At 42.0% G+C, this 144,179-nt stretch overlaps 1 protein-coding gene across 1 annotated transcript; it reads right to left on the bottom strand.

The window, feature by feature from the left end:
* Nucleotides 1-30,182: 30,182 nt before the first annotated feature.
* On the bottom strand, nt 30,183-143,260 carry ATP10A (ATPase phospholipid transporting 10A (putative)). The gene is given in 25 exon segments (XM_040535749.1): nt 30,183-31,503; nt 32,145-32,332; nt 32,680-32,784; nt 32,875-32,955; nt 34,978-35,131; nt 35,133-35,176; nt 39,851-39,976; nt 43,720-43,796; nt 45,536-45,857; nt 47,179-47,204; nt 47,207-47,362; nt 49,531-49,623; nt 49,626-49,656; nt 49,829-49,902; nt 49,905-49,931; nt 56,209-56,770; nt 58,229-58,423; nt 59,809-60,026; nt 69,415-69,667; nt 70,855-70,988; nt 73,154-73,285; nt 73,391-73,497; nt 79,284-79,369; nt 99,060-99,264; nt 142,564-143,260. Coding segments are annotated over 25 exon segments (3,909 nt in total). The 5' UTR covers nt 143,010-143,260; the 3' UTR covers nt 30,183-31,436.
* Nucleotides 143,261-144,179: the final 919 nt, after the last annotated feature.

Here is a 144,179-nt window from a genome sequence, read left to right as displayed (position 1 = left end):
TCACTCAATTTCTAGTCAACTGAAGATTTTCTTTCAAAATTAATATACGGACAATGCTGTCCCTCGAGACCAAACATGAAGAATTAGAGACCCAGCAGAGAGTTTATCATGAAGTTAGCAGCCTGTGAAAGCCAATGCTCCTAATAGAAATTTATAGATTTTAAATCCAGAAAGGACGGAATTGTGAAATATGACCTCTTGCTTAACACAACCCATAGACTTTTACTTAGAAATACGCACAAAGCCCACACTAAATAACCCAGTCATTTTGACAATATAGTTAGTTGGTCTCACTTCGACAACTCAAGACTTAAAGACATACTGTCTATTTTTTTCCAATGTGTAACTACTTTAAACATTACAAGATTTTGCCATATTTCTATACGTGAGTTTGTCGTAACTGTAATACACCTCTGTGTCTGCTCCACGAGGAGTCTTCTCACATCCAAGCTCTTCTCTCCGCTGATCAGCACATACTTATGGACAAATGCTCTTCTCCTCGATCCTGCAGACTAACAAGAATGAGCTTCCTCGTGTTTGATGAAAAGCTGGATTTTACAGAACCTGAATCATTCTTGTTGCTGTGGGTGGATTTTCGTTTTTATTATCAATTAATTAATTTAATGCTTATCCTGTTTTTCAGCATCTTTTCTCTTCCAGAGAAAGCATTCTTTTCTCTTTTGGTACAAATGGTTGAAAAATATGTAGGGTATGTTTTGTGGGCACACAATCTTCCTTGAGAAAATTCTTGTTGGCTAGTAGATCTTCATTTCACCAAGCCTTTTCTTTCTCTCTTTTTTTTTTTTTCCTTCACAGGAATACGTCCTTCATCACCGAAAACTGAGATGGGTAAATAATAAGCAAAAAACATGCAGGACCACATGCAAGGAGGACCTTTCTCTTCTGATTGTGGGAGCTGCCTGTAACCCATACAAAATCCATGTTTGCACAGTGCATTTTTTTACAGACATCTTCATTTCATGGTCTCACAGGCAGGTAGGGGGTGTCACTGGTTCAGAGGGAAGAATTCATTGTTGTGTTTCACTGCGCTTGTACGTCAAATTTAGGTGTAAGGGCTTGAAGGAAATCTATCTGCCTCTGTAGTATACTTGAAATTAACAGGAAACATGAACTAGTTTCTTTACAGGTGGGTATTACTTTTGGCACATGATGGAGTTGTAGAGCTACTTACCATGTTATGGATTGGCCCAAACTAAAACACTGTATTCCCGCTGGGAAAATTGTTGTCTAGCAATATGATTAAAATTTGTTATATAAAACTGATGTGAACAAAACAACAGTTTAAGCAGCTTCAGACTTTGTGGATATTTGGATCAATCAATTTGACATTTATGGTTGAGACGCTTCATTGACAGCAAAGGAAGATGCAGAAGTGTTTGATCCTCAGCACAAGCTTATTTGTCACAGCCATAAGAATGAATGTTGTGTTTCAGGGGATGCCTTTTGCAAGAGTGCTGGGAGTTGATTTCTGTGTAAACTCTAACTAACCCTTTCTCAACAGAAAGCATTGTCATCATCATATGTTGGTATACATCTAATTAAAATATCCTGAAAGTAAGAATTCAGCAAGGTGTAAGCACCTGCCTTATTGGCACACCTCATCCCGTGTTTGAGGTGTTAGAATAACAAAGCAGATTAGGAAAGACAGTTCAGTGACAATGAGTTTAGAGTGAAGAGGAGCACAAGCAGGAGTCCTGCCAGCACTTTATAGAAACCGGCAGAAAACCTTGAGCAGCCCAGAGCTTTTCCTTCAAGGCTTTCTCTTGGTGCCTAACCAAGAGGCATTCTTTACATTACTGGTTTAGCTTTTCTACTCTCTTTCACTTCCTCCATCTCCTTGAAACTATCCTTTGAAACTAGCTGTGGTATACAGGAAAAGGATAGCTCCTGTTTTGAAACAGTCACTGGCAGGATGAATATTCTGTATTGTCTCTGAGCATGCTTCACCCTTCTGAAGGAGCAGGTTTCCTCCAGCTTTTCTTTTCAGATGTTGGTGATATTTTTCTTGTGACTGTATGTATCATTTTTTACTGTTAATAAGTGACAAGCAAATGTCATTTAGCTGTACAGCAGTTACAGAATGTCATGTTTTTACACTAGATTGTCATATTTTTATTGGGGACAAGCAGGCTATTACTCTCCTAGAAATCTCAGTGATTTCATTGGACCCTTGCAGAGCTGCCACGCTGACAGCTCATTCTCCTCTTTGCTCCCACTAAGGCAGTTTTTTGTCAGGAAGAGGACCCTTTGATCTCCAGCATCTCACCCCTGGTAAAAAGCAGCAACGTCACCAAAACTAGCAGGATGAGGGTTTGAGCTTTTGTTGGAGCATTAAGCAGGCCATTGTTTCACATTTCCTACTTGGTTCCTTTAAAAAATGCATTTGATCTAACTCCATTGCTGGTAGTCCAAAATAAAACAATTCCTTGGGGCATGAACGCTATTCAGACAAAATAATACCAAATTTGTCTGCTTTCCCTCCTGGTATCCAGCATCTTGCCAGCTCATTTTTACTCAAAGAGGAAATAACCCTTTTCTGGAATTCAGGTTTTTCCTGACTTCTTGGAAACAGGGAGTTGAAAGTGTTCGAGTACTCTTTCCCTTTGAAACCTTCTTAAAATAGTTTTAAATATCTGCCACTTCTGAAAGGTTTTAAGTTCCCTGGGGGGTGTAATTCTGCTGACATTGATGGCTCTGCAGCAGAAACTCGGGTTCTGCAGTTTCTTCAGTGAGTTGCACTGCCCTTTGCTTGGCAAGGAAAGCTCGTGACGTGGGTCCAAACCCAGCCACGAGTGTCTTCTGCTGTGTTTTTCTCAGGCTGTGCCCAGCATTCAGGCAGGTCCGACGCTGATCTAGCAGTGGCTGAGCACTCCACTTACCTGGGTCATCACTCACACAGGAGGGCAAGGGCAGTCCTCACACACGTTCAGTAAGGACAAAGAGGAGTATTTGATCATTTACCTGTGGCACCAGCCCTTCCAAGAAAATGACTATAAATCAAAAAGCAAAGCTCCCTGATGTTACCAGCAGAGAGGTAAAAGGCTCATAATTCTTACGGAACAAATCACATGCAAGTGAGTCATTCGTAATTGCTTTATAAAAATAGTGAAAAACGCTGTCTTATTCTGTACTTGATTAAGCACGTGTATAACTTTAGTCAAAAGAACCTGTCTTGTGAGCATAAAGCTGCAGTAATAAGGCTCAGGGAGAAGAGCACCTTGCGGAAAATACGAATCCCGGAGCCAAAAATGTCTTCGGGAGATGCAGTTCTCTTCTAAAGCACATCTGCCATGGAAAGATTTGCTTCTGTGCAGAGAGGAGCTTGTGCTTGTGATTTTCATCTGTCGTTGTGTAAATAAAACTGGCTCCCAAGTAAGGATGGTAGAAGCAGGGATTTCACCCATCTAAAATTGATTTGTTTCATACCATATTTTTTTATCTACCTGGATACTAGATTAGAAAGATAGGTCAACTGTGTTTTCTCTTTGAATAGTTACATTTTTGCTCATAATCCAGTTTTCTCCCTGCAGTAAAGGTATCAGCTAAACTCTGAATACAAAATAAAACCAAGGCAAACACTTGGATGCAACACCCTAGAAGTGTAAAACTCATCCTATGATGACGTTTCACAAACTTTTTTTTAAGCTAATAGTGTGCTAGCAAGGCAGTTCACCATCTCTAAAGCCCAATTCAGTCCAAAGATTTTTTTTTATTCATGTATGTATAAAAATAAACACGAATGTATGATTTTGTGCGGAAAAGTATTTTCTTCAAGGGGTGTTTCCTGAGAGCACCATGCAATCTGACGCCCACCCACCTGTGGCTCTCCTACTGATCAGCGAGAAAATTCAGCGTTCTCCCAATCAATACTTCAAGAGCCTGCACAGGAAAAGAAAGCCTCAGAATGCACTTGGAGAGTGGAGCACGGTGTGTTAATGTGGTGGTTAACAGGTCCATCAACACAGCCCTGTTGGGGGCTGTCTCTCTACCCTGTTTTAGAAAGGCTTCATCTCATCCACTTGCCTGGCTCCCCCGCCAATCCCCTATGGGCAGAGGTCTGCCTGCTGCATTTATGAGCTCCAGCCTGGTTGGCTTTAGTCCTCCCTGACCCTACGGACCTGCTGGGATCCAAACATGAACATGTAAGTCTATGCGCACAAGGTGTCCCCTGCAAGAGTGGCAGCTCTGCTTGTTGTTAATACCTTGTTAGCACCTTATCAAGGCAGTCCAGGGACTGTCCAGTGCACCCTAAAAGAGATGTCTACATCTGCTCTTCAGACCTACATGAAAACACTTAAATTTAAGTGTCATCTGTGAGGTACGTCCCAGCTGTTGTGGCACTGGTAGAGGGACAGGCTGCTAACACCACTCCTCCTGCTCCCAGTCCAGGGACGCCGGGGCTGTCCCCTCCCAGCAGAGCTGGTGGACCTCCGAGTTCCCAGAGGGAAGGACACCTTCAGGGGGTCTGAGCTCCCCTGCTGCTGGCAATTGGAACATCAGAATGCCTCCGGGTACTTTTCCAACGTATACATTTGGATGTCAAGTGTATGCTCGAAGCTCTTTCTGGCAAATAGGCACCCTGAATGGTGCAGATGTCCTGTTGTTGTTTGAAGGATAAGAGCAAATGATAAGCTAATTCGATACTCAGTATACTAGGGGTTCATACATTGAAGAGTATTAAAGGTACTTTTTTATCAACCCTTTGCTGAAGAACATTGGGCCCAGGCCTATCTCAACTAACGGCAGGGGATATCCAAAAGGAACGAACCTCGTAGGCCAGCACTGGTACCAGACAGAAATTCAAGTTCCTCACCTGCTATCAGGTCTGTCAGAGCATGTCTCACCAGTCTTCTGTGTGTACTTCTGCAGCTATTGTAGGCTATGGCTTGCCCAAAAAAAGCACAGGTAATCCTCCTGTGCTCAGGGCTCAAAGGAAATCCTGCACTGTGCTGGGTAACGACCCAAATGCACTAACGAGAGAAGACGCCTGACTGTTGACAACAGGGACAGCATGTGTATGCATTGCACACCTGTGAGTTTTACTAGAGTACTCCTCTATAAAATTGTCTTCTTTGCTGGTGCAGGAACAAAACTAAAAGAAGTCCTCATAGCAGCTCAAACATGCCAATTTGATTAGAGGCGTAACGTGTTTTTGGTATAAACCACGGCCTTAAAATAAAAAGCAATGTTTCACCACAGGATGGCAGAATCTTCCTCTGGTCTAACAATATAATAGCAGGACTATTTGCTAAAATTAGAGCAAAATTGGAACTGTCATACTCAATCCAGCGTCTGATCAAATTGGAAGGATCTACTGAAAATGTAATTGCAGGGGCAAAAATTATATTTTTTAGAAACTCCTTTCTGTCTGTGACATCTGACCTTTTAATATCTGTCCTGAACACATGAACTTCAGGGCCTTTGTTCTTCTGCAGATTTGTCAGTGTCCCCAAACATTGTCCACTTTGTCAATGTGTCAATGCTCATGCCTGCACAGAGTATTTTTTCTTGAACCTCCTTTTGTGTCACAGAACTATAGAAATCACAACACGCTTGGGAAATGTGTTTAGAAAGATGCCATAGTTGGCAATACAATATAATCCCTTAAAAATACAAATATAATACTAGTTACTGATGTTAAAGCTCAGGTAATATATGCTTGGGCCAGAAATGACAATTTTTTAAAGATGAGTATATTAAATTTCTGTTAAGAGGATGTGGTGTTTTGAAATTGTTGTTGGAACTTTTCAGGAACTATTTTTAAATAGAGAAGAATTCAAGTTCAGAACCACTATATCTCCTTTTATATGCGGTATATACTGAGCAGCTTCATTACTTCATCTGAGCAAAAGGAGAAGGAAATGAGGTAAGCCTTCACCACTGCCAATCAGGAAGACAAACTTTGTTCGTAACCTCAGAGGGTTTGTTATTAGTTTCTATCAAGCAGACAGAGACTACTAGTTTTCATTAGCAGAGACCACTAACTAGTTCTGATCATTGTTAAGAACCCCAAACTCTGTTTCTTTTCTGAGACATACATCCATGGGTTGTATATCCACATGAAACCTTGCTGAAAGTTTTCACGAAGGTTTGAGGAGCGTTCAAAATGTAGCAAATCTTGTGTGACTTGGCAATCATTATTTTAACAGCATATTATTTTAAATGTTCAAAAGGAAAACTTTCTCCAAATGATTGACTTTCATGTGGAAAACAAGAAATTTGCAATTAGATCAGAAAGGACAAAAACTATGGTGGGACATAAAAAAGTTGTTTTAGTGCATGCAATGCCCATGGGTTTTTGACTTCTGCAGTATCCTTGGCAATGAGTTCAATTAATTCATTATATACTTTGTTCAGAGTATGTCTTTAGAAGTCTTTGTTAATATTATTTTTACCCTCTCTTTCCAGGTCATTTCTGAATAGTCTAAGCTACAACTTTTTGTTGAAATGATTTTAGCCTGAAAGAACCAAAATAGCATTTAGAGTGATAGGAATTGAAATATGCTTTGAATCTCAGCAAAAACAACAGGTTATGATAGAAGAAGTAAAAGAGAAAGCGAACAGGGCATTATGAGGGAAAACAAACCAGATATTGTGCAGACATTTTCAGAAGGCTGGGGGATGCCACTTTGGTTGCAATGATTGAACATCTTCCCACATCTCAGCAGGTGCGGTGCTAGAGCAAGGCTCGAGTAGGCAGGAGCAGCTCATGTGGGCAAACCCTAGCAAGGGGTGGAAGCTGCCTGCTCTCCTGCCTCTGGCAATTACCACCTGGGTCAGGATTACAGTTTATCTTGATTGCAATGACCCCCTGGTTGCCTAGGATGAGACCCCATCTCCCCTCCATGTAAAGCAGCTCTCCTGGCATGGTCTCCAAAGAGCATCTTAACCCTGAAAACTGCAGAACTGCATTTCCTCTGTCAGTGCTCATCAAAGTGTGCCAGAGGGTAAGAGGGCCTCGAGAACATCTGGATTATAATTAAACGGGAATTTACAGTAACTAGACCTAAGTGGCTTGAACAACATATTTACTGCTGATAAAGCCAGACAATCCTCTGTGTTCCCTTCTGTCCTGAATAGAACACAACTTTATTTGTATTTGTATTTATATTTGTATTTGTATTTGTTCTTGTACTGAGAGAGTGGTGGGAAATCTTCTTCACCAGAAGGCCAGTTTCAGGTCTGATAAAAGACCTCACTCAGTAGTGTTGTCATTCGCCTGTATGCTGGGCTCAGTGGAGAGATACAGGATTCAAGCTGCCAATTAAGAAATACAACACTGGATTGGGGGAAAAAAACCATCAGACATGATGCTTGCAAATATCTTACTAAAGGTACAGTGAAAGTACACAAAGAGTTTGCTTCACCTCTAGTTTATTTTTATAAAGGCCTTTTCATTCAGCAGGGGCACGTCAGGATAAATACCCGTCACCTGGACTCAACGCTTGTGTGCCACTGAGTGGCATAATCTGCTAGCAGGGTAGCACTTAGCTGTTACACCTGAATTAAACACAAAATGTTCTATGGTCTCATGCTAGCATGCCTGGGGTGACCCTAACTAGATTTTTCAACCTGTGAACCTAGAGAGGCTGCTGGAAGTTGGTTGTCCTGACCACGACCTGACAGACAAGGGTCAAAATAAGGTTCTTGGCTTCTTTCTCCTGAGACCATGCAATGAGTAGGCCATGCCTCTTTGTTCGCTCTTTTCTCACAGAAGCAGCTGTCTGCTCAGTCCTTGGGTTTTTATTTTTCTTTCATTGGGTGCTCACCTCTCCCAGTAACCATCCATGGAGAGCGCCATCCACACACATGGGAATCCCATGAGACCTCCTCTTGTGACTTATACCCACAGTAGCACTAATGTTGGTGTCTCACATTTGACACATCTCTGTTTCCTTGTAGTTAGATAGGCAACTGCAGGCAACATTTCTGCTCCTTTAATGCATGGGACACAGCTAACAGGGGCTCAGTGCACCTGCTAACAAAATGTGGGGCTTTGGAGGGCAGGTCAGGTGTTGGCACCATGCAGCTGCCATGCCCTCAGCCACCACATTGTGGATTTGCTTTGGAAGGAGCTGATGAACTAATGTGGAATACCAAATCTAATGTTTCAAAATCCTTGGGTATACCAATGCTTCAAAGCACCATAAAATGTCAGCAACTTCAGGGATGGAAGAGTTACAGCAAAATTATGGCTTAACCTGTCACAAAGAGTAGGCTCTGAAAAAATAGTAATCCTTCCCGTGTTTTGCAATGTTTGTCTTTGTTTGGCCTTGATATAAAGCTGATGTCACACTGAGAAGTCATTGCTGAGTGTTTAACAGAAAAATAGTGTACAACCTTGTGCCTATAAACTAATCCTTAATTTTTGCTTGTGCTTTGAACATTCATTTAATTCTTCTATTTGCTGTCTTTCCTTCTGCAAGGTTATCCTTGCTGAATTAGTGTCCCTGTGACATGTTGCTATCTTTCAGTGTTAATGTCAAAGATAAGGGGCTCTCTGCATCTCTATCCCCATCTGTAAAACAACTCATCTAACCTCAGAAAAGCACATAAAAAGCCTTTGGTCCTCCCTTTATTAGTATCACCCACTCTGTTAATGACTGGCTGTGGTGGTTTTACCCAGTCGAGCAGCTGACTCTACCACAGCTACTGTCTCATCCCCCTCCTCAGAGGGAAAGGGGGAGAAAATACAATGAAAAGGGCTCAAGGGTTGAGATAAGGACAGGGAGATCACTCAACAGTTATTGTCACAGGCAAAACAGACTCAGCATAAGGAGATTAATATAATTTATACCTATTACAAAAGCTAGAGCAGTGAGAAACAAACAAACTAAAAACACCTTGCCCCATCCACCCTCTTCTACCTCCTCCCCCTGAGTGGTGCAGGTGAATGGGGAATGGGGGCTGTGGTCAGTCCCTAACGCTTCAACTCCGCTGCTTCTTCACAGTCACGCTCTGCCCCTGCTCCACGTGGGGTCCCTCCCACGGGATGCCGTCCTTCCTGAACTGACCTGCGGGGGCTGCCCACAGGCAGCAGCTCTTCAAGAACTGCTCCCACATGGCTCCGCACCAGGGGTCCATCCCCCAGGAGCAAACTGCTCCAGCAACGGGTCCCCCACAGGTGGGCGGCAGCTCCCCCCAGACCCCCTGCTCCTGCGTGGGCTCCTCTCCACGGGCTGCAGCTCCGGCCCAGGGCCTGCTCCTGTGGGGGCTCTCCATGGGCGCAGCCTCTCCAGGCCACATCCACCTGCTCCACCGGGGGCTCCTCCGGGCTGCAGCGTGGAGATCTGCTCCATGTGGGACCCATGGGCTGCAGGGACAGCCTGCTCCACCAGGGGCCTCTCCACAGCCGCAGGGGAACTGCTGCTGTGCCTGGAGCACCTCCTGCCCTCCTGCTGCACTGACCTTGGGGGCTGCAGGGCTGCTTCTCTCACATTTCCTCACTCCTCTCTCCCAGCTGCTGTTGCACAGCAGCTTTTCCCTTTCCTAAATCTGCTCTCCAGAGGCCCACCCAACATTGCTTATTGGCTCGGCTCTGGCCAGCGGCAGGAGCCTTTGGAGCTGACTGAAACTGGCCCTTACCTAACATGCGGCATCTTCTGTACTATTCTCACAGATGCCATGCCTGCAGCCTCCCGGTACCAAAACCTTGCAATGTAAACCCAATACATTGGCTAATTAAGAAGTTTTCACTTATGGCCTAACCCTGCTCTGTACGGTCAGGATGAAACGCAAGGGTTTCTTAACCAGGATCCTGAGGGTTAATTCCTGTCCTCTGGCACAAGGACATGAGAGGAGAATCACAATCCGTGCCTCAGATGTGGGGAAAGAGTCCCAGTGCTCATCTCCAGCCCCAGAAATTGGTAAAATCCTGTGTATGCCGGGTAGTCCGTCTGCTGGAGGAGTCCATCTGCTCGTTTTACTGTACAGCATCACTGCTCATCCCGTGCTCCCCCTGGCTTCAGATGCACTGCCTGCCTATATGATTTCTCTTCGGGGATAAATGTCACCTATCTAGAGGCTTGTGCTCAAGCAAGCAGTTTCACCCAACAGTTCAAGTCCTCACAACCCTTCTGCAGGCTTGAATGGCCCCTGAGTTCTTGTACTGGCCCTCTGCGTGGTTGTAAACCATCACCTCAGGACACAGCTCTCTGGTTTGCCGAGGTGGAAATCTGCTTTTGCTTCAGAAAATGGGGTATGATTTGCAGAGGAATTTGGGATGAGATGGGAGACGCCATCTTTGTGACTTACTCTCTTGGACAGAATGCAAAGTAGGGTAAAGATTGTATGGCAGCAACGGGGAATCAGTAGGCATGTGCTTGACACAGTTATCCAGGCAGACTGGATGGAGCAAACATATTCGATGATAAATCTCTGGTCTTTGCATTATTGCTGGGTTTTAAAATCTTTGCTGTGTGCATATGTAAAGGTGCTGGGAGGGAATTCAGGCACCCTTGGGGCAGAATGGCTGGCTGCAGCCACCTCTGCCTTCTTGGCCAAGGGCTTGTGCTGAGGAGGTCTTTCCACAGCTGCTGTGATTCCTCCTTGGGTTTCCTCTGTGTTTCTGGGACACCTAATTGGACTCAGCTGGCTACAGGGCTTTGTGTGGTGAAGAAGCAGGAAAATGGGAAAGGATGGGTCTCTCTCAGTGGGATGTGGCTGCAACACATCCAGGCAGCTGGAACAATGAGCTCTCAGAAAGCCAAGTTGAAGCAGGTAGGATTTCACAGAATCATAAAATCATAGAATCATTAATGTTGAAAAAGACCTCCATGATCATCTGGTCCAACCATTCCCCTACTCGATGTCACACACTAAACCATGTCCCTAAACACCATGTCCAACCTTTCCTTAAACACCTCCAAGGATGGTGACTCCAGCACTTTCATGGGCAACCCATTCCAGTGCCTGACTGCTCTTTTTGAGAAGAAATCTCCAACTTGAGGCCATTCCCTCTAGTCCTATCACTAGTTATCTGTGAGAAGAGGCTGACCCCAGCTCCTCACAGCTTCCTTTCAGGTAGCTGTAGAGAGCAATGAGGTCTCCCCTGAGCCTCCTCTTCTCCAGACTAAACAAGCCCTGTTCCCTCAGCCGCTCCTCACAGGACTTGTGCTCCAGGCCCTTCACCAGCTTCGTAGCCCTTCTCGGACACGCTCCAGGGCCTCGATGTCCTTCTTGTAGTGAGGGGCCCAAAGCTGAGCACAGCACTCGAGGTGCAGCCTCACCGGAGCAGAGTCCAGGGGGACAATCACCTCCCTGGTGCTGGCTGCACTATTCCTGATACAAGCCAGGATGCTTGGCCTTCTTGTCCACCTGGGCACACTGCTGGCTCATGTTCAGGAGAGCATCAATCAGCACCCCCAGGTCCTTTTCCTCTGCACAGCTTTCCAGCCACCCTGCCCCAAGCCTGTAGCGCTGCATGGGGTTGTTGTGGCCAAAGTGCAGGACCTGGCACTTAGCTATGTTGAACCTCATCCCATTGGCCTCTGCCCATCGATCCAACCTGTCCAGGTCCCTCTGCAGGGCCTTCCTACCCTCTGACAGACCGACACTTCCCCCCAACTTGGTGTCGTCTGCAAACTTACGAGGGTGCACTCAATTTCCTCATCCAAATCATCAATAAAGATATTAAAGAAGATGGGACCCAACACCAACCCTGGGAACACCACTGGTGACCTGTCACCAGCTGGATTTCACTCCATTCACCACCACTCTCTGGGCCTGGCTGTCCAGCCAGGTTTTAACCCAGCCAAGAGTGTACCTGTCCAAGCCATGGGCTGCCAGCTTCTCCAGGAGAATACTGTGGGAGACTGTGTCAAAGGCTTTGCTGAAGTCTAGGTAGACTACATCAACTGCCTTTCCCTCAACCACCAGGCGGTTCACTGAGTCACAGAGGGAGATGAGGTTGGTCAGGCAGGACTCGCCTTTCATGAACCCATGCTGACTGGGCCTAAGCCCCCGGTTGTCCCACACATGCTGCGTGATTGCATTCAAGATGACCTGTTCCATCACTTTCCTGACACCATGACCAGGCTCACAGGCCTGTAGTTCCCCGGCTCCTCCTTATGACCCTTCTTATAGATGGGTGTCACATTACCAAGTCTCCAGTCATTCAGGCCCTCTCTGGATGACCATGACTGCTGATAGATGATGGAAAGTGGATTGGCAATCACATATGCCACACTCCTTAGCACCCTTGGGTGGATCCCATCTGGCCCCATGGACTTGTGACAGTCCAGGTGGAGCAGCAGGTCTCTAACTGTTTCCACCTGTATTATGGGGGGTTTCTTCTGCTCCCTGTCCCAGACTTCCAGGTCGGGAAGATGAGTACCCCAGGATAAGTGGTCTGACAAGTAAAGACAGATGTAAGAAGGCATTGAGAACCTCAGTCTTTTCCTTATCCTCAGTATTCTTGTTCCACCCTGCATCCAGTAAAGAATGGAGATTCTCCTTGGCCCTCCTCTTACCATTAATATATTGTAAAAACATTTTTTATTATCCTTATCCATAGTGGCCACGTTGAGCTCGTGCTGGGCTTTAGCCTTCCTGATTTTTTTCTCTGCATATGCTGGCAACTTCCTTGTACTATCATGAGTTGCTTGCCCCTTCTTCCACTGGACATAAACTCTCTTTTTCTCCCGGACACTCAGCAAAAGTTCTCTCTTCAGCCACACCAGTCTTCTTCCCCACCGGCTCATCTTACAGCACACAGGGTCAGCCTGCTCCTGCGCATTTGAGAGTTCCTTCTTGAGGAGTGTCCAGCCTTCCTGGACCCCTCATTTCCCACAGCATGAAGTCTGCTTGTGGGCTTTGTCCAGGATAAATGGGAGACGTACACGTGTATATGGACTGAAGTGGGTTTGTGCTGAGAGGAGCATCTACAGTTCTTGTGGAAAAAAACTGCAGGAATGTCTTTGCAAATTCAGCTCTTCATTATTATTATTATTATTTTGCATAAGAAAATAGAAAAGCTTCATGGTGTGGAGGTGAAACTCCTCAAGTCTCCCCAGAAATGGTGGCTCACATTCCTGGAGCCTCTTATTCCCTTGATGGTCTTTGGAGGGTAATGAAGTGATCTGTGGAGAGACTCCTTCAGCTATTCGTCTTCCCGGGACTGATTGGTGTGCAGAGAATTAAAGCCCAGAAGACAGCGGCCATTCCCACAGCCTCAATACATTTCATTTCTGTAAGTGGAAGAAAGGCTCCAAAAGAATTATTCATCCCCCCACCCCCCCCAAAACTTCCTCCTTTGCTGCTCTGTAAATTAAATCTTGCAAGGATTTTTCTCCAGAGCAGACTCTTAGGGTAAGTGCAAAACTCATTAAACAAAATCAAATGTTCAACCCTTCCCTGTAATTTCCCTCTCCAGTTGCCCTCTTAAAAAAAAAAAATCATAAAAATGAAACAGAAAAAGGTAGGAGTGTCCGTTTTGCTACTAAGCAGAAAGGCTGAGCTGAGCCCTGGTGCAAGCAGTGGGATCATCCCCCCGTCGGTGGGACTGACTGAGAATGGAGAAGCGGTCTTGAAAGCAGGTGCTGGGATGCTGAGCCCCAGGGACAGCTGGCAGATAGCAGGGCTGAGGCACAAGTCTTCTCTTAGGAGCCCAGCCCCAGGCCACCCCTGGGTGCAGGGCTGTGCGCAGGCAGCATGTCCAGCAGCAGTTTGAGAAAGGACTCGAACTGGCCTTATACTGGCTGCAGATGTGCTCAGGGTGGCTTTAGCAACGAAGAGAAGTGCTGTGGAGATGTGTCAGCTTCAAGGAAATGCAACAAGTGAGTTACACCTATGGCTTTCAGATGGAGGCACGAGCAGCTAAACTGCACAAGGGAATAAAATGTCAAGGTGATGTCAAACAGTGCTCCCTGCAGGAGCTCTGCCACTTTGAAAATACAATGCCATTGAACAAGAATACAGTGGAAAACACAGCTTCCTAAAGGCTTGAGGGGGACTTTACTGGGATCTATGGGTGTCTGAAGCAGCGACACTTCTGGGCTGTACCTCCTGAAGGTGTTTGGTAGGAGCACCAGCACCCGCGTGGCAGCTGTCCTCTGCCCTGCTGTGAACTGACGTCTTCATAACTCTCTGTCAGCGAACCGTATGAGCTGCAGTTCAGAGTAATCAGTCTCTCTTGGGAAGTTACCATTTGACTTTCTCACTTGCCCTTACTAAGTAATACCATAAATCTTTGAACCGTCTGGCTGCCTCTGATCTGGCTGCAAGGCTGTTGCGTACTTGGTGACTGGAGCAGAGGAGGAGGGAGGAAAGCAACTCTGCTTTGTGCTGAAGTCATTGAGAGCACTGAAAAAAAAGGGTGGGTATGGTTTGCAATCCTAATTAAATGAGTTTGCATCGTTAAAGTTTGTGCTATCACACTGCAGAGCTGGGGAGGAATGTCTATTTCCGTAAGCGCATGCTCTTTGGGAAAGTGAAAAGCTATGTTTAGTTGAATCTTGAAAAGACTCTTTATAATAGGATCCTGTCAATAGCAGAACTCACAGGTTATTTGTAAATGGCAGCTCTGTAAAGTACAAAACAAAGCATTTGGATGAGACAGACTGGGGTGGATACACCTCTTGCAGCTGAAGAATGGGGCAAACCAGGTTTGACCCTGGCTTGCAGCACAAAACCCCAGCGTGACAAGTAAAGGCCATCCAGACAAACCTTTGGGCTTCTCAAGGGTGGGATTCATCTCACCTGAGTTCAGAGCTTCCAGTCACCTCGAGTCCCTTTGGAGGTTAACAAACAGGCTCATTGCACGTCCACCAAAACGTGAAGCTGACCCAGCTCTTCGTTCCTGGTTATCTGGGTGCAGCTGCCTGCTTTGCCCCTTCATGCAGGCCAAGGGGAGCTTTCCAGTCCCCTCCACATTCGTTATCTGTGTTGTTGTGAAGTACAAATTGAGAGGACAGACCCATTTATAGGCTGGAGTTTAGCAGGTATTATCTAGTGGGCAGCTATCCTGGGGTGGATCAAGCATTATGAAGGGGTATTAGAGGCCAGACAGGAAGACATGCCATGGTAGGTGCTCCATGGAGAGACAGCCTGGTCTGCTGAAGCTACATTGGCCTCATTACACCATGGCAAGGGACTGGGATCTTCACAGAGACTGCTTTGCTCTGAATCTCTTTGCTCTGAGTTTGCAGAGAAATGAGAGTGATAGCTGTGCCAAGCAGTGCATTAAAAAAAAAAAAAGAAAAAAGAAAAAAAAAAAGAGGCAAATTGTACTCAATATTTGCAATCTATCAGCCACATCTATCAACAATCGTATCTATTAACATGATTACTATTGATAATGCACCCTTCAGTTCTGAGCTTCTTAATTTGAGCATTCATGGCAATCAGGTACCTGCTGAAAAGGTTCTGATTTTTTTCTCCTGAATATTATTAGACAAATTATTGTCCAATGATCAGAAATCTTTGAAAAATGCCTTCCTCTGGGGTTCAATTTTGGCACCCTTTTTAAATTTTTTTTTTTTTATTAACTTTTGCACTCTGTGAAATGTCTGCAACAAGAGCAGAAATGGAGACGGGAAAAACACATCCGTGAGACAGTTCAGTGCTGAAACTCAGCTGCAGCACTCAGATTTGAATGAGACAGCAAAGTAGGACAAACCTTTTACTCCTGGATGCTCTTGAGGTCAAAAGGGAGGAAAATGCACCATTCAGCTATCGAGATTTCCAGTTTCTGAGGCAATCACTTATTTTTGCTGTTATCAGCTACTCGTACTACTGTGCAGTATAAAAAAAATGACTCTCCCACCCTTGTATATCCTTGTATTGTGCTTGTTTATGCAATTTTGCAAGGCACTTAGGAAACAACCAGGGGAAGCTTGATGCTGAGCTTTCCTGTAATATTATACATAGCCTACATGTGTGAGTGTATGTGTTTATGTAAGAATATATACATGTATTTCTCTGGAGGATGGCATAGTCAGGCTTCTCTGGATACATTTAGGTACGCCCTAAGTAGACGAGTGTGTCTTATTATAAAAAGGAAGCCTTGTGTTTATATAGATAGACACGTGTATATACACATAATTATGTTTCCACACACTCAGAAATAGAAATCAACTTGCACGAAAGGGACAAAAAGGGACAATCCTGGATCTAGAATAATAACGTATACTAAGGGCTCTGCTTCAGCCATGCGATGCATGGGTGGGATCCTACCAGAGGTGCTTGTACGCGGACTCAAGCCTTCTGCAACTCAAAACTGCTCAGAAGGAGACTGTGTGCCCTGTAGCCACAGACATGCCCACGAGGGTGTATTACACAGTGTAACCTTCTGGCTACCTGCACCCAAAATGTTTGCTGTGCACATGTCTGCAAACACCCCAGAAAGAAGGAGGGATGTGTGCCTTATGAGTAGCTCTCCAGTCCTTATGGGAAACAGCATTTCCAGCGTAAAATATACTAGGGTTTACTAGCCTTGAATTTCTTTTGGAAAAGAGAAAAAAAAATTGGTCTTCATAAAGGAAGGATGACTGTAAACCAAATTAAAAAAAAAATATATATATATATATATATAATTTTTTTGGGGGGGGATGGGAGAAATTGGCATTGTTATGCGCCAGAACAACATGAACTCCTTCCCATGTTTTGTGAGCATTAGGGAAAGCACTAGGGAACCCACTGAGCGGGATCAGCCCGGCAGCCAGCACCGGAGATAAAAGGCCAGGAGGAGGTGGCATGAGAAATCCTAATTCCCTCTAATGGTCGAGAGTGGAGGCATGAGCATCGGTTTGATCCGATGCATTTTCTGTAGTAGCACAGCAGGTCAGCCTGGAGCCGCGCCAGCCAGCTTATTCTTGGCTTGTAATAGAGTGAATAAATATCACTGCCTGCCTGTAAGGCCAGGTCCAAGTAGGTGACTTTCCCCCGGGGAAGCTCTGTCAGCCCCTCTTAGCTATGCCATGTTCCTGTGATCAGGCTGAGTGCATTATACGCCAATAACCCTCCCTGGTACTTTGAAAGCGCTGTGGGCTCAGAGACCAAGCTGCAGCTTCGAGCCAGGGAGCTGGGCTGCTCGTGGTGGTCACCACAATGGAATGGGACAGCATGGTGCTCATCTCACTGCCTCACAGTGATGCCTTCACAGGCATTTCTGACTGTCCTTCCCAAGCCTATCTCAGGTGCACGATGCACACGTGTTCAGATGCTCCAGGACAGGCATGCTCACTTGGGCAATTTCCCCATGCAGCCACGTTGCTTGTGGCTGTTGGCTTTAACATTATCGACTTTCCAAACATTTTTCCTTCTAAAAGCCTGGTGGAGATGTCCTCTATAACTAGGGAAGAAGTGTCCACCCCTACCAATCTCCACAGTGCCTGACAGCCACCAAAGACACCTCAGGAGGAAAGAGCCACCTATGGCAATCTCCTCATCCCTGTGTAGGCAGGAGCCAGCCCCTGCTGTACAGCATTTCCCTCAAGATCTCCTGGAGGACTCTGCAGCCTGCTGGGGCACCTCATGGCCAGCCCACACGATGTCCTCCAGCTTCAGAGCGAAGCCTCCAACCACCTCATCTCCCTTGCATGGAAACCCTCTTCAGGAAAGCCTTGGGTCATGGAGACCTGGTGTAGCTGGGCGCTTTCAGGAAGCTCCAGGGCTGAGGAGCACCATACTCTCTACCCATACCCCTGCCACAATGTCGGGCTGCATCCTCATGTCTTCTCTTGTCCACCTTGAAGACGATGGCACAAGAAAAGCGGCAGTGAACTTAAATCTAACAGAACATGATCTGCAAACGAAGCTGGGGAGGCCTGGATGGTCCCCAGAGCATCACATGGCATTCAGGCCCAGTTTAAATTATTTTTCAATCAGCAAGAGCGAGTGTCTTTAGCTTAACTATGTAAAAAGCCTCTGAATTACCTGTACGAACTGAATGGGCAGCAGAAGTAATTCCTGCTGGGCTTTTAAATACGCGCTTTCTTCTGCTTACTGCTGAAGGCAATCATCTCTCCTGCCTTGCAGGACTTGTAGCCTCAAAGCTCCAAAAAACCTCCCAGTCACCTTTTTGTCCCTGCAAGAGCTTGTTACTGAAATCCACTCTCCTGTTTTTTACCTTCTACCAGCAGAAGCCCATGGTTTCAGACCACAGCTGGTTGCCCGCGTGCTTCTCCAGGCTCAGCCCCTTTCTTCTCCTTTCTTTTGTGCACGTGTGGCTTCCAGTTTACCAGCTCCAACAGACAAATATGTGACTGTTACGATTATGCTCCATGCCGAGTTAAATGCTGCTAACTGTGTTAAAAGATTGCTATGGAACAAAATGACTCCTGGGCAAAAATACAGTAGTTAAATGTGGAATATGTGGGTCTATCCATGCAGTCAAAACACAATTTTTCTGTTTTCGAAAAGTGCCTGTTTTTGAAAGTGCTTTAGTTGTGCAAACATAATGCATACCTTTGTATCAAAATATACCCTAGATCAATATTGCTCTTTGAAATCACACGGGGGCTCTGCTGGAAGACAGCTGTAATGAAAATTGCTCTGCCTGGGATTTCACGTTGGGCTTTGTTTGCTCACTGAGAGCGAGCAGGGAAATGCGGATGCGCAGGGTCCTGGGCTCCTCTGAGAGCCCCGCAGCCTCTCCTTGGTGTTTGCTGGCCCAGGGGTAGGAGGCAATGGGAGTGGGGCACAGCAATTTCTTCAGCTCCTGCTAAGCCTCAAGGCACCGGGTTATAAAGTCAAGACATTATTGAGCCCTAAAAGCAGGTGTTTTTGAAAGCAACATTGATTAATTATGATCTTCTTCTCTCCTTGGTATAGTTACATTTGAATTTACGGTACCATGATACCAATTTTCTAGAAAGAAGGAAATGGAAAGAAATGTTAACACTGCTTTAAAACTGCGAAACTCTTGAGATTTTTTATTTATTTTTTATTTTTTTTTATTTTTTCCTGCAAAGGGTTATTCTGATAGATGCGTGGGGTTTGCAAAAACCCAGTAGGAACAAGCAGGTATTGTAAAAAACCAACAACACAACCATGCCATTTCCAACTGCTGATGTCCCAACTCCCTCCCTAAGGCTCCAGGCCTGCTGCGCTCTCTTGTCTGATCTCAGCCCTTTTATTCAGTTGTCCCTGCTGGGATGAAGTCCAGCCCCACTGCCCAACAGCTCCTGGGCCAGCCCTCCCCTCCTGCCCCCCCGGCCAAGGGCCAGCTCCTGGGTTTGGGGTGATTCCCCCAGGGACCCCCATCGGTGGCTTTTCCACACACCTGCGTGCACTCGGAGGCTTTACTCAGGATTTTGTCCTCGTGGTGCAAGTGCACACGTTGTGAGATCGTCTGAGGAATGGGCGACGACTTCCTAACGGCGTTTTTTTAAGGAAACTGCATATGTTTCGCGACGCCTGCTAACAGGGCGCACAGGAGTAGCATGGAAATCAGCATCCCCCGGCCTCCGCTGAGCCTTAAAAATGCTATTTGGAGCAGTTTGTTTTAATTTTAGTGGAGAGAATTGCTTTAAAAGCTTATGCTCTCTATGGTATTATGAAACGTATGCCCTGAAAGGCATGTTATTTAATCTGTTTCCATGTTTGTGTACAATCTAATGCCAAAGGAAAAAAAAAAAAAAAAAAAGGAAAAAAGGCAATGCGGAGGTTTTCTGCTGTCCTCTCAGCTTACTGAGAATGGCTGAGATGTGAGGGCAGAGGACAAGGTATGTATATTGATCCCACTGGTATATTAATCCCACTGGTAATCTTTACAGCCAGACAAAGATGAATTAAATCTGGATGCTATACGTGGGGCGGGTGCTACACAGCGCCGCGGTCAGCTGCTCCTCTACAGCAAGCGCTCCTTCATTTTGCAGGCAGGACAAACGAGCCCATCTGCACAGCTGCTTTGCCCCGGCCGCATCCTGCTCCCTGCAGGCATCCCGCCCCAGCATCCCGCCTCCCACACCACGTGGGTTGCGCTGCATCAACTGTTGAAAAAAATAAAGAAAAAAAGAAAAGGAAAGAATAGAAAAGATCAGCGTTTCCCACAGATTTCCCCAGTCTCATGACGTATTTGTGATCAAAATACCCGAGGCCAGGTTTCCAGGGCTTCCTGTAAATGTGGGAACTAATTAAAGGATTTTTTTCTTGGCACAAGGGATCCTATTTTAGCTGTGGCTAGAGGAAATGGGACAAACCCAGGCAACAGGAGCTGCAGCGCTCCGGCTCGCGGCTCCCAAATCTATTATCAGCCATGAGTCAGCGGGTCGACCTGCTACAAGTGACCGTGCCCCCTGCGGGAGGTGGAAAGCCTTCCTGCCTGGGCATCAGGCAGCATCAGCCTTTGCCACGCGGCGAGGGCACCCCCAAATAGTGGCAGTGCCAAGGTGGGTGTGAGGTGCCTGACAGGGTAATGGCAGGATCCCAAATTTTGCTGAATATTTCGCCGGAGATGCAGAGTGCTGCACAGGGATGGGCATTTCCCTCTGGAGCAAGGCTCAGGGGGTGCAGCTTCTGCTAAAAAAAAAATAAATCAAAAAAGGAAAAAGAAGTGAGTGGCTAAGCTTAAAAGCAAGATTTAGGGCCAGCTGCCTCGCAATCACACACAATACTTTGCTGCATTCTTGCTGTACATCCTATATGTGTTATGTGCGCTAACTCTAGAAATACCTCATCTAGAAAATAACAAGAGCAACAAAAAAGCACAGAAATCTGCCTTTCTAAATCAATACAGCTGACAGGAATCAACTTATGTGAGTGAGAATGTACTTGATTTTACCTTAATTGCTTGTGTGATATTTTTTAAGGAAACCAACACTTTAAAAACTTGTTTTTTCTACTGAGAATGCAAATAAATAAAAAGGCAGCTAACTCGTTCCTAGATGGACAGGCTGTATTCCTGAGTTAATCAATGCCCTCAAAGGCAAGCAAATTAAAGTGCCGGTGGTTTAATAAACAAAGTCATACAATTTTTCAGTGATTTGTGAAAGAAAATTGCAGGGTGACCCCAGTGAACGTAGCCTGTGGAGTGAGAGGAAAGCCAAAGGCTGAGCTTTCCTTGTCTCAGCATCATCATCTCAGCAGCAGCCAGGAGACCTCTGCACGGCCCCATTTTCCTCCCTCCTGTGTCTCAATGCATCCCACCATGTCCTGCTGCATCCCACTGCCCTGTCCCTGATGGTGAGCTCGTGTACTCTTTCCAGCGGTGCTGATTCAGGGGAAAGATGCTGCTGTCCCAACTGCCCTCCCTGGCTCACATAAAGATGGCACCTAGATGTAAGCAGCATGGTTTATTCAGTTTATGCCCATTGAATAAATTACATCACAGAGGTAGTTTAGGCTGGGAAGATGGCTTGCTCCCCAGTCTATAAATGAATATCCATGTTGGTTGCAGAGGACCAGAGTGGGGTGAGGATGCTGAATGCCAGGTTTTACAGAACCACACATTCCACCAAGGAGAGGAAAAGAAAGAAAACACCTTCCAAAAACCAAGCACCAGCACATCAGGCAGAGCAAGCTGCCGCTCTCATCACCGGTGCCGTAATGTGGGCAGTAACAGGAGGTTTTTGGGGTGAAGCCCTGCAGGACTCAGCCTTGTGGGCACCACCTCCTCCGGCAGTACCCCTGGGGAAGCAGCGGCCACCTCTCCTCATTCTGCTTTTGCAAAACCTCTTCAGCAGTTTTGCTTTTCCTGCCGTGGCTTGCACCTCTGCATTGATGCCAGAAACAAACTTAATGCCCCCACTATTCTCCTTTCTCTGCTGGCTTCCTTGTTGTTTCTTTATTGTGCCCAAAGCCCAGCAGCCCACCCCTGCACCGCATGTGTAGAGCTCTGGGAAGGGAAAGCCCTGCATGGAAAATTGTTAACCACAGGAGAGAGGGATGGGGCCAAATTTCCTAATGGGGGGAGGGCTTCTTTGCACTGGGGCAATGGAGGGACAAAAGGGCTTTTGAACTTCAAGCAGCTGACTAAGAAAGAAAAGCCTACACTGTGGTAATACGGCCACTTACATTTCCCCTTGACTTTTTCCTGCTCCCAACAAACTAGGAACAACTGAAAATGCAAATTGCTCCTCTCTTCAGACAATGCCTCTGATAAATTACCTTTAAGAACTGTTCAAGAGCCTATTACTTAAACCTGAAGATGTCTGCGTGCTTCTTTCTGCTGGGTTTGAAAAATGAAATCTTTCTCCTCCACCCCAGGGGGCCGTGGACAGAAAGTACTGGCAGTGCACCTGTGCCTGTGAAGTTATTCATCTGGTGGAGATCCCCAGGTGCTCACAGCCCCAGGGGGACTTGTGTCCCAGACCTGGTCCTTGTTCTCTGCCCTGCCTTTTGCAAAAATGTGATATTGTAGGTTTTGTTCTTATAATGGACCTCTGGGGCACAGAGTGAACCCTGGCTGCAGCACGTGAGATGACACTGCAAAGTCCTACGTGGACAAGCAAAACTGGAGGATGAGGCTGCTGTTCCTGCCAATTGATTCATCACCTCTTTGCAAGGTTTGGCTTTGAAAGAGAGGGAGGTGGCCACAGGTCTTGCATGTCACTGCCAATGCTAACCCTCTGATGAGCGCCGTCAGTGAGGCTGCTGGTTTGTGGCACCCCATCCTAATTCATGAGGTTACACACCCCACCAGTACAACCCAATACACGTGAGTTAATTCACTTAAGTCTCAAAATTCAGTGCAAATCTGAAAGATCTTCAGGCCAACTGCAGCTCCTGATACCTTCCTTCACCTGGGTTGTTTCCAGTCGCACCCAGGGGAGAGGACCCCTTGCCTGTAATTCCTCCCACGGTGTGATCATTTGCCCTGTTTCCAGCATACGCCAACCCAAACTTTCTATTTCTGTCAGCTTATTTGGAGCCAAACGCTGAAACTCCTCCAGCTATAACAGTGGTATTGAGTTCCTGGGGGGTTAGCAAAACAAACTAGCTACAAATTTAATTGTGTCTGCAAAATGACAGGGATCTTACAAACTGCAAACACCCAGCCCACTCGGCATAAATGTGGTTCGTGCAGCTACAGTAGTACACAGGGCTGTAGGAAGGGGGTTGTCAGAAATTTGGGCTTTAAATAAATATAAATACTGGCAGACAAGTAGCTTAAAAAAGGTTGTTTTCACTTGGAATCAACCCTCACATTTTCACCAGCAATTTGATGAAAGAAAAGTGCTTTGAATTTTCAGGTGTGTACAGTGAAAAGACGAATATCCCTGGTTTCTCTCCCATGTTTCTAAGAGTTTGCAGGGAAAGGCTTGGATGAGAGCAGCCTCAGCTGCTGCTGAATCTCCTTCAGTGGGCAGTTGTGGGGGGTATGGAGACCAAACTTAGAATTGGTTGAGAGGCTTCTCCAGTGCTTTCATGAACAAAAGGGCCCTGGAGACTGCTCTCCTCTGTTGCTTGCGTTCACAGAGTGACAGAGTGGCTGAGGCTGTCAGGGCCCTCTGGGGGCCACCAGGCCCAAGCCCTGCCCCAGCAGGGCCACCCAGCGCAGGCTGCCCAGGCCCATCTCCAGGCGGCTTTTGAAGGCCTCCAAGGAGACCCCCACAGCCTCTCTGGGCTCTGTCACTGGCAATGTCTCACTGCTGAAACCTTTCAGACCGAGCACTACTGACCGCAGTTTCAGCGGCACAGTGTTGGTGTCCAGGGCCCATGAGGGTCTGGAGCTGGGTGTGAGGCGCCATCGCCCCAGCTGATGCTCAGCGCTGATGCTGGAGGCCGTTCCCTGTCCTGTGCATCTCGGAGCAACAGCCTGGATACTGAGCAGGCTTTAAAGCACAGGGCCACACTTCTGCAAAATGAATTAAGCCCTTGGTAACTTGTTTTCACCTAGTGCCAGCTCTTCATTGACACTTTTTCCAGCCTCCTCCAGTGCTGCGTGTTCACTGGCAAACTATATCCGTGCCTGTGCTGAACGCATCGCGGTAACACTGGGAAGACTGAGCTGAACGTTGAAGACTTTAATCTGCTTTTAACAAGGTTCGTGTTTAGTCAGACCCCTTAGCAGGCTAAATTGCCGCTGGGCGTTAGGACAAGCTGATGAAGCAGGACTTGAAGAGCTGAGCTAGCTCAAGTCCTCAGAGCCGCAGAACTGGCTGCAGGATCTGGCTGCCGGTGCCGAACCCTCCTTCTGGAAGGATTTATGTAGTGCTACACTTTATATATCAAGGGAGACATTACTGCACAGAGCAAACAGCCATACCTAAAAGCATGTGGGAGCTGCTGCTTAAAATAGAGATAATTCCTCATACAGCTATATAGAAAAATCTTTAACTGTTCTTTTCCCATGTAAATAAAATGTCAGTCTTTGTGGCACCATCACCAATTTGAACAGTGGCTTCTGACGCTGGATCTTGGGGTTGTGGGACCACCAGAGCCCCAGGAAACCCATTTTGAAGCACACAAAGCAGCAGAGATCCATCTGAAATGTGTGATGCACTCCAGCATTTCACAGCACAGGAACATAACCGTCTACTTCAGGGTGTCCCATATTAGAGACATTCGTAAATCTTTCCCTATGATGAACCTCCTAAGTCAGGGCAAAAATATTTTGCTTCTTTTTTTTTTTCTTTATTTTTCTTTCTTTTTTTTATTGTTTTTTTTTTGTTTTTTTTTTTTTTTTCTTTAAACTGAAGACACACGGGCTGCCTCCAGTGCATCCCATAGCATCTTTGACTGCACATGTGTCCTTTTGCATGGCCATCCCAGGGGCATTCCGATGACCAGAATTAATACTGAGAGGTATGGAGAAAAAAAATGAGATATTTATGCAATAGTGAAGGAGCTGAGTCCAGAAAAGGACCCTGTGGGTAGGAATAAAACATGGGAGCAGGACAAGGCAGGTTTGCACTACTGTGCTGACCCTTCTGTACAGACAACTACAACAGGGCTGCCTCTGTTATGGGACACTGTGATGGCCCCTGAGAGGAAAAGTGCAGGAAACCACCCCTGCATGAGCTTCTGCACTTTGTTGGGAAGTTTATTGGCTTTATTGGCTTTATGGGCTGGAAGGAAGGAAATGTACCAACTACTAGCTAATAGGGAATGAATGTTTGCACAAGCAATCACCTCCAGCCTCCAAGTAAGTCAGTACAGTTGCGTTGCTCAATGTTGGCCAGGCGTCCAACCCCCTTAGCCGTGTTCAGCCAGAGACAAGGAGACAAATTCACCCGTGGTGTAGATCTAGTGAGGTCTAAGGTTTGTGCAGGGCAGCCTGCCAGCAGGAAGATGTGCAGCAACACTGTGTGAAAACAACACGGTTGGAAAGCTCTGAGGTTCCCCTCATCATTCTGTCTGCTTGGGACTGCTGAACAGCATCCATCAACAGTTCTCCTTCCCCGCTACACTGCATCTGCAGAAACCGGTCTCTAGTGGCTTCTGCGGTGTCTTTGACATGTATTGCAAGGCACGGACTGTTGTATCGGTGCTGGTTTCCTGAACGTCCACACGCATTCATTACAGAAGCACACGTCTAAATTTAATGCGAGACGTAATAAAGCCCGAGGTGCTGAGCAGTTCAAATCAACAATTCAAAAACGTGAGGTTATTCCTGGTTTTAGTTCAGGTTTTGATGCAGATTTTAGGATTAGGATTTGGACAGGAAGTGTTACTCTGAGGTGATTCAAACATGTGCAATTCTGATATAGTTATTTTAAGCTTAATGCATCCATATACTGCAACTGGTATTAGTACAAAACCCTTTTGTGTAGCACCTTTAATGGATAAAACTCCTCCAGTCTTCCATATCCGCTGCATGTGGATTGGGCGAACAGCCTACAACGTTTGGGCTGTATAAGCCTTGGATGGAGCCAAATGTGAGTGTGACACCAGAAAGCAGGGCCAAGACATGACGAAACAGCACTGGTTAATTGGGTTAGTAGAGCCTGCAGAAGTACGGGGAGCAAGAACAGGCTGCAGCCCTAGGCAGTACCGAGTACCAGTAAATTACAAGCCAAGGTTCAGTGCAAAGTAGATGGAAAAGTTGTATCATGGAAGAAAGAGCAGTCTCTGGTTGAATATTTTGAAAGGATCTAAGGAAATTTTGCTAGTCACAGGATGAGATCTCCTCATGAAGAAAGCACTTAAATCACGGCAGAGCATCACTGGATTTGGCCACAGTGAGTAGTCAGCACTATCATCAGTTTTTCTAGTTTATGAAAAGCATAAAAGATCATTTAAGGACCATCAGGGGATACGGTCATGGTTCTACACCTGATGCCAGAGTATGGCAAACAGGTGCGTGACTGTCGGCCCATGGAGCAGTGATCTATAGCTGGAGCATCTTGTAAAAAAACACCAAAGTGTTGTTTTGTTTGTTTTGACATTTATAAGCTTAGTTCCACTGCTCTGGTGTGTGTGTGAGATCCTATTTCGAGGTTAGAGTGCTAACCTGATAGAAGGGTTCTGGTTATTTCTCAAAGACCTTTACACATCCAAGAGAATTTTGTACATGGATAAATCACAAAGGAGTTGGTTCCAACAAATGAGAGCAGGAAAAATGGATCACGGTGATGCTTTAATTCACAATGCTCTTCTCAGTCATTAATTTCAGCTTGGACTGCTTCATCTGGCAAAGCCTTGCAGATGTGAAAGTGCTTGCAGGGTTCAGTGCAAATACTCGAGGCAGTGTTGGCCATAGACTGAAACTGAGTATCGTTTAATGGTCTTGTGGATTTGTTTCATAAAAGCAGCTGTGTGCTTCCTGAGGATTGGCCTCATGAATCTAAAGTTTCACAAAATATGACAACTGTTCAATTGCACAGACAGGAATAACTTATAAGTTTATTTCTATTTTATTAAAATCAATGTATACCGCTTCAGAAAGCTATTGGTATTTGCTTTGTTAAAATGTTTCAAATATTAATAGCAGCTTCAAATTGTTGTCAGGCCCTAAGGCCCAGCAAGTAATATGCTTTGATGTGTTTGTCTTCTGGCAGCTGAAGAGAGAACTTGATTTGAAATGAAAAGAATTAGTTTACTTGGTATTTTCTTTCCAATTGTGATTTTTTCCCTCCTCTCTGTGGTTAAAATTTACATTTTATTTGTACCGTTTTAGAATTTATCTCCCCAAGGAAAATGGAGACATCTTGCTTACTTTGACCTGGTTCTGTGCCCTAGGTATCTTGCTGTGCACTTTGGCACATGGAGGCCCCAGTGTTACGGATCTTCCTATCTGTAAGCGTGCAAGCAATCCCGTTGAGGTCATTGTGTGCCGTTAAGGTCAGTAGGATTATTGGTTTATTTCAGATGAAACTCATAGATGTTTGCAGGATTGCCGTCATAATAAGATTTTTTATCTTTTAGTGCAAAGGGAGCATTTACACTTCATGTATTTCAAAATATATCTCTAAGTATCATCTTTTTTTCAAACAAAACACAGCAGTTATCAAGGCCTGATTCCCAGCTGGGGAGAAAAACAAACAAACAAACAAACAGACAAACAAACAAAACCAAAAAAAAACTTGCAGAAACTGAAGCTGCTGCAATGATCTACAGGAACATTGAGTTTCCCTACATTTATGACACCGCTGTTTTGCTCACACGTTCATTTGTAGTGGCAACTAACACAACTATCTGCAGTGCACAAGCAGCTCTTGGCCCCAAAGCAACACTTTTATCCCTCACCTACACAAATAGACTTGGAAATTCTGAAAACCCAGCAACAAAAACAGATCTTGTACACAAGGCACTGCTAGCAAGGAAGGACATTTGTTTTGATGCGGGTATCTTCAATAGGGTGCTGGACCAAGGCCCCCAGGGTACTCCAGCCCTTTCTGCTGCCAGCACAGGCCTGCCCCATGAAGGCTCTGGAGTGGAGGGGAGAGCATTTTTTTCTGTGTAAATGGATAAAACAATTCATGCCTCCATGGTCTGCCCTGGAGTGGCTTCATTTTTGTAATCTAAAGCTTTTCTCAGGTTCATGAGGTATGCAATGTTTGGAGAGAGATTTCAAGCAGGCCCAGGGCCAGGAGCAGTAGCTGAGCCCTGAAAGCACCGCTTGTAGAAGGGGAACTTCCAACTGGCTGGGGGAGGCTGCAGGTAGCACAGCCAACAGCCTGGTCAAATAATAAAACCAGGGCTCTATTTCCACCTCTGTCACCTGCTAGCTGTGCTGGCTCTTAAGCTGCTTGTCTTATTTAGCCTGCAAACGCTACGAGGCATTGTTCATCCCAGCATACCTGCACACTGCCACGTCTCACAGGGATCGGGCTGGCCAGACCAACAAGCTAGCACCTCGCTTACTCTGAATCTGGGGCCTCCCCAGCCTTTTGAAGAAAGGTATTTAGCACTGAGGTGCCATGACAGCTTTCACGTGCAACCAGATTGAAATGAGCCTAAATTGGATTGCACGAGCAGGAAGGGTGTGTGTATTTTTACATTCTTTTCATAGCAGCGCTACAGACCAGTGGTTGGCTGGTGTGAGCACCAAAACATTGCTCTGAACACCACGGGACACCAAATGTGCTGTGGAAAGCTGTGGATGAGTCAAAGAGCCTGAGAGACCCTTGCCCACCTGCCTGGGCTGCTGCAGTGAGTGGGGAAGGCACACACACCTGACGTCCATCGCACGCTCCTGCTACGGACCCCAGGACATTCATGACTGAAGGGGGGCGTTTAACATCTTGCAAGCCTGCGAACGCTACCTACCTGGTATCTCACACCACGTCCTCCTGTGAGATCCTGTCTTACAAGCGAGGCAATGTTTCTAACCAGATGGCAATATTTACAGTTTCCCCCTCTGACATTAAAAGATTACTGCAGCACCACATAGGTGAATTATTTCGAATGGCAACTGCTGCACAGTTTGTGTGAATACAGAAACTAACCCTGCCAAAAAGTACCTGCAATGTCATCCAACAGAGTGACCTATCAAGACCTAGGGGGCTGAGTCTTGAATACGAGGACAAGTAGAGATGTCTAAAAAGAAATCGCTACCCGACTAGAGACAGTGGAGAAGGAGATTTTCTACCACCTGAGCGAGTCACGCAGGCTCTCCTTTCCAGACAGCAAAGACAAAAAAAGCGCTTTTGAAGGGAGGACAACACTCTGCCCTGCTTTCAAGGCCTAGAGTAGCAAGCTTCTCCATAGGCCCCCCCCCCCCCCAAACTGACTGGCGCCGACTGCTGCCCTGCCTTCACTGAACCCGAACATGCTTGAAAACTGTTCACGGAAGAGACTGGCAATCCCCCAAATCCTTTAGATCTTTGCTCTGTCCCTAATTCCAAAATGTTCCATCCTAATTAATTCTAATCCAAAAAAATAGTGTTAGCTACATGTTGATGTGTCATGTTTAATCAGGGTAACGTTTACAGGCTGATAGCTCTTATTTAGATTGCTTTCATCTCTTCCTTTCATTGGCATTTTCCAATTTCTTAATGCGATTCTGTCTTGGGGAAGAGGCCAATGTATATACCTTTAAAAAAAACAGATCCCAAGTGGATTAGAAAGTGACACATGGTAGACACCGTGGCTTAACAGGTTGAGGCAGTCCCTGTGGGAGCCAAGCTGCCTGGCACCGTGCTGCCAAAAATGGAACATGACATGAACAATGTTTACCATTGATTGTGAACTTACACAATCAATGGTAAACAAGGCTGAGACAATCTGAAAACCTGTGCTGAAGAATTAGGAAGTAAGGCAGTTTATACATAATCGTGGTGACTAGGTATGAAAAAAACCAGCAGCCCGCCAAGGTGAAGCCCCCTGGGGTCCATCAGGTTGACACAATGCAGCAGCACACCAACTACACCCAGTGGCAGCTTGTGAGCCACAATCCAAAACCATGTAAGGTTGGTTCTGGCGCAATCTCAAAAGCAGTGAAGCTCCATGCTTTGGTACTGGGGCTAGCCTGTCTTACACCTGGCTCAGGTACCTTGCCATGACCCTTCTTGATCTCCAAGGCTTTATTTAACCTGGCTGAAATGACAGTGAAGATGTGTAAGAGAACCTTCCTCCCTGCCTGCCCGTAGCAAGCAGGACTCACTTCTTCAGCCAAACCAGCCCCTTCATTGTAAGGACATCCAGCACAAAAATTACAGATCTCTTCCAAGTCAAACTCCACAGTGGGCACCAGCTGTTTGCCACACAGTAGTTCCACACAAATGAGAAACAGCTATTTTTCAAAAGTTTTAATAGCCTGATACGAGGTCACGACCTGTATCATGCTAGGTACTCCAGGTGAAGGGCTGAGATACTATTAATGCCAGACTGGGAAGTCACTTTGCAATATGGATGGTCATTTATTTATTGTTTTATCACGACACATAAAATGCTATGGCTGCAATATCAAAAAATGGTGTCTCTTATAAAATACCAGTATTATTAATGCAGTGGTAGATACTGTTAGCATTTACAGAGAGGTGTATAATAATTCCATCGTCTTGCCTAATGGTTTGCTCCTGCGACAAAGCACTCTGGCAAGGAGACAATGGATGGAATGCAGAGGCCTATTTATTATCATGGTTTTTCATCCTTGATTACTGAATGGCCTATAACGATACCAGTAATCGGTGCTGCATCTAATCCTTTTGGATATGGTAGACAGGTCCTTTGCTTTTACAGTATGTGTCAGAAGAAAAAAAAGAGAAGCATCTGAAATAAAGAGACAGCATTTCCTTACAAAATGAGATGAAAAAATAAACAATATAAATGGAACATTCAAGTGTTTTTCTTTTTATATTTAAAGCTCTTATTTCAATATACTGTATTTAAACATTCTTAAATAATCACTCTGTACCTTTGATTTCTGTTTCATCTTGGAAACAAATAGAGTAATCTCACTATAAATGTGTGCAAATAGAAAATATATAAATATATTTGAGGCCCATGTCATAAAAAGGTGGTCTCAGAATTGTCACTTTTACAATTTGTCATATGGGTCCCTTTCATTTTGTCCTGGAAGTTATTTGAGCTCTGTTCTTTTAAGCCTTTGAAGTCCTCATGCAAAGAAGAGCCAAGCACACACATACTGTCCTGTGTTTCATTTTGTAAACTACTTGATGACACCTGTAAAACAGTTCCAAAGCGACTGAACAGCGGAAGTTGATGTGATCCACTTCAACAAACTGAAGTCTGTTTGATCGACTGCTGGACTCCATGGGAAAGTTGCTCCCATAGACAGTGAATCCATCTCTGAAGTGCCAATGAGTAACTTCATGAAATCCCACGGACGTTTCCTGACTACTTGCTTCTGAGGGGAGTTTGTTCTCACCGTAAAGCAGAGCACCCTGGGGAGAGGCTGCCACAAACCGATCTGTTGTATATTCTGCCTTTGTGTGCTCTTGGAAAAGCGACTCATCTTTTGGAGATGTGGCAAAGGTGTGTTTGGTTATACACCTTACAACAATCACTGGCATTTGAGACAAGGTTTGGTGAGAAGCTGTTGCAAAGGGTTTGCATCTGATGTATTGATTCCTTTTGACATTCAACTTGGTCAGGAGCTGGGTGCGAAATCTCTGGGGGAAGTTTACTCAACTGGCGTTCCAAGCTGAAGCTGCGTTGGGAATAGTGTTCCCTGAAGCGGTTCTATACAGAAATCTGCAAGAGGAGAACATGAACATGAAAAGAACTGAAATATGGGAAGTACCTGAGGTATTATTAGAGAAAATATCAAAGAAAAAAGTACAACATGGGAAAATAAGAGTTTTATGTGCCTTTCTTAAGTTTGTCACAAAAAAGATTACATATGAAGAGCTCTGAATGCTGTGCTAATATTTGGATTAATACAAGCAGTATATATAAAAAAAAGGTCCTTTCATCTTTCCTAACGTGGACTCAAAGGCAATGGGGATCAGTCTGCAGGGCAGGCCTCTACATCTGCAAGTAGGCAAATAAGTCCACAACATACTATCAGGATTTCTGTATTATGATGTTATCGGAGGACTGGAAGCATCATTAAAAACCTCACAGGGTAGCAAATCTCTGCATGGCCAGGAGTTTCAACCAACGGTCTACAAACTATCCCACTCCTGTGGTCTACAGCCAGGAGCTGTGGTCCCATTCCTGTGGTCAGGAGCACAGAAGATGTTAGACAACCTGACTTCACATAACGACCCACTGAACAAAATTGAATTGGCTGGTAAAACAAAAAGAAAGAAAGGAAGAGGAAAAAGAAATCTTTCTTGTCCTCCCAATCATATGTATGAAGTGCTTTTCACATATGAGAGAAGACACAATACCTGGGCAGCAATGCAACAACTGGTGATATAATGCAAGTGAAATAAAACATCGGGTCTCCCATCAGCCTTTCATAGTCCAGTAGGGATTGGTATGGAGGATGGCATACTGGGCAGGAAGCATTGTAAACCAGAGCCACAAAGAAAAATAAAAGGATGCTGAAGATGCAAGATGACCAGTGGAGAAAAGTCTAGAACAACAACAACAAACAAAAAAAAAAAATAAAACACAAAGGAACAATGATTCTTTATTTTCGAGAACATGATTCTCAATTAATAGTTATTAATTTCTGGAGCCAAATCCATGCATAGCAAAGAATTTAGAGCTATATATTTTCAAAAATTCTTATTATATACACAACACTACAAAGCAATTCGTAAGTCACTGTTTAAAATCTTTTTCATGTTCACTTACAGCACTTGATAAAAATAGAGTCTGCTGAGGGAACAAAATGAACATCCTGTGTTTTGAAGAATGGCATTAAGAAAAGAATTACAATATGCTAGCAAGTTTCTGTGTGGACTGTGGGTACCTTACCCAAGTTTTGGTTTCAATAGCCAAGTGTAGTATAATGGTGAAAAGAGCTATTGTGGTGATGGGAGTTCCCCAGGAGAAAATATCCACCTCAGAATCATAGTAAGTCTGCAAAGAAGGAGACAGAATTTAGCCCAAGCTATGTTTCCAGTTCTCCTCAAAATGTTAAAAATAGAATATCTTAAACCAAACACTTACAAAATAGGGAATGAAGAAGCAAACCAGGCTTTGATACATAGCATCAATCATGTTCATCCAAAACATGTGTGGTTGATACTCCTGTGGCAACAAAAAAAAATACCAAAAAGAAAATCAGCCTAAGTAAGATGCTGTTTGCCGGGTTAGGTATTTTCAGGGAAACATTCCAATGGACACTTTTAAGGGCTTGTGCGAATATCCTCAACACTTTGCCAATTAGTTAAGTACCTTCAGGGATGAAGTATGAGGAGTCTATCTGCAAGTCACTCCATTCAGGGAGAGAAACTTCTCCTTTTTTGTTCCTTATCAGAAGGTGTAATCTGACTCTGACACTCCTAACACACACTCAGATCAGGAAACGTTTATGAAGATGCCCAAGTTTATGCACAATAGTTAGACCACTGATTTCAGGAGTTCTCTGAGGTGTAAGCACATGACTACATGGGTTTTATATCATATGCACGTGAGCACAGAGTATAATTTGCAAGAGAGAAAACAGAATATGCACCATTACTTAGAAAGGAAGATCTACAATGATTTTTGTGATAATTCATGAAGGAATTTATGCTATGTTATAAATACGAATGTAAAAACGAATTAGATACCTATATCTGTGTGCATAAAAGTGCTTGCTAAAAAACAAAATTAACACTTTGAGTTAAAGCACTAAACAATTGTAGTGGTGTGGATGATCATAAAAAAAGACCCGGGTGTAAGGAAAAATAGTTTGTAAATGGCAAAATATGTATGTATTTATTTGGGATATAGGCCTCATCTCCAACCACTGAGCTCCTCAGGGATCTTTTCCTCTTTGAATACTATCATTGCAGCCTAAAAATGAGAATTGAAAGATGCTTAGAAAGAATTATGGTGTTCTTGGGTCCACTGAAATCACATGTGGTTAAGCACTGGAACAGGTTGCTCAGAGTGACAGTAGAATTCCATTCTTGGAGATATTTATAACCTGACTAGGTAAAGCCCTGAGCAACCTCACCTAGCATTGAAGTTAGGTTTGCGTTGAGCAGGGGGCTGGACAAGATGGCCTTCAGGAGTCCTTTCCAAACTAAATTATTCTGTAATTCTGCAGGCATTGAATTGGTGATTTCTTTTTGAAAGACATCCTACCTCAAGCAGGACTTTTGTCAAGTTTTTAAATGCCTTCTTAGTAACTATTCAGAGAAAGCACTGACCAGATTTCAAACAAACTTAGAATGGTCCTCGGTTTGCCTATGAGAAATAATTGCACTCTGAACACGGGAGATTTGTCTCTTCAGTTTGCCAGCTGAAGACAGACAGACGTAACTTCCCCACACGCTTAAGCTGTGACAAGATTTCTTATAACAAGACAGTGCCTGTCATTAGATGTGTAGTGTACCAAAGGCAGGTGTACAGTGAGAGGCAAAACAGTCACTGTACCCTTCAGAGGGCACAATGCCAGGTACTTTTAAGAAAGGCTTCTGCCTTGGAAGCGATGCCTAGATATGGATAGTTTTACCAAGCAGAAAAATTTTCCCAAAGTAAAATGCAGCTGTAATTACCAGAAGTGGTTTTGCTTCAATCCCTCCTTCAATTCCTTCTGTCTTCTTTGCACAATTTAAGCAGATGGGACAAGGTGTTTTCAACAAAAGCTTTCTGAATCTGTCATCTGCTGATGACTACTTCCCTCCGAGTCTATCAACCTGTGTGCTTACTCCTAAAGCCATCTTTGTCTTCTGCCAATTTGTAAAGGACTGGGGCCTGAAGTTTTGAGTAAGTATAGTGAGGTAGTTCTGTGAAAATTTTTTATTAGTGTATAAGGTACAATCTATTTTAATAGCTATTTGTGAGTCTAGACCAGGAGGTCGGTGTTCAGCTCAGGCTGACCTAAAGTGTACAGTTTCCCACCTGCTACATATTTCAAAATATAGCTGGTCTTTTTGTTGTTATTTCAAGTGTACTTTTGTCACCTAGATACTTTGACTAAGATGAGCAACATCCAGACATAGTAATAGTGGCTTCTCGGACCTTTTGTCAGTCATCTGCCCTTTAGGAGCCAGGTTGGTTTCCAGTTGAAATTGAAAGGATCTAGGAAAAAAAAATATTACAAAAAGCAGAAGTTTTTACCTCCATGTTCTGGCCGCTTTTATAAAGCTGAGGTACAGCTATTAACATTTCAGCTGGCACATCCTTATCCAGCACACCAGTAATCAGTTGTGGAAGGGAAGAGAAAAATAAATTAAAGAAGATGAGATACCACTGGTCAACCATCGATGAGCCAGAAACCACAGTAGAACTGGTACCAGAAGAGAAGGGCCACGAACATCTGAAAGAGAACCAGCAGTGCTGTAAATACGATAGGAGAAATAGGATCATCATCTCATTGTGTGCTGATACCATTAAGCTTCTGGTTCTGCAAGGATTCATCTGTGAACTCTAAACGAATGAATTTTCTAATGAAAACTAGTCTTGAATTTGCTGTTCCTCATGCACATACCACTTAGCTAAGCCACAGTTTGGCAAACCTTGAAGTCTTTCTGCTGCTGGAACCTCAGATCTCATGAGTCAGTGCTGGCTTCACAAAAAATTAACTTTCTGCTCAAGTGAAACTCTGATAGAATTTAGTTAACCATAAAAAGCTCTCCCAACCATTGTTGACCTCTAGGTGAGTACTGATCCCATAGCACTTACATTACTGTTGTAATAATAAACATTTCCATAATAATACCTCCTGCTGGTTTGAGATTTTTGGGAGGATCAGCTAGTCTTCAAAAGGTAAATGCAGCAATTTTCCAAGACCAACGTGAAGCAAGACCATCCAGAAGCAAGGAATGTGAAACAATAGGGTCTAATATAGTTGTCTCAACTATTCTGATCTTTGTGCTTTGAAATTCAGAAAATGAGCAGCTCTGTGAGCTATGATGGAGTAACTGCATCAGCCAACAAGGGAAGACAGACCCTTGTAATCTATCTGGACTTCTTTAAGGCCTCTGACATGGTCCCACATGACATCCTGATCTCTAAACTGGAGAGAGATGGAATTGAAGGGCGGACTATTCAGTTGGCAAGGACTTGACTAATGGCTGCAGACAGAGGTTTCCAGTCAACGGCTTTATGTCCAGGTGGAGGCCAGTGATGAGTGGTGTCCCTCAGGGGTCTGTTTGGGACTGGTGCTGTTTAATATCATTATCAATGACATAGACAGTGCGATGTCACTAATGGAGCGCACCCTCAGCAAGTCTGCAGACAACACCAAGTTGACTGGTGCAGTTGATACAACAGAAGGAAGGGAAGCTATCCAAAAGGACCTGGACAAGCTTGAGAAGTAGGCCCACATGAACCTAATGAACTCATTTCTTCCACAATCTCTGCCTCATGAGAGGTTTTCAGGGCTTGGGAGAGGTGCTGATCTCACCTGTGAGGGGGACACTTGAGGCCTAGAAAAAGGTGGGCTGGGAAAGAAATAAACTCCCAGGCTTGGTCCTCCTAAAACTTCAATTTTAGTTAGTCTTTGTAAAGTGTTTAACCCTACATAGAAGGCAAGCAGAAAAACCTTGGCAACTGTCCCTCAGGGGTTTTCCTCATTTTAACCATGAAGAAGGGAAATGACATGACCTCTCCTTTAATTTCCTCTTCTTTTAATATATTGTTCTCAACAACTTTCAACCATCTGGAATATGTTAACCCTTCATTATCTTCAGGCCTACAGAGGAAAATGTATCTGTTCTATCTGAACCATAACATTTGGGTGAAATTCAAACATGGGAGAAAAACAGCTATGGACTGCTTAGCCAGTGAAAACTGTTGTAAAGAGAATAAGCATATCTTGTACAGGGAAATTGCCACAGAATAAGAGGCTTAGTCGTGCTGTACATGAATGAATATCTATGTGTATATAGAGAGATGTACAGTATGTGTATGTTCAGGTGATGTTTGCATACTACATTGAAGTAGCTTGTATATCAGTAGCAACACACCTCACAATCTGTGAGCCCATATTATAGACTAGCCTATTAAAAGTTATATGGTCACATTTTCTTAAGGATCACTTCTAAAAGTGCTGCATATATTTCAGGAAAAATACCTTCCTTTGCCCAAAACAAGTCTGAGTTACCAGAGCTTGCTGTTTTCCAAACAGTTGGCTGGAAGATGACAATTTCATTTCACAACTGAACAGACTTTGAAATTTATTTCCTTTCCACACCCAAAGGACAATAAAACTTCCCGAGTCTTTTCACAAATTGGAATTGCAATAAATACATGGATTTAGATACCTTTCTCTTGCTCATTTGAAATAAACAAAATCCTGCTATTCATGGACCAAACATATTTTCCTCTCTAGAGCCTTGCTAAAATTAACCTGTCTTGGAAGCAGTTCGGCTTTGACAAAAATGGGTAGTTTGATGAAAATACAGTCAGCTGAAAATTTTCATACCGTCTCTAATATGGGTTTTAGCAGTGCTGGCAAAGAAAGCTGTACAAATAACATTTAAATAACCAGGCTTAAATCAATTTTTTTTTTTTGCCTGTGAAATTTTATTTTGGATTAAACAAGAGTTTAATTTGATCTCAAACGTAGCATGTCCTCATTTGTGTGCATTACCCCACTGAGAAACAGTCAAAACAAATTAAATTTAATGAAATTTTTGATATAAAGATTATATTAGATTTTAGGTAAAAAAGGTTTCTTTTTTTTCCCCAAGATGAGATTCTGTTAGGGATTTGGCCCAAACTGGAATACCTCAGTGAAAAAAATATATGTCAAAAGACGTCCAGTGCTCTCTTGCAGACATAATGTATAAAGGAGAACAAGTAATATATGCTTATGTCCTAGAAGTTTGTTTATATGAAATCCCTTTGTATCAACTCAGATATTTCCAGTCAAGCTATGTTTCAGTTTATATTTATTTGTATTTTTATTATCTCTACCAGGCCAAACATCTTGGATAAGCCATCTGACTTTCCAAATGGCTTTTGTAGCAATTTGGAGTTTAAACTTTGAGTTAGGCTCTACTGAAGAATGGAAAATTTCATAATACGAGCAAATGGGAAAAACAACACGAGTAAGTAGAAAACTTGCAGAACATTTGCAGTGTAGCTGTCTTGATCTCTATGGAGAATCATCCAGAACTTTCACTTTGCAGAAGGATCAGCTGCTCCCATCTTTCATTTTGGAATATTCCTTCCTTAAGGGCAGGCACTGTGTCAGACATACTCACGTCTATATGCTGGATATCCCACTACAGTTTTAGAGTCAGTAGAAACAAGTATTGCTCAGAAAGCTCTGAGAGCTGTCAAGGCAGAGCCAACACAAAGACATATTCTGCAGTTATATTCTAGCCTTGAGGCAGCAGCAGCTTCTGAAAATGTTGTACTAAAAATGGCATGAGAAATAATACTTGTAATCAAGGGAAGTTGTACCAAAGGAAATGGAAGATTTTACAAGGGCTGAACAAAAATGTAGGTATATAAACAACAGCTCTGGCTGCTGATTGCTGGAATGTCTTACGTGTATTACTTCATTATTATTATTTTATTCATTTTAACCTAAGATGGCTCTGAAAACACTTTTTGGAAGTTGATGAGATTCAATATTGTCAAACCAAAGGGTATCTTGGAAACATAGAGCACTGGGGGTGGGAGTACAGATGTTCAGTATCAGGCCTTAATACTCAGGCATTTGAACACCAGCATGTATTTCACCACTGTGTTTCAATAGGTGGATCTCCACTCACTGCAACATTATTTAAATCTGCGTGCTATTCCATACTCAGGCAGAAATTCAAACTTTCTCAACTCAAACTCAAACTGATTTTGTGTCTGGAAGGGTGCTTGCATGCAGTTCCTGATCAGACCACAAAATGTATTTTATCATACTTCCTTTAACACAAAGCTAGTTTATTATGCTTATTCCTCTAGCATTTCCTATGACATTCAAAATTTGTAGCAATAATGGTCTTTTCCTGATAAGAAACCTACCTTCAGATTGAGATCAAAAAGATTAGTCAGGCCAAGAGGAATTTGTATAATAAAGTTACCATTGATTAAAAATTGAGGACTAGATGGAATTTGGAATGCAACTTTTACAAAACTGAGAATTACATTTGTTCTTAGTAAGATTTGGATACTGAGGATGAAATCCACTCTCCCACTCATGGTTCACACATTACCCTCTGGAGCAAGCAGAGGTCTGAGAGCTCTGGCTCTCTTCTTTTTCCTGCTTCTTCATATCCCTTGCTCCCCAGGGTGATTTGTAGGTGTTGAAAGTGAGCAGATCTGTGTGCCAGGCAGTGCTACTCCCACGCAGCTGATGGAATTTTTGGTTGTCTTGTTAGGCAGTTTTCAATCAATCACGTTTATACTCCAAGATCAATGCAAAGGGACTGTGTTAGAGCCAAGGAGGTGAGCTGCTACTGGCTCAGTGCCCGGTACTGGACTAACTCCTGTTGAATACACCAGAGACGAAAGGCAGACCCATAGTCTGTTCTTTACCTCTGTGTGCTTCCTTTCTAATGAATTCTTTGGGTTAGTTGGGAATAAGATAAATCAATAAAAAACATCTTCCAAATCTTGGCATCTGAGACACACAGATGACTCAAATTATCACAAGTCACTAGGGAAAATGTACAGTGATTCATAAGCAATTACAGATAGGGTCAGGAAGAGAAAACACACCCAACTGCTACTTTGGACCAGTGCTGGATGGCCTTGGCATTAAGACTCCTGTGTGTAGCTAGCTAAAATCTGCAAAACTGCTCTATAGAAACTTTTCTTAAGCAGTGCTTGTTATTTCTGTTACCTAATTTGCACATTCAGCAGCACACTGTAGCTGTTATGGAGTGGGTCTTGTATTTTTGCAAATGGCAGCCAGCTGTCTTTCAACTCTGCAAGTTTCTTTGCAGCTTATTATAAACTGTTTGAAGGCTGACCTAAGCTCACTTAGCACAGAATAAACCCTGGAAACATGTGGTGCCACAAAGCTGCCAAGTTAAACACTTACTGCATTTTTGTAGAAGAAATACAGCACCATGTTGGCAAGTCGGGAATAACACCAGTGGCCATGAACAAGCAAGAGCTTCTCCAAATGCCGGAACCTTGGGATTGCAAAGTCGCTTGCCATCACTGCCTTTAATGAGAGAAGAGTGGAACCGTTATTGTAAAGCACCACTTTCACCCCGACAGTGTATCTAGTCGTCTTCTCTACTCATACAGACAATGGGAATTGTGGTGATGGAGGCATCAAATCACTACAGTGCATGTGAATGCAGCTATGGCCTTGAAATACCCATAAGCAAACCCCGTGGCTTTGCAGAAACATGCCTGGAGACCTGGTCCTTGCACAGACGAGATTATGGTGTACACTCCAGGTGGTGACAGGCAGCATGAAAGTGAGAGGTGGGAGAATGGCTAGCAATTAGTTGCATGAGCATGAAGACTCAGGGTAGTAACACGTGTGAAGATCTTGGTGTCTGTAATGTCTTTTCTGTAAAACCAAAGGGTTACTTACAGGGCAAAATGAACTTCAAGAGAATAAAATAAGAAATAAACAGTTAAGAGCTTGCATCATAATCACTGGACTTTAAAAGACAAAACAATAAAAATACTATTTTTAAATAAATTTGCAATCCTGGCTTATAATATTGACGTCAAATGTCCTGAGATATCAGTATTTTGAGGGATTTTTAAATTGCAGGCTAAAACCATCTATGAAAAATCATGCTAGATCAGACTCCTCTGGGGCTGTGCAGCCTGCCAAACACATTGACAAAATGAGTCACCCACTTTCTCTCTACTTCTGACTGACTAATATTCAAGGCACTGTACATCTAGATGAGACAGTCTTGTAAATAATGGTTATCACAGCTGTTTCACAGTTTTCCATATCCCTAGGACCACATTAAGATTTCATGTAATACTACTTTACATTTCAATTGTTATTTTTTATATCAACACTCTTCTCAAAGTTCAGCAGAAGCATGAGGAAAGGTGAAAATCTCCAGAGGGCCAAAGTCTTCCTCAGACTCTGTAGGGGATTTTGGCAGTGGTTTTCAACAAAAGACTTCTTTCCATTTAATTCTTACTAATCCCTTTCTTGTTAAATCATCAAAAGGGCTCAGTTTTATCAAGCAGTGCTTTTAGAAGCTATTAAACTCTACAGTATGCAGGAGAAACAGTATGCAGGAGAAAGTATACATACAGTGTAATTTAAGCAGAGATTTATACAAGCACTGGGACATTTTTTAATATTTTGACCCATGCTGGGATTTCTCAGGTACCGAGATACAGTTGTTATAACCTCACTGTACACAACAGTCTGATTTGTCTTGCAGAAAGTCACTCTTGCACTGTTTGAGAGCAAAGCTGTGCCACACCTGTTTCCTTGTCCTCCACCCTATCCCAGCCTATTCCAGCGCTAACGCTTCTTTCCTGTTGTGTTTCTAGCATATTACTTCACAACGCATTGTGAGAAGTGTCAGGGTTTTTTTTTTTTTAAATTCCATTTTGATTAAGTGAGGAATATGGAAAGACATTATCCAATTACATTTGCATGTTTATTTCACCTCAAAATATCCTTTTCATTTTCACATTTTTTCTTCCAGCTTTTTCACAGGAAAACATGATTCATACTCCACATGCTTCCATAGAATGTGGAAAGAAAATAAATCAGGCAGTATTGCTGTTTTAGACATCCAAATCCTCATGCCTTTTGAGTATCTGCATGTGTAAGATTCTGACAGTTGTTTATAGTAAAAAGGCCTGCAAAGTTCTTAGGACCTTGGAGCAAAGGAAGGGATCTGCAAATATTTCCACCCTATTGAACTTTCACTTAAAAAAAAAAAAGATAGTTTAATGGGTTAATGAGCAAACAGCTTTCAGATTTAAATACATGCAAAAACCAGGGGCATTTGAGGACTAGTTATTTAAGTGCATGAGCTCTGTTGAAAGTAGCATAATGGAGAGAGGAGTTAAAAAATGCCACTAGCATTACCTATGTCTGCATTAGGCAAAAAAGAGTGATCTGAATTAATATATAGGTGATAAGCATTGGTAAGTTGATAAGAGATGCTAAGACCCAAGGAGCTAGCGGCAGACCTTTTTTAAATTGATGGCTTGGAGGAGACCCCACAGTCTCCTCTGGGTTCTGTGGATCTTAGCCATGCTTACAGAGTGATACTGCAGAAGCTATGCAAAGCTCTCGGGGCTTTGTTACATAGCAGTGAACGTACGTGCATTAGCTTAATCCAAGACTTGCTTTTCTCCTACCCTCTCCATCCACCAAAGTCAGAACCATAGGGCATATGGCTGGGATGCCATATGCACAATGAATGTCTGAATATTTTGTGGTAGCTTCTTCCAGTCTAAGTTACAGCTGCTACCAAGTCTGGATAAGCATTTTTAATGGATTTTAAGCCTGAAATTTTCTGTTTGAATAGCACTGATGGACATCCACTTGCACCAGAGATGACTTTGACCAAACCCACTCAACAATTAAACAGGAAGTAGAAAAAATGTAATAGCTCAACTGGGTCGGGTTGAAGCATATCTTCCCTAGTATTCATCTTCCAACAAGGGCCAAGAGTGATGCCTTTGGAAGAGCATATGAATAGGAAAAACATCTGACTTTTCTCCAGGTACTGTCCTAGCTTCTGGTGATTTGCATGTCAGAAAATGCACAAAAGTTGCCATCCAATTTCATGGCTCAGTGAGATTGTTATTTCATCAGTCTGTGTTTTTAACCCAGTAAGTTACAGTATTCATGAAACTCCATGGAACAAAAATCTATCACCACCTTGTGCACAGTGTGAAGGAGGCCCTTCCTCCCTTTCGAACTAAACATCCAGCCAGCATTGCAAAAAACACATGTGGGTCAGAGAACCACCCACTGGTAACTAAGTTAAGGAGTATGCTCATCTGCTCAGGTTCTCAGGATGGAAATGCTTCCATCTTGCCTGAAGAACTCTTTGTCATATACTGAGCTACTGTTTTCTCATGTAATTTGTCTGCACCCAGACTAAATCAAGGTAGGTTGTGGAAATGATGTATCTTCCTCATTCTCTGGGTCTTATTGCCACTTCTGGTTCTAGCACTGCAACTGAGCTGCATTAGCATTAGAAGGCATAGGCACTAGGTAATACAGTAGCTAAATATATCCTATAAATATACATACTCTCTTTTGGGGATGAGAGAAGTGCCTCTTATACAGTGGCAAATACATAACAGGCTGAACACATCCAAAAACTGCAGGGGAAGTCCCTTTACCTTAATGTTCTCTGTGGCAGGAAATGGGGCGAAAACCAAAACTTGGAATGGTGCTTTTGGGAGCAGTGGTTCTGCAAAGAGCTGCAATTTTCTCTTTCTTCACTGTTCTGCTGTCTGAATAGGGCTAAGTGAACAAGATGCGTGGGTGTTTGGACTAAGAGATACCACCACACCATGCAAATAAGCTGCTTCAGCTGAATGGCTTGTGCAGCTATTCAGTGTCAGTCTACCAAGCAATGCAAGAGAGGAAGATAAAGCCAGATAAGGTGAACCTTTTTTCCTGTCTAAATAATACATGGAAAAGCTTTTTCTTCCTTGAAACCAGTATTAATAATGATTTCTCTAAATATCTTGCTTAGAATGATCTGATAAGTTGAATTTTCTGAGATGGTTACATGTGTAAGCTCAGCACAGCTCTGAGAAACAAATAAAAGCTCAAACTCCAGCTGAAAGCATTCTTATGGAGCACAACTGGCACTCCTCAGTATAACTTGCAGCTGCTCATTTATTTGTGCTGGCTATCCACAGACAGCGTCATCGAGCTAGCACATGGGAAGTGCCTATTTCACCCTTTCATGGGAGTGCTTTTCAGTGAATAGGCAACGTTACCTGCATGCCTTCTTGACCAGAGATCCCCACGCCAACATCCGCAACTTGGATCATACTGACATCATTAGCACCATCACCTAAAAAATGAGAAGATACAGTTTGTTTGTCATTACTGGACCAGGAAAAGTTGGAAACAGCAAAGGAAAAGAAAACTAGCTATTACTGAGTTTTGGCTGGGTATAGTAAGGGAGATGAGGTAGGAAAGGATCCATCTTTGGAACATAAGTTTCAAAGCTTGGCAAAGCTACCGATACGTTCTGATCTTTGTAGACTGTTTTATCATGGCAAGCAAAAATACAACCAAACACCTCTCTTTTTAGTAAGACCTAAAATGTCAGGCCTGACTATACAAACACTAAAACACTCCAAGCAAGCGCTTCCTAACCTCTTGCTTCCTGACAACTATCTGCCTGCTGTCAGGTATGATTAAGAATGAAACGTGCAAGGATGCCAAAAAGCCAATGAGGATGCCTACATACTCAACAATGCAATAAATAAAGTTAAAAAATAAAGCAATAAAAAAAATTAAGCAATAAAAAAAGTTAAAAAGCAAAAAAGTTAAAAAGCAAAGTGAATTCTTGACTTGGGTTGACCAGTCTGAGATCTCTAATACTTCACCACAGGTAGATTTATCTACAGTGGTTGCACGGTCACCATTTCTTGCTCTCTTTCTAGTCATGATACTGCAAGCGACAGGAGATAAAACGATGTTTTTGTGACTGTGCAAAACAACCCAAGTTAGCTCACGTTGGTTAAAAGTGAAATGGGACTACTCAGTTTTAAGCCAGAGCAGGAGCTTAAATTTAACCCACATGGTTTGTGTGCTCAGAATGAAAACAAAGCTGCCCAGTCTCCACTATTGTTTTTAAGTTTTCTGGATAATTCAAGTTAACCAGTTAGATATTTTGACCATGTATGCAAATGATTATTTCCATGGTCAGTCAGCCAAAGACATTAATTAAGTGCGAGGAAGGCACAGTTGAGTTGATGTAATTTAGTAGGCGTGAGAATTATTAAAATCAGCACACATTTGGTGCTGTGGATGTCACAGGAGTCTGGCAATTATTATATGTACTTAGGATTTCTGATGGGTAGGTCCAACCCACGTGTGTTGCTGTTATGATTGACCAAGATATCTAGGTGAAAGCTAGGGTGTTTTGTGACAATGTATGTTACAGTTGTATCTTCTAGCGTAACGTGACCCTAACTTGAGATAGGGAAAGAAAAAGCTGGTTGATATGTCACATAAATCATATTAAAATCATGGAAACATGAAAAAATGCTCTAAGATTTAAACCAGGTGTCTGACAAAATCTGACCTCTGCCAATTACAATTAGCAGGATGCAGTGTAAGAGCTGGCATGATGCCCGTCATAAATTCATTCTTTATACAGAGATGGCCAATTCATGCCTACGCTGTATGACGTACTTGTGATGAAAAAATGCAGAACCTTGAGCTTAATCATGACCGGATGAAACAACAGTGAGCCACTTTGTTCTGTGTAAGTACAGTACTGCAAAATGGTGTTCTGCACAGTATCAGCTAACCCAATTCTTCACAGCAGTGTTTGGACATGCTAAAACCTCATAGCATCCCTAGATCGCCAGATCTAACTTCTGTAGGAGAAATCCCAAATACTACTCCAGAGTTTTATATTGTTTTGAATAAATGTGTTGGAATGGCCTGACACATTTTCAGACATAACTAGAAGGTAAGTGAGTTGTACAGCAGCTGGAAGGATTGTGTTGCAAGTCAAAACCCAAGATTATCAGGCACAATAACACCATGCAGGCATGTTTAAGATGAGATACTTACCTATCGCCAAGGTCATTGCTTTGAGTTTGTCTCTGACTATTTTCACTACCATGCTCTTTTGGAGTGGGGTAGAGCGACAACACAGTACTGAACGGCATCGCTTGGCTAGTGCAAGAAATTTATCTTCTAGAGTAGGTTCCAGGGCATAAGCTAGAGTCCTTCCATCAATCACTAGGCCCAAGCTGGAAAGCACAGAGGAAGAGGGTGGATAGAGAGGGGTGAACCCAATAGTCATGTTTCCAGTAGCTTCGTCTATTGTGTTGTTTGAAAATTTAGACTCTACGCATTGCAGCACTGCTCCAGCAAGAACAGCACATGTCTCCTGAAAAAAAATTCAAAATAAATATGCTTGAGAGAAAAGAACATGTATTCAAACATCTGTGTTTGCTGTATATTTAAGCATAAGGAATATGGAGAATGTGTAATATTTGCTGCACTGTGAAAGTTTTAATCTCTAATACTCTTTTTCTCTATTAGCTCTTAACACAATTTGGCCTAAGATATGACAGCAATGAAGACAAGAAAAGCTTAAAAGCTCACTCCCTCTTAACATGCATTATTGTATGCTAAACTAATTTCTTTAGCTCCTTCTCAGAATAACAGTGTCGGGAATGATATAATCAGTATCAGTACCAAGTTAAGCATGGTGATGAGCACCATGTATACGCCTACAACTCATATCAAGTATTAAGCATTGTTAAAGGGCCCAATTAAAGGTTATTTAAGCTGAAATCTCTGTCCTAGACATACTCAACTAAGAGATGTTTTGAGAATATAGACATTTAAAATGAAATGCTACTGTTTACAGCAAAGTATACAAAAAAACGAAAGATCACGGAAAGTCAGTTTACCAGTTTCAGTTGATACCTCAAGAACGGAAAATGCTGTTATCTTTTCTTCCTTTTCGAAAGGAATTGGAGCTGGATATTGCTGGCCTACCTCTCCTCTGCTGATCTGAAGTCCAATTTTATCACCCCATTAAAGGACTATAGCACGATCGGTCTGGTTCCTTGTATGTTAGACCATATCAGTAAACTGTGACTGTCTGGTTGCGACAGTTGAGCACAGGAAAGATCTATATTCAGAACAGTAGAAGGTCCGTTAGGAAGCAAGTCATTAATGTATATGTGGTTTTCTGACTCAGAGTGCTAGCACTGAATTTAAGCACTGCTGTCTATCTCCAGAGAATAAACACACGAGAAAAACATGATGACTGAGTGATCTAAATATTACATTTCAGTGGTATAAAATAAAGCAGAAATTTTCAATTCATTTTTTTTCTTCCTCAACAAGCATTTAATAACAGGCTGCTTTTGGTGCCAATAAGCAAAACTAGGGATGTTTTCAGAATGCATAAGAAAGGCAGGCATTTATGTTGTTATGGCATGTTTCATTCATGGTAGATCCCAATACACACAGTTCAACGTCTTCAGTAAGTTTATGATACATGACACTACAACTTAGAAACAGATTCACTGAAAAGTATTCAAAGACATGTCCTACCTGAAATTACGGTTGAAGCAGGAAAGAAGAAAAAAAAGAGGGAAAGGAAAAAAAGCCATCAAACCTTTAATTTTACAAGTTGAAAATAAAGCAAAAGCTAGTTCACAGATAGACTTCAGTATAGTACTGGATCTGCTTACTGGTGACTCAGCATTCAGAGTGATGATTCCTCATCATGATCTAGTAGCTTGCAGGCATACGCAATATTAACAGCTGTTTCCTGCTTGTCTCCAGTAAGAACCCAAATCTGCAACCCAGCTTTGCGCAAGTTTGCAATGGTTTCTGGAACACCGTCCTGTAAATGGTCTTCAATGCCAGTTGCACCTAAACAGACAGAAAAGCAAATTATTCCATGTTAAATAAGCACTTAGAGTTCACCTGCAAATTGTAAGTTTGGATTTTTCGAAAAAAAAAACAACAGTCCTTACATTGGGAAACAGCTACACTAAACTAACAATGGCTGCAAGACGGCACAGGCAGCTTTTAGAGGCATCCGGAAGGAGCAAAAAGCAGCTAGGGTAAACATTTGCATCAACAGCCAACAGCAAATCCAGAATTCAAAACTTCAAAAGCAACCTGATGCCACTTGCACCATCAGTGGTTCACAAGGCTGATGTTGTCTTTACTTATTGTTTCTCTGCTCTGTATCTTTGCCATTTCTTCTGATGGTGGCTAGAAAAGATTCCGATTCTAGGAGATAGCTTTTTTCTAAAGGGTCTTGACTGCCTTTCCTCAGCTAAAAGAGGCCTGGTCATTAGAGATTTTCTCCCTTTCAAAGAGGAATGACAGCAGAACTGCAGCTTGGCAACTGCACATTGGGCTTTAGACATAAACCTCTTCCTGCCTTGTTGCTGCTTTTTGTTCTTTCAGAAAGACACGGTTGCCCAACAAGATGTAGTAGAGAATAAATTATAAATTTGTTGGCCATGATGTGGAAGTAAAACTGGCTGTTTCATGCTTTCAGTGTATCTTCCTACTTGCTTATATAAACTGAGTATCTTTCCTATGCTTTCATAAATCCATTTTCAAAATACTATAGCTAAAGCAGCTGAGGACCAAATTCAGTGTCATCACCGATATGTCAGTGCTCCACTGAGCTTCAGAGAGGTCTCAATGCAAGGACATGTAAGCCCTCACTACTAGAGAATGTGGAGATGACAAACATGCAAATTACCTTGAACAACAGGAAAAGGAAAGTAAACTTCTGTCAGCTATTTATTATTGCTGTGGCTGTTGTTTGAACAAAAGCATTGTAGCAGTAGAAATCCTCCCAAATCTGAGCACCAGTCACGTAGATGAAAACACATTCTTAGTGCAATGTGATGAAAGCTTTTATTATCTAAACAGTGCATAAGGAAAAGACATTCCTTTACAGACTCACTTTTTATTCCCAGAACCGAAGCTTAACTGACCACTGCAAGACCCAAACCACATTATGAGGTTCCTGGGTAACAATTCCTGGCTGAACAGGTAGTTTACTTCTGGCTAGAGCTCATTTACTAATCTCACAGTTCAATTTCAGCATTTTTTTACTGAGCCAACAGGGACAAACATGGTGGGATTTTCCAATTAATGTGGTCAGAACTAGTCAACTCATGGATCCCTTTAAGTCAGAGAGAAGCCTTGCTTCTAATCCCAGAGCAGGTATCTAAGTCAGATCAAATGAACTGCACTTTCTATTTTTTTCTCTCTCCTCTGGTTATACAGGAGCCTGAGAGATCTAGAGTAGACACATCAGAAGTTGGTTGAGGTGGATCTCGCCTCCCAGAGACAGGCATGCTGGCAAATACCGAAGGTTGTTAGTTCCATCAGTGTTATGACTGTCCCAGTTCCCTTGCCAGAAAAAGCAGTTGGATGTTTGGAGTAATAGTGGATATATATATACAATTCAGAATCTCAGTGCTTTCTACATCTCAGCTGAGGCAGAGAAATGGGATGACTTTGTCCTCGGAATACATTTTGCATACACTGATCTTATCTACGTTATTACAAAGTACCGCAATCCCCTTCCACAGAGCACACATGCCCCGAGAACACGTGCTAAACTTGATGTATATGAGAGTTGATGCCTCTCACAACTGCAGTTTATGAGCTTTGCTTTACGAGCATCTCTGGTGCCCCTGGAGTCATGGAACTCTCTGACATGGTAAAGTGGCACTAAGCCAAAGAAATTCTGCAGACGGATTTCGGCCAAGTCATCCTCCTACTTAGAGCAGCAGTTCCCATTTATGATATTGTGTCAAATGCATCTCTTGTTTAACTCTGCTCATTTCACTAGTGATAAATGATTGCAGGAGCAAGGAAAACGGATATGTCTGCTACATTAATTAATCCCACTCCTTTGTGGTGCTGCACATGACAGCTACAACGAAGTCCAAAAGAAGCTATTTCTGTACTGTCACAAAGCATTTAAAGGAAAGAATGGATTTCACAGCCAAGCTTTCAGAATTTTTAACACATTTTAACTTCATGTCCAGCTCTCATTTCATTACCTAGCAGATGCAGATTCTTCTCTATCTGTAGTGCTGACTGAAACAGGAGTTCTTCACGATTTTCCATAGAAGATTCTGCTTCCAAATGACTTTTAACCAGCAGGCATACTCCTCTTTGCTGAGAACCTGTTTAAAAGAGTATGTGAGGGCACCGGCAAAGTGATGCAGATGTATTCATACTTTACTGAATAAAATGAAAAAGAAAGCTATAAATCAAGAACAATAAATTAATAAATGTCTTCAGTAATCTTTGTCAAGACTCTCCTTAAAAGTGAACTAAGATCCTGCATTTACTTACTCTTTTTGCAATGCACAGGGTCCGCAGCCCATCCACAGGCATACAGATTAGGTAATTCTGGGTTTTGGTTTGGATTTTTTTTGATGTTTACCCCGAGGGTCACCTAGATATGAATAAAAGGTGATTGAAAAATAACAGCAGTTGAATGGCCTCAGAGAATAGAAATGTGTCTACAGTACTTACTGTACCACCACTTTAAAACTGATACTTTTAAAGAGCTGTTGATATCTCCTGGAAAACTTTCAAGTCAAACATTCCATTTAGAAAAAAATCCTATCTTTTGTTCTATCTTTTCTTTCCTCTCTCTTCAAATGTCATTGTGAATTTGTGTTAGAAAGACTGTCTTTTTCTTACTCCTTAAGTATTGTTTGTCCTGAATACTTTGAGAAATCATGATAATCTTCACAGCAACCAATAATGTCAGAAAGAGAAGTATGATTTCAAATAGAGTATTAGCAAAGGCTTCCGTACATATCGTTATGTGCAGAAAACTGATACTTTTTAAAATAGCACTTAGTTTTCCTCACAGGTTAATATCTCAAAAGAAAGAGAAATGGTGCTCTGTTTTGTATATCTAAGGATATGAAGGTACTAGTACTACTGTTAGTACTGTATGGATACTACACTACTTACTGGTCTGAGTCAATGCAAGAAGTTCTGGGTGTGACTTTGATTTCATTCAAAACACGATTTACATTTATGCAGACCTCACAGCTAGTTCTACCTTGAGTGCATCAGCACAACTTCCACTCAGTTTTTTCCCCCCTTAAAGCCATGTGTAAGAGTTCAGAATTGGGACTGAGCCTCTGTTCCTTTTCTCCCTTTAGAAGGGATTGTTTCAATGTGCTCGCACTGTGATCAAAAAAGATTAATGAATATGACGGTAACACATTTTGTTCCATCTCATTACCTGAAATGAGGTCTTCAAAAGTTAAAAACAGGTGATATGTATCTTTTTTATCATCTAAGATCAAGACAGGTTCATGTACAATGTACTGTCATAGCGACCTTCAATAATACGAATTGCAGTGTTACTGCTAAAGGAAACTGGTAAGTTTTCAGATTGAAACCATTGATGGGAATGACTGGTACCTTGAGGCAAGTTTCCTATTCTCTGATGTCATCCATTTTTTTAAAAAAATGTCTGCATGTTTTTTGGCTTTGTAGAATCATCTCAGGATTATAATTTTGTAATTGGAGCTGTTTCTTAATGCACTAGTCGTGTCACTGGTATTTGTACTGTAGCCAGTCACTGAGTCAGGTGAGCACTACTCATCACCAAAGTCTGAGCGCTTGCAGAGACCTAATACTGATGATCTGAGCTGACCACTGGATGTGCTTATCTCTCTGAACTGACCAAACTGAGGACCTATGGTCACTATGTTTTACCATAAGCAGTTAATGTAGCTATCTAAATTAGATGACGTGAATATCCTATTGTTTATACTTTTCAGTGCCCATGTTCTCAGCGTGCAGTCATACTCAACTTGATCTTGCTATACGTGACCATGTGTACATATATATGTTATCTATACACATCAACACTTTCTTATTTATACAGCAGCACAGTGTCTAATTGGGCATTTGGAGGCTTCAGTACATTTAGAAGTACTGTGTTCAGAGGGACCTTGACAGGCCAGAGAGCTGGTTGGAGAGGAACCTCATGAAGTTCAACAAGGGCAAATGCAGGGTTCTGCACCTAGGGAGGAATAACCCCAAGCACCGGTACAGACTGGGGTCTGGCCTGCTGGAGAGCAGCTCTGCACAGGGGGACCTGGGAGTCCTGGTGGACAGCAGGTGAACCATGAGCGAGCAATGGGCCCCTGTGGCCAAGAAGGGCAATGGTGTCCTGGGCTGCACTCAGAATAGTGTTGCCAGCAGGTCAAGGGAGGTGATCCTGCTCCTCTACTCAGCCCTGGTGAGGCCACACCTGGAGCATCGTGTCCAGTTCTGGGCTCCCCAGTACAACAGGGACATGGAGCTACTGGAGAGAGTCCAGAGGAGGGCTGTGAAGGTGACTGGGGGACTGGAGCATCTGTCCTAGGAGGAGAAGCTGAGAGAGCTGGGACTGTTTAGCTTGAGAAGAGAAGACTGAGGGAGGACCTCACCAATGTGTATAAATGTCTGAAGGGAGGGTGTCAAGAGGATGGAGCTGGTCTCTTTTCAGTTGTGTCCAACAACATGATAAGAGACAACGGGCAGAACTGAAGCACAGGAGGTTCCGGCTGAATATGAGAGGGCACTTCTTTACTGTGAGGGTGACAGAGCACTGGCACAGGTTGCCCAGGGAGGTTGTGGGGTCTCCTTCTCTGGAGATATTCAAAAACCCGCCTGGATGTGATCCTGCACAATGTGCTCTAGGTGATTTCTGCTTGGCAGGGGGTTGAACGAGATGATCTCAAGAGGTCCCTTCCCACCTCAACCATCCTGTGATTTCTGATTCTGATATTGTAGGAAGGAAGGGGTTGGGTGTTTGGAATCCCAATATTCTTTTTTTTTTTTTTCCTGTTACCTCAACCATGTGTCAGCATATTTCACTCTCTGTATAGCTATTTTGTCACCTTTAAAGACTGTTCCATCTTCTCCAGGTCTGCAAAGCCAGGAGTGCACACACCCAGCTGTTCCTAAAGGACTCCAGAAAGACTGGGGTATTGCATGCATTCCTCATCTCTAATTAAAGTCACGTGGCAAATACTGGTAGGAATATCCTGGTAGGCCTGTCTATCTATCTATTAATGCTACCTATGCTATTATACAGATTTTCTCAGATGGATAGTGCAGATGTTTTACTCTGGAAGAGCATTCCTATGAATATTACTTGAAATTGGAAAGGCCTTTCTTACACTGTAGCTTATGGCTCCAACATACACACCACAGGTTCCTGCAGAAGCTATTTAAGCAACTCACAAACAGATTCGTCTACAGCATACAGCAGAAATATACAGATACTGAACTGGCAACCTAAAAGTTTCATTTAGCTTCTTTTCTATCTGTGCATAATAGTCTTTTGGCATATGCGAGTTGGCTGGACAATAAATTATTATTTTTTTTTCCTGGGAGAAGTACTGCAGCACATCTTCTTGGAGGCTTCTTGTATGACTGAATCAGCCTTTTTTTTCACTTTAAAAGAATAAAGTAGGCAAGCACTGTTCCTAATTTATTGTGATACATCACTATTCTAAAGACAAATGCTGTATTTCTTGCATATCCCACTCAGTCTTATGCTACCGGCTGTTTCAGTCACTCACTGATTTCAAAGGGTGCAAATTTGAAAAGGTGCTTAAACACAGCAAAAGCCATTTCTACCTACTCTAAGGTTAAGTGGCGTTAATCACTTCAGATCTGTCTGAATACCATGGGCACTAACGCAAGATCTTAATGCTTCAATGAACAAAGACAGTAATTCTCTACAAACAGAGCTGTGCACATCGCTTCCCATGTGAATTCTCAATTCCAGCAGGAATGACTGCATTTCTCTCCTCTACCAGCACACCAATGCGAGCTAAAACTCCTGCTAGCTCTCCATATGCCTTATCGGCCTTATCCAGAGATTCACCTTGGGCTCAGAAGTTAAAAGGGGGGAAGGGATCTCTTGCAGACAAAAATCCAGTTGTGGAGATTCTTTTTAGTTGGGATGATGCAGTTCCTATACTTAGCAGCACAACCGCATGCACTATGGAAGTGAAAACCAGTAAATACGTCTTCTACAGAAGAATGATAGAGAGCTAGCGGCATTTTGCTTGCTTCATTTCCTTCCATAATCACAAGCTGTAAAAAGCCAGCCCAGTCATTGTTTTCTCAGTGACTTATGTTCACGGTTCCTGTGCGAGTTGGTTATTGACTCAAACAGTAACTTTCTTATTTATGAACATAGAGACTGTTGAGATAAAGTAAAAACAATATGCTTTTGGGAATCATTTCAAGGCTTTTGAAAATATCTGTGCGCTATCAGAAAATGTCAGCTTTCAGAGTCTCAGCTAGATATACAAGCAGAACGAATGGAGGGAATTCAGAAACTTTCAGGTTTTGAAGCTCACGGTGATTTTTTATTTATTTTTTTTAATGAGATACAACTGAAGCTACAACACAGTGCTTTTGCATCTAATTTGGGATGCTCCTTGTGGCGTTTTAAAATGCTCTTCCTCAGAAACAAAACCTTTGTGTTTCATAGGACCCAGTTGTGCAAGGAGATTATGGACACAGCACTGCCTTGATCTTTCAGTCTGAGAGCACAAGTATCACAAAGTCTCAAAATGCACACTTGACTTGTGTACAATTTACACATCCCTGAGGCATTCAGATAGCAAAACAAGAGCACTGGGATTAGCTCTCGCATTGATTCACTTATTGGTCCAGTACTTAAAATGATAAATGCCTGAATTCTTGTAATATTTACATTTCCCTTCACACATTCCATTATCAACAGAGAACACCACAGATGGATCCAGCAATATATATATAATATTCATAGCATAAATCCTTGGAGGACCCCTCTACCTGGGGAATACCTCCCTGTAGCATGAAAAAGAGGCATCTCCCTCAGGAATTTACAAAATGTCCACTGACATTAGGATACAGCAGGCAGAGACTGAGTTCAATTCCATGAGTGAAGCTGTTCAAGAGAAATGTCAAACATTTTTCAGACAGATCCGCTGAAACTCACAGAATTACTGAAGCCAGCAGTGGATCAGATGGCTAGAAAGTAACTGCCTATGAAGTTCTAGTGACTGCACTTTACATTGCTTGCAAAAGCAAAATATACTAAAACACAGTTCATTTTGGGCTAAAAAAAGAGAAAAAGAAAAGCACAAACTCAAAGCATCGTTCAATTTACTTGCCTGTGAAGGTGCTGAAATCACCGTATTTGCCCAGCTATGGAATTTCCTCGCTGCTAACAACAACATACAGGAACCCTGCTCCTGCATTTCTGACCCACACCAACTTTTGTAATGTTGCCGCTGGTTGGTTTCTAGCTGGTCTTGTTGCCCACCTAGATCCTAGACCCACCTGAATATTTGCTCGAAAATTCTTCCACCCATTGTATCTACCATGAATGTACACAGTAGTTTCAAACATAGTCTATACTATTTTTATTTTATGGAGGTGAAAAAATATTTGAGACTTGGCATAAAATAATCATTTCATTTTAACGCTCAGTTCTCATTCTGAGAACTCATTCCCAAACACTGTTTTCCAGGTATGTTATTAGTACTTCTTCTTAGTACTCCAAATTCTCTGTCAGTTCTTTAGAGGGAAACAAGTTTCCAAAGATGCTGTATGTACCTTCTGTGATATCAGATCTTTACCAGAAAATTATTCATGAATACTTTGTTGTTAGTTAAGGACAAGTTGTTCTTAATTTTTTGGCTGTGCTTTGATTTATGTCGCTGTAAACAGAAAAGTAATGCCAACATTTTTCTGTATTTCATTAAACTAAAATTACACAGTATAAGCCTTTCACAATTGTTTACTCCAGCTAATGTCAATGTAACCACAAAGTCAATGCACTAGTGAAACACAGGAAGCACCTCTAGCACTTTCGGGTTCTGTCCATTCATACTGGGGTAACCCTTAAACACGTGATTAAATTCAGTGTTGAACATACAGTAAATTAGATGCAAACTGATTCATGCCAACTGACGCCCCTGTGTTTCCGCTAACTTCTGAAATCTTACAGGGTTTTTCTTGAATTTAACTCACTACAATTAGCAGCTATTTAAAGTTGTCCCTGTTTCATGTGACATCTGGGTGCTGCAGACTTTAGGGAAGTAGTCCATGTTCACCTGTTCACAGCTACACGTCTGTTCTTTACCACTATCTGACGCAAAAAAATTCTCATCTGAACAGCATCTCTCCTTATTTTGTCACTATCTTTCTGTTCTGATGTCTGATTGATTCACAGTGCCCTTTAGCATCATTGTCAAATGCAACACAAAAACTTTGATTTATGCAAACATATTACAACAAAAGGAGGTGAAGATTCACAGATTAAACAAATAGGGGAGCTGGAGTAGGAGCCGCTTGAGTTTCATATAAAATACTGAAATAGCCAAGCACTGCCAGGCAAGTTTTCCTGAAGAAATTTTCTTTGGCAGAGTTTCAAGAAATAATAGTTTCAAAATAAAGTTTGCTAGTAGAAGTTCTTGTACAGTAATTAATTTAACTAATTCTTGAAGGTAAAGAACCAGTAATTTGTTACAGAAAATTTGCTATAATAACAAAGTACCATAAAAGAAGAGAGAGGGCTGCCATTCTACCATTCCCTGTATTCACAACAAAAGCAGGCAGGTCTGCATGCTAGAGCAGGCAGTAAGACGTGAGTTTTCAGCAGTAAAGCAGAACCACCTCCCCCAGGCCCCAAAGGTGAGTAAGAGACATACCTGAAGAACAGGGTAGAAGAAGATCCATAATAACTGAATCTGCTCCTTTAGTGTAAACATTTATCTCATCTGTGAGAGGATGTCTGACCACTACTGACATCCTCTTCCTGATGGAATCAAAGCCCAACGTATGTAATACTTCAAAGTTTAATATTCCCAGGTGAGGTAGCTCCACTGATACCTGGTCAGACAGCCTTCCAACCAGAGAACAGTTATATGCCCTTGCTGCATAGACGAGAGCAGCTTCATCTGGACTCTCTGCTTCATAACGGAGTTCTCCTTCCTCAGGTCCACTCCCTACAGGTGTCCTGCCTTGCTGGGAGCTGTAGCCATTGTTATTCATCTGTGCAGAGTATGCCAGCTTCTCTTCCAGTTTTAATAAAGTGCTCTCAGTAGATGTAGATGAAAGAACACTTAAACCACATCTGTGCATTGATTTATTTGTAGCTAGACTAGATGAACTGCTGCTGTTAGATCCAGAGGTCAAGCGGCTGGGAGTGAATCTTCGGATGAAGTCTTCTATGGTTTTTACTGGAGATTTTAGTTCAAATCGATCTCTAACCTTGAGAAGCAAGAAACAAACCAATGAAAAAAAAATAAAGTTGCCCAAGAATTTAGACAGTGACATTCAGTAGCTCAAACTTAAAAAGAGAATTTCTTTGAGAGCAGAAAATAATGGCATTTGTCATTTGAGAAGGGAAAGTAAATGGACAAAACTGACTTACTAGCAAAAAAACCCAACAACCTAAAACTTCAGAATTGTGTCTCCATGTGAAAGCATGTATGCTTGCATTTAAAACATTTTTTCTCCTTTCACCTCCTCAGATATGACTAATGGATAGACAGTCAGTGTTGGACCACCACCAGTAGTACATACTGAAAGGCTATTGTTAGCAGGAAGCATTGGCATTCTTTGTGCATATTCGGTGAAGGTAGTAAAAAATACACTAATGCCAGAGTTTTCTTTTGAGAAGTGTGGTACCAGAAAAGTTTTATGAGAATATTCCAATGTCAGTGACGTCTTTAGTAGCAACATATTATAAATAACTTCTACTGTCTTCTCTTTTACCTTCAGTTCACTTCAGTTTATCACTCATCTTAGTTTATTTAAATCTTTTATACAATGTTATTAATTGCAATAGCATATTCAAAGTAATATATATTCAATTATTGTATAACAGTGTAGCATTCCTAAAGCAGCAGAATTTACCATTCTCCAAATGCTTCCCTGGCACAAAACCATGTGATCTTGCAGACTAGTTCAATTTTTATTCCAATTTGGAACAGAAACAGATCTCAGAATTTTCTCCAGAATGGAAATTCCAGCTGTGGGCTAGCTCTAACACTACATTCCACTATAGCTTTGTCTTACAGATCATCTTGGGATTGCATTGTTGAAGTTCTTATTCATCAGCGATACTGGTTTAGGCCAATTCAAGCATTAGTGATCATTATTTCTCACAATGAGCTAAAGATGTATCTTTTACACAGTTTGACAGATTTAAGCAATGTTTCTCAAGCATATTCTCTTTTAAAACTTTTTTTTTTAAAAAAAAAAAAAACATCTGACCCTTTTCTTAATTTAATCCATATTTACAAAACATTCACTGACAGCTTATATTCTTTTCTGGGCAGCCTTGCATATTTACAAATTTGTTTCCACACAGACTTGCATACTTACATATATACATGTGTATGTGCATATACATATACACATACACATATATATATATTTATCAATTAAGTTACAGTACACGAACTCAGGAAATTTTCAGAAGTACCTTGAAATTGTAGATGAAAGCATATCTCACCCTGAAGGTAAATGAAATAGTCAACATGCTTCATATAACCAATGCTTAACTGAACCTGCTCATTCACACTGCACTTCTAAGAGTCATCTCAGAACTAGTTCTAGTTGTTTCTCACTAGAACAAGCAATTTTCATGTCTCCGTCTTAAGAGAGAAATTAGTATTAATAGAAATGACCCTTAAACTCTATTTTGCTGTTTCTTTAACCTACCTTCTGGCGGGGCTGATTTGGTGCAGTAACCACAACCGTATTGCATATAGTCAAAGCAATGAAGAAGTCAAAAATGTCACATAGTTCTGGACTCAGATGGGATAATGGCTGTTCATGGCTCCTCATGATCTCCAGATGCTTCGCACATTCATTCACCTTTTCTAACAAGCGAGGATCTGGTGTGATATCCTTCTCCTAATCATAAATAGTAGTGATTAATATCAGTGATTCTGCATGTTTCCAAAGGAGCATCAAGCAATCAAAGCGTCTGAAACAGTGTCAGCACCAAGAGTTTTATCGTGGCCTCATACCACAGAGTGGAGGTGGAGAGGACAGTAACACTCCCATTCTAGACAATAAACAGTTAATAATGAGGCTACTGATAGAAATGGAAATGTGAGTAACTGTGTTGTCAGCTCTTTTCCCTACTAATTATAGCGGATAATTATACTGGCAATATTCATCTACTTTGGGGATAGTGGAAAGGGGGAGAGTTACACACTAATATTCCTCTGCTCTCTTGCCTGTTGGATTGTTTGTTGGAGATCAAATACTATCCACACATTTGAGAGCACTTTGTGTGTTTTTTATATGGAAATACAGAGCACTTTCCACTCTATTTCATCAGCACTTTCCACTTCTTTCATCTATTTCTTGTCAGAGCCAACTCAGGTATTCTTTAAGATACCAGGATGCTAGGATACAAAAGACTAATAGATAAACTGAACTGGGGCTTTTTCTTCAGTAGAATTTTATTTTATCTGCTGATGCTCAGCAGCTGATGAATATGAGCAACCACAGAACCGCGTGTGTAAAAAGTGCAGCTTCAAATTGTACTGAAAGAACTTACTCTTGACCGAAATCGGGAAGTTCCACCACTGCAAACAGCATCTTTCTTTGCCCATATTCATAGTCTGTTTTGAGGGTGGATTTGTGTCAACAGCACAATACAAATCCCTAGATAGACAAGACTTGGCTTCTCTGCTCTCCTATTATGATTCAGCTCAGGCAAAATTTCCATGGAATTACAATAGCATAAAATAATTAACCAAAGCAAAGTTGTAAGGACACAAATTCATTTGAAACGTAAAGTTTCTTCTTTTTTTTTTTTTAATACATGTGCAATCCACTGATATTCTTGAATCACAATAAAAATTATGCCATTGTGTATGTCAGCAGTGTCTAAGAATGGAGCATTGCAGTCCAGCACTTGTTAGTTTTAAAATCCTCTGACAAAAACGGAGAGGCATAAGCAGAGCAATTAGAATCCGTTATCTCCAACCCTATGCTACTCTCAGCTTCTGTAAATAAAGGGGAGGCATACATTTTCTTTTCAAAATCAAAAACAAAGGTTTCAGATTCTCTTTGCCTTTAGATTGTTCCTACAGAGAAGGTATTTAGATAAGATCTACGGCCGCATTTGGTTGTTTTTGTATAAACTGAAAGTACAGAAGAAAAAATGCCAAGATGAAATCTATGAGAGGTACGCAATGCACCACAGCTTTCTTTATCTTTCCCTTTTCAGGACATTGTTCTGTTAAAAGATACAGGAGGCTGCACATTTAGTTCTTATGACTTACCATTGGGCTACTGAATGCAGTGTGCTTCGAGAGTATGCTTGCTCTTTTTGCTTCAGCTCTGCTACCAGTGCGGCGGTGGGTTTTGGTACTCTGGCTTCTGTGGACTACTTTGATGCTCTGATGGCTGCAAATACTGTCACGCTGGGATAAATTTCCTCCTTTGGGGGCTGCTTCTTCTTCCTCGGAATCAGGTTCTTGGTACATTGCTAACCGTTTGGCTATCAGGAAAAATACACATTGCATATGTTAAACGTGGCTGAGAAGGAGGGAAAAGGGACATGCTGACTTTGTTGAAGCGATCTGTTTTTACTCTTATACTGTGCTTTCCCAGTGAGAATGAATGATTCCATTATCAGGGGATAACAACGTCCTAATTGCCTGGTAGTATCTAAGGGAGGATGCAGATAACATAATGAGAAATGTAATGCAATGCATGGCCTCCCTCATCATCACACTCTCTGCGAGGCAGTTAGACTCTGCGGTAACTCTCTGTGCTCCCGAGGACTATTCCACTGCTCAGCTCGATGAAATCAGGCAAATAATAGGGATTTCACTGCAGTCTGAGAAGGAACTAAACAATCCAGAAAACTTTCCTGTCCTTCCCAACCGCATATGGAAATTTCACGGAGTATTTTCCAGCAAAAATGTCACATCTATCCAACTGCAGTTAGCTGACACCCGAAGCGTCCTGCATCTACCCTCTAAGCATGCCTACAGAGCACGGCTTGCTCAGACTGTGCGAAAGCCTTGCTCAAGGCCAGGTCCATCTGCTGCTGTGGGGAGACGTGAACCCAGATGCCTGATTCCCATTCTACTACAAAAAACCACCCTGGGGTCTGTCCCCTCCCCTGTGACCGGCGTGACAAGTGTAGCAATGCCACATGTGGTACCACACTTACTGTACCTTCAACTGCTTTACATACACAGAATGAGCCAATTTTTCCCAATGAGGCACTTCAGAGGAGTACTTTGCTAGTCAAGACTTCAGCTACAACAATTAAAGTTAGAAACCAATCCAGGCATTTCAATACGTAGAAGATAAAAATGAGGCAGAAAGAAAAGGTGTGAAAGAGCTGGGCAATCCAGCCCATCTAACAACAGCTTCCATTTAGTTGTAACTGATGTATAACATATTTTTCCATTCCTAAAGATCATGGGCACTTAATAGCCTGGGTTATTCATTAGACAGGCACATGCCGTTTTAACAGGTACCTATTTATTACTTCATTAGGTATTCATTGAAAAGCCTCTCATTACACTCTCAAAATAATCCACACTATGCAGATGTACAGTACAAGTTACATACTTGTGGCTCTGCTCTGTTTCGGTTCCCTAGTGTAACAAATTAGATTTCCTAATGTCAAATGATAAATCGCTAGCATGTAAGTTAATTATTCAGGCTTTTAACAGAAAAAAAATTGCACATGAAGATTTTTCTTTCAAAATATTTTCTGGGAAAAAAAAAGCTTGTATCACATATAGTGAGTTTGGCATGGGATCATTTTAATGTGGCTAGCTTTATGATCAAAGAAAACCCATCCTTGCCATCCGCTGTAATTTTCAAACATGTTTTAGCTGTCAGAAAGTGGTCAGAGGAGTTGAAGTCAGACCACACACAGTATCTAGTGATAGCTCTACCAGTTCAGTATTGTACATCAGAGTGTTTTTCACATCTATTTGGAATGTGTACAGGCTCTGCCTGAAATGTGGGAGCTGGGAGAGGTTCCCAGTTCCTGGCTGTAAATACACACCCAGGCCTTGCTCTGACTGTGTGCCTAGAGCAGTCTGGAGTATGCAACATCCTTAGCTTTTGCTGGAAGAAAATTCAGACCATGGAGGTAGGAAGGGCCACGATGCTTCTGGGTACATGGAGAGCAGACTTCAGGGCACACTGCAGATGAGTTTTGCCCCATAGCTCATACACAGCCCTAGAGTCTGGACCTTGAGGTTGATGTAGACTAACTGGATGATTGAGGAGGTTCCTTCATTAGCATTATTTGGTGTGATTCGCGCTCTTTTGTGTTATGTGCTGGGAAAGAGGTTGAGCAACAGCACCTCCAGTGCTGTGAGGGCAGTTGCTCAGTGAGCCGCACAGCTGCAAACAGAAGAGCACAGCACCGCTGGCTTCTCCTTTCATTGCCCACCTTGTCCTTTGATGTGAATGACAAAACCTAGAAGACAGCTCAAAAAATGAGGGAGGTCATTGGTCTCCTTGACCGTTCTGTTGCATGGTAATGGGCTGCATGGAAACAAAGTTCACTTCACCCGCACAGGCTGTTCCCTGTGACTTGTTGCATGAGCTTTGGGGCAGCACATAACTGACCTGTTCCATCACTCACGCTCACTAATTCTCACCTTCTTCTGCTCTGTAAGACTCTATGCATTTTCCCAGGGGAACTGCAGATCCCTACCTGTGAATTTAATCCGACTGATCATAGGTTTGCCTGTATCAAAAGGAGCCTGCAGTGTGCTATAAGCACTGATCCAGGCCCTCGATCAAGATATGAGCCAGGCTGCTCAATGGTTCTCCCAGCATCCCAGTTTCCTTCCACAGGAAACCCAGGCATGCAAAGAAGGAAAGAGCCATGTAGAAAGTAGATACAAGACTGGAATCTCATTTAACCAAGTAAAATGTAACTCTTTTGATACTAAAGCTGTTATTTCAATTTTATACCAAGGTAAGCTTGTTATAAAAAAAGCAAAAAAAGGCCTTAGCACCTTTCAACATCTTCTCAAGTGCAGTCTTACATATTATGCAGCAAGAATTAAGAAGTTTGAAGAAATAATGAAACAGTGCAATTGTTATGTTATGGCTAAGGTTCATAATGCTTCAACAGCGCGAAGCGTGCTTCTTTGGGAACATTCTGTTCTCTCCACCCACTCAGCCCTCTCAAATTCAGAACCTTTTCGTATGAACATTACAACCTGAAAGACGTTGTTGTGGGATGCTTTTCAGTTTCAGCACTGAAAATTCATGGCCTTGATCTTTTGTCTGATAGAGCTTTTTTTATTGAGTGCAGAGACACAAACAGCTCTGAGAAACACAGTAATGCAATTCATGAAAGTCAAATTTCACTGTCTTCTAGTTCACTTTATATTTACAGCACAAAGAAGAAAGGATAATTAATACTTATTCCATGAACTCTCTTCCATCTTTCAGAAGACAGCAGTATGCTATCAATAAAACTCCTGTCGTAGTTGATATGTATTTGAAAATAGTATTTATTTTTGTATTTAAAAAACTCTTTTATTTCATAATTTTTTTGTTTTTGATTATCTTCTTCAGTTGTCACATAAATACACCTTCCATGCTACCTCTATTCTACCACGAGGCATCCATTTTAGAAGCTGATGGAGGCACCACTGCCATACAAGCAGATGTCTCACTAAGTAGAAAAGCATGATCAGGAAACTATAAAATAATTTGTTCCATGCAGAATGAAACTCCAGACCCCCCTAGACCAGACTAATTCAGCTGTCAGTGTGTAAGCCCTAATTTCCCCATGGAAACAGGGAAATTTCACCCCAAACCATTTGGATAAGGCTGTTACTGAGTTACCATGAAGTAAGTCTAGATGTACAGTATGTATTCACACCACTTTATTTCCTAATTATTTTATGAGTGCAAGCTTATTTCACTTTTAAGTGCTCTCTAGTGTCTACACAAAGAGTCGCTCAAGGAGCTAGCATGCAATAAATTTGTATGAGTGTGCTAACATAAGCTTAACTTAGTTTACTTTGCAAGATCTTCCTCGTAAAGAAAGTCTTGAGATTAGAAAACACCAACTTTTCCATCTTCTCTCCTCTTGGCAACCCCAGGGGTTTGAAAAGAATAACCTTAAGTCTTTTATTAAGAACCCTTTACTCCACTTAGAAATGGAGATTATCCTTATTCCTCTAGAGATTTTCCAGAGAAATTGTTAGTGTAGATATATGCTTAGAAGACAGTATTACCTGTCTCTAAATCTGTCCATCATGAATTATTCTGTGTTCTATAGGAGTTTAAAATACAGCACTCCCAATGTATTTAGTTCTACATCTGCTGGCCCTGATTCCCTCCACAGTCTCCAATTACATTTTTTCAGAAAGCAATAACAAATGTAAAGAGAAACTACAGGAGAGCTACACAGAGTGTAGCTCTTCCTCCAGTGTGCCTGAAGCACCCAGTCCTGTTAATAGTTTCGATCTTTCTGGAGAAAACCTAAATGGACTATCCTGATATCTGAAGGCTATGAAGTTGAAAAAGAAAGGCAGAGGAGAAGTCCCTTTGGAAGCAACAGCCACATTTAGGGAAAAGGCTTTATTGTTTTTTATTTATTTATGTACTTAGTAAATTCAACTTTTTAGTTAATCCAATTTATTTAGTAAATTCCATTGTGGCTAGAATGTGCAGTCTATGTCTTTTGATTACATACAAAAGGAATAAGAAAGTTCCACCACAAAACAGTCCCACAAACTAAGAAAAAGATTTTTCCATATAATGATCGTTTCTATGAAAAGTAGTTGTTGAACAATCTTCAGCATGAAAAAATAGGTACAGACAGAAACTCCTTTCTTAAATTCAGTGACTAAGAAACTTTGCTAGCCAAAGAAAAATCACTGGGGTTTTCACCATTTGCTTTCAAAAACTTATAAACTTATCTTTTTCTTACATTCTCTAGAATTTTCCCAGAGTCATTGGAAGGAAGTGGGAAGAATGCAAAGATTGAAAAAAAAATTGGTTTTTCAGAATTGTGTGGTTGCATTCATGGAGCTTCAACTTGTGTTTTGTCAAAAGTTCCATACAATGGGTGGCCAAAACTAGAAAAACAGAGATCACACCCCATAGACAAGAGGCAATTAATTTAGCATTTGGAAAACATCTAGGACAAATGTCAGGCCAAGAGCATCTGGTTGTAGCTAAATCATATAATGACTTTCACAAGCACAGTCAGCTTTTGGGCACCTACTCTCCCTAGGATCAGCAGATAGATTTGGGCCATGTCCAGTTTCTGGAACTGTTAGAAGCTGGTGACTAGCCCGAAAAAAAGAGCTGTGGTATGGCAACGTAGTTTTTACGTATAGGGCAACAATTCCTTGTTTTTTGGTGCTAACATTCTTTTGGGCTAGGAGGAAGTACTTGATTAGAAGAGTAAATTATTTTTTTTTTGGTGGTGTGGCACTCCTTTGCAGTATCATCTTATTGCAGAAGCAGCACACAGCAAGGTGTTAGCTTTAAAAAGTAAGAGAAAGATAGTACTCCAGCCACTTCTGGGATTAAACCAGAGTGTAGTGCCAATGGGTATTCCATAAATGCTGAGGACATTTATGAATTGGACAATCAGTCTTCCACTCAGAAAGGTCCATGACATATCCTGCGCCTGAATTAACACACTCCAAATCAAGAAGAGCCATTGAAGGAAACAAGATTTGAGAAAATATGTAACACAGATATGAGATGGGAATTCTCTTCACCTGTATTTAGAATCCTAAAGCACACAGAAAATGGCATGTAATATACAATAAATCTAAATGTCTAAAACAGGTATGATGAGCTACCTCCTACAAATGATTAATTTTCTCCATTAACTGTAAAGTCACTAGATGTCTATCTTCCACATAAATATCTAAAATTAGGTAACGAGAATCTCATCCCTTTCAATATGGTCTCCACAAGGCCCACTGATCAGTTTGATCCTGATCGGTGCATATTCTATCACCAAAATATTATAGGTGAGTTCAACAATGATGAATATTTGCTAGAGTTTGCATCATGGAACAGCTGCCAAGCATGCTCACACCTTCCCTCTCAGCTTTCACTTGTGTTCTTGGATCCTCTTTGGTGCTAAGCTCTCACATAGCAGTACCCATGACTAATACTTTGTACTGTCTCCAGTTGGCTAGGAGATTCTGTCCCACGCTGGTGGAATTTACTGGCCTCTGTTATTCATGGTTTTGTCACCTCTTGTCTAGACTAAAACAATACAGTATCCTTGGGCATAGTGCCATCAGCCCCATAAGAAACGTAGAGCCAGTGCAGAATTCTGCAGGAAAATGTCTCCTCCAGCAAATTCATGAAAACTGTCCCTTGCTCCCTACACTGCCTAAAATAGTATTAAGTCTTTTTCTTTTTCTTTTTTTTTTCTTTTTGAAACATTTGAATTGCTTCAACCCTCCATGAAGTCCACATACGCCTCTGTGATGAAAACCATGATTAATATGCCCACTTTTGATGGAAAACAGAACTCTTCCCCATAATCATAAAGCTCACCTTTTACATGGTGAATTACATGACTCCGTGGAACAAATTTCCAAAGAAAATAAGGACACTCCCACCACTCAAAAAGACATACCTCCTCAAATGCCAAACCTAACACAGCACAGTTTATGCCTTTTAAGTAGCCCCTGAACCAACACAAATTGCGCACTGCACAAAGGGAGAAGAAGAAGGGGAACGAACAAGCTATGTATGCATAATGAATGTCACACATTGCTTAATACACTAGCGATAGGAACTCAGATATGGTGATGACAACTGAGGGATGGCAATGTCTGTGGAACAGAAAAGAATGGGATAACTGTTCATAGCAAAATAAATTTTATGGAGAAAATCTCACAATGTAGCACGCATAAAATTTGTGAAGGCTATGTACAATCTGTTGATTGAGCAATTAACAGATATATAGCAGTCAGCAGTCCTAGATTAAGCAGAAAAAATACTTCAGCAGAAAATTCAAGTCCCAATGTGAGGAAATTTCAGACCTCATCTGCCACTGTGGGCTTGAGTTTCCCCCTTCCTGTGTATGCGTGGCTGAGCCTCAGAATATAGGGGCTTGAGATGACTTAGAGTAAAAATTGCCAGAACTTCTTAGCATGCGAAAAGAAACGTGTTACATCTTAGCTTTATTCTTGGATATGGCTGAATGGAACTGTCCTGACTGAAATTTCTCCCCCAGAACTCATGCCTGAGGCAGACAGCTAGCGTGGAAAACTTTAACCAAACGGTTAAAAGGTTTGTAAAACTATCCATAGCTGAAAACCAGATCTTAGCATGGGAAGGGTCAAGCAACTGTAATAACAGGCACTGCTACCCAGCCACAGCAGAATAACAAACTCTGGCCAAAGAGCTCAGAACAAGTGTATTTCCATCCTGAATAATCTGCTTTTATGGTAGAAAATGACTTGTTATCTTCAGCTTTTGGATCTTGACCTGTGTACAGCAATTTTAAATTCAGTTCTACATCTGAAAGACTACTCAGAATTTGATCCCAAGTAACAAATCACTATGCCTGAACAATTATTCAGATAAGTGAAGAAAGGCACAGATCAGCTTTGAAATGGATGAGAAAAGGTAGATGCATTTTATTTCGTTTTCTTGCGTATACGGTAGCCCCAAATCATTTGCCAAGTGAAAGATTTTAGAATTTTCTAATTCATGAAATCTTCAGTAAAGCCTCAGGAGGGGAGCTGGATGGCATCCAGCACTTAAAACGTATGTCCCAAAACCTCAGAGGGGAATTCAGATACTCCAGTGTAAGACACAGAAAAGCTGCCGACAAATCATTTGCAATTAAGCACAGAGCAATGAAATGTTATTGATGCACTTACTAAAAAGGAATGAGCTGTGATAGACATCTTACTATATCTAAACAAAAAGATTTCAACAACAGAGAAGATGAGATGGTTAGAAAATCAGACTGTAGAGCAGCTCACAAAAGACTTGAATGAAGAATAATTTTTATTCCCTAATTATAGGGAACAAAAGCAGCAGAAATTATCCCAATTTAAGCATAAAATGGCAGAGACAGCTCTATTTTTCCTAGAAGAGAAAAAATAAAGTGTATAAATAAAGTACCAATTTAAAAATTATATTTATGTCTGCTATTTTATATCAACTGGAGTTACAAGTAGCCCAAACATAGAGGTAAGTGAAAGGAATGACAGAAAAAAGAATCAATTAGTTTATTCTAGGCGTTTAATTGATAATTTTGGTTGTAGTGAATTTCACTCTGCTTTTCTTAACATTTATATTATAACCTGAAATCATAAGATGAAAGCATGCACAAACTTAGATTTCTGTTAAGTGCATTACATTTGAAGAAAAAACGATCTGAAAGTCAAGATTCAAATTCAAGAGCCTGAGTTCAGCCTCCACAATGGCTGATGCTCTTAAACTCATAAAAATACCCTTTCTGCACTGTTTTAGTTGGCAGTACCATCATCATTCCTCCAAGGAACACAGTACATTCTGAAATTAGTATAAACAAACAAACAACCAATGGCAAAGAAGAAAAAAAGAATGAATATGGAGTGTCATGAGCAGAACTTGGAGTCCAGAAACATACTCTTAATTCTAACTCTTCTTTCTTTCTTTCCTACCTACACTACAGAGGTAGGAAGTGATACCCTCTCCCTATTTCAGTTCTTATTTCTGTAACACTGGGGTAATAACACTATAATACTACCCAACCGCCCCCCCCCCCTTTTTTTTAAGAGTGCCTTAAATACAAGGTGTCAGTACTAGGGAAAAAAAAAAAAAAAAAAAAAAAAGAACAATCATTTCACAATCCAAAGCTTCAAAATATCTTTTTCTACCTTGGAATCTTCTGAACTTTTTAAAGCATGTGTTAAATTTTCCAGTCTATTTGATTATTTCTCTTATTCCATATACTTTTTGTAACCTTGACTTCTGTAATGGCCTTCAAGAAAACTTCCGTATCAGTGATTTTAAAATGTTCTGTAGATTAAGAAACTTAATTTTTGCAATTAGAAATGCAATACTGTAGGTATTGATATTGCTTGGTACACAGATGGAGTTTGATTCGAAGAGTTAAGATCTGTTACATAACAAACAATAAAAATAAACATTAGAGGAAAACAGGAAAGCAGCTTAACAAAAAACGAAACAAAAAAAAACCACAGGAATTCACTTCATTATTTTAAGAGAGTGACGAGATGACACAGGGATGACCACCCTCACTTTCCCTTGTGACAAAAACCAGCTTTTTAGTGTTTCAAAGCTCTGATACTTGTGCACATTCTCTCAACTGCAATGTTCCCATAGCACTGGAGGTATTTTAACACAGACACCTGTCACACAGGAGCACTGAAAAGAATCTGGTAAAGGTAACATAAAATATGCTATTAGATCAGATTATGTTTCCTGTGAATATGAAAAGCAGAAGCTTTGTTTATGTTCTGTTCTCAGCACACAAGGATAACCTCATTCCAGGTATTCAATCAGACATTAATCTGGCTGTGTGCTTAAAGCTGGTATTTTACATAGTATATTCAAACAAACTGTTGTGTATCATCAGCACTATTCAATTTGCTTAAATTAGCCATGTGCTCAAGTACCTTACTAAATCAGGAGCTAAAGCTAGAAGCCCTAACTGCCTCGATGCCGTACTGTGGATGTTACAGAACGTTTTGATAAGATTGTCACTGCTAGCTGAACACAGCCATCAAATTATAGTAACTTGAAAACAGCTATTATGGAGTCTGCCAAGCAGATACATGCAATTTCTTTTATTTTTCTCTTTGATTTAAGATTACAGCAACTTTTTAATCTACTTCAGATTGCACCAAAGTACGGCAGTTAGATAGAAAACAAGATCGTGAGCTCACCGTTATCATCATGGGAATACTCTATTCCAGAAACAGTGCATCTTCGGAAAACCATCTTGTTTTCAGTAAGTGTCCCAGTCTTGTCTGAAAAGATAAACTGCACCTGACCTAAGTCTTCTGTGATATTTAAAGCTCGGCACTGCAGCTGAGAGTCTGTTTCTTCATCGTATAAATCTTTATCTTGATGAATAAAGTATACTTGGCAGATTTTAACTATTTCAATGGACACATATAAAGAAATTGGAATCATAACCTAGAATACACAAAAAGAAAGTGAATTAGGAGAAAACAAGCAAGGATACTCTGAATTAATAAAATCTAATTTGGCAGTGGACAGAACACAAAGAGACTATGTACTTTAAGCATCTACTGTAAATCTATTAACATGTTTGAAAAAAATCTATTTACTGAGCTAGATTAGGAAAACCTACAGTGAATTGCAGATCTGAAATACATTATTATGTCTGGAGAGAAGCAAATATTTTGGGGGCTAATAAGGTGAGCCTGAAACTAACCAGGAAAACAAACCAAAACAAACAGCATGGTCGGAATCCTGTAAATGTGATATAATATTTTGTATTTAAAGAACAGAATAATTTTATTCTGCATGAATAATAGACTGTTTACAAATTCACTTTGCAGCAGTAAGAGAAACAAAATGAGAACTGTAAAGCTTTCCACAGGAACAATCACTTTGGCCATGGCTTTTGCACTGCAGGTAATCTGAACAAAGAACACATTCTTTAGTTGCTGAAGAGAGATGTGAGACATGTCTCCAGAGAAGATTTTCAACTGTTTACTAAAGATCGTCAAAGATCCATGAAATACATTAACTTGTACTTGAGTTTTCCCTCCAGACGTTTATTCAGCTGATACGGAGTTGTTAAGAAGCATGTTTTTTGAAAGTGGCTAAAGAAGTATACAACTTATGTTCATACCAGGACAGTGTACCCAAAGTGGCACCCTGAACCTCTGATGTGTTGTTTCACAGTGGGTGGATACGAAGCATAAAGCTTTTTTTCTCCCAGGAGGATCTATTGCATCCTCTCTCTTCCTACTTGTTTAAAATAAAATAGAATAAAATAGACCTGAGTCTTTTGTGGAAGGTTGGTTTTCAGATGATTTTCTTCTCGAAGACCAGTGCAGTTCTGACAGCTTATCAGATTGTTTGACAGTGTTTGACAGTGTATCAGTTTGCTTATTTTTAGAAAAGTTCTCATCTTTTTACCACGGGGTAGACCGTATCTTTCTTTGGTTTAGATTTCTGGTTATATATTATCACATTCCCTGTAGATAAAATTTAAGTGACTACACGTAGTTCATTTTAGTACTTGATTAGCGTCTCACATGCCTTAGTTGTAGAAAGGGTACTACACACACTGCGCATTTATACCTTTATTACAGAATGAACACAGGTGACATTATATACAACTCGTATACCTGAAAAACTATGATCGCTGTCAGAAATAAATACACGGAAGCTAAAACAGGAGACAAGTATTTGCCATCAGGCCCTGGAACATCAAAAACTGGTTTCTTCTTCTCACCGTATTGCCACACCCATAGGCCATGACCTGTAGAAGAGTTGAAAGAGAGAAAAATCCATAGTAACTCCAAGAAAAAAAGGTTCATGATACAAATTTGTCCTTAGAAATGAGTTACACAGGAAATTAATACTTGTTTTCAGCTACTCTGTCTGTCTTGAAAGTGGTCCCAAAAACTTACTTTTTTCTTACTTTTTTTTTTTTTTTTTTACAGGGGTTAGTCACTTCAGGTAACTTTTTCCAAAAAAAGCAATCTGGCTAGCCTAAATTATTAGTTTAAGCTATGAGTAGCAGCAGAGCCAACAGCAGTGAAGCTGAGGAACTAAGAACAGAAGAGATTTAGAGTCTTGCCAAAAGCCTTTTTTTATCAATCATGCTGGTAACTACATAAAGATAAGGATATTATTATTTTGGGAAAAGCACATTCTTGTTAAAGATAGAAAGTTGCCTTTTTAAGTAGCGTGCTAGGATTTGCAGCCAGTATCTTCTGAAAGACCCCCAAGAGACCTAAAGTGGTTTGCCTGATGTTTTAGGGTTAAAACCAAGGAATAATTCCCCCACCATAAGATGCCTTCAAATTATCTTCACAGCATGTCAAAAATCAGCAAAAGAGGACAAAGGCCTACTTTAAAAGTAATCTTTTGAAAGACACGTTTTATTAGGTTTTAAACTTTTCTTTATATCTTGATACAATAAAACAGCATTGAACTCTTGAAAAATAATACTTAAGCCAAGTAAGAAAATTGTTTTGTCCTTGTGCTACCAATACGAGCATATCATCGGACTGATGTCTGTATTTTTATTCTTGTGAGCAAAAATTGAACTCCCACACTTAGAATGACCTACATCAAGACTTGTTTTATAAATATCCTGCTTCAGATTTCCTCCACTTACACTGTCTTGACAGGAGGCACAAAAGTTGCCTGACTCTTACAGAACACAGCTTTGCACGCCTGAAGCACCAGGCACCTCTGGTTTTGAAGCACTCGAGCAAACTTCTTCCCAGCTGTATGTGGCTGCTACCACCTCCAGCGGTTTGCTTTGGCCCTCTGCTGGTGGTTTCTGTCCTTGGAGCAGATGTGCCAGAGCAGATGATGATGCCATGTGTGTCACCTGCCCTGTGCCACCTCCTCCCATTTGCGTTCATACAGCCCAGGAGTCACAGCTGTAGTGAAGCCACGGTGGCACAGAGCCTGCTGCCACTGCTCTGGGGACATCGCCCCTGCTGCAGTGGCAGAGGGGACAGCCGCAGGCAGGGACTCCCTGCAATTAAGCCCACTGCAGCACTTCTCCCCCATGCTGAGATGCTACACAAGTGTCTTGAACTCAATGGAAACAAATAAATACACTGACTGATTCACAGCTGGAAAAAACTCATCTTTGAGCAGTATTTAACAATACCTGGAAAAAGGCACACTGAGACTTATTAAAAAGGCAAAGGATTGTTATTAAACTACACAGTGGTTGTTAGGAAACATTCTGGTGTTTCTGCAGCATGACTCACACACAAACATTAGAGAACACACAGACATGAAGGATATGGAATTCATATGCAATATATTAACAATCATTTTGGGTGCCAAATGTAAAACTCAATTCTTTCTCACAAGTGAATAGAAAAACAGCCTGCAGAGTATAAACCTGAACCTTAGCATTTCCTTAAACACTCCAAGAAGTCTAGAGGGTTTTCTAATTGGATTTATGCAGATTTAGACTTTTATGCATTTCTTCGGGTTTAAAGCTGCCGCCTTAGGGACAGTGCATATATGTTGTATGCTGTGCCCTTGATTTAATAAATAGTACTGGGGAATAGCACTGTGCTAATTATGTTTATTCTCTGCTCATAAATTACTTTGTTGACTGATTAATGGCATGTTATACTCCACCACCTGTAATTTTGAGGGCACTGCCTATAAAGCGGCTTCTTTTCGACTTGACATTTTTGGAGGTGGTAAAATCTACGCATTCAGATCTCTGGTACTAATAGCATATATTTGATTGATACTAAGAAGCTATTTAAATGGGACTGTGTATCAAAACATCTTGATTTCAAGGAAACAAAACCAAAATTGGATAGTATGGAGGCAGCTATACAGATTTAATGCTTTGGCATATACACAGGTTTTTGGTAAAGCTAAGTACATGAATCCCAAATGAGTCTGATACTTAAGTTTCTATTTTTAAAGAGTACTTACCAATGGCAGAAAACAGACACATGATTAAAAGTATGAGGATACACCAAAGGACATCAGCATTCATCTGTCTTTCAAGCTTACTGCGCTTGTAACGGGGTCCATTATTATTTAATAAAGCTTTGGTCTCATGCCCTGCAAAAGCAATTGCATCAAACGATGTAATAGGGATTTCTGTTAGTGTTTCAAGGAAACTATGAAAAGGCAGGATGAGCAGTCAGACAGAAAAACAACTTTTACCTGCATAGATTACAATTCCTGCAACTTCTTCTGTATTTCTAATAGTGCATCCACGTAACAAAAGATTTTCTTTGAACAGTCCGTCTTTTTTTCCATTTTTATGTATGCTGCAGAAAATTTAAAAACAGAACAAAGCACAGCATATCAAAACATTAAGCTTATTAAATCATACTACTCTGTAACATAAGCCCAGGAAATATCTTCAAATTTTAAGAAGTTTTGTCAACCTGACTGTGAAATATTTCCTTATATCTTCCTCCTGGGAAGATCCTCTGAATCCCAGACATGCAGCAGCCCAGCTGGAGCAGTACCAGTTGCTCTGGCTAGGCTGTGGGATATACAAATGAGATATACAAATGTACTGGACATACGTTCACTAGCAATATGAAGGCCAAATCTACAGCACGTGTGCAGCCAATCTAATGTTTGGAAAACGCATTGAACTTTCTGTGCTTGTACGAATTGTCCATGCACAGTTGTGCATATGCAGACACAGTAAAACCAATCCATCTAAGAGCAATTGTGTAGTGCATAACATTTACACGGCACTCACATGTTTTTATCAAAAAAATCCTAAAACGAAATATGGGGAAATTGGGAAAAGGCAGTGCTTCAGAAGCAGTGACACTAAGGAAGATGTGCCAGGAATAATACATGTAAGTTCAGTGAAAAAGAAAGTAAAACATATCCATGTGTTCATCAGTGAGAACAAGACAGATTCTTTTCAGAAGTGTCTCACTGTCTAAGAAAGAAGAAATGGCATGTGCCCTGATGAGTCTTGTTGATTTCTTGTTGATTGGCACCAAAGCACATGTGAAAATCAGAAAGTTACATTTCCACTGCAACTTCTACTGTGTATGGATGGAGTGACTCAAATTTCAGTTGTTGGAGAACTACAGAAAACAGCCTTATGAGAATTAACTGTCACAAGTGAAATGACAATAGTAACAACAATTAAAACATAGCATTACAATGTTTTATTAGGTAAAAAAAAAGAAAAATCAAATAATCATTTCAGACCTTGTCTGCATGAATAAAATTTAATTTAACAGACTGCTGTATCCTAATGCCTCAGAGCACATTAAAGCAATCTGAAATATGTCCATGTTCTGCCTTCACTTGCAAAGCATCAAAACCATCACACTTCCAAGTTATAAAAAAACAATTGCAATAAGAAATTAGTAAAAGCTGGGAGTGTAATAGAAACCCTGGAAAACTGCAATGTGCTATACTAAAATTTACACTGTGCTGTTTTAATGTCGAACGATAGATACCTAGATTTCAGCATTTAAAATCCTGTGTTCCCTGAAATCTATAAATTGGCTTAAAATTGTGATTTTCACAAAAAAAAAAAAAAAAGTGGAGTTGTGGAGTTCTTTTTATTTGCTTTCTATTTTCTTTCTATTTTCTAAGCCTTCATACCTGGGTTGTATCTTCATGCTTTTCTCTGTTAGAATTTTTTATTTTTCTAAATGAAAATGAAAACTCTAACTTTAGCACATGCTTCTAGGATCTCAGGCCTGAAGACCTGTATTGAATCCCCTGAGATATGCAAGAAAAAAAAAAGGCTCAGAATGGTGATTCCTTTGTAGTCTTTCCCAGACTAGTAGGACTGCTTGCAGATTAAGGAACTGGTCATGCTAAGTAGCCTCTAGTCAGTGCTCTGAATGAATGGAACATACCCATAAATAATATATATACATATACATATACATATGTGTATATATATATATATATATATAGACACATGCACAGTCCTCTTTATTTCAGTATAATATAAATATATTATACCCACTCCCTGCTTCTAAGAGCTCAACAAGTTAAAAGCATGGGTGTTCCAACAGGTACGCTTAGCTTTTCTCTGCTAGGGAAACGGAGAAAAAGAGGTGGATCTGAGAGCTGAGGTAGCTGCAGCCGGCCTTATTTATTTATTTATTTATTTTTTTTCATGAGGAGAAGACTTCCCCTGCTCAGTCCATCATCCCCCTGGGCCTCATGTACGAGGGGAGAGGTTTTGCTCAGCAAACCTCTGTCACTCACTGCCTCTCCTTTTGCCAATGGAGCTTCAAAAACTGGGGGCTGCCCAACAGCAGGTGTCAATTAATGTAAACATTGATTGCCGCTGGAGAATTACCCACATTTAATTGGGCTTACACTATGGGAAATATTTTTTTAATGAATCCATACTGTAGAAATTATGCTACTTTCAGGGTTCTGCTGTTCTGCCAGCTTTTTAAGACCAAATTGTACATTAGCCTTCCTTCCTCATAAATGAATGTTAGCTTGAATTTTCTATGACGTCTCCAAGCCACAGTTACAATTCCCGGTAAAAAATGGACTTTTTAAAGATAAACCTACTTAGAAAGTAGTTACTCTGGTTTATGATCTTATAGCTTTCATCAGTTCTTTACACTTGGCAGTAATAGCGGACTGCAATAGGCATATTGTTCATGGCAACAATTACTTGTGTACTTTTCCTATACTATTAGATTTTGTTCTCATTTAGCTTATACCACATCTGATCCTGCTCCACAGCAAGGGTGCAGTATCTGAAGATAACCTGTAGATCTCAAGACCACTGGGCTGCCTGCTGTCCCTGCCACTTCCCGCTCTTCCCATCGCACACAGGCAGTGCCTCAGCATCCAAAACACGCCTGTACCATGCGGTATGGGAAAGGGACCGACCAGACACAGCTAGCTGACACCTTGCTACAGCACTGTGAGAGGGCTTGTGCAGAAACAAGCCTCCTGGTTTAATACAGTAACTCCAACACAAGTCCGACAAGCGCTCACTTCAGCCTTCTTTCATGCTTTTCCTTGTTTGCCAGCATTAAGTAGCAAGGTGACGTATCAATGCTGAATTCAAAAGGCAGTATTTTCTTTCATTCTGGTATTTCAAATTTCTTACAAAGCAAATGGTGGAGCTGTCATTGCTTCTCAACATGTGAGAATCCCAAAGAAAATACTTAAACGTCACCATCCTCGATCAGAACCTTCCCGACTCAACACCGATGAAACATATTCCAGTTTGATTTGGGGAAATTCTGAGTCACTACAGCATGTCAGAGAAACAATGATGCCTAACCCTTTTTCCTTAAAAAAATGCAATGTGATTTTATATTACTTTGTTTTTGTAAACTTAGGACAAGTTTGAAATAGAAATGCACACATGCATTTATTATATATATATATTATTATTATTATTATTGTTCCTTCCTACACCCATTTTGGAATTTCCCAATCAACTTTTCTGATATCACATGATTAGATAATGTTCTCTTCTAATGATAAAATTTTTACCTTTCAGAGGAAAGCCGAGAAGCTGGGAGACTACTTCTCTTTCTCCCTTGCACACATACACACAAAAAGCTAGGAACAAGATTTTAAAGCCGATTTTGTTATTTTTTTGTAACCTGAAACAGGATTTTTGAATGCCTGCCATGCATACTGTACATACTCTGGCTAGATGCACACAGTCAGAGGGCACGTAAGGTTTTTCTCTATTCTTTTTACCCACAAGACTTCTTATAGAAGAAATAAGAAAGAAGAAATGTTTCTGAGGGTGCAGAAACTGCAGAACAGTATTACAGCGAGCACTTAAGACAGGCAACCTCCCTGCCTGTCTTGCACATACAGAGCATGTTCAACGCAGGTTTGTATTATCGTTGGTTTATATTATCTCATTTCATCCCGAGCTGCCTGTGCTACGTTGTGTGATCACAGTTAGACTAACTGTGGGGACAAAATTTTACATGTTTATAACATGCACACACACAAATATTTCTATTCCCTTAAAGATTTATCATCATGGACCTTAGAACCAAAGGTGTTCTTCATATTTTAAACAGAAAAAGATAGACTTCTTCAAAAACGGAAACTTACTAAGTTCATAGCTTCCCTATTTAAATATCTTAGTAGAATTTCTTTGCAGTTGAGATATCAGTTTGGAGTTATCTGAACCTCTCTTTCAAGCACTGACTACTGGTAAGATTTTGAACAAGAGTTAAGGTCTGATTTTGACACAGTAATGACATGTTTCAATTGAGATGTGCTAATTACTATTCATCTTGCTAACATGTGATGTGAAATATACTCTTGATTTCATGATGCTAATGAAGAAAATCTGAAAAGAGGGAGAAAAAAGGCTCTCTCCTTTGACAAATTGGGAGATTGAAATTTTATTTGTTGATGGCTGCCCCCACTCTTCAAATGCCCTATGGCCCTTCAGTTGTAAATCTCTTGCGGCATAACTGAAGAGAACTAGGAAATGAGACTTTATGCTTCCTGCCAGATTCACAACTGATGTCTTGATTTTTTGCTGGGTCAAAATAAATCCACATCATTTGTGAAATAGCCTTCCAGAACATACTACAGTATTATCTGCTACATAATTCAGTTTTGTAACTTACGTGCTATAGACATTTTTCACATCGAGTACATAAATAAATACATAATGAAAGACACATTTATACATATCTTCTACAGCATTCAACTCTGATCTAGTTTAAAATGTCCCTTCCCACGGCAGGGGAGTTGGACCAGACGATCTTTAAAGGTGCCTTCCAGCCACAACCATTCTATGATTCTATGATTCTATGCTCAATATTTTGGGGACTAAGATTCACACGCATAAAGTATGCTAGAAAAGTTGCCAAACTTTCCATTTCCATATCTGGAAATGTCATTTCTGCAGTACAGCAGGCTCTCTATTAATGTAGACAAGTTGCACACCCTCACACAGTAATGTCTAATACAAAACTTTTATCTTTAAATGAACTGTAGGGTTTTGCGGTGTTAAATAAAGGAACACATTTTCCCACACTACAACTTGATGTAGTTTCAAAAAAGCTATCCTGATTTACACCAGTTGACAGTACATCCTACACAATCTGTGACATCTGAGAGTAGTAACCGAGCTGGTAAATAGCATCACTATAAAAAACTCTCCAAGCCCCAGCAATTTTCAATCTTTGTGCTATTTACGCAATTCAATACTGCTCATCACTCCTAATCCATACGGATAATAAATTATGGTATTCTAAACAGAATTAGCATCTGTTTAGCTCTTTTCATTAAAATTTAGACAAAGAAATTAAGTATCCTGGTCTCTTATGCTGCATGAGGTTACAGACTGCAGAAAAATAAGTCACAGAAGAGTGCACCTCCTAAGCCACCACTACTGTTGGCATGCCCACACACTACAATCCTGGCTACATTAGAAGCAAAGTGTTCTGAACATACTTAAACATTTCACATTTGTTTCTGAGTAGGCCTAATTGGCCAGAGATGAGCACCCAGTTAATGCAGTTCTGTTTGTTTAGAATTAAGTCAAGTGGTCGTACGTGATTCTGCATGGTAATGAACAAGCACGCCCATTGTATGAGATAATTGTTTTATTTTGTTTGAATGAGAGTAAAGGAATACTGCCGTAGCTGGAGAAATATCAGTTTTGCTTCTGATTTTCCTCAATGACACTTACATTAAAAGAAACATCAAACAGACACATCTTCATACAGAGTACAGCAGATTGTGCTTGTTTGTTGGCTCTCTTGGACTGGTTTTCTATTTCCTCCCATTTCCAGATGGGCTTTTCTGATCCTTGGAGTGAGGGAAAGGGAGAAGAGTGTCCGTAACTGCACTGCTTCAGGCACTCATTACTGGAGTTTAAACTGATCAAAGCTACCAAATACATTCATCCTAAGGAATGGAAACGTGAGGCTCCCACCTCCATTATAGGAGAGGATCCTCTACAAGAGCTTGAATATGCATCCCTAGATATTTAGCATGATGATGGCACAGCTTATATAACACAGCCCAAACAGAAACAGCATGTACTTAATTCCGTATCAGAGGAAGGGAGTGTATACTGAAGGATATTATATGAAATACTCACATGTAACCTCGAAACCTACTTAAGTCGTTGTTTGGATTCTCGCATTCAATGACACTGGTGAACTTCAACGGGTCAAATTCTGAGTCCTGGAAAAATAAAAATACTAATTACTTAGTGCAAAGACTTGCAAATTATAGTCAGAATCACTTTCTTAAATAGCTTTCATAACATATTAAAGTTCATTTTTTCAAAGGCAATCAGTTGAATGACACTGACCACTGGCACTGAAAATTAAATGGACCTGAGCACCAGATTTCTGTAGGTACCTTGTAAAATCTCCCTTACAAAGATGACTTTTTTGTTCTGCAAGTGAAAGAATACGAGTTTCTAAAGCCGTTAGATACAAGAAGCCAAACCCAGAAGTCAAATGAATTTGATCTGGACTGGAAAAAACAAATTTACCTGGGAAGCCTCAGAATACTCAAAAGTATCACTATACATCATGTTCCGTGAAGCTACTGCAAATCTAGGACAACATAAGTCAATATATTGTCCATTCTGAAAAAGCTAACATGAGGTTTTGAAATATTACCTGGATTTCTCAAATGCTTTATGACAACAAAGATAAATTATTCTACTACAGTAAATTAGAAACATATAGCAGAATAACTTTTCCTAATTAACACTTAACAATCTTCTTGGTTCTCTACCACATTAGTCTGAAGCTAGTATTTTTGCTGACTGCAGATAGGTTTACCTGTAGGCACCACCTCGTTTTGCCTGAGGAAAAACATCCTATCAGAGCATAATTATTCGATTTTGTTAAATACAAATCAAGATTCTTCCTTCTTTGCCAGACTAAACAAACTACGCAGTGAAATGAGAGATGCCCAGTTGTGGTGCTGCTGAGATAGCTGTTTCTCTCCATCAGTGAGGACAACCATTAGAAAACTGCTTTGCACACTCTTTGAATGAAAGAACCAGTTATGAATCATCATATTATTGAACTTTCAACAGTGATCGTACTGCAAATGTTATGTTTTATAATGTTTTTTTTTTTTCTAAGCAGCTGTAGACCCCAACCACTACCTTTTAGACTACTTTATGGGAATAGCTGCCTGAGAATCAGTAACCAAAGGACAGTCTTATTGCCAGCTTCTCTGAAACACACAGGTGTCTCAATTTATTATTATTATTATTATTATTATTATTATTATTTTTATTGACTCCACTCAGAAGATGTGCAAGAAACTACATTTTAAATAAGAGATAAAAGTGACTAGAGGATATGTCAGGACTACCACCAATGGTCCTCCTTAAAGGGGGGTGGTGGGGAATTTCTGCCAATTACGCTTGGAAGAAAGACAGCCTTATAGTATTATAGTACATAGGAGACAATTCAAACCACCTACACCTGACACTTTTGGAAACCTTTACTGTATATTTGAGAAAGAAGAGATGTAAGAACTGTGAAGATGGGCTGTCACTTTGAGACAGCTACAGCCCACTGGAGGGAAGAATCACTTTTACATGCAGAATTCAGATTGTAAACAAGGAAAAAAATAAGCAGCAAAAACAAAGGCCAGCTTTGAGCAAAGAATAAGACTCCTATGCTGAGAACCAGACTCCCTAAATTACATCAAAGTCAGCAGTCAAGCACCTGAGCCTTAGCAAGAAGTCCAGGTGATCTTCTCCACCCCAAATACTGCCAGTATTTAAGCTCATTAGGTATTTCTCTTGGTCAGCCTTAACTTTCTCTAGGTGACTGAAGCTTGATCCAGGGAATGCTCAGAAGTACCTAGTCCTGCGGAGGCAGCTAAACCTTGATTAGGCTGCAGAACGGGGCAGCCGCTGTGAAGCTGCACATCCACCCCCCTTGACCCTAATTCCTCTTCCTTATTAACACCACGCCAGCAGCCAGCAGCACCCTGCAGCAGGCTTTAGGTCAGCTCCTTGCAGAGGGTGAAGTTCACGCAGAAGCACGTTGTGCTGGGAATGCCTGCGCTGTCTTTGTAACGCCTGCTCTGCTGCCCCAGAAAACCATCTTCTTTTCTTTTATGCCTTGGTATACTCCTTTGCAGAAAAAAAATAAACCAAAGTACGGCAAAAATAACCTACAAATAGTGCTCGAGGTGTTTAAATAATAAACTCTCTGACCGCCTAAGTATTGTGGTAAAGAAGAGTCACCACAGTAGATTAAATTGCATTTGCAAATTGGAGGGAAAAAATTGGCTGGAGAGAGAAACATTTTTGTCTTTTGGTTACAATACACACATTGTGAAGAGTGTTATTCAGTTCAGTGCAAATTTTCATTTAGTGGTCCTACGAAAAAAAAAGAAAGAAATCTCAGTATCTTTGATGAACGCCTCTGAGAGACTCCTGGAGACACCTAACAAAACCAGCGTAACCAAATGCTTTTCTTTGGTTGCTGAACTCAGTAAAGAGAGCATGGTTTCAGTGCCATACAGATGCATTAATTTGTACAGCAACCCAATTTCCTTGCTGCTGTGAATTCCTGACAGCAAAGCCAACAACTTAAAACAAACAAACAAACAAACAAACAAAAAAAAACCAAACCAAACCAAACCAAAAACAAACACAAAAATGTATCAAGATCAGAGATTACTAAACCTACCTGACTTCCACATCACTATGACTGAACATGCTCTTTCTCCTGTTTGTTGGATTCTTTGTATTTCTGATTCAGATTTGGAACTAAAAGTCTTGTATCATTAAATCTAACCGTCTGTGTATTTGAGTACGTTACAATAACCTTGAAATATGTGATTATGGTTTTTAACCAGATAATATCTGGGAGGGGAGAAAATCTAATTAGAATAGTATTTTACATAAGGGAACAAAGCTGCTAAATTCTGATTTATTGCAAAAGCTCTTTGGCTTATTAATAAATCAAATAGCTGCATCTCTTTCCTATGAAATGGAAGTGTAGATACATTGCATATTACAGCTAATGACACTGTTTTGAAATGAAAATGTTTCTGGTAAACGAATGAACAAATATGTTAAACGCTGCCTGTGTGCGACTGCTTTCACTGGCTATAAGGAAGCGCAATGTTAACATAAGATTTCACAGTGATCAAAGTTCCGTTCTTTTTTATGCTGATACCCACACTTCAGCAACAAATAAAACATGAACTGTGATGATGCTCTACTACATTAACAGCTATGGGAAGCTGCAGCTAGAAGTAAGTTAGTGCAAAAGTATTGCTTTTGAAGTGCATGAATCATGATCTGTGCTGTTTTCCAGGTCCATGAAAAAATATTAAATTCTCCCCCACTACCTTTATTTTTTCTCTTACAGTGAATTACCGCATCACTGTTAAGACAAAGAATGTAAGATCAATATATGGTCGAAAATGGCCCTTCCACAGACCTTTGCGCAGCAGTTATCTCATGTATCAGGTTTTCAAGCGTTTTACTTCCCACTTAGAGGACTGCAGGGTATTAAAGCTGTACCAGCCTTGAGAGGATGCAAAGCTCCATGCCTAGCCAGACTGCAAGCTGAACTGAGTTTTTTCAGTGCCTAGTTTCCTGAAAAAAATGACTTTATTTGGTGTTCTCATGGTCTCCCAGTAGTCGTCAACAAGATCAGGTCACTCACAAAAAGCAGCTGAAGGTGTTTTTTTTAACTTTTGTAACAAACATGTTGCACAGTATGTACATCTATCATATGGTTCCTCTGCATGTCTTCTGAGTTTGTGTGTTGTGCACTGTTGGTTTGAACAACTGATTTTCTGATTCATATAAACCAGGGAGATACTGGCTGACTGCAAGTAAGTTTCCCAGAGTACTTCACAAAACTAAGGTCAGGGCTAAATTATGTTCATGTCATTCAGACTGTTCTCTTAAACAACTTGTTCTCCTTTTGCTAGAATATAAATTTTAATTGCCATCACAAATTCTAAGGATGAGTCCCTGTAAGCCATGAGTAAGGCAAAATAGCTTGCTTACCCTTAAGGCACAGTTCTTACTACTAAGTAGAGCTTAATTCAGTGCACAATCTGGTTGTTGTTAAGACATCATAGAAAATTGTGCTTGAAAGGATACATGAAGGTCACTGGAGAACCAAGAAGTCTGAAAGAAGGGCCAGAAATGTTTATACTAATCTCTGTGAGTGCCAACCTTGAAAAAAGCCTTTATGAGCACCATGTATGTCAAAGTCTAAGCAAAGTCAAGCACATGCAAATACTCTAAAGAAAAAAGAAACAACAACCAGAACTCAAAAGTTTTTACTCCTGCATTAATGCTCAAAGGTTGCACGCAATTATATTCCCTCCAGTCCAATCAACCTTGAATTCTCTTAGAAACTGTGAAAGAGCTACAGTATGAGAGATGAATGATATTTAGGAGCCAAGAAATGCAGATTTGTCTTCCATGAAACTAAAAAGGGAGCTGAACCCTTGTTTCCCTTTGTTCTCAAGAAACTGGACCAGTGTATAACTAACTCTTTACCCATCCTATTCACACTATCTGAGCACTTGCAGACTGAAAAGATGAGTAACTTCATTCTCTTCCAAACGTTAGGTATTCCTCCTGCTTTTTTGATACAACAAACACAGATGTAAGCATTATTCATATGGGCTCCAATTTTGTTTTCTGCTGGTTTTGTTTTCTGAAAAGACCGATGCTGTTCCTCCTGCTGGGTTCAAATTTCACATCACCATCACGGTATGACAGCATTGTCACTCTCCAACAGGGGTCCAAGCTTTAATACTACCTGCGTACCAAGAGTATGCAAGTTACTTGAAACAGGAAACACAAAAAATGTGTCTGTTTGCCTTTACTCTAGAGAGCGTAGGGAATAGGTGGATGGTTGTTAAACACTGTCTGAAAAACTGAATGAATACAGGCCTGGACACAGCAAATGAAGAGATGGAACTGGTGGCATGCCTCATCCAGTGATGCGTGGTCTTGAACCCAGGAAACTGTTGCTGTGACTATCACGATACAACACAATTCTTTTTATGCAGGTAAATCACAATAACTTCAATCATTTATTCCCATATGGTTTGAGAATTTCAGAAGTACAGAAATCAAGAAGAAATACATTATTTTGTCAGCCACAAATGCACAGAAACATTTGTGCATATCGCCATATTATGGTTGCATATATCCCATATTCTGAAGCTTTTGGTGACTAAATATTATGCACTTCACACTAGAAGTAAGAATTCTTTCTTGGCAATATCATTTTAAAAACAGAAAACCTGAAGGTTTCTGCAGAATGAAATGATAGACAAGATACATCACATGAGTGAAGACCACTTCTTGCTTAACTCTTCTGCTGTATTATGGCATATCAAAATGAAAAAAAGAAAAAAAAGAAAAAAAGAGAAAAAAAGAGAGAGAGAAAAAAAGGGAAGTTAATTCAATAAGAAGAAACTGACTTTCCTCAAATACCTGACTTCACATTTTGACTTTGCCAAAGTAGCCTTAGTTCACTGCCTTCCTCTGAAAAAGTGCTGACATTTTAGGATCCCATAAGTATTTCTGAAAGGTTGAAACTTGTCAAAAGGACACTCAGTGATACTTATATTAGGTATTTTATGTACTCAGGGATTCCACAGAATGTATTTCATTTCTTCACAAGTCTTCTTGCTAGGAAAATGTTTAGTACCCTACCTATACATCTCACTCCTTCCAATTTCTTAAAAATATGGGAAATTCATTCCTACTCTAAACGTAGCAATGGGAAAGCTTGTTTTCCATATGTAAGCAAACTTAGTCAGATTGCAAAAATCTGCTAAATATTGATTCCTTCAAAGCTGAATTTCAAATTAAAGTTCATTTAAATTGCAGATGTAAAGGGTTTTGTAAGTAGGCTTTAACAATGCTCTACTGAAACCTATTAAACCTGATAAGGAGTTCCGTTTAAAACAATAACATACGTCTACAATAATAGGGCTGTGTCTCTTGGGGAAACACAAAGGTACAAAGGAGAGGAAAACATAGTGGAAAGAGCTAAAGGAAAGGTGTTTTCTTTAAATTTTTCCTTAAAACAAACCGCTCTCCCTTACGTCTCTGGCGACTGCTGATACACCACCCTACGAAAAGCTTATATTCTAACAAGGCAAAGTGTTGAGGGGAAGATGATGTTACAAGGCCTCTTCTACAGAGTGGGAAACCAATAGGTAGGCAAATCAAGTAACTATAGGGATTTGTCACAAAAAAGGCAACTGAATTTAGCTCTTTCCAACATGACTTCAGGGCTCTGAGATCATTCTGAATCTCTACAGTGAAATGCCAACCTTTCCAGCTCTGCTGGCAACCTCACGAAACTGTCAGTTCAAGACGCAAAACATGCTGATCTGCCAAATGAGTTAGTTCGACAATTACACAGTGTTCAAACAACATATTCCCCTTCATTAAATGTGTGTTGTATGGGTGATTTAATGGCCTGCTAGTGATATTAATAATGCATAGTTATTAAATGTTTTCCTTTATACATCTGCCCTACTTTACTGCTGCAGAAACCAGAGTTTGATGTTCAATCCTTCCTTCCAGTGGGACAGCATGAGCACACCAGGATGCCCTTGGATGACAGTGACATTTACCCGATTTATCATATTCTGTTTATTGGCTATGGTGGGGATCTTATCCAGATTTTCCTTGCAGTACAATTGCTGGATAAGGGTTCTGGGATTTGTTTTGGCGCGTATGTCTGGAGGAAACAAAAGGGGAGAAATGGAGTCATGGGCGCAACTCAGAGGAAATATTTAATAGACAAAAATCTGCCTCAGCCAAAAAAACAGCTTTCCAGTTTAAAAGCTTTTAAGTGCAATAAGAATGTATCCCCCTAATGCATTGGTCCATCCTATTATTGCTTTATATAGCAGTACCCCGCATTTACCATATAAAATTAATCTGACCTTTTATGAATGTGCAACTGGAATCACATATTGATTTTATGTATCCAAAGCATGCAGACTGTTTATACACTAAAACAGTGAAACGTTTTAATGTCTAAACTGCATTAGTCTCTGGCAGAATTTATTTGTGCCACTAATTCACAAGAAAAGGAAGAAACAGTCTGATCTATGCTATTTAGGAACTAAACAGATCCAGCTGTACATCAGAATTTAATAGCTTTGTTTTCCACACTGACAACTACTACTATAATAGGATTTTTTTCAGTACTGTTTGTTTAAATGGAACAGAGATGTCCAGTATTTAGAAACAGCGGAACAGCTGAACAAGCCAAATAGACGTTAGGGGCCTGATCTTCCTGCCACTGAACTAAGTAAAAGTTTCCCTTTTGTAGAAGCCAGTATGAGGGAACAGCACAATAGTCAACCTGCAGGAAGAGAAATGTGTTGTTGGTAAGGCCTATGAGGACCTCAATAATTCTATGGCAGACAGCTGAAGAAGCTGCTTTTAGGCAGTCATGAGACAACAGTACCAAAAGAAATGTTAATGCTGAAAACACAGATATGCAAGTTACGATGTCCCTTAGGATGATGGCAAGTGCACTGAAAATTACAGTGATGTGAATGAATCAGTTCAGTGAACACAGCAGTGCTGGGGAGAAGTAAGGAAACAGAGTACGTCGAGGCTGAAGGATGGATCCAGACCTGGACAATTAAGAAAGCGGTATCTGGCTGTATCAAAAGCCAGCCACTAAAGTAAATGAATGGGTTCATAGTTTTGTATGTAATACCTCGGTATTAGCTCAGCCCTTAAACTCAACCACAGACCAAGCCTCTTAAGGGCTTACAAAACTCTGCACACAACCTGCATTGCTCCTCTGGAGGCTTCTTCTCTCCATTTCCACAGAATGTGGCACACTCCCCACTCGCCGGGACTTTCCCCTTTCTGGAGATATTCCTAGCAATCTTTCTGCTGTGTTTCATAAGTGCTGGAAGAAATTTCACTTGATTACTGGCAGAAGCACTGCATGGTCATTTTCACTTAGGAACACCACACAGCTCAGGTCAGCTTCCAATTATACCTTGGCCTACTCCTGCTCTCATGCTGGGCAGTTGGCCAGTCCAGCTTCTTGTGGGATGAAGTTCTGCCAGCAGAAACGGGAGTAGGAAGGACTAAGACCCTTAAACAAGAAGAGGGAAGTGCCAAGCATCTCTCTTACATCACTTCACAAACCAAAAAAGATCACCAGAGTCCCAATAGGAGACCGAGCGTGGCTGGTAATGAAGGCTTTTCCTTATGAGCAGGAAAACCTAACAGGAGACGCTGCAGTGTCCGGATGCTGTCCCATGCACCAAAGCCTGATGTGTCTGTCTCACCCTCAAGACAGAAAATCATGACAAAAGGAGCTATACACATTATGTTTAAGAAAGATTTGATGGGAATCTGTAGCATACAGCAACCTCCCAAGTACCAGAGAGATTCCAGTCCTTACCAGTCAGATGAGAACATGGAGGCAAAAAAGCAATCCTAATGAAAACAGACGTTTCATTCCAAATATTACAGAGCAGCATTCATATCGGCACTGCTACAGTTTTGTCAGCCTTTCCCTTAGAGTCTCTAGCATGAGGTTACATACCCAAGTAACATATCTCCAGGCTGGACACTGGCATACAGTCTGCGCTTGGAATTCTGTCTTGTAACCACAGCCATCATCCCTCGCCTGCTCTCATAATGCTCCCAACACAAACGCGGCATTGAGAGCACTGTGAGCAAGAGCTTTGCTGCCTGGTCCATCTGTTCTCATCTATTACCCATGCCATTGATCAAATTCCTTTTCAATCAATACACTAAAGACTCCAGAAGTGAAGGTCAAACTCAAAGAATTCAAGGTGTGATTTTTTTTTTAGATACAAACTAGGCTTTATGAAAAGAAATTCACGATGGCCTTGACAGCTACAAAACAGGTAAGCAGAGCTGGGAAATGATCTGAGGGGGACAAACATTTGTCACATGGGTAGGGATTAAGGTTCAGTTCCTCAAGCTTTGGCATGCGCAAACTAACTCCCCTAACTCTGTATGCCTTTTTGTTGCTTAATAGCTGACACGACCCACCTCTGTGTAGTTAATAGCAGGACAAAGTCATTTTTATCCCTTCCTGTTGCACTTCAACAGCCTGCAAGTCAGATCCCTGCGATCTTTGCCATACAGGCCACACTGCTATACAGGTGCATGAGTATGCTTAGCCACTTGAGACGCGGTTTTGAATCTGCTACTTAATCGAGTCAGGCCAAAAATATAAGACGCAAAGAAGTTTGTTAAAGTTAAGTAGAGGCTGGTAAATGCTCATAACAACTTATATTTGCTTTCTGACCACGTTGTATGGTAAACACCAAAATCTCTTCCTCCTAGAAGCCAAAAGGGTAAGTGTTCCCTGCTTTGATATAAACCAGTCTGTTACTGTGTCATTAACAGCACTGAATCAGGCTGCTGTCCATAAATCTCCATGCACTACTGATGTTTTTAATTCAAAACCAAATGGAAGTATAAGCACTATAGTTCTTCATAGAGAACAGTATCATCTCAAGTCATGAGCCTACAAGACAATCATAGCTTTCTCACACACATATACACATATAAAAAGTGACTGACCATCACAGAATCATAACAGAGCCTGAAAATATGGGCCTGAGTATAACCAATGAATGGAAATTGTCACGAATTTCTTGAAATAACAGTTCTGAGACATACGGCCAGCCACTTCCCGTGTAAACAATATTTTAATGCAAATTTCTACAGCTCTCTGTGGCCTTATCAGTACTAAAACTGAAGGTAGATTGGAGGGTAGCAGGTGGAGAAAAGAGAAGTGGGATTAGGCTTATATCCTAGATGCTGAGATAAGTGCAGGACTTCCTCATTATGTTCCTCTGCCTTTTCTGGCAGAAAAGCAGACCCTTTCGCCACCTCAGTGCTTCCAAAGGAACGTGACACCATACCATCATTGCTGCTGGTACACATGGCATAATACCGTGAACCCTCCTGCTTTTGATACCATAGCCGGGATTGTGAGAGAGGAGTGTATTATCATGTGCTTCCATTTCAAAGATCCTGGCCCTAAAATCAGAAGTTCTCAGCATTATATTACAAAACCTAATTGCTGAGAACAGTTTCCAGGTATATCCCATTCCCAGTTGAGAGGCCAATGTATGGTGAAGGAATAAACAGTTCGAGTTTTTGCTTAGTAAAACTGAATTAGGCCAGGAGATCAGAAAAGTCATGACAAACCAATACAAAAAGATGACTTTAATTGGAAAACCTCTTCTTAAATTGCTTCACGTGTAAAGGTTTACTTCTCTTTAGAAAGGAAGCAGCATTTTGTTCTCTACAGACCTGAAATATTCCTTTGTTTTTTAATATTTTTTCAGAGAAACAGCAGAATGAGGAGATGCCGGAGTAGCCATACAGTGAATGAAATCTTCTGCCTCTCTCGAGGTCAGTTGCAGCACAAGCACTGGCATAACACATTTCCTTACATGGCTTCACCGCTGTTCCACTGGTGCAGGAAGTCTTACCCTGGGGATGGGAGGTCCGTCGCAGCCAGGGCATTCAAACTTGGATTCATCACTTCAGCCCCTTTAACCCATATTTAAACACAAAAGCATAAACAGCAAACATCAGTGGTAAAAATCAGCTACTCAGCACCCTTCCGAATTGGGATCTTTACCCTACCTTTCACCCCCAATGCTTAGATCGAGATATCCAAAATTTTGCCTCACATTTACTCAAATTGTTTGTCCCTCTCATTAATCTTTCTTGACATTCAAACTTGTGGCCTGGACACCTGCACGATGGAAACCAGAAAGAGATGGCAACCTTGATCGAAACTGGCTGAGCAGGAAGTGAACCATCGTTCTTTAGTTTTTTATTTGCATCCTTTGCCCTCACCTCCCAGTGTGAGACTGCTGACTAAATGCCACGGCCAATAGTAGAGTGAAAAACTGTACTCAGCAGTCCTCTAGGACTCTTGGAGAGCACAAGAGTTTGCCAAAGCACTGACTTAGATCCTGCTCTGCAACAGGACATTCTGCACACAGCTGCTATATGCTCGTTTTCTTCGTTAGAGAGATGGTAGTCGCTTCCTCTAACTAGTGATGTTCACGGTTTCCACATAAGTCATCTCTGAACATGGTGCTATCCAAAAAAAGATACAACAGTATAGATGTAGAGTCTTTCATAGTGATTCAACTTCCATCAAAGAAATGTACTGAACATTCAAGGTGTGACCTCTAACGAAGTCTTCACAGGGTTTGACATGCGAGTGTTTTTCACTGACAAACACAAGTCTTCTTACAAGGTTAGTTTCACTAAAATCCACAGCTAAAATGCAAGCAAATAGCTTTTAATTTAATATACTGGTAGTGCATAGGAAAGAACATTATTTTCTTTTGTTTGCTTGGTTATTTTTTTAAAAAACCTCTTTTTTCCCACAGGGAAGTCTAATTTTGGCAATGTGTGTGGGACGGAGCACTAATCTTCTGTTTTAACATGTGTATATCTGGAATTTTCAAGTCACTTTTCCTAAACTTGTAAACCTTTTCAAAATACTGCAAAAAAGCAAGGCACAAGGGATAACCCCCAAAAGATGCTAGAAATACATCCACTGTTCTTGTGGCCCGATTCTACCCTTTAAAAGTGCTTACAGTCTAAATATGACCGAGTATGCTGATTAGTCCTCATTTACGTGATTATAACAGAGTACTCTTCCCACTTACCTAAGTGGGACCACTCAGTGGATAAGGAATTAGCTGGATGGTTACATTCACAGAGTTGTGGTCAATGGCTCGATGTCCAGGTGGAGACCAGTGATGAGTTGTGTCCTCCAAGGGTCTGTATTGGGACTGGTGTTATTTAACATCTTTATCAGTGACAATGCACAGTGGGATTGAGTGCACCCTCTGAAGTTTGCCAATGACACCAAGCTGCCTGGTGCAGTTGACACAGTGGAGGGAAGGGATGCCATCCAGAGAGACCTGAACAGGCTTGAGAGGTGGGCCTGTGAGAACCTCCTGAGGTTCAACAAGACCGAGTGCAAGGTCCTGCACCTGGGCCGGGACAATCCCAAACACAAATACAGGCTGGGTGACAACTGGATGGAGACTGCAAAGTGGAGACTGCAGAGAAGGAGTTGGGAGTTCTGGTGGACAAAAGGCTGTATATGAGCCAGCAATTTGTGCTTGCAGCCCAGAAAGCCAACCGTATCCTGGGCTGCATCAAAAGAAGCGTGGCCAGCAGGGTGAGGGAGGGGATTGCACTTCTCTACTTTGTTCCAGTACCTAAAGTGAGCCTATAGGAAAGCTGGGGAGGGACTCTTTGACAAAGAGTATAGTGATAGAACAAGAGGTAATGGTTTTAAACTAAAAAAAAGTATGTTTAGATTAGACATTGGGAAGAAATTCTTTACTCACAGAGTGGTAAGGTGCTGAAACAGGTTGCCCAGGCAAGTTGTGGATGCCCCATCCCTGAAAGTGTTCAAGGCCAGGCTGGATGGGGCTTTGAGCAACCTGGTCTGGTGGGAAATGTCTCTGCTCATGGCAGGATGTTGAAATTAGATGATCTTTAAGGTCCCTTCCAACCCAAACCATTCTGTGATTCTATGATTCTATGATGACAGCGTGAGTTTATTACTGGGACAAGTCATGACAAGGAGGATATAACTATGCCCATTCTTGTGTTGATTTAGAAGATTCAGTCAGAATCTTTGAGGCAATGAGCTTGTATCAGCAAGTTGAAAACTAGTCTGTCTGGGAAGGCTGCTGTTTCAACTTCACCTGTTCTTGCAGACTGGCTTAGCTTAACTAACAAAGATGGCTACACAAGAAACCTTAACTTCTTTTAGTCTAAATCAAAACTCAGAAATTCCTTTCCTTTCCTTTCCTTTTCCTTTCCTTTCCTTTTCCTTTCCTTTCCTTTCCTTTTCCTTTCCTTTCCTTTCCTTTCCTTTCCTTTCCTTTCCTTTTCCTTTCCTTTCCTTTCCTTTTCCTTTCCTTTCCTTTCCTTTCCTTTCCTTTCCTTTCCTTTCCTTTCCTTTCCTTTCCTTTCCTTTCCTTTCCTTTCCTTTCCTTTCCTTTCCTTTCCTTTCCTTTTCCTTTCCTTTCCTTTCCCTTCCTTTCCCTTCCCTTCCCTCTTTTCTTTTCTTTTCTAGGAGAAAGTTTGAAAGAAAGAGAGCTTGAATGCAAAAACATCCACACTGAGGCACTGGGCTGCCCTGCAAGCTGTTTTTGTGCCAGAAGCATGAGTTGCCCTTCCCAAAGTATCTCATAGATAGTGCAGCCTACAGACATCAACACAGCCAGGCTTAGAGTGCAGCCCTTCTAGAAAGCAGTCTTGTCTTCTCTTCTGGACCAGTTTCTGCCTAGGGCTTACAGGGAAAGAAAGAGGCATATAAATGACCTAATGCTTGGAACAGGGAGCTGTGGGACTGCTTCTCTAAGTCCAGCTGTATTCAGGATGCTTCCTCCACTGTGCAGCAACAGGTAGGGCTGGATGAAAGCTAGAGCTGTAAATGCAGCCCAGCTTCCAGGCTGGGATAAAAGAGCAAATGTGCTTGCAGTAAGCATAGGCTCTGAGTTTATACATATTCCAGAAGGGTTCACATACTGACTTGCAAGTTAATCAGCCTGATGAGTTATTTTGGTGCTAGTCTGCATGCAAATGAACCCTCCAAACAGGCAGACACCATAATCAAATGTGCTTTTTAGACAAAATAAATAAGCAGCCACAAAGTCATTTGCAAGGCCTATCTAAACCTGTTTAATCATGCTAGTACAAGTCTGTTTTGAACAAAGGTCTACTCTTACGAGAAAAAGAGAGAAAACAAATCTATCACCTACTCCCACCAGCTCTCAGGGGGATACATGTGCCTTCTCAAATGGGATGGCAGCTGCTAGATTTAACTTAGCTTTCAGCTGACCTGAAGCTTTCCACATAAACATCCAGGACATGGCCAGTGGTTAATAAACCATAAGCTGCTCCAGGATCCACAGTGAGTCTTTGTGGACTTTGTTGAAAGGCATACTGAGTAAAAACAGTGGAGTATTTTGTTTGTTTCGTACTACAAGGCAGCGAGAAAATGTAAATGTTTTTCATGAGTCTAGATTCATACTATCAAAATATCCTAAATCAAGTTTATGAGACCTGAAAGGGAGTTTTGAGCTTTTGCAGTCAAAGCTGTATCTGCTTATCCACTCCATGAAGAGCGGCTGAGAAAATGTTTCACATGCATGTAAAACATTCCACACGCAATTATGCAGGGTGTGGTGGCAAAGCAACCCAGACAGTCATACAGAAAACACATTGATTCTTCTTTCATAATGTGTCTCCTATTAGATCCAGCGCGCCAGAAATGGCTGCTGTGACTAGACAGCAGCGAGGGTGGGTTAGAAATTAGATGGAAACTGGTGCAATACCAAGAAACACTTGTTTTTTTCCAAGAGATGCTTACTGGTCATGGCTAACACCATTAGATCAGCCACAGGGGGATTCAGTGAAGTACTTTCTCCTAGCTGTGCTCTCCAGAGTGTCACGCTGCACGGACAGAGCTGATCTGTGTTTGGGTGTGATGACAGTCTACTATCCTTCTGACTTGAAAGGCAGAGCATGCAGAAATCCACTTCTATTCTAAACACTTCTAACACACCCTGTCGCTATAGTATCTGGATAACAAGACCGAAGTATTTTAAATCTTGGAGGAAAAAATGAAAAATCTCCTATTTCTAACCTACTCGCTGCATAATTTTGTTACTTGCACGACTGACTGTCTTGAGTGTCCAACGACGTACACACACTAACTGGAATTGTCAGACGTACAAGCCACTGAGGAATGAATGTATCGATGGCTTTTCACAGCTTGCCTATTGATAGGATGTAGAATCGTGTACAGAAAGCACAGTTTTGTGTCAGACAGATCACATTCGTTAACAAACACAAAGCTAACAAGCAATATGTTCCCGGTGTACTATAAATTACTCAGACGAATCAAAGCAGAACTAAAATAAGCAGTATTTCTGGTCACTTGCACTGTAAAGGAAAACAGTTTCTTGGAATTCACAAGTGGAGAGGTCCGATCCAAGCCCACAAATGCTGATCTTGGATCTTCTGAGCATATGTTTAGAGCATATTAATGTCTGCAAAGCACTGGAGACATGGATACACAACTGCTTCTGTAATTGCTTATTGCTGCATCAAGGGTCAGGCCAAAAAGAGATCAGAATGGTACTTTTTTGAACAAAGGTTTGGAAAAGGGAAACAGTAAGAGCTGTTGTTACACCCACTGTGACTATAGACCTTATATGTTGTTGATGCTGAAAAGAGACACAAAGCGACACTTCAGACCATGCTGGCTGAACAGCGGTTGCTCTAGAGGACATTTCTGCCCAACATGACAGCTCTGGGCTTTCTGTCTTTTCAAAGGGGGAATTGGAGAGCGTGCTGTGGCTGCAGGAGGACTGCTCGGAGCACACTGCACTTCAGCGATTCCAAATGGATAATGAAGCTCGCTGGAAAACAGCCTGCAGTAGACCTGTGGGACTGTAAATTGCATGGGTGGGCACAGGGCAGCGACAGAAGTAGGAAGCAATAAAAGTGGCTTAAAACAACTATTCCTGCCTCTGCCCCCACTCCTTTCCCATGCCCAGTAGAGCTGTGGGTATAGAAATAGCTATCCTTTATTGACCTACTTTACAGGCACGTGCTCAGAAGCAATCAGTTAGTTCATATAAGAAATGCAGAAATGCCAAGCTTTGTAACACAGCTTCTTTTAAAGGTTTGAGATACTGCTACAGAGACATTATTCAAAGACTGCTATGGGCAGCTGATATTTTAAGAAGAAGCTTCCAAAAAATCTTTGTTTCTTGTCCCATGATAAGCCACATGACCAGGCACATCATTCTGTAAGGAGGGTGGGGGACGACTTCAGCAGTGTGGGAAAGAGAGGGTCAGGACTACATAATCTATTTGTTTGTCTTCCTGCTTGAACAACAAGGCTGTAGAGTGAGACAGAACCAAAGAGCTACAAGCATAACCAAGTTATTCTGTTGTGTAAAATGTTAATAAAAAATAAAGAAGCATTCTTCTCTTGCACGAGTAGCTTGGGATGCAGGTCCTAGAAAAGATTTAGGAAGGAGCTTTGCTGAGGTTTGGTAAAAGGCTGGTCAGCGTTTGGTACAAGAAAATGTCGGTCTTCCAAAGTACTTTATGAGATCTAACAATAAACCCTCTCCAGTTGTGGTGACTTAGACATACCCAGATGGGAACTGAACTTCACAACCTAAGTATCACCTTGCTATTCCACGCCATGTGGCTGTGGGCCTCATACTCATCCAACATTTCCCAAGCAGCGTCCTGTATCCCACTGCATAACTCTCAGGAGGGTAACACCTTCAAGAAATAGTAAGAACTCACCATTACTAATATCGGGTGAGGAATGTAACACTGGTGCATGAACTAATAGTGTGCTCGGACAGGTTTTAGCCATGACTTTAATGAGGATGGCAAGTATTCTTCTGGATGACTTACATGGCACTGTTACAGAGAGGCTCTGTGATGCTGCAGCCACTGAGGACTTGGAACTTGCAGGTGTGCACTTTGCCTACAAGTTAATTGACACAGGAACCTGGGCTTGGATATTTCCTGCTTGCTCAGCTATTTTAGGAGAGGGGTGTTAGTCACGTGTGGTTTTCTTACAAGCTCTCTTTCAATACTTGAGGTACTTGAATATTTTTTCCAGTCCTGCTTTCATTAAAATGAATGAGCTTTCTGTCACTGATGCTAGTTTAACCCCTGACAAATTACTACGGACCCTACTGCTACCATAGGTAGGCATCCTGTGATCTAGACTTTATTTTAAGAAATAACTTATCCACATATTTGGGAACATACTTCTGGGATGGAAAAGTTCCATGATCATCGTATGATACAGGGAACTAAAATATATGAGGATGGGCTGGAAACAGAGTGTTAGGTGTCTACAAAACTGACTACAAGTACCTACAAGTTAACAGATTTCCTCAGAATGCCTGCTCAGGTGCCATTGAATAAAGTATGGCTGAGTAAGCCATGCCACGTATACCTTGACTCTGCTGCTTGGCGCATAAACCTAGCTGTGTGGCTGGTGGACACTCTCAGCCTTCTTCCCCAGTGAGGCTCAATTCAGTCTCTGATTACCTTTAACCTGTTTGAGGAGGAAATGACATTGCCACTCACACATACAGTCTAAAGGTTAGAAGTCTTGCCGAACCGTACAAAATCCAGATTTCAGCTGCCTGGTTTAGACCAGCAACTTAAACCTCCGCAAGTGTGACAAACACGAGATTGCAGGGATAGTCCCTTCCCAGTTTTCCTGCTAAAGCTGTACTACAGAATCACCAGATCACGGGATGGCTGAGGTTGGAAGGGAACCTTGTTTGCCATCTGGTCCAACCCCCTGCTCAAGCAGGGCCACCCAGAGCATATCTCCAAGCAGGCAGACCCCCTCTCTGGGCAATCTGTGCCAGGGCTCCGTCACCCGCATAGCATGGAAGTGCTGCCTGATATTCAGTGGGAGCGTCCTGTGTGCCATTTTGTGCCCAGGGCCTCTGGTCCTGGCACTCGGCACAACTGAAATGAGCCTGGCCCACTTTATACCCTCCCTTCAGGTATTTACAGATGAAGTCCCCCCTGAGACTCCTCTTCTCCAGGCTGAACAGTCCCAGCTCTCCTGAGCCTTTCCCTTTATGAGAGATGCTCCACTCTATCTTAATCACCTGGACTTGGTCCAGGATGTCTGCATCTGTTGTACAGAGCCCAGAGCTGGCCCACCACAGCAGAGTACGGGGGAAGGATCATCTCCTTCCACCTGTGGGTGCTAACTCTTCCTCATGCAGCCCAGGAGGCTGCGGACCACCTTTGCTGTGAGGGAGCATCGCTGCTCGTGTTTAGCTTGGGCACTTGGACCCCCAGGGCTCTGCTCTGCAGAGCTGCTTTCCAGCTGGGTGGCCCCGTCTGTAACGGTGGTGGGGGTGTTCCTCCTGGGTGTCAGACTTTGCACTTCCCTTTGCTGACCTTCATGAGGTTCCTGTCAGCCCATTTCTCCAGTCTGTTGAGATCTCTTTGGATGGTGGCATGGCACTCCAGTGAATCCGCCACTGCCCCCAGTTTTGTGTTATCTGCTAATTTACTGAGGGTGCACTCGACTCCATCATTCAGATCATTAATGAAGATGTATTAGTGCATGTATGTGTTTGTTGGATAGTGACAGAAGAGAGGCTCCACAGCTCATGGCTCAGGCACACATTTAGGGGTCACAGCTTCCAGAGCAGGGGTTTGTAAGGTTGACAGGTACCCCCAGGAATCACACTCCAAGTGCTGAACCCTGCCTGCTGTCAGGGAAGCCGTGGATCCTAATGAAGTAAAAGGAATTCCTCCAGGCATCCTCTTGTGATGCTCTGTACTTGCATACATCATTTTCTTTCACTGTATTTACCAACACCTTCTGCTGCGTGTCAGAAGGTCTTGGATCATGAAAATCCAGCCATCTGCTGCAGGTGAATGGGGCAGCTGGTACCTTCCTTGGTTTTCTTTTGAGAGAGAGCTGGGCCATGCCCTTAACTTCCAACTGTACACAAGATAATGAAAGCATCCCTGTATTCAGTAGCCTATATGCCATCTACAGCTTTTGTCCTACATAATGTGCCTGAGGTCATGCAGGATGTCTGCGTTAGCAGAGAACTGGGACACATCATCTGAGTACCTCCCTGGAGCTCTACCCACTGGGAGAAATTTCCTCTCGGTGGGAACAGGATAGGACTTTTAAGAAGCAATTTAATTAGCTTCTTTGGAACAATCAGAGTTTTTGAAACATTTGGCCTGTAGCTCATTAAGCTTCTCGTCATGGTGGTAGCTTACATGTGATGTTGAAATTCTACGTGGAATTCACTTACAATTAAGCAAGTCTTTATCTCACATTTTTACAAGCTATTCACAGGAAGACTCTGTCTATCATAAACCGTTATTTGGAAGGCATGTTGATTTTTATCCTATTGGTTGGGCTACAATTTCATTAATACTGATACATATCAGTACAGCCATAGGCTTCTGTAGTTAACCTTTGATGACAGTGGTAAGGGCAGAAGCTCCCATTGTTTGCAAAATCTCTCAAATGAGAATTACGAGGGAAAAAGATGTAGCTGAATTCTATAAAATAATAATTATTTTTTTCACAGCAAAATACAGGAAACTGGGGTTACTTTGCAGGAGAGGTGGGAAAGGAGGGCATACAAATAAATACTATTTCAGTAAGATTGTTAAATCAAGTAATTTCCTTCAGGTAATTTCCGCTAATTCTGCTGACAGCAACTGAACTGCTGGATTTTGTTTTGTTTTAAAACAGTGCTGCTGGGCAGAGATAAGTACAGTGAGAGAGCAATAAAACAGATTTTCAGCACACACACCTCCAGAAGGCATGCATCCTGCCCCTTTAAATCTTACAAGCTTTAAGTGCTGGAGAGAGATTCTGCAGCACAGAGTTTTAGGCAAAATTCTCAACTGAAACTGATCTGGTCTGCAGGCAGGAAAAGTAGTTTGTTTATATTTGAGTATCTTCTCATTGGGCGGTTAAAATGTTTTCGAAAATCAAGCTACAATAGAAGCCAGCAAAACCCCCCAACATTTTCCAACCGCACACAATTGCCCCAAATAATTCCTATTCAAATTCAGGGAACAAAAATTATGGTAAAACTTCTGATACTATTATGAGGTCAGCTGCTGGCAAGTGCTGGTGTTTAATGACAACCATAACAGTAACTCATTAGCACTCCCAGAAAAAGCAGATTTAGCTGGTGTGAAGTGGATTGGTGAACAGTTAACTCACCTGAAACAAATTCTTATCTTAAGTGAGAGCCAAGAAGGGTGACTTACCAGCTCTAAGAACCTCCTCACCACCTGTCTCTGTTTTAAGTTAGTTTCACCATCCAGGTTAGCTGTTTCTATATGGCACAGCCCATCGGGATCGCTTGAAGAGAGCAGCAAGATATCAGCAGGTATAATTTCATTACAGCGAAGCTGAACGAAGTCTCCAACTTGCACTTCTTTCCAGTATCTGCTTACATATTTCTTCTCATTCCTGGAAAAAAGACATTTATAGAACAGACATTAAAAAAATATACATAGACTAGAATGCCTCACATACTATACAATTTAATTTGTAACAGGAATACGGTGCCTTTGGAAGGTTCTCAGGTACTCTCAAGTTATGCCAGTAAAAGGTTATGAAGGCTGCCAGGAGGTGTCTTGTCACCAATTCAGCCCCAGGTCAGAGTTCCCAAGTCCTCTAAGAAAACCAGATGCTCTTTAAGGCCCAAAGTACCATGTGATATTTAGATGAAAGAGATGAAAGTCTGTTAATGAAAGAAAATTCCAGTATTTGTCACTAGACCTAGGATTACAAGGACATGTCATGGAAAAAACACAGTCCTACCTGCTCTACAGGGAAAGGACACAGTCCTTTTAAAGGACTCTTCTTTTTAAATATTTGTGCAGTATCTTCATATTAGCCATAGTGTCATCTGTTACGTAGGTAATTTCTGCTTAGTTCCTCTGAAACTTTCGTTTGGGTTGTAATTTCTTTGTCATTTCAAAAACTTACCCACCTGAATGCGTTGTCTGTTTAGACACAGCCACTAAACCTGTCTAGTTTTATAGGTCATACTAGTTTGCTTTTTTTCATTTTTTAACTTTTTCTTGAGAGCATGAGGAAAAGGACACAGCTGATTGCTTACTTAATTCCAGCTAAAACTCAGGTTTTTAGTTTTATAACAGCCAGGCTCGAGTGCTTTCTTGGCATTTGTGTAAATTGTTTTCTTCTGCTGCGTTTTTGAAAGAAATGCATCTCAAAACAGCTACAATACTAACCTGGTACAATACCTCCTGAGAACAGGAAGCTGCTGTTCTGACACTTTCCCAAGCTGTCACAGCACACCGCCTTGCACGGTGCAAGCAGTGGCACTGCTGTCAGCGCTGGCCCCTTCTTGCTGACACTGGAGCCAGGCTCCCTTGTCAGCACTTTAACTGGCAGGATGGGATCCTGATGGGGGGTTGTCGTTTTACGTTCTATAAAATATATCATTTAAAAATACATTACTTGCAGTAGTAATGTGAATTGACTCGTAAATAGGAGGAAATATGGAACTCCTGCTAACGATGTTGGTTTGGAGTTACTGCTAGTGATGCTATGCCTAACTCATCCTTGTCATGCCTTTGTTGGTGCTGCAGGAATTAGAAACCTGGTTTGCTTTTATTCATTTATTTAGCCTAAAGCCTGAATGGTATCACAAAAGGTAGCACAATGAAGTGTGAGTCAGATCAGGTTTTATTTCCCAGAATTTCACTGCCTTTTCCTAACATCCAGTTTACAGAGAGGAATGAAAACATCGGCTGTGCTTTCTATTTTGGTAAAGCCTGAAAATGATTAATAAGAGCAAAGTGTAAAACATGATAGTCTCACAAGGGCAGGTAAGCTGCAGATATCACCCATTCCCTTCACACTCAGGGTGAAGGCAACATTTAACTTTTCCTGCTAAGGAGTGTACGAATTGCTTTGAAACCCAGCACGCCATAACACAGTACAAGTCATCAGGTCACAGATCTGAAAGGCTTGTTAGCTCCGCAACCTGTAACTCCAAATCACTTCACACGTGGCCCTGATCCTTTTCAATTTAACTGTGCGACTGGGTAATGTTCAGAAGCATGTACAGAGTAGCAGTGCAGACATATGATCAGGCTACAAATAGCAAGGAGTCCCATACTATGCTATAGGGACTACATTTTTTTATTTAACTTGCTTGAAAAGCATTGCTATTTTAGCATTCCTTCATTCCCACCTGTGTGGCATCAATAAATGAATATGAGACTTCCTACACACGCACTGGGACTGTGGGGTAGAGCCCCCTTCACCAGTGGCACTAGAATAATTTGTCCCATTACTGGACTTGATGAAGCTCTCAGCTAACAGGGGCCAGCAGCGGATGAACTGCCAGCCCACAAGGAAAATGACTTTCTAATCCTCCTCAGCCACGGCTGCTTTAACCCAGTCCCTAACTATAATTGTCCCGTTGCAACACATGAATCGTCACTGCAAGTATTTAGTACAGAGTACGGCACAACACCACCTTCAGACCTGGAGGTTCGGATACTAGGTGCACGAGATAGAGTTCAGGCCTTTTGGAGCACTCCTTTAATGTGCTTGTCCTGTTCTTCTGAGCAGATGCTCTAGCACGCTTAAAAACAGCTTTCATACCTCTGCGCAGTTCAAACACACCAAGTGACCCTGTTAATACAGTTGCAGTTTTGCCATTGACTCTAGCAGAGACAGGACTTTATCACTCAAGTGTTATATCACCTGCTAAATGTTTATTCTTGCTGTTATATTCCACCAGTAAGTTCCAGAAGTTACATGATAAAGAGTTAGAAATGCCACGCGTCTTTTAAGAGAAAGTCTGTCTTTAAAATTTACACCCTTCTTTGTGTTTGTAAGGTGTGGCATACAAGAATGCTTGATGTAAATTTTATTTGAAGTTCAGAGATTTGAGCCGTTTTGCCTCAGTGTATCCTCCAGACATTATTCCGAAGGGACCCTTTCCATGTCTCCAACGATTTACATAGCATCAACCTGTTGTGATAAAAAACCTGAACTAAACACACTCTCCATGAGTAGGCATACGTGCATTGTTACGTGTTCAGTGTTGTTTTCAAATGGTTTGCTATACTTCTCATTTTCAGAGCAAACATAACAGCTAGGCAGATGCTTCGGCTGAGCTCTTCACAGCCACGGCCAGGCTTGGAGGACGCCAGCAGTTTACAGCACGGGGCTGTAATGGGATAGCAGATCACCGAGACCTGCTCCTTGTGCCTGCAGGCACTTATGTCACCGAGACCAAGCCCAGAAGAGAAACTAGAACAGACACTATACACTCGTACAGCAGAACATCAGCGAAACGCAATAATGTGGGTACTTGTTACTCATCCAGCAGTGAGCACGATTTTTCCTGGCAAAGTCCTGTCTGTCCATTTACCTGATAGTTGCTTCTGAAAGGCCTTCCTGTCTCTCTGGTCTTTAATGTGCTAAACCAGCAAACTTTGCTGTCTTTCCATTTATAGTTACACAGCTGATAAATTAGTGTTTAAAGCACAGACACCTGGGTCTATTTCTCCCTGCTATTTCCTCTGGCTTGGTCCTGATTCTTTAGCTGTGGCGTGGTCAGCACCCATCCTCCAAAGTCCCAGCACTTCACGCACTGCTCGCAAGGAATTCTTCCACAAAAGCTTTTGGCTTTGTGAATGCCATCTCCTGATATACGTTGTGGAAGTGCTCAAGGGGTTCTAGCAGAACAGGGCTGGAAGGCAGCACCCGAGGTAGTGAGGCCAGCCCCTTGCACCCCACAGGAAGGCCTGCCGTGCATGTCCAGGCCAGAAGCCAGCAGCCACAGCTCGAGTGCTACCCCCTGCCCCCACGTATAACAAGCCTGAAGGTATGTTGTAGTGCCTGTAACAAACTTCAGGGTGATGCTGCAGGAAACCAAAGCTGCAAGCCATGATGAACAACTGGAAGAGGTCAGATATACTGACCATATCTTTCAAACCTGGAGAGGTAGATAAAAGTCTTCCGCATCAATACTTTGCCACGAACTACCGCCATTCTGCAAAAGCAATAGATACTGCTTTTACTCTCCAGTTAAATCACTGTGATGAACTATTAATTTCAGACAGCTCTGCCCAATTTCAGACAGCTAGGTAAGGTGCTGTGTGGGGCTCACACACTAGAGATGTCCAGCCTCTTGAACACTACCTAATCTTGATCAACACATCTGCAGGCAAAGAACAGACCTGTAAGTTGTGGTTGTACACTCTTAGTCACATAAACCTTCCTTCTCCTCTCTGCCACAATCTAAAACAGAACTTGCCAGGGCTTTCACTGTACTAAGCATGTCTTTGCAGGTAGACATGGACTGAAAACTGAAGATGGATGGCTAACAGGACAGCTGGCTCAGCTGTGTGGACATCAATGCTGTTAGCCAACAGCGAACGTGGCCCTGGCCGGAGGCAAACTCCTCCAGAGGTTAATGCTCTTTGCAACAACGGCGTGCGATTACTCTAGCACATTCACTTTCAAGCACACAGAGAAGTTTGAAACTTCCTTTTAAGTGTGTAAACACAGTGAAAATAATTCTAGCTGCTATCTAAAAACTTGCATTAGTCTACCTATTGCGTATATTCGGCCAATACTATGCTTTGAAGCAGAATCTTCTGCAGGTTTGTGCCAAATTTGAGAATGGCTTTGGTTAATAGCAAAACCAAAACAAAAGCAAAAATATTAACTTTTTGTCTCTGAACTTTAAATTCAAATAAATATATAAATAAAAACAGAAACTCAGAAATTTTTGTTTTCCTGTTAACCATACCCTTCCCTCTTTTCTTGTTCACAGTACATGCTGATAAAGATCATGCCACTAATTTTATGTTTCTGGCCGTATAAATATCAGTTTATACCTACAAAAGGCTGAAGATTGTAAATTGTCTCTGCTTGAACATTACAAAACAACCGTTTCCCTTTTCTGAACAAGTTTTAACCGTTTCAGTGTGATAAGGCATTATTCAAATTGAGCATACTTAAAGGGAGATAACAAAACTCCACATGCATAAAATTTAGGAGGAATCTTCCCTGTTCTCTTTCTCAATCCCTTTTCAAACAAAGTCTGATGAAAATATCACAAGCAAGACTTGTTATGAAATGTGAAAGCCATGCAGCTACAATCTGTTCTTTTAGTACAAGGCCTCCTCTATACTAGAAATTTTACACCTTAAATGAAGAAGACAGAACTACAAGGGAATTGTTTCTTGCTTCCTACACTTCTCCACTGACAAAAATTACAGTTAATGAGTGGGAATGGCCGATGTAGATTTGCTTTAAGCGAGTGGTTAGAGAATCTGTAGCACTGCCCTATCATAGTCCCAACATAAGCTCCTCTATTAACCTCAGCAGAGCTTGTCAAAGACATTGAGCAGAAGACAGGGGATGTGCTTTTCTATCCTTTGGGGTGTTCCATCTGTGTACACCCAGTGTACTGCTTCTCCTTACACAGGTTGAGACTGCAGCCCACAAGTTTTTAAGCCTTTCAAAGCATCCAAATGAGATGTTGTTTCCTGGCCCAAGCCCATCCGCTGACCTGCTTTTGAAGTAACTATTGTCTGCACTTCAAAAGAAATCTGGCTCCTTTGCCTTCCCTGCCAGCTGAGGCTGGCCATTGAACCAGTAGGCTTTAAAAGAAACACAGCAATAAATTAATTCTGTGGAAGATCCCTCCACAAAAGGCAGGTCAAAGGGCTGTGTACAAGGCATACTTTGGAGCTGTTCTTGATGCCAGCCAAGTCCTCCCCTTCCATCTTTGGAGGCAGAAAAGAGAGTGGGGGAGAACTAAAGAAAGCATCTGGTACATCTCTCTCATCAGTGACTTAAAACCTATTCATGTCAGTTGGTTACCAGTGCTGTGACAAGTCTCCTGGTCAGGAACAAGCTAACTAAAAAACTTGAAGACAACTGGCAGGAGCCAAGCACTGCAGCATCGTAGTCTTCAAAAGCAGAATTGGTGGACAACACTGAAATACACACAAAAAACCTGCTGTTATAACGAGCACCAATTACAATTTGAAAACTACAGGTATTGCAGAGCTCGGAGTTTAAAAAACAAGAGCTACCTACGAGACCGAGGCATACATTATACAAAGTCTGAACATGCTAAGTATCTATGGAAACACATAGAGAACCATTTGGGTACAATTACAATGTTGTGGCAGAATTAAGGAAAAGCATGTAGCATAAGTTAATGCCAAAGCAGGTTACATAATGCCCAGAATATGTCTTCATTCCACCACAAACGATAACATCTGTTTCTATGAAAATAAATCATGAAGAGGCTCCGAATCTGATATTAATCAGACAAGACATTAACAGAGAGTGTTCTTGAGAAACATTGGAGAGAAAAAAAATTCTCCACGACTGATGTTTCTATATAGATCCCTTAATATTCACATTGTTTTAAGAGCACCAGAAAGTTTTCTTGTTTTCACGGACTTCAAATACCCATTTTTTTTGGATTATCAAGTTCAAATGCATCTTAGAGCTGCTAGAAGCAAATATGCTTGCAGAGCGATAACTAGGCATAAAGGTGCCTTTTAATAAATTCACATTTTCTGAAAACAGGTAATTTTTCTGTTACGAGTCAAACTTGTTATTAAAAAAATGTACCCATGAAACTTCGGTGTTTCAGGTTTATAACGTGGAAGTAATCACTGAACTTCTCTTGGCAGTGTTATCTCCATTATACCTCTTGTTGAAATAAACCTCACTATTGTTAACTATAATGAAACATTTGCTAACCGGAATAACTAATTTTTCAGCCAAGAAACTTGTTGTTTCGATAACAACATGAAACATAAAGGCAGACCATGCAATGAAACTGAAGAAAGAAGAAGCTGTCTCCCAGAACTTGATTTTAAAATTCTCAAGACTATTTTGGAGAAACGTCTAGTATCCTATTTTTAATAAGTGGCATAACTTCCAACACTCCTATGTTTCCTGCCAAAAATGCTAACAAACTTGTATCATTGTTCCGATTAGCAGATATACTGGGAGAGAAGACTGCTAACTGCTTATCACAGATATTAAGATTGTATTTACACTACAGTAGGGCTCCAAGTAACTGCAAAAAGATTCAACTGAGCTTGGTGCTGTGCAAACATGGAAGGAGAAACAATCCCCTGCCTGAAGGGGAGCCATTCAAATTATAGATACCTCATGATGCCTACCTCCATCTGTGCTTGCTTCCTAAACAATTAAAATGGGAACTCTTCCAAGGGAGATCTTGGGTGCCAACTTTTTGCAATTTTGCAATTTTGTCCTCTAAACTGATAATTAATAGCATAAGGACACTTAGGAGAACTGTTTGAGTGCTGAAAATTCAGGTGCATGCTAGATACATAAATTTGTTGGACTAAATCCTATGTTTGGGTGTTCTCCCACTGAATTTAGGCCACGGTAATTGGTTGGCCATTCCAAGGGATAGCTTCATGCCTTAATGATACATCTTAAAAGGCAAATTTAGTATGGCTCTGCAGTTAATGAGGGAAATCGATTCTTTAACAGATTCAGGCACTTCAATGGAATTTTTTTGCCTTCTCATTCCCCTGGTTCCACACACCTGCCTGACTTGATCTCAGGACTACATGACCCAGTTCACAAAAATGCATTAGTATGTTCACTACATATACGCACAAAGTCATCTGTAAAGAACTGCTAAAGAAAGGTGCTTCCTAACCACAAGAGTTTTCATTTGAAAAATCATTCCAGTTCTTTCAGCTAAACTGTTCATGTGAGAGCTGAAAGAATTTTTATCGGGAAAGGCATTTCCTGTTAATTACGTGCACAGACCTGATGGAGTTGTTGACATTCAGTTTGGGAGACTATTTTTCTCCACATAACTATGACATACAAACACACCTCCTTTAAAGCTCATGTTATCTAATCACTGCACAAAAACACTCTACAAGTTAACATAATTCAGATACTATATTATGTTAGCAAGAGAATTGTTGAAAAGAATGTTAATATTCACCACTTTTGTATTTCACAGGCAAAATCAATATCCCAGACTGAAGCATAAGTCTTTGTTCTTCTCCAGTTCTTCCTGAAAATTAGGAAGTTTTACATTTTCCTTCCCTTTCTGTTCTCGTCTGGCTGACATCTATCCATGACATTCATCTCATCTGGATGTTCTCATCTGTTCTCATTTGGACAATTGAAATTTCAGGTTGAGGATAGGAAAAACATTTAATTATCTGTAAAATATTTACTATCTGAAAAATATATCTTATTTACTATCTGAAAAATATTTATAATATTAAAAATATTTATTTCACAAAAACTGAGATGATGCTCTTCATGTTGCTGCCTCTAAATTTCTTCTGGCTGCAGTTCCACAAACTAGATTTAGTCCATACACAAGACTATTCTACTTCAAGTGCCACACAGAAGTTAACTGTTCAAAGAACTGACAATAAAAAGTGGAAAAAACATGTTGGCTGTAATATTATTGGAAGAATCTTGAAGAAGAATATAAAGTTGGCTGCTATATCTTTGTGTAACATGTTAACAGTTCTTTCTACTCTGAAACTGAGATGTGAAACTATGTAATATGTGGGTTTGCAAGGACATTTGAAGTATGTTTCATTGTACTCACTTCTCAATTCTTATGAACTTTATACCTTCCTCTCTGTCAGAGGAGGTGTATTCAAGGGAGTATGCAGAAACTGAAACCTCAAACTCAGACGTGCCTCTGTTGACATAGATGGGTACAAAGGGAGATTTAATGTGCTGGATAAACCGTGGTCTATCTCCATGTCTAATCAATCAGATGCCCACACAGAACACTCCCAGGCAGGTAAAGGGGACAGTTTTACTTGATGGTCATGGATGCTTACCAGCTAGCAGGCAAAGCAAACTGGATACATCTATGGGCTTTCGTGACGGTGACGGAAGAAAGGTTTGGCAGGATTTGTGTGCAGACATTGACCTTGCCTTGAATGCCTGCTTGTGTATAAAAGAGGCCCTAGGATGCTAAAATGTCTATCACTGTAGCACCTGGAAAATTTTTGTTGACCTGATGCTATGTACCATATTTAGAGCCTTGTCACCGCTATGATGACTGCCTGTCTTGTGCCCCCGATACAAACTCCTGGTGGGGTGAGCCATACTTCACTTCTAAGCTACTGTTCATGCTCCATCACACTTATGTCTTCCTAACTGGATACGACTCAGCGGAAACCAGGTCAACAATTTTGGAATAAATATGTTCTCGGAAGTTTTTTCCTGATCTGGAGGAACAGAAGGGTCAGCTAAGGACCTGAAATATGAACATAAAGATCTTTATTCAAAGCCTTTTTTAGTACTTACTATTATTATTTATTATCTTACTATTATTATTATTATCTTCTTTGTTGATATTTCTCCATGTAGTTTCTTAAACACGAGAGCAATGAGACTTCTCAGAAGAGATGTCACTATGACAGTAACTAAACCAGATGCTGAAGAGCTCGAGGTTGCTGTCTTGCTCTCAACAGCGCGTAGCCAAAGTGGAAGAAATGTCTGATAACTTAAATTTACACCTATGATGTTGCTTTGTGAGAAGCAGTATCAGTGTAAATCCCTGGGGAGCCCCAGATCTGAAGCATAAAGATCTATTTCCAGCATCACCACATCCCCAAGAGTGAAGGAGCAGCAGAAAGAATTACAACTCAAAGGAATCCTCATTCTTCTGTGTAGCTGGCAGGAGGATAGGCCTTAACTAAAACTAGTACTTCAAGCTGATCTGAAAAGCACAGTTGAAGTTCTAAACTTAATGACTTATCCTACATTACACGTACCAGTTTCTCTATATTTAGCTGCTCTCACAGGTTATGTGGTCTCTGCCTTTCTGGATGACCACTTGCCCCAACAGGACAAGAATACTAACACAAGGAAAAGCAAACAGCCTCAAGCCATACTTCAGTACTGAGATGTTTAAATTACCATATTGCTCTCCCAACAAAATAGAAGTCTGAAAATCTCTAAAATTCTGGTATAACATAGTCACAAGGTGTTTCCCAAGAATGCTTTCTAAGTGAAGATCAACAAGGCTACATCCAAACTGGGACCTGGGAGGACTTCTCAATGTTACATGACTGGACTACATACACTGGGTTGAATCCTGCACCAGCCTGAAAGCAGGGAGTGCAAAAGCCTCAAATTGTGGTGCTTTAGGTTCTGATGCAGTTTGAATTCAGGCCTATCAATCTTTTTACAGTACTGTTTTGCTTCTACAGACATTCACAGAGTATAAAAATGTTCCTCACTCTCATCAGAGAAGAACTAGAAGACCAAACTCTATGCAAATCATATGTGGAGATACGAATCTTTGAAGGTTTGAGTCAAAACAAGTATGTCTATGGATGCAAATTTTAAATTCAAAATTCTCGGTGAAAATAAGTAATAGAGATCCACACTGAAGAAGTGAAAACCACAAAATGCAAAAGTCTGCTAACTGAGGAAATGTAAGATGCCTTTAATAACATTCAAATAGTTCTGATACAACTTGACTACTGTTGGTACCTACACAAAAAAATTTAGGATGAGAATTCATTTAGTGTTTTCAATGTCAGTTTGGCTATACCGAGAGCCCCTGTTTTCACACAATCTGTTGCTTCCCTAAGTTAAAGATATTGGTCACCATTTCATCAATATTCAAAACTTACTAAAGCCAGTCACTGAATACATTTGAATATGAAATTCTAAGCTAGAGTAGTACTTTTATTTTCACAGAGATAAATGAATTCTCTTTCTGTCCCATTGATTTGCTATAAATTCTAGTCAGTACAATGGAATTATGAGGTACAGCCCCCTAACGCACACGGTACATCTCAACCTGTTAACATGGATATTCAAAGACCTTGTAATTACACAGCTCTGCAGGGAAGCAAGTCATCTTTGCCGCTTCTCCACAACTACTGAACTATCATCAGCAGAAAGGGCAATTTATAAAGAATGACTTGCTATCAATATAAATTTTGATAGCCTGTTTCCAACAGTTTACTAGACGTGTTTTCACAACAAAGTATATCATTCCATTATAATCATCCACACTTCTAAAAAATCATCGAGGCAGTTATAGACTGGATATTTTCAAGAGAATTTTGGTACATATTTGTACGTGTTTGAACAAATACATGTACTTACAAATATAAAATAAACCTTTCTTCACTATTGCACTATTACAAAGAAATAGGATCATTCATGAACACTGGTTCACGGAAATTCCTTTTACATTCATTCTGAAGCCTTGTATTTTATTTCTTTCAAATGTAAGCAGGCCACCTAGTAGTAATGAATAGTGTGTTTTGGTTCTTTTTACATGAAAGGGATACTTCTTCAAGTGCAATCTTTCTTGTTAATTACTAAAAATTTGCTTGAAAATATTATTCTCAGAATTAGAAAAAAATATTCATGCATGATTTCCACTTATTATCCACTGAATTCCACAAAAGAGGCTACAACTCTTGGCCCCAATTTAGCAAGGTACCTACATATACGTCTAAATTCAGTTGGAAAAGCATTTTTTCTGGCCAAAATCCAGAAAGCAAATTTTTCTGTAGTTCACATTCATAACTTTCTTCGAGGGGAAAGATAAAACATTGAAATTCAATACCATGGAAAAAATAAATTTCAAGGTCTTTGCAGCCAAAAGAAGAAAGCGACTGGCTGCAAGCAGCTCCGCTTTTGACAATCCCAGGAACTGAGCTTAGAGAAGGCAATTACAAAGGGACTCTTTATTGGAAGAGTTTGAATCACAGAGGGAGAACAAATTGCCTAAAGAACTTGTGAGATCTGAAACACCTTAGCAGGTGGCAGACCACCCTGGTTGTCTGCAGAAGAAAACAGCACTCCGCAGCCTAGTGTGTAGTAAGACCAAAAAGTGTGTGTCACAACCTCTAGGCAGAAGCTAAATTAAAAAAAATCATGGAAATCAGTTTTAAACTAAAATTTCATTCTAATCTGTCAATGTACTATTCCAAACTAAACCCATATACTCCCGCAGGTAAAACTTGCAGACCTAAGAAGAGAATTTTTTACCCCAAACCCTTTCTCAACAAGTTTGTAAGAAATTTAAAAAGGTTTAAAAAATGTGAATCAGTTTTTTACAGAGTACATAGGTCTTCAAATTAGCTGAATGTTGACACATTCAAAGCCTAATTCTTAAAGTTCCTTTGTAAACTTTTCTCTCTCCTTTGCACGTCACCATTTTCATCTCTTGTACTCAAACTCGTAATTGAGGGTTATTTTTCACACTCTCTCTCCATCATAAAAACCACACCACATCTGAAGTGTGTGCCTTTCTTTCTCTTTCTAATGCCAAGCTCTTACCAAGATGCTCATTTCAATCTTGCCCCTGTCCTTTCCACACCTGTACTGCTACCATCACTTTCCTTCTCTATCCTCAGCAATTAGTGGCTTTGAACCCAATGGCTCCTCTTTGCTCCAACCAGTTGAAAGCTAAATTGACTCCAAAGCAACTTCCTCCTCCTTTTCTAGGTTTTGCAACACCCCTGTAAATGGTGATCTTTCTTGTTGGCACCTCATGAGTCATTTTACGTCTTCTTTTATGACTTGTACGGATAAAACACTTTTCCAGCCATTGAGTGGATTGCATTTACTTCCATACCTATGAAGTTAACTAAAGGGAATTCTCCATAAGAAAGACACCTGAGCTTGTAGAATTTGTAAAACTGATACTTATGGTTGCTATTTCCCTTCAAAAGAGGCTTGTCTGATTCATCTACGGAAAATCCTGTTTCACTTGCAGGCACGAGTTTTGACCAAGCTGCTTTGTAAAGGTATACTACCAATTCTGAAAATGCTTTTCTGACTCTTCATAACAGTCCATTTCTTCCATAAAAATGTCAAGAGTTGCTCGTGTCATCAGGTGACAATTCAGTCTAGAGGCCTTCCAACACACAGTAGGTCACTCAGTGTGATGGTGGCTTTCAGCTTTGTCTGTCTATGGAGACAAAAGCCTTACCACTGCAACCTCTAGAAAGCCCTGACCTACTCTGCTATTTGAAACTTGGTATTACTGCAAGAGAGTGGTGTCAGAAGGATGTATAAATTCTTCATGGTTAAACAAAAGATTGTTAAAACAAATATGTTTCCTTAACATTTTTAAATTCATATCCATTTATTCTGCATAAAAATAAGCAGAATGTTTTATGGAGCACAGGAAAGCATCTTCAATCATTTTTTGTTTAAGATGAAAAAAAACATTGCTACTGGCCCCAAACTTTGTTTGAAAACTTTATGTACAAAGCATCATTTTCCTTCATCTTTTTAAAAACCAGGACAAAGCAGAAACAGTAACCTGATCTTTGCAGCCGCAAATTCTTCCTCTGACTACAGAGCATGCCTTCAAAAAATTCAAACTGATAAATTCTCAAAATAAATGGAAACCACTGTGTTCTGCAATGGATAAAGTGTCTGTCACATACACATTCATTTCTAACATACAGTTCACTATGGCCTATTAATAATGTGAGTATTTAGTCTCTGGAGACTGTCAAATGAACCAGGGGAAAGAGTGGCATTCTCAGAGAAGCCTCTAGTGAACAGGTTTCCAAAACCTATGCTACTGTCCATGCACTACTCCATCACAGCTGGCAACCTGCCGGAGAAAACCAGGCCCTGGTTTGTAACACCATTTATTTGCCATAGCCTGAGGCAGCACCCGATGAGACTCCTGCAGTAAACATTGCTTGGTGCTGTGCAGTGGGACTACTTTAAGGAAAGGCACTCATGGAATCAAACCACAGCTTAGTTATAATGCAATTAATTTTGAATTCAGACTAAAAAATGGCTTCTAACCTTAAGCACTTACCAGTCAGGATGTTCATTTTTGACAAGTAACAAGAAACAACTATCTCCTTTCTTACTGTCTTGATATCAGTAAGATTTCCTTCAGGCTGGACTTACATTCTTTTAGAAGAATCCTGATTTTGCAAGTATGTCTTAGACACTGATGAAGACAGACAGCAGGAGAGTATGCTGGATGGGGACAGACTGATGAGAAGATGTATGCAAGAGGCATGCACACAAAGAGGAATGTGTGCGGAATACATGGAAAAAAGCCTGTAAAGAAGCCAAAAAGCAGACAGAGAAAAGGAGCTCATGGCAATTTCAAAACATAGAACAAGGGTTGTCAGGGAAAACTTTCTTTAACTTATGTAAGAGAGCAAAAGTTCTGTTTTTTGGAGAGACTCAGTCAGCAATTTGAAAATGGGGAGAAACAAAGCCTGGCTAGCAATAAAAGGCTACTCTCTCCATGACTGTACCTTTGCTGTGCACTCCTAAGCTTTTTTGTTAGGGTTGCAAAACAGGGCAACACTGTGCAGCTCTGTCTTCTGGCTCGGTCACACTAGTTTTGGGACCCCACCAGTTTGCAGGCCACAATGGTCTTTGAAGACCGGGGCTGGGAAATAAATGTACGTTTAATAGACACCGAGGGCTGGATTGGAGTTTAACATGCACAGAAGTATCAAATGACATTTAGGTGTGGGAGATTAATATGTATTATTTGTTTCAGGATAGCTTTTCTGACTCGGTTACTGAAAGAATGGAAGAAGACAACTCCTTGTCCTGAATGTTTTCAGTTTCTCTGGTTTTCTTTTAGACGGCCTAGAACACTATTTCTTGCACTGGGAGAAATTAAATGAAGGTCCAGGACAGTTGGCAAACACAACAAAATGCAGAAAAAGTGCTGAGCGTGTTGTTTTCAGCATTAGTGATTCACACACCTATGAGGAGAGAGAAAAACAGGCCTCAAAATTTGAAAGCAGGGTTAGGAACAGAACCCAGGTCTCCCCTCCAGTAAGCACGCCTATAAAGGAAATAACTACAGGCGGAGAGACGCTTGTTCCCATTCTGACTGGTGTCAGGCTCCATCCTTTCGTGGGCCTCTCTTTAGTTACTAAGCTCTTGGAGGCCTAGCTGCTTCAGAAAATGCCTTTGCAAATCCTAGGAATAATATATTGGCATTATACAAAGCCATTTTTCCAGTATTTCATAAGATGTGAATCTCAGTATTAATTCAAATGGTTTTATGGCAGTTCACCTAATAGAAATGACAATACATGAAGTGAAGTCAGAGTCACATCGAAGAAATCGCTGTTGGATCGTACCTTATCTACCTTTATGGTAACCTGAAACATGGAAGCACCTGCATGAACGATGCACAGAGCCAATTCTATACTGACTGATATTAAAATCAGCAATAACCTCACATATCCTCCCACACTGATGACCACAAAACTCAGAAACTTAACATAAGTAGGAATAAACTTTCATAAGGTAAACTGCAATACTTTTTTTTTTTAATCTGTTTTGTGATGCTATTGATTTTCCTGTCGCCTCAAAACCAAGATGATGTTTACTAACAGGATTTCAGAAAACACTGAATAAATTACTAAGTATGAAGGTAAACTGATACGTGAGGGAAATAAGGTACCTGGAAGGTACATGACTTTTTAAGGAAAGCAAAGGGGCTACTTCAGCCAAATTGGGTAACTTCTAACAACCAAACATATCAGTGAATGAGAGGAACAGACTTAAGTGAAATAACTATTACTGGAATTAAGTTATCAAATGGAAAGATGTTCCCTGCCCTCAGAACAAAACATTTCTCACCTTTTCTCTTCTCTGTAAAATACCTAGATGTTACAGTTGAAATACATAGCAGGCATACTTGAGGCTTTCACAGCCAACCTTACTTTACTTGGTACAGCATTAAGAGATTTATAATTCTTGATTTCTGCACATTTAATGAAATGTAAAACTAAAGGAACCAGTGATATTTTTGCAGGTATTATATACCCTATTGTACTTTCTTATCAGTGACACTTTGTTTCCACATCTTCGTTTTGGAAGCATTATACTTATGTTCCTGCACAGAAACTCTAGCTCTATTTTTCCTGCTTTGGTTTAGAAAGAATTTGAACTTTTTAAAAATCAAACTAGAAACTGACGATGGAGAGACTGAAAAGTCTTCCTGACAGATAAAGAAAGAATAATATAATCCATGCCATAAAAGTCTAACATCCATAGATTGGGATATCATGATTACTATCAACAGACTCTTCTTATTTCTTAATAGAGTGAATTTTATGCAAAGAAATCCATCAGTTGAAAACTAGACAGTAGGCTACATCTTTCCAGCAGGTCAACCCAGATCCAGTAGTCTTTTCATCTCCTTCAACCCTTAGTGCACAGAGATAGGTGAAACATGGCAGCAGATGGGCAAGCAGGAATCCAGCAGGTCCCCAATTATTTCAGTGAAAATACTTTCTGTTTTCACATGCATCTCCTGATAGGTATCTTTAAATCAGAAATTTCAAAGATTTACGACTAGGATGAAATACCCCACCTTTTTTTTTTTCCTGAAATGATTTAATCCTGAAGCAAACTGAGTATTCTACACGCTCTTTAACAACCTTAAACTTCAATGCTGAGGTCAGTGGAGCCCCATCTGCTGACAGCTACCACTGAAGCTCTCCAGTATCAAACTGGATTCAGATGCTCAGGACTCAGGCTGGACTCAGAATTTCCCCAGCAGAACATTGCACAACATTTCAAGGTGTGGAAATTGAGGTTAGACTTCAAAACCCCATCTGTAACAAGGCATTATTTATTTGAGCTTGCGCACACGGTACAGCTTCAGAATGAAATAACAGGTTTTAGATATGGGTGTGGTTGTCAGGCAATCCTGGTACTGAAACTTCAATAGGTTTAGCCAAAGTCCAGCAGTCCTCCAGCTACAACTTGACACAGATGCCAAGTGTCAAGGTAGTGATGGGCTACTAGTTAGAGCCGACCAGTCAGTCTAAGCCAAAGTAAGTTGTGTTTGGCACAGGTTCAGTGGCACCTTCCTTTGAAACCCAGAGAAAAAGAACAAAGAGGACTCTTTGTTTTCTAACAGGAAAAAAAAAAATATTAAGAAAATGATAAAAATCGCCAGGTCATAAAACACTGAAATAAAGCATTTTAAAATTACAATTGTCCTTTTAAGAACTATGCAGAAATAGGTAGTTGGTTTTTCATATTCTCCCCAAGTTTCCCTGTCTCAAAAAACTTGGGACATTTTAATAATGTTGCTGTCATCCTGCTTTCAGTGGAAACTTCTCGAGGGCTCTGGGTGGACAGGATGCCAGTACTTCAGCAGAAGTCACAATACCTTCGCTAAATTATTCTAGGTTTAGCTGTTGGAGGCATAATATAGATCAGAAAGTAGAGAAAGGTGTTTCTCAGGCATTAATCAATGACTAAGCAAACCTAAGAAATCAGTCAAATCTAAAGTCCAGTAATAAAGCCTACAACCTATGGAGGTGAATTTTCTGTTCCTTTAGTTCTAACCTATGGTTCCTTTTTATATAAAGACATGCACTCCTTTCTTCAAGTAGAATCATATGCTTTTATACTTTTCTAAAATAGCTTAGTGGAAAAATGAGCAAAGACATAGCTCTCTGGGGACCAGCACTATTTTAACTGCTAATGTGCCTCATTCAACTCTACGCCTAAAGTAAACCACTTACTAAGGCCACTGTATATGTCTTTGCAGGGAGGAACAGCTCTGTAAATAAAAGTACTGATCTTATTATGTTATTATTGGACAGTATTTAGTCAATTTAGTATCAAAAATATTTTAAAAAATAGTTTATGAGAAACTCTGGAGTTTATGGAAAGATGTGGACTATTACAGTGGTTTCTTAATTGAAGCGACAATGATGAGATGTGAGCCTGAATTTTGTCCCCACTGTAACAGGGGGCTACACAGATATACTTGAAACTCTCACGCTTTTTTTTTTTTTTTCCCGTAATTTTAAAAAAGAATTGGGTAATATTAGTTTCAAAATCTGCATTTTCATATTAAGCACTAGAATGAACAACAATGACAACGAATCACACACCTCTCAAAGAGCTACATGCCAGAATTCCCACCGATCACAACTACAGATTTTTGGCCGGCCTGTCTGACTGTAAACAGTCACAGAAAAACACCTACAAGGACGTAATTCTAAATGTCATTACCTTTCCAAAACCTTGTAAGTATGAGAAAAAAGAGAGTACGCAAAGGCCTGACCATGAGTGCAGTCATCAATAGAGCATTCCATGAAAGCTTTTTGGAAATGTTACTTTTAAAGGTATCAGGTGCAAAAAGCTGTGTAATATGGCTTATAAATTATTTGAAGGGCTGTTGACATAAGTTAATAATAAAATGACAGCATAAGGAGCAGTGAGAGGTAGTCACAGAGGAGCGCTTGATTAACTCCAGTTTCAGTCACCATCAAAGCTAATGATCTGTAGGCAGTTGGATGCACGATGGCAAACCAGACACACCAGGTACATACAGAACAGGACCTACCGAGGTAAGTTATTTCATACCTGCTTTATTACAAAGGCACAGTAATATTAGAAAAAAAAATGATGTTTTTTATTAGCAGTAGTCTGTATTCAGTCAGTTTGTAAGACAGCTCTTAATTTCTGAGAGCGGTTCTTACTTTGGTGCTTGTGGAAGAGAGACGAGGTACTTAGGTTAAGTACGAGACTTATCACTGTAAGCAGCACTGCGGAGCCCCCCTTCTGAACACCCAATGGAAATTATGTGTTACAAAAAGAAATGAAGCGAGCTACTGAACACAACGCATAAGCACGGGTTTGTAGAGTGTGGGTGAAAGAAGGCTGTGATATCCTCTGGTCAAGACACAGGTCTAGATGACACAGAGATTAGGACCTGAGAACACACCGAAGCACGTGCCCTGCTCATGCTAGTAGCGGGTTTGGATGGCAATGCTATCTTGAAAGGCAACAGTTGAGGGTCAGCACAACTTGTAGACCAACACAGAGATGATCCCATCATCTATCAGGGATCCTCTTCTATTCCTCTTACCGCTCTGCAGCTTGAAATATTGCCAGGGACCTCAGCAGTGGAACGAAAGAGATGAGAATCTGGGCAGAGTTCAGAGAACAAAAACATGGAAAGGGCTTTATGAGGAAATATAAAAATAACTAGGTTGTACAGTGCATTCAAATCTGCAGAGACGCGATAAACTTACAAATACTGCCAGCTGTTATGTGAAAGAGGGAAAACATATTTACTGTGGCACAAAGGGGCACAGACAGAAGCAGAGGAATGAAAGCCCGCCAAGTGTTCTACATCTGGGCAGCATTTACACCAACACAGACTATGGGACACCTGGAAATCCAAGAAGCACTACATCCATCCACGTTAACAGAACGTTGTACCTGTATTTTATTCCCACTCTAGTAAGGGAAAGGCTTGATAGCCTCCTGGCTCACCCCAAGCAGTGACCCAGCAGAGGCGGTGGTACTTTGTGATTTCCTGGCTGTGTTCTAGGAAGATATTGCAACAGCTTCTCCTGTTCTGAGTACTGCTGGGCCAAGGGGAATGGTTACTGTCTCTAGCTCACCACAGACTACTCACCAGTGCTTTCCTGTAATAGGTGACTGATCACTCCAATTGCTGGCACAACTGCTGGTGTGGCTGCTTTTAAGTCAGGTCAGTTAAAACAAAACAAAACCCACTACCACCAAAAAAAACCCAACAGCCCTGAATCCCCGTCTTACAAGTGTTGAAGCTAATCTGGATCATTTTGACTGAACTGAGCTAGGAAGTGAGGCAGCAGTTAAGCTGAGCAACTGAGGAGGTGGAAGAGGGTCCTGGGGGTAACCGCATCTGCAGTGCTCAGCTGCAGCTAGCACAGGATGTGTAACCACACTGCTTGCTGTCCCCTGCTCTATTTCAGAGAGGATGCTTCTGCAGGAGCGAAGCAGCTCTTTCTCTGAGCCTCTTCAGGTCCTCTCGGCTGAGTAAGCGTCACAGCCGACAATAATTGTGGTGGCCTGTCTGCTGCCCACTAAGCTAGGACCATAACTATCTGACACTATCAGCAAACACGAAATGTCCTTACCTTTACCAGTCTGGACAGGACATACACAAAAAGATCACCCTCACATAAGAAACTCTGTTATGTTTCTAATCTCCTGCCTCATCCAATATTTTCCCTGAATCAAGGATGAAATGGGGAAAACAAAAACAACCTCCCTGACCCCTTCACACTTTCCAAGACTTGTTTTTCTGGAGGCATACTTGGCAAGTAGCTTCAAAACAAGGTACTGAATGGAACTGCTGAGTGAAGGTGTCTGTCGCGGACAAGCTTCCTGTGAAATTGCTGGTATAAACCCAAACCTGACTGGGGTGCCTCCCGCTAGAGCTGCCGTCTCTGAGAGCCGTGACCTTTCAGCCATCCAGCTTTGTTCCTAATGCACTGCAATACCTTCACAATGATCTGTTAGGAGGATAAATGAGTTTAATGAGTAGTTCCATTCTGGGAGGCAGCCCCTGCCAGTGTATTCTGGGTTGTGTGGTTCATTTCTTAAACTATAATAATCCCCAGGAAAAAGAAGGACAATTCTTGGCTGCAGGGTGGATACAGAAAGGTGGTTTTCCTAAATAATAAATTAGGTCAGTCTTTAAATAAGTCATCTCCTTCTCCCTGGATAAATATTTACTCCTTCCAAACTAATATTAGGTTTATGTGTCTCCCAACAACTTTGTTCTGTTCTGTTTTCCATTAGAAGCTCTGGAGTCAGCCATGACAGAAATCTACCAGATAGCTTCAGGGGATTAAAAAAAAGAAACACTAAAAGAACAAAAAAAAACCCTACCCTTGGGCTTCCAGTTTTCAACAGAACCACCCGTTGTTAACTTAACAGCCAGGCACAGCACACACTTACTCAAAGAAATTTCCCCAACAAAAATAACCACTGGAACAAACCATAAACAAGAGCAAGTGTATCCATACGGAACTTACCACTGGAAACAAGGGGTTGGCATCTTCAAAAAAGACCAGATAATTTATAAGAAATTGAAAATTAGAGGGGGTTTTTCCTTCTAGAGCCCAGGGCTGCAAACGGCCGGTGTGTCAAGGGCAGCGAAAGCATTTTCAGAAGCTTGATATTTTGCTGTTTTAAAACAACTTTGTTTCAAACTGCTATTCCCTAATGATTTTAGAACTTAAAAAAGTGTTTTCATCCAGAATGAAGAATACCTTCAAGGTTTTCAGAGATCAAATTTTGGCAATAAAAGAACATTTTGTGTCCATTAAAAAGCTTTTGTTTCCACTTCCAGCTTTTAAAATGATCTCAAGGTAAATCAAAGAAAAATTCCCTTCCATCTAGCTCTGCTTGGTTTTCTTGGCCTCCGAAACAAAGCCCAGAGAGTGGCTTGAATGCTTCCATGCGAGCAAACATGATGGGGAGAGAATGGTAATAAAATCATGAGGGAAACCCTTGGATAGGATCAGGTAGGTATAAAACTGGCCATGAAAAACTAAGGCTGGAAAGAATGTGGCTTCTAAGGATCACAGAAAACTAAACTTGGGCATCCTTCTCATAGCAGCAGCTGGGGCAACAGCGCAGGTACCTTCAGGCAGGGCCATGAGGTGAGCTGGCAGGAGCTGGGGCAGGGCATCCGAACCAGATCCACGTCAGCCACTCAGTAAGAGAAAGAGTTGTTGAAAACAAAGACCCTGGCACCCCAGTGAACTCTGTGTAGCCCTGTGCACTGACACAGTGAGCCCTGGCACCTTTGTCATTCCTAAGCAAGCGCCCTCACTTTGAACATGTTGAGCAGTAGCAAGCTGAAAGCACGCTGCCATACGGTCGGCTAAGAGAGGCCACAGGAGCTTCGCACTGGGCATCGCTGTAATTCACTGCTCCCCATCTAAAGAAGGGTCTAACAACCACCGGAGGAATGGAGAGTTGATGTCTCACCCTTGAACTTTATGACAAAGAAGAGAATATTCTGATCTCTATATATTCCTTCCTAACGTTGGCAGACGGAAGAGCGAACAGGCCTAGGAGCCTTAAGCCTCACATGCAGCAAAAGCCAAGCAACAGAAACCTACGTCAGGTTAAGCTCTCAGCCGAGTTTGTGACAAGGATTTCAAACACAGGGTCTCTTGGTCTGGACCAAGTACAAAGCTCCACTTGTTTATCCTTTCTGCCACAGAGTGTATGCTTAAACTGAAACAGAACAATCAGCTTGAGGAAACATTCCTGAAAAAAAAAAAGGGTTTTATTTTTTTTATTATTCAAAAAAAGGGGAGAAAAACAAACACCAAATTTCAGTATACGCCCGAGAAGTTTTTTTCCAAGAACACTTGCATTTGTTATTAGATCAGTAAGTATGCTTTGCTGGCCACATCAAAGCTCTTTAATTTATCTGTGATCAATCTGGGGTAAGCTTGTAAGAAAATCTTTTTTTTTTTTTTCTCATCGTCTAAAAAGAATAAGCAGGAAAAAATATCCTAGGCATCAAACTAATCAAGTTACACATGTTTTTTAGTCTCTAGCAGCTCCTTAAAAGCGATTTTTGAGAACAAAGCCGTCTGCTTTAAAGAGACCTACAATGAGAAATATTTGCCATTTTTTCCTTTCAGGAAAGTCCCAGTGCTTTCTCCCAAAACTCACTGAAGTCGCTGAGCTTTTTTGCAGTTATTTCTGTGTGCTCTGGAACAGGTCTCTGATACGATCAGATTTCTGCCAGCAAAAGGCTCTGAAATAACCCCTAGGCTCCTCTGCTGGGATCGATAGGAGCGGGTTTGATTCTCACAGTGTGCATAATATCTCACACAATGTCTGACACCGTGGATTTCTCCCCATATCAATAGCTGACTTGCAGGAAAACTGAAGGTGAAATGTAGTCCTTAGCGAGCAGTGAAAAACAGAATACCAGGCTAAAGTAACAAAGCAACATGTAATCTGTGCTCTGAAAATATGACATTGATTAGTTTTATTTTCTTCAACAGGCCACATTACCTCTGATTCTTCCACTTTTACCGTGCAAAAAGAAGAGACTAACTTTGCATCCAATAAAAGTAATGGGACTTGTGCTGTTGATTCAAAGTGGGAGAAGACCCCAGATCCTTTCAGTGCTATTCATAATTTGGGTTGTCAAGGATTAACATTTAACTAAAGGTCTTTGCTTGGCAAGCTGAATAGATAATGTAAAACTATGTAGGAGGAAAATCTAACCGAACCTTGAGTTTGCGGTGTATCCTGAAATATAAGGTTATTACTGGGTTTTTGTACCATGGGTCAATTGAATTAATTAGCAAAGAGAAGGCTGGGAAGTTCCTTGATCAAAACTTGTTCACAGCCACTCAGGGAACAGCTTTCTGAGAAAGGTGATCAGGTGAGGAAAGACAAGTTTCACCGGCTCAGAACTGGATCTAAGCAAAGATCAGATGGAAAATAATGTGCAAATTCTCCACTGTAGCACAAGGATGATGTCAAAAGGGATGTGAGGGATGCGGTGGTTTGCATTCAAATTCAATTCAATCTATCAGACAAGACTTTCTGCATCAAACACCAACTTGATGGACAAAGAAATTGCTTAAAGTGTTTGTTTCCTGTGCCATAAAGACAACATAATTATCAGACAACAATTATTTTCATATCATTAACTCTAATCTATTTTCCATGGTTCAACACCTTTAACGTTTTTAGTCTTTGACCAAAGCACAAGTTATTGTACCTGGAGTGCCCGTCAATGCTAGCAGCACTGTGCCCAGGCACAGATGTCCTGAAACTCCATATGAATGCCCTTCCTCTTCCTAGTGACAAATCAGAAAGGGGAGACTGTTAATTTGCAGAACGTCTTTTATAAATCTGCTTCCTTGCACCTTTATTTGCCCTCTTAATTAGGAATGCAGAAGTGAAATTAGGCATTTGTAGATTGTGATTCTTAAAATTACTGGGATGCCTTTGTAGTCTGAAAGGTTAGAGAAGCCTTCTTTCAAAACACCTGCCGTGTTATTACTGGAAATTATGCTTTTTCTACAGCGATTCACACCCTAATCACTTCCCATCTGAGGAATGTCTGCCTATCACTGTTATTCCTCAAAAGCTATAATGAGATTGAAGCACAGTGTGAAAACAAAACTTATACAGATAGCTGGAACACTTCAATTTTCTGTTTGTTTGGCACCTTTTTATTTTTTATTTTTCCCAAGAGAAAGAAGCTAAATATTCTTTGGGGGAAAGAAGCTTTTCTGTTCCATTCAGAAAAGATGAGCAAGGACCCCTCTACCTGAGGCATTATCTACCTACTGTACAGCCTTCCTTAAAGAACACATGCAACTCAGCCCTTCCTACAAATCTACTCAGTTTGTATTTATAGAATAATTTATGTCTTCTCTCCCTGGAGAAATACCCAAAATTGCTTTTGTTCATCATTGGATGGCCTAGAAGAAAACAATTGGGTGACAGCAGAAAGTGTGATAACAGAATGATTGAGCACATTTTTAAAGTAAAGTGCACTGAATTACATTTTGTCCACTTGGTATGTTTGTAACCTTCCAAAATAGTGCAAAACGGTGCTGAGGCAGCAACTTAGCTGAGATGGATCAGAAGAGCTCAACTGGATGGGTTCAAATAAGGAGATGTCTCAGAGCCTTCAGAGTGTGAAGCTTCAGTCCCAAACACTTCACTAAATTCACCATTTCACTTCGCATAATTGACAGCAGAGATCTTTGAGGTTCAGCTTATTTTTTACATGCAAGCACTTTCTAGGGAGGTACAGATGCAGCGTTTTTAAGCCTACTCACAATAATCTTGTTTTTACCTTTCACAGAACCTACAGGTACAACCGCCCGCATCTCCTGGGATTTGTAGATGCAGGTGGAAAACTACCGCTGCGGGCATTTCAGGAGAAAATGTCCACACAGGCAGACTGTCAAGAGTCATGGAAGGTAACACTCCAACACTCCTATGTCCTAGCATTTGCCCCCATACCTGAACAGCTATAACCCAAAGCTATTCTATATGCCTGGCAGGAAAGATCTCCATCATTTCCTCACCTTTAAAAAAATTTAAAAAAAAAATCAACAGAACTTGACAAAGTTTAAATCTTGTATATGTCTCATTTTTCTGGGTCCATGAATAACGCGCATATTCCATTCTGAAAAATAAAACTGCTCCCTTTTTTCTCATATTTTATGTAAACTTGCCTTCCTTTTTTTTTCTTCCACCTAGTGAAGAACAAAACAGATGGAAAAAAATGCAAGCTTGGATAGGTTCAAGAAGGTGTGTCACTACCACCAACAGGATCTAAAGAAATTCATACTGGATGTTAAATTTCCATTTCTGTATTTCTTCACAAAACAACATACTCCTATCAGCTCTAACCCTTAGCAATATCTCTTTCCCCTCATTATATAGGGGAAATTCCCTCCATATATAGAAGGGAAAAGCAGAACATCTGTACGGCTCAGAACAGCCTCGTGTTTACAAAACGATTGTAGAGGTACAGAAGACAGGATAAACAATGGGCAGACACTTAAAAATACCTAACATTTTCAGATATTCCCCCATTTCATGGAGGATTCCATTTTCTAGAGATCTCAATGGGGCTGAAAATGAAAGAGTGTTTAAAATGCCTATATGTTTGATAGGGGAATGCTTCCTGCAGCGGCATCAAAGTCTTTCCCAGAAAGATGTCAGAGCTCTTTATAAATTTCAATTTCTTAATTATGGATGTCCATAAGTAGCATTTTGGTAGCCCACTTTATTTAAGAATAACCAAGTACCATGCAGAGAACATGTAAGAAGGTCTCCCAAGCCCTTTTTGTGAAGGATGATGTCTTTGTTCTGGCAGTGGATCCAAGAGGACTCGGTATGCCCCCAGCCCTGTGTCATGTTGGTTGGAGAGGCGGCAGGTGACGGAGGCAGGAGGGCTCCACGGGCTGGAAACACTGCGGTGACATTAGAGGGCTCCTGTGGCATCGAGCTCGCAGGGACCGGGAAGGCCTAGTTCTGGGCTTCTGGCTTGCTGCAAGGTTTCCTAACTTCAATCACACTTGCCAGAAAAAAAAAAAATCCCTCCGGTGACAAATGAAGCATGACAATTTTTAGAAAAACAGCGCATGCACTGACAAAATTACGGGAGTTTTGATAAAATGGGCCTACAGTGGAGCACGGGATTTGGTGCTGATGAGCACCTTAGCGATGCTCTTGGCTCTGTGAGAGCTGCTTTGGAGGCAGCATGTCCCTGGCTTGTGAGAAGCAATAGAAGAGCAGTAACTAAAACAGGCTCAATGGCTCTGGTGTCCTCTAAAACTCTGTAACATTTAAGCTAAAAGTCTTAACAAAGTCTGCCTTTACACACATCCACCCGTACCCTCCTGATGAGACATTTTCATTTCACCTGATGTCAGCCGCCCAGAAGCGAGGGACCTCGTCTGGGCTCCTTGCCTTCTGCAAATGGGAAAGGGGAGAGGGGACTTCTGCTGGGTGGTTCTTCAGAGAGAACATCCTTCACGGAGGATATCTGGGACAAACAGCTCACTGGAGATGGCAGTCCTTCTACCCAGGCTCTGCAGAGCGAGGTGGGACCACACACCCAACATCCGAGATGCTGAAGCAAAGCGGGACAAACCTCATGCTGCTCTAGATGGCTTCAGAGAAAACCAAGCAACTTCAGCAGCTTAAATGAAGTTTGGCTGGTGGATATTGAATATAATTATTACCTTGCTCTTCCCACTTCTGGGACTCCCAGTTTTCCCTCTGATGGGGTGTTCATGTTGAAGTCCTTTACCCTGGTGCACAGTCCAGTCCTACGGAAGCTCAGGGAACACAGAACTGGGCCTAATGCTTCCCTCACTCAGCAGCACCTCCTCCAAACAAGTTTTCCAAGGACACACACCTCTGTTTTACTGTGATGGCAGATGAGATCCTAACATCTCGATGTTTGCAGAGCTCATTACCTATAGTAAAACCCCATGAGACTGTTGCCTGAGTGAGGTTTCTCACATTCTGAAATATTTTCAGAATAAACCTGCTAGAGACAGTTTCATTATTACTTTTTTTTTTTTTCTACTTTGAAGCCTTTTTCAATTTGACCTTTGGAACAAATATTTCACAGGATTATTTGATTATTTGTAGCTAAGGAACACAATGGAGAAGTAGGAATATTCTCTCTTTCTACCTGCAATTTGTTACGGTACATACATGTTTGTTCTGCGTTGTTTCTTTCCTTCACAATTCTTCCACGTCTACCAGCTGGCAATGGTCATTATGCAGGAACATTTTTTCAGAAGAGGCATTTCTGAAAGTGGTTATTTCTGCACATGGCACCTCCAAACACGCCCATCTCTTTCGGGGGCACCCAACAATGCTTGCGTGCCCAATCTTTTTTTAAGTTCAGAGTTTCCCTGAGAATGTTGGGACAAGTAATTCTAATCCATTTATCACTGTAGTGTTGGGACTGATCGAGTCCTTATGGATAGCAGATACAGATTTCTTTATCGCTGGGACCGCAGATTTTTTCCTAACTTGTCTTTCACTCTATTTAAACTGATTTTGAAATCAGTTTAACCCAAAAACTCAAAAAAACAAAACCAAAAACCACCAAGCTTTTCCACATAAACTAGCTCCTTTGAAAATCCCTGACATAAGAAAATCAAGACGCTGTACTCCAATTGTTTCAGGGGAAATTGAATCATAACAAAGACCTCTTTGAAAAGTCCCAGTTCAAACCTCAAAAACCCTGTGAAATAAATCATGCCGTTCCTATTTCGTAGGCACTTCGTAGCACAAAAGGATAACGTAACTTGCTCAAGACCCTGTCCAAGCCCCAGTGCCAAGTCCCTGTAACTGTAGTTAAAACTCAGTGCCATCCTCTTTCCCAAAATGCCTGAAGGCCTTTCAGTAATGCAGTAAGACACTAGACCAAACAGGAAAATAAATAAATAAATAAAAATGGGGGAGGAGGAAGGCACAGGTCAAGCATAGGGGTATTTAGCAGTCCTCTGGATGAACAGGATGGATACTGAAGCCATCTTCAGTCCCTGATGCCCCAAGAGCCCTGGGTTGTGAAGAAAATGGCTTGCCTTGGGACAAGTGGCTTTCCTTCACAGGTGATCTTGCTGCAGGGAGAGCTCATGTGCTAGTGAAGCAAAATTATAGCCTGTCACAATATAGAAAACTGTCCATCATAAAAAGAAACTGATGGCTGGGTGTAAATCAAAACCATCACAGAGCCCTGGTCTCCTCCTGGGGGTAATTTCAAGGCCCAGGCTCTAAGCACTAACAGTTCGTTTTTCTAGCATTAGAGGTCAGAATCACATTTGTCTTTTGTCCTACTTTTTAATTTATCTTAACATTGGTCTTATCCGAGAAGTCCTTCAAATAATCAAAATTTCCCCATTTTTCTCTAAACGCCTCCCCCATAACTGACTAGCGCTAACTAAAACACCATCATTTCGTAGATCTTGCAGAAACAATGTTTTGTTCACAGCAGCTGGTAAGAAGCACTCTTTTCTAAAAACATGCGAGCAGAAAAAAAAAAAGCCTCAAGAATGCCGATGCAAAAATAACTTGTTTTGGCAAGTTCAAGTATTTTATGCATGTATATCTGCAAGGTGTTGGTAGCAAAACTAATTTCTACTTCAACCTAAACACTGTAGAAAAATAACCAAAACAAAACATAAAACCCCCAAACACCAGTACGTGCCGAGTGGGAAAAAAACCACATTGGTAGAACAAAAATATTTACTTCCCCGCATCTAAAATTATTATGGGCATCAGAGAACATTTAGGAAAATGTCTTTTAAAAAACCACTTAAGTGTTATTTTAATATCTTCAAGCAGAAGGAGACAAAGCCAGTGCTACTGATCCATGAAGCCTGGCTCTGTTCTTACCTCTCCTAGCAGGCTGGGCTAAGGATGACTGCTTCGTCAGCCACCAGCCATCTCTGTGCCTGCAGAGTTCACAGCACAGCTTCAGAAGTAAAGCACTTCTCTTGGGAATGTAAAAACTAGCAGCAACAGTTGGAGCTGGCCAGAGCATAACTCCAGGTCATTCCAAGTAAAACGACTGGATTTCAACTTTCTCGGCTACCGTGCGTTGCCCGCTTTCAGTGCCATGGAAATACTGTGATTATTTTGGCCATCGGCTTCTGGAGTCTTCAGAGGCCTGTGGAAAAAGACCCACCCCTGCTTTTGTAATGATTATCCACTAGGTGGTCAAGTTTTTGGAGGTTTCTTGATACGTGGCACAGCTACACAAAATAGACAACGGTCCCAGCATACAAGCTGCTAACTTGGTAGTTGTGAAATCGCACCTTCTCTTGACAAGTCAGCAAAACTGTCACCTTGGCTCTGAGAAAGGAAAATAATTAGGTTTGGATTATTTCCTTGTATTTTCTAGTAGTTTCCTGAGTGACCTTAGACAGATGCCTTAATCCTTTTCGTCTCCAATTTTCTTTCTCCTTGTATTTCTAACCCGTTGTAAAGCAGATCGACTGATGTTTACAAAACGCCCTCTGATTCCTTACAGAGAAACAAGGCTGCGTCCACTCATATAGGTTTTAAGACCTATTAAACTCCCAGTCATCTTTTTCATACTTTCCCAGTTCAAAGACTGAATGTTTTACGGTGCTACCTACAACTGTGGACAATTTAATCTCACTATTTTTTCTTGATTAGAATATGTATGTAAACCAGGTTCACAGAGACCTCTAAGGTGCAAAACAACCCTGAAACTGAACTTGGAGATGTCTGAACCAAGTCCTGCAGAGCCATCAGGATGAAAGTCCTGTATTCTCATCTGGGAGCACCATGTGCCTCAACCAGACTAGCAAGCCCTGCTGAGTGGCTCTGAGAGATCTGGATAACGCTGTGCTCTGCCCACAGACACACAGCGGCCTGCTTCAGTGCCAACACACGCCTCATAAATGAGATCCATAAATGGCGGCATAAATGTCCCTCTGAGTTCTCCACACAAACTGCCATGGATAGAGCTCGCTACAGGGACAGACAGGGGCAGACATCGAGTACGAAAGTCGGAGAAGTTTAAGTAGGGAGTCCCAGTACCTCACACTGTGGACATCAGATCCAGCAGTAGGCAGGCCTCTTCACTGTGAGGAGGTATGTGCCACGTGAGAAGATAGTGGAGCTTTTTGGAGGTATTTTAATTTTCACTTTTCAGGCCTTTAAAGCAATCACACGGCCTGCCTCTTTGCTAGTTCACTGAATTTTCTTCCTGTTCCCTTCCAGAAGATCCCTCCCAATCCTACTGCTAGATACTTACAGCCCAACTCTTGCTAGGAACATTAAAACCACAAGTTTGGGTCTGAAAAGTATTTTAAAAACAATTTAGTATTATTTAGTATTTATAATATTATACTAAATAATTCTACAAAAAATATTTATGACTATTTAAAAATATTTTAATAACCGCTTACGGTCATTAGCAGTTTTTATTTACACTTGCTTTCTATTACCACTTAGCCTTTTTTTGTAAAATTGGATTTAAATGTTCTTGTAAAATTTGGATTCTGCTGTGTCTGACTTGCCATAATGATCTTATTTTAGAAAGCCAGGGGAAAAATCATGGCTCAAAGAGAGTTCTCCTGCTGACTTCAAGCAGGGTAAACATTACTCTGGAACATGAGCTGCCTAAGCTGCTGCAGCACAGGTTATTTTCTTGAAGCTCTGGAAATCTTGTTGTGCTTTCTTCATAAGCATGCACAAGCAGCTTTTTGAGTTCATTGAAGTTCTCTGTAAAAATGGATTCAGGTGGCAGAAATAATTGTACTTGTTAACATCTGCTGAATCTCTTAAGCTTAAATACGGCTTGTTTAGTTTGCTTTTCAACTGTAGATCATGAATCTTCTGCTAATCTTATCTGTGCTCATGTGGTAAATCACATCTATGCCATTATATACATGTTTTTCAAAAAAACAGCAACAACAACGTTTCACCAGGATTCTATTTTTACAAATTAATAAATTATTTCCTCAGCCAAATTCACTCAGGAAACAGTGCTGTGTTAACTGCCAGTAACAAGAATCAGGGTTTACCAGCCACTTGGTCACTCTTACACTGAAATGACCCCTGAAAATAAAGCTATGCAATTTGTACCTGCATTTATTGCAATTGAGCGTGGGCTTGTTTCAATCTAAGTATTTTATAATGGATTTATAATGGATATAATTTTATAAAATGGAGCAGGGTGCAGGGCCCTATAGCCTACCAGCTATGCCCCATCCCCAAACAGAAAACTGTGTCGTGAACTTGCTGTGCTTGAGCAGATAAGCGCTGCTAAGAGGCAGCACAGCAGCAGTGGCCCACCTTGCTTCCAGAGCAAGGAGCACCCACCTCTGCACGGTGCTCTGGAGGTATTTGGACATACCTGCTGGGACAGCCCTGCTTCATTCTTACACACTTTTACACACCTTTTATAGCTGTGAGTTTTAAGGACTGGCACTCAGGTAAGCAGTTGCCTAGGAAATCAACCTGAAAACAAAACCAAACCTCTTTTTTTCTGAGCTTTGCATATTATTTGATTTGTACATGGGCAAAAAGATGAACTGACTAAGTTTTCTAAATACCTGGCTCATATTTTCCCACTGTGAATTGTATACCTTAGAGTTCCCATTAAATACGTACTGGTGTGTGGCACCTGAAGAAAAGTTAGAGGGAAAACACTGACTGGGGACCCTGCCTTGTGCTGGCAGCATCTCCATACTGTGTGCGACCTCAAGGAAACCAACTGCCATGGTATTGAGCAGGAACTGGTGAGTTAACAAAAACAGGTCAGAAAAGAGCAAGACACGTAGGAGGAGACATCTCACGGAAGTGCTGGACATCTGGTTGTATATCTAGTAACTGGAAAGCAAGAACACTGCTCTCAAATGATCAGCAGTAGGGTATGAATTTAATGTGAATACTGCTTGACTACCTGGGCAATACACCATTGGCCTTAGCCACTTGTGTGGTTGTGGTTGTAGCTCTAAGCCTTCTTTCAGGGGTGAAAAGTAAAGAATACAGACCGCATTTTTTCTTAAGACTTTTTGGCAGGGTGCAGCACTACCAACGCAGGCATACTTTCTGTAAAAGTGGACCGTGGTTAAAAAAAATTAAGAAAAATAAAAACAAAAATATTTCCCAGAAGCTGCTAGATAGGACAGCTTAAGGGAATGTTATTATGACTAAAAGGCTGGATTGGCTGCACAGAACAGCTACTGCCAGTGATAAAGCATAAAGGTTAAACAACTGGGCGCAAGCCTGCCAGATGTAAAATGGAAAGTTTCCAACTTAGGAGCAGCAGAGGAAGGACATGAATTAATATGCCATGACAAAATAAGCATTATAAAAATCCTCCAAGCCAAACCAAATGCCACTGAAAATAAACTCAGAAACTCTCCTCCTTCTCTTTTGCTCCCTGCATTCCAAAGAGGATTGAATTTAGAATAACCATGGGGAATTTGAGAGAAATCTTACACTGAAATGCTGAACATAAGCTTTAAAAGGTAGAGATGCTGCATGAGCTTAGGAGACACTACTGCTGTCTTTATCATGATAGATTATTCACTCTTATCTTCCATACTTATGTATGAAAAGGAATAACCTTTTTGGACTTAAGTTTTTTCATGAGTTTTATCTTCAGTGAGATTGGTAGTGATCAGACAGATTCTTAGCCAGTTTTTTAAAATAACTGATAGCGTGAAAATAACTGATAGCTTCTACTTGGCTTATTAACTGCAGAAAAATAAAAACCAAATCAATGACTGGACACTTGACAAATACACAAAACCCACTGGTTGTTGACTTTTCATCCTGACTACATTTCAGCGCTAGGTTTGTGAGCTCTATGCATAGTGACACCCCATCAGGCTGAAGATCCGACACTGCAACGCTCTTTGGCAGATGGCCTTACAGGTACACACATATTTTTCCTGCAGCTATTTTGCTGTTAATACATCAAGCTTATTACACAGTGCTGTAGGACTTAAAAAATGGAGTCTATTTTGTCAGTCCTCAAATTAAGGGAGTATCATGGATTGTTCAGTCCATGGCAAGCGCTGTTACAGACTTTAAATTGGGCTCCTGGAAAATGGGTGCAGCAAATTAGACAGCAGCACCACTAGACTGAGAGTCAGCTCAGCCCTGGCGCAGATTTCTGTTGAACAGGCATTTTGGAAAGCTCCCACAGGGTTTGACAGAAATAGGAGCTCCCACACATAACCCTGATGCTGTCACCAAAAGCAGAGAGGGGGATGAAACTGCACTGGAGATGAATGAGAGACATATGTAAGAAAAACCTGATAGGAGACAGTACATTTAAGCCTGAATGAACGGGAAGAGCAGATGTCAAATACTGCAGTTAAGTGAACAGAACTTAGGACTTTCAATATAGCAGACAGTGGCATGACTTCTTCTTATGGTGCTGCACCTTTTGTATGGCTATTTGGTGTGTCTGCACGTGCTTAGGGACAGGCACTGCAATTGCAGCACAGAAACTGACAACCAAGTGTAAGTCGGTGATACTCAGAATTAGCAGGGAACTTTTGCCATTGAGCCCTCTGATTCTGTCCCTCACCACTCAGCATTATCCCTAGCAGGTTTTAACAGCTGATCCTACCAGACATCAAGCATAAGCCAAATAACAGCCATATGTGGTATTTGCAAGATACCTGACAGTGATGCCTCTTGTAACAGCCATATGTATGTCAAATACACATCCTCTGCATTTTTAAGAGAATCAGCTTGCAAAGACGTTTTAGTTGACTTTGCATTTACGCACATCCAGACAAACAGCAGAAAGCATAAGCAGGAACCTCCTACCTTCTGTTTCAACACTCCTCCCCGAAAGCTTCATCTGAGGTTAAAAGAGCAAACAGCATCCCAAAATACCAAGATTCCTCATGTTACGTGGGCTGCCTGAAAAACTCCTCAGAAATGCAAATGCCTTCAGTTATTCAAATAGGAAAATTATTTATTGGTCGCGACTCATCTCTTACATTGTTTCTCAGCATTGAGATAAACTACACAAACACAAGTCTCAAGTATGAACAACATGTTAATGGTTAATGCTGAAGGCAAAATGTGTCAGGAGATAAAGAGATCCTGAGTTATTGCCTTCACCTGACAGATGAACATACTTGTGTCTACAACTCTCAGTACGGAAGTCTTAAATGAATTATGAAATATAAGCAGCAGGACAGGCTTTTCTTCTACAGCCCCCAAATCGTATGGAGTATTGACAGGAATTAAAATCTATTCTCTCTTAGTTTACTAATGGGATTTACCTTGTCCACATTTAGCAGGCCATCTAGTCAGGCTTCACCTGTGTCATCACTAGAGAGAGGTACGGACCTCCTGATTCAAACTCTCCTAAGGTAAGTGTCTCCAACAAGCTGGAAGGACTTCCTCACTCTGCCCTGAAGTGCTTAATGCTCTCTGCTGGTTGCGGCATAAGTTTAAATGACTTGGTCAGATGGGACACCTAACTCTAAGATGAAATAAACCTCCCCTCTTGTCCCAGCAAGAACCTGACAGACTGCTTCAGGAAATGCCCGTGCCAGGTCAGAGAGCGCCTAATTAGCACGTGAGATTTCCTGACAGCTACAATCAGTGGAAGCCAACTACAGGCATATGCAGAAGAGGTAAGACAGGAATCAACCTGTCTATCAGGAGGACAGGGATTCCGAGCACTTCTGATAAAATCTGAACATAGGACAGCCAAAGAGGGAAGATCCAAATGCTCTCAATAAAAATAATAAATCTATCTGTTCAGTAAGCTGTGTAAGACCACACTTCTGCTTCACTGCTTTGCAGGTGTACAACGAAGGGGGAGGTACAGCAAGGGGAAGCTGACAATGGGAATGCAGGAATTTGAAAAGGGAAGAAAAAGAAAATACAGAAAGCATCTAAACCCCAAACGTAGGTGCGGTCCCCCCTTGCCCCCCCCCACCCCAAAAGAAAAAAAAAAGAAGTCCTACACTTGCAGCATCAGATTTAAGGGTATTATATTTGATTTCTTATAATTTACTTTTGCCCCAAACAGGGTTTGGCTGCTAAATCTGTCTGCTGAAATTTGTCTACTGGCATCTCCTCTGAGGTACCTTACTCGGTGTCTGCATTTTGAGAGGTCCTGAGCGTGCTCACTGCTGCATTTAGGTGACTACTGTTCAGCACTTTGCACGTTGGCCTCAGTATTTCGGGAGATTTCACAACTTGTCCAACAACTTGTTGGTGAACAAACAAAATCAGCTAACATAGCCAAAATAGGCACATTCAGGTTGTTACTCACGGGAACCTGCCAAGGGGAAGCAGGAAGGTGAATGCACGGAGGGCAAGCATGTAGGTATATGGCTGCATGGCCCAGGAGAAGCCTAGCAAGCACAAGGCAATGTACGGAGATAAAGAACTGTGGTTACAAATGCTGTTACTTAGTGATGGACTGTCTCTTCTAAAGAACACAACCAAAGCCAGCATCAAAACTACAGAAATACCAAATATTCTGCAATAGCATTTACACTTACTGGTTAATATAATGGCAGCAGAGACATATCAAAACTGGAGTGCAGTTGTCAGTCAAACGTTTAAACTCTTCCTTGAAGTAGGTCAGTATTTCCAGACAACCAGAACATAAAAACAAAACAAGTGACCTCCATGCCTATTATAACAAATCTCCAACAGAGTCTGGGCTTATAAAATAACTGGGCATGATGCAAATGTTGGCTTCTGCATGGGAGAGACTGGCCTACTTGCCACACCACTCCAGAGAAACTGTGGTCAGGAATGAACAAAATTGTAATAAAATAGAGATGGCAGATGTTTTCTACCCCTAAAATCATGGAATCATAGAATGGCTTGGGTTGGAAGGGACCTTAAAGATCATCCAGTTCCACCCCCCTGCCATGGGCAGGGATGCCACCCACTAGATCAGGTTTGCCAGGTCCCCATCCAGGCTGGCCTTGAACACCCCCAGGGATGGGGCATCCACAGCTTCTCTGGGCAACCTGTGCCAGGGTCTCACCACCCTTTGAGTGAAGAAAATGCACGCCTTGCTTGTGCAAGACTGTCCTCTGACCATACACCATGGCTTTAAGGACGTAGGCTGACCACAGCTGAGATTTTCACCTTTAATACTCTGGAGAGAATAAAACATTGCCGCTGTTGGAGCACAGAACTAGACAGTGTGCCAGCTCGTAAACCTCCGCAGTCCCCAGGGCAGAACACACCACTCGCCGGGTAGCTCGCAGTTTGCTGTGTAGCTGTATCCTAGAAACGGTGAGAGAGAGCAAGTTGTTCCTCTCAGCTGACATCCTGCACGCTCTGAAAACTCTTAGTTTGAAACCCCCTCATTCCCACTTCCTGGACATGCAGCAAAGATTAAACCAGCTCATTCAGAAATGTGCAGGTCCTCTTCCTCTAACTAAATCTGAGGCTTGCTTTATCAAATCTTTCAGTTCAAAGATGTATGTTGTGTCTGTACGCAGCCTTGGCTGAGCTCCTTATTAAGCCTACTCAAGCTCCCGGTACAGGATATCACTCTCACGCTCTTTCTGCCTCCTCTCTCCCCCACGACACCACAAGCAGTACCTCAGGAAGAGCTACAACCCGTGTCTTTCACACCTCTGTGTTGCGGCTGCCTTTTGGGTGTGGGTCAGTATCTGTGCTTGACATACGCCAGGGGAAGCGACTGCCTGGATCTACGCAAAGTACCAGCAAGAGGTCAGTGTCTTTTAGCTCCAGGTTGGCTCCTCGCTTTGTAATCGTGCCACTCACTGAAATGCTCTCTCCCTCACCCTGTGTGTGGACTCTGGCTGCCGTCCTTCCCCTCCTCGTGTCCCTGAGGGCCAGGGTCAGGCAGGGCGTACTGCAGGCTAGCAGCAGGGCTCACCTCGTGTTTCTGCTGCGGATCTCTTCTGCGTAGAGGCACGACCGGCCGCGAGCATAGTTGTGCCGGTGCCAGCTCCCAAGCACAATCGCCGAGGCCGAGGGTAAGCTGTGGAAACGGGTTCGCCTCTGCAGCTATGTGAAGTGAAACAAAGTGTTCTGCTTTTCGTGGGCTTTATTGCTCTCAATGTATGTGGTTGCTAAAACCGCACCTGCACAGTGTAAAGCCTGAAAATTGGGCTCAACCCCGAGGCCGTGCGTTTGGCCGGCCAGCTGCAGTGCCGTCACTCTGCATATACACGACAGCTCCACCGAAAGGAGCGTGGCGGGGGGAGAGGAAAGGGCACCTGGCAGGCTGCTCTCGGGCAGAGCAGTGACACTGCAAGTGAGCACAGTGCTGGGCTATGAGGCATGGCACCCAGACGGCACCTGCTGCTGTGTCAAGGCTGGCAGCCTGCCCATCCACCTGAGAGGGCTGTGCAAGCCTGGACGGGGCCGCCCAGTGGCAGGGGGCCTCGTCCTTCTTCTCTTTTCATCTTCCCTATCAGCCAACGTCAGTCAGTCCCCTGACGCTCCCACGGTAGAATCACAGAATCACAGAATATCCCGAGCTGGAAGGGACCCACAAGGGTCAATGAGCCCAACTCCTTGCTCCACACAGCACCACCCACAATCAGACCATGTGTCTGAGAGCGGTGTCCAAACACTTCTTGAACTCTGTCAGGCTCGGTGCCGTGAGCACTGCCCCGGGGAGCCTGTCCCAGTGCCCCACCACCCTCTGGGTGCAGAACCTTTCCCTAACCCCCAGCCTGACCCTTCCCTGTCCCAGCTCCATGCCGTTCCCTCGGGTCCTGTCGCCGTCCCCAGAGAGCAGAGCTCAGCGCCTGCCCCTCCGCTCCCCTCGTGAGGGAGCTGCAGGCCGCCATGAGGCCTCCCCTCGGCCTGCTCTGCTCTGGGCTGAACAAACCAAGGGGCCTCAGCTGCTCCTCATACATCTTCCCCTCCAGACCCTTCACCACAGTACAACTAAGGCCTCCTAGGCACAGGATGAGTGCTGCTCTCATCTGGAGGAGCGCTCTGCTGGGGGAAAGAGTGCCCTGGCTAAACTGCGCCACGCTAGCTCTTGAGCAGTCCAATCGACCTGTGGCATGCTGGTCACAGTACCAACATACACATCGTCAGTTCTGCTGACCAGGTGACACATGCAAGGTGGGATCTGGAATCACAGTTTCTGGCAGAGCCAAACAATACAGGCTATTCTTTTGCCTCGTACAGTTCCTCTGGAAATACACTTTGACAGAACCTTCTGCCAGCCACCTCTAGCAGTAGGCACGATCTCAAGATGACACACGAGAGCAAGCAGATCTGCACACAAGGTGGCCGCCTGTACGTGTGGGCTGCAGCCTGCTTCACACGAGCTATAGAGTGCCTACAGAGCGCAGCACGTATCCGCACAAATTAATCTGGAGGTATCGCTGGATCTTTCAGTTGAGATTAGCAGTGTCTTCTCTGGCAGTTAGCCAGAAGCATGTGAAACAGCCCGCGACTGCTCTCATGACATCCTATGCAAACTAAAGAGCTTACCAATAAGAAGCAAGCATTTGCCTTTTCAAGTAGTGAAACTCAGGCATCTGGAAAACATGCCCTCCGCTGAACGGCAAATAAACCGCACACATAGAGTGAGATGGACACGGGTTCTCCTGTGCATCACAGCTGGCTGCATCTCGGCAAACTGGCACAGGCTTCCCTTGCTAATGTAAGAAACTCCACTGCAGAATGAAAGTACTCCATTAGTCTAACAGAAAAGCCTCTACTACATCTCTCAGGGAGTTTACTCACTGCCAGCCTGGCCCAAACTGAGGACAAAGACACAGTAACACGAACAGAGCAGCACCTCTCCAAAACTGGAGGAGGGAACACTGGCTTCTCTGACACGGATTCAGACCACTACTTTCTGCTTTCAGCTTCCTGTGCATGAAGCTACTCACAGAGGAAACTGAGTAATCCCAGGTAGTTTCCTTCTGAATCACATCTAGTGACATTTGCTTTCTGGAAGGGATGAGACAAGTGTATTTCTTCTGGTGAGAAATGTCATACCCTGCCTGCAGTACCTGGGACCAGAAGCTACTCTGGTCTATTCGGGTAGTGTGGGAGATGATCACAACCCACCTCCCCAGAGGCTGGCATTGCCAGGAAAATGTGTGAGACCCAAGAACTGGAGCGGCTGCACATCGAGTCCTCGTGTGGTTACTTCAGAGGCCATGAGTGGCAACAGTAGTGCCCTTGTGAGGATTCGGTGACACGGCTCTATCTTTTTTCTCTCAGGCTGGAATTGCTTTCACTGGCGGGCTGACAGAGGGGAAGAAGAAGGAAGCATATTTTGGAAATTGTGTGAAACAAGTTGCCCACATCAAGCTCTCTATTCTCCTCCTCTTGAGTTGTGCAGAAGGAAATTAACATTTAATGTAAACCAGCTTGCTTTGATAGCTGCCTCAGTGCCCCATTAAACATTTTCCACACCTCGGGGGAGACAAATGCCAGGTCATAAATTCCAATTTGTCATGGATTTTCTAAGTCACAGGTTGACAGAAGAAGCGGTTATCACTCTCTGATCAGTATGCAGACACCATTACCGTCTTTCACAATACTCTTCAATGGACACAACAAGAATTAGAGAGTAGATTTAAAAAGCAAAGCCCTTCGGTTTTGAACATAAGGCTTCCAGAAAAACGTTAGAAGAGATTATTTCACCAACACAGCACTTAGTAACAAAATGTAATTCCCTGCTGGATGAGTGCCATTATTTGTTGTGATTGTAGTTATCACTATTCATCTCCTATTCACATACCATGCAAATATATACCGTACTTTGTAACAGCACACCAAAAACAAAGCCCCTGCTTAGAAGAGTTTTAACACTTTGGCTCCAATGACAAATTTAGTACTACCAAATATTTAAGAGCAGCAGTAATGTGTGCATCCTGGAACTATCTGGAGCAAACATTTACATGTAACTGCAAAGAAAAAAACATGCTTTCGCCCTCCAAGCCCAAGATAATAACCCAGACAAGTAACAAACCAAACAAGATTTCACCGCGAGGTTGCAAATTTGTGATCTCCAGTCATCGACCTCCATCCCTGGGTCATGGAAATGAGGAAGAGGAACAAAGAGATGAGACTAAGGTGATCACCGAGTTGCAAAGGTTATGCACGCAAAACAATATTCTGGTCTGTGCTCTAATGCCTTTGTAACCTCCCTCCATTTAAACCAACTAAGCAAGAGTTTGTGTGCTCTTCTGGGATCCAGTCTTTCTAACCTGAGCACCTGCACTGAATCTAAATTCTAGGTGACATGTGCAACTGTCCTCCTGAAGAGTGCCTAGTGTCCTCTGTCATCTCAACAGGACAGGTGCTTTGAAAGGCTTCCAGGGAGAGGCCCTGTTGATTCCTCTTGGCTAAGAAACCTTCCCTCTTTGCCTGTCAAACGTGCATGCTCTTACAGGCGCACCTGCAAAATCCATCACGCAGCAACACAAGCGTGCAGTTCTCCAGCGTTTCATTCCACGACATACGCTGCCAATTCAAAATCAACAGCTTCTTTCAATTTATTTGAAGAACTGGGTCTTTTCCCTGTCCACCGGCCGACTCTAGAAAGCAATAGCTTTTGAGGGACTCTCCGAAACATCCAGAATTTCTACACGAAAGCTGTCTCCCCCTCCTGCGAAAGCAAGCTGCATCTCCTAGCTTTTTACTCGAGGTTGCATCATCCTTTTCTGTTCTATCGTCTGATAAGTTTTGCCAGCTCTGAGCCACTGACTCATTGATTCGGCAGCGGTTGTACGCGAACGGGTCATCTGAGTCCACGCCGCTGGGACGGCGGGAGGAAGGAGGCCTCGCCTGCACACCAGCTGTTAAGCAGCCAGCGCAGCAGGAGAGCAGCATTTCAACCCTCGGGTTCAGATTACTGACACCACCAGACCGTGTAGGCTGTTCCGGGGAAGCTGGCCGTGGGCGCTGCCCTCGTGCTGCTGGAGCCTCTTCCTAGCGAGCCGGCATAGAGGACACATGGCAGAACGTACGTTATCTGACACGAAACTTCACTTAGCTGCTAAACATTACCTAAGACAGAGGGCTTTTCTCTGCAAAAGGTCCTGTCTCAAGCTGATTGCAGCTTGTCACTCGCCGTTGCCTGTGTTTGAGCGCTGCTGCTGGTGTTTGAAGTGGTTCTTTCAGCGGGGTGGGTGGGTGGCTGGAATGGGGGGCCCATGACAGCGCGGAGGACCAACCTGGCACTCACACACATCCCGTCTTACAGATCTACTGCCAGCAAGAGAAGGGTCTCTGCTCCCTGGTAGCTGCACGGGACTGCAGCTGTGTCCATCCACCTGCCCTACCTACAGAAGCATCTGTAGTGAGGGCAGCATCGGCATCAAAGTCGGCTCCACTGTCACCACAAGGAAGAGACAGTCAGTCTGGCTTGGTCAAAAGGTAGAAGAACTGATAAAGTGATCAGCATGAAACGGATGTGGAGAGAAAAGCTGTCACTTATTGCTTCTTTACGTGACACCTATACTTCAGCATTTTTCCAGAAACAAAGAGTCTGAGGAAACAAAGTAAAAGTCACATCCAATTCCTTGTGCTTCTCCCAGCATGACACCTTTTGGAGAAAACTGCTTTTCTGAACTCACGCCCAGCGACTTCCACGACCTTGATACCTTGATACCGCTCAACCTTGGTTCCCGCTTCCTGCTTCAGCTCCAGGAGTCACGCACGTTACCGAGAATCTTTGTCTGTATCTGCAAAACCAGCAAGTTTCTTGTCCCATCTCACCCACTGGGGCCGGAGGACATTTAAAAAAGTGATTTTGTGATGTTGAAATTAAGGATAGAAAAAGAAGAAAAAGTATGTAGATAAAGCCATATAAACAAATCATTTTAGCTACCTGTTTTGTTTTTCCTTTTCAATTGCAGGAGTGGAGCTTTTCCTAAGGACTGCCTAAGGGTGGAAATAGTCAAACTGCTATCAGGAACTAGGCTTCTGCAGACAGCTGTAAGGAAGCATCACCCATCCGTGCTCCTAGCCAGAAAGCTCTATTTGAACAGCTGTCAGAGTTCCTCAGCTTCCACAGTCATTGCCCTGCAGGGATTAGGCCCAAATGCACCTTTCTTGCGAACGCAGAGACTACTCAAACTATTCCCAAATTAATCCATACAAGCGCCACTCAAAAGTAATCCAACTCCTGCAGCAAAAGGAATAATTCTCAATTTTACTCTGGCACAGTATAAGCACTACAAAGGGCAACGCACTTAGCTGTGACACCCAAAATGGTACAAGTGATACCAAGACCAAAGGTACACCTTTTCTCATCATCACATCCACCTTTTCAGCAGCAGACAGGGATATGGAAAATTGCAGGGGGAGAAACTTTCCAGAATTAACATTCCAGTACTGGTACTCATTAGTATCTTGAACAGTTTCTGCAACAGGTACTTCTTGCTTTTCAACCTAGGAGACACGGCAGCTTATTTCTAACCTGGTTTTATTTGGTAGGGGCCATCCACATTAATACTATTTTATTTTTGTGCAAGCGTAGTCCCTTACTAGCCCTCCTGCCACTCATTTCCTTCAACTCCAGAAGCATTCACAGAGTTAAGGGTGGCTACAAGCAAGCAAGGCACTGGGCAGTGCCCTGGGCTAGTAATGCCCATGTACGTGATGTGGCTGGGTTATATTCATTTTATTTTACAGAAAGAAGCCTATTTTATTTGTGTTCCCAGGCATGCATGTCTAGGGGCAGGGGAATATCCCAGGGTGAGATTTCTTGTGTGATATGAGTTTGTAAAATAACAAACTGAGCCTGCTGCATGTTGAAACTGCAGACTATTCTAAGTTCTTTTTAGCATTTTATTTTTTTCACACGCCTTTCTTGAAATAGGAGAGCTGCTCCCTGCCTTCATGCTTACGTCAGCCCAGAGGACCCCTCCCAGACAGCTTGTGGAATTGGAGCTTAAGCTTCTTGGCACGTGTTTCTATTCTGTTAGATCTACACATCAGAATGAGAAACGAAACCTACTCTCTTGGAAACTATGTTCTTCTCTCAATCCCCCAAAAAATCTTAGCCTGAGCTGCTATGAGGTGACTACCTAGCATGGAGAGGAAAACAAAACAGAAGTTCTCTAAAGGTGGATTTTTTGCACATAAATGTTAATGCAAAAGACATTTCAGTCTTACTTAAGGATAACAAGGACATGGTGTAAACCTGGAGCTCAGATCATTAAAAACAGCAACAAAATATCTGAAGGGGATAAATGATATAGTGCTCCAACCACAAGCTTTGGGAGATGGCAAAGTCACAGGGAATGATGACACTTGGGACGATTCACTTAGGAGTACACGTTCAGTGGAGGGACTGCCTCACATTCTCCAGAAATGCAGACACAGGTCAGGCTCACCAATTCATGCCACGAAACCTCACACTCTTAACTCAAATGCAGACGCCTTCGGCCTCTACCCCTGGCACAGCAAAGATTTATTAGTAGATTATTTCAGTGATGTCTCACAGTACTTAAACCAAATGAATGCCTGAAACTACACACCAGTGTAACTGACCGCTCTCACTAGGAAGTATTTGCACAAGGGCTTGTGAATCGAGCAATGCTTGCGATGCTGCTGTCACTCTGTGATGCACGGTCCCTCCTTTAAGACATAAAACACTCCTTAGATGTAGACCTACACTTAACTATCGCTTACTCATAAATGTGTAACGTGCTGTGGAAGTCCCACTGATCGGAGTGAATCTGCTCTCATCCAAAGGTACCAGGCTTTAGGAACACCTGCAGCTCCGAGGAAAGAGACAGGAGATGCCAACTCCAAGGATAACCGAGAGCTTCTTCACGCTCGACGTGGACACGAAACCCCTCAGGAGCAGATGTGCTCGCTACCATGTGTCCACACGTCCCCTAGCCCACGTCCCATGCACCCAGCAGCCCCGTCACGGCGCTCCCCACCCCTAGCGCCCAGCCTAACCTGCTGTACACCAGGCACTCCATGTGGTTGATCTCCTTGTCGGAGAGGTAGCGGCTGTAGTCCTCCCACAGGTCCTTGATGGCCGTGACCGCCAGGATGAAGAGCACGGGGGCCAGGGCCAGCTCCGGCTGGAAGGCGTTGACGGCCGGTGCGAAGTTGAGCAGCGCGATGAAGACGAAGTAGACGTTGGCCAGGCGGTGGAACTGCTCGAAGAGGTTCTTGGGCAGGAAGGAGAGGGCCGTGTACTTGGTGGTCTTGAGGCGGTTGCTGGCCAGCGAGGTCCTCTTGGACTTCTCCGCCTCGGCCTCGGGCAGCAGCAGCAAGTTGGAGCGCACCAGCCGCGTCTTGCTCTCCTTCCTCCTCCGCCGCCTCCTCTTCCTCTGCCTCTCCTTCCCCTCCGGCCGCACCTGGGGTGCTCCCTCGCCTCCTGCAGCGCCCTGGGACATCTCTGCCTCCCTCCGGGCTCGCTCCGAGCCGGGACGGGGCGAGAAAGGCCGCGGGCAGCGCGGGCAGCTCCCCCCCGAGGCACGGCCGCCCGCCCCGCCGCCCTAAGTTATCATCCTCAGCCGCTCGCCACGGCTCTCGCTTTCCTCTTCCCCTCCGGGGGGAGGGAGGAGGGCTCTTTCAAACCCTCTCCCAACTGCTCCGCTTGGCCCTCGCTCGCTTTCTCCTCCTCCTCCTCGGCCGGGGAGGGGACGTGGGCAGGCGGCGAGCCGAGCCCTCCTCCCGCGGGCCTCGCCCCGGCCCGCCGCCGGAGCCGGCCCGGGGCGCTGTGGGGGGGGGGACCCTTCGCCATGGCGGGGCCGCTTCTGTGCGCCCCGGGGCAGCGGGAGGCCGGGGAGGGAGCCGGGGAAGAAACCGGGGGTGCTGGTGCTGGTGGTGGTGGGGAGGACCCGGGCGCCCCCGCCACGGGGGAACTCGGAGCGAGAGCGGCGCTTCCGCGGCCACACGGCCCCGGGGACCCGCCGCCACGCCGCCTCGCCTCGCCTCGCCTCGCCTCGCCCCGGGGCTGTCGCTTGCCCGGGGAAGCGGATCCCCCCCCCAGCACACACACACACACACACACACACACACGGCCCTGGGTGCAAGGCGGCGGATGCCACGTTATCTGCCGCCTTTGACTTTCCATTACACGGCGGGAAGGTGGCGGAGGAGGTGTGGGTTGAGAGAGAAAAAAAATTTCCACTGAAGTGCTCGCCCGGGCTGTGCCGGCGTTCATCCCAGGCCCCGAGCACAGCGGGCAATCGCCATCAGTGACTGAGCCCACAGCTACCTGCTGTAACACCCCGATTTCTCCCTGAAGACACGTGGCAGGGCTGGGGCAGACGGCCCCCAAAATACTGTGGGAATAATGAACTGGGGTTGTTTAGTCTGGAGAAGAGGAGGCTCAGGGGAGAATTCATTGCTCTCTACAACTACCTGAAAGGAAGGTGTGGGGAGCTGGGGGTCGGCCTCTTCTCGCAGATAACTGGTGACAGGACTAGAGGGAATGCCCTCAACTTGTGCCAGGGGAGGTTCAGGTTGGAAGTTAGGAGTCATTTGCTCTCAGAAAGAGCAGTCAGGCATTGGAGCGGGTTGCCCAGGGAGGTGGTGGAGTCACCGTCCCTTGGGGGTGT

Source organism: Cygnus olor, chromosome 1 (assembly GCF_009769625.2).
Source record: "Cygnus olor isolate bCygOlo1 chromosome 1, bCygOlo1.pri.v2, whole genome shotgun sequence".
NCBI lineage: Eukaryota > Metazoa > Chordata > Aves > Anseriformes > Anatidae > Cygnus > Cygnus olor.
Note: the sequence above shows the minus strand (reverse complement) of the source record. Positions and strands in the feature narration are given on the sequence as shown.